The sequence below is a fragment of the Mercenaria mercenaria genome, chromosome 9, assembly GCF_021730395.1.
Source record: "Mercenaria mercenaria strain notata chromosome 9, MADL_Memer_1, whole genome shotgun sequence".
NCBI lineage: Eukaryota > Metazoa > Mollusca > Bivalvia > Venerida > Veneridae > Mercenaria > Mercenaria mercenaria.
Genome location: NC_069369.1, coordinates 32,803,404 through 32,947,582, shown reverse-complemented (window position 1 = coordinate 32,947,582; position 144,179 = coordinate 32,803,404). Strand labels below are relative to the sequence as shown.

The 144,179-nt window shown below is 32.8% G+C and overlaps 2 protein-coding genes across 2 annotated transcripts; one reads left to right on the top strand and one right to left on the bottom strand.

The window, feature by feature from the left end:
- Positions 1-32,321: 32,321 nt before the first annotated feature.
- On the bottom strand, positions 32,322-73,964 carry LOC123546869 (APGW-amide-related neuropeptide-like). Its single transcript, XM_045333490.2, has 2 exons — positions 73,347-73,964; positions 32,322-34,516 (listed from the first exon to the last, which is right to left on the bottom strand). Exons 1-2 carry the CDS (start codon positions 73,917-73,919, stop codon positions 34,445-34,447), a joined length of 645 nt encoding a protein of 214 aa, XP_045189425.1. The 5' UTR covers positions 73,920-73,964; the 3' UTR covers positions 32,322-34,444.
- A 48,693-nt stretch (positions 73,965-122,657) lies between these two features.
- On the top strand, positions 122,658-123,572 carry LOC128559247 (testis-specific gene 10 protein-like). Its single transcript, XM_053550493.1, has one exon. The coding sequence runs from the start codon at positions 122,658-122,660 to the stop codon at positions 123,570-123,572; it is 915 nt and encodes a 304-aa protein (XP_053406468.1).
- The last annotated feature ends 20,607 nt before the right edge of the window (positions 123,573-144,179 follow it).

Sequence of the window (144,179 nt, the reverse complement as noted above, 5' to 3'; positions counted from 1 at the left end):
CATCAAACTAATACTTATTATTAATATACTGGAGAGTATTTTTGCCAATACAGACTTATATCGAATCAGTGACAATAAAGTTTTTTTTTATTATTGTCTGAACTACACTTGATAGGTGTTTGTTTGTGAAACTATGCTAAATGTTGAATGCAGGATTGTATCTAACTTCCCTCTTCCCCTGACAGGCAACCGCATCAGCGAATCAAAATGTTTTCTTAAAGGCGTATGCTAGAATTCCCTGTTATGAGATGGGCGAAAATTTTCCCAATAACAGAATTTCTTTAAACTTTGCATATTGAAGGACAATCATCTAAGAAACAAAAAAATGCAATAAAAATCATAGGTCAACGGATTCGAAAAAGAGTTATCTGTCCTTAAAAACGTCATTTTTGGGGGAAATGCCGTTTTCAAGGGCAGATAACTCTTTTTCGAATCCGGTGACCTATGATTTTTATTGCATATTTTTGTTTCTTAGATGATTGTCCTTCAATATCCAAAGTTTGAAGAAATTCTGTTATTGGGAAAATTTTCGCACCAAATTCTAGCATACGTCCTTAAACTGTACCCTTGCTCACCATTTGACAGATAAATAGAGTATACAATATTGAATATTCATTGGCTGGAAAAGCTAAATATATCGAGTTCTTTTATCACGTTTTAAATAGTTGCCTGTTTTCTTTTGGTTTCTTTTCCAGCGATCCGCTACGCCGTTTGACGCCATGACGTAATGATTGTGACACCAGAAAAATTAATTGTTGTATAATAACACACAATTTTCAGCCTTCTTTGATTAATACGAAAATGAATCGGATCGTGTTAGAATATAATATATTGTTTTCGCGAATTTTTCATCAAACATCAAAGCATGAAAATCTTTGTTTAAGAAATAACATATCTCAGTCTGTAATTTGTCGTTGAATAAAATCATTGTTTGAAGTTCAGATGCGGAAGAATTATATCAAGAGGGCACAGTCCGAGTGATATAATGATAATAATACGCATCTGAACGACAAACAATGATTTTATTCAAGAGCAAATCACTAAATGGGATATATTATTTCGATTCTAACACGTTACCAATGATTTTCAGTACATCCTTTACTACTGCCATCAAATAATTGTCTGTTTTCTGTTGGTTTATTTTCCGGCGCGCAGCTATACCGTTTGACGATGTGGCGTCATTGAAATTAATTGAGCCGCACCGTGAGAAAACCAACATAGTGCATTTGCGACCAGCATGCATCCAGACCAGCCTGCGCATCCGCGCAGTCTGGTCAGGATCCATGCTGTTCGCTAACGGTTTCTCTATTTGCAATAGGCTTTGAAAGCGAACAGCATGGATCCTGATCAGACATGCTTAATTTTTGGGAAAAAAAAAACAACAACAACAAAAATAAAAAAACAAGTCGATAGAATGATCAAACGAAATAGAACATCAAATTACTTTTTATTTATATGTAACATAGATGATATTACATGTGTGTCTATTCATATTTACGTTATTAAACGAGTTGAATAAACTATTCAAATGCGAGGCTTTGCTTAACAATTTTAACGAGTTTAATAATTTTTGTGTAGAAAATAAAATCTGAAACGTATATCCCTCGGAAGCACCGAGAACAAGGCAAACAGTGAAAATTGCAGACTCGGTTTGATTCAGTCTGTTCGTGAGCAGTAATGGAAAATGCAACACTGCCCATGCCCACTAGCACCGGCTTAAGCAGTATTCAATCTTCAAATCTAAATGAGTTGAAATCAATGATTCCGAAAGACACAAATGTCATATTCTTTTAAAGACATGTAGGCTTTTCCTGTTGAAACATCTAAACTTCATCTTTCTTTACCTGTTACAGACCAAGTCAATCGACCAACGTCTCCTTTAACTTAAAACGACGTCAACGTCAAAGTTTTATTACACTAGTGTAATACCAAAGTTAAGTAATTACTTTATTTCACTCCCACGACGTCAAACATGTGATAAATAGTTCCAGTTAAGTGCGTGGATGCTTGGGAAAACATCATTTGTTTGCTATAATCGGCTTATGTCAAGAAATAATTACCTGGATAACAGAAAGTAAAATGTTGAAGATGGTTGGAGGCGTTTTTATTAGACGAAAACATTAATGTAAGAAAATTATTTCCGTGCTTACTTTAGAATAACCCTGTTATACCAGTAGGTGTCTGTTTATAATACATAAAGTATAATTGCGTCATAAAAACAATTTGAAAATAATTTCAACGTGACACATGAAGCATAAGATTACGTCATTACGCCTGGAGTATGTAAATGATATTTTTTCTAATGTTATGTCACTGAGACAAAAGTATTTGTTCAAGGACTTTCTTAAATAATTTATTGTCAACTTATAATGAAAGAAATACGATATGCATCTACATTAATTATTAAACAACGAAATTAGGAGCTTACAGTTAAGGTTACGTTTGGCTAATTTAAAAGGTGCTTTAACCCATTTAGCCTCTTAACGATCACGTAAAACCCGTGTATTAGTTACGTAGACTTTAAGATTTTAATTATGTAGACTTAAAGATTTTCGATAAGCATGGATAGAAAATGCTTCAGCGTGGTGTTAGTTCAGGGCAGTCCTTTATTTTATTTTTTTTAACGTTTCTTTAAATTCTGTACCAAAGTCTTTCATTTGTCAGTCATTATAAATTAACAAAATAGAAATTTTTAAAGTGATTTAATGCGATCTGGCAGTTTTCTGACTGTCTAAAATTTTGTTGAGTTAGTATAGAAAGAATACAATAATATCATAACACTGGGTTTTGTAGAACTTTTAAAATATTATTTACATTTTGTAGTTTTTGTAATACGAACTAATTGTTAAAATATACCGAAGGGGAGTTAGAAACTTCGTCAGCTGTACTTAACTGATTCCGATGAGTTTGTGCTAAAACCAAGCTGTAAGTATTTCCAAACAAAATGTAAACTTAAGCGTTAGCTCCCTAGAAACATTGAGCACAGAACGCATATCCACAACATGCCGCAAAAAGGAAACAAATAGTCACCGAAGTAGTTGAATATACTAGACTGTGTAAGTACCCATCAGCCTATATACATCTCATTGTAATGAAATAATGTAAATGAGGTGATTGCAGTTAGCCGTCAGTCATTACAATATAGTATTGAGATATTACGGTTCATGAATAAGCAAGAGGAAAGGGCCAAGTTATAGCAGCGAAGAATATACTGTCAAATAACAGACAATTATACGATTGCTTGAGGCAGAACTTTACAGACTAATTTTACGAACATCACGCGAAATTGTCTTCTTATTCTAGGACCGCTATTGAATAGTGCACAAGTACATGTATTTTGGGCTGAGTTTTATTTTGAAATAATTGTACTGTGGGCAGGAGAGTATATAATCAAATCAGAAATTATGGGGATTTTTTAATCTACTTCAATTAAAGGATTATAAATTACTGGAAAAATGTAACCTAATCAGTTTTTCAATACATTAATAACGTCTGATGTAATAAGCTTCATAAAGAAGGCAAAATACAATTTTCAAACGCACACTAATGGTGATGTTTTTTTTTAAGTCAATTAGTCAGCCAGTCAGTCAGTCAATCAGTCAGTCAGTCAATCAATTAATCAATCAAAATTTCTGAAGGTCTTTGATGTTATAATTAAGCTTGCTAGACTATATCATGAAACTTAATATCGTATAACATTATAAAAAAGTTTGTGTATCATGTAATATTTCAAGTTCATTTAGGTTTTAAGGCCTTTTTCGTAATAATTAAGCTTGCTATATCATTACTGGTAGTACGTCTGTTCAAAAGTTAATATTTATGATGAGATCTGTGACCTGATAAAGGAAAAGTTCACCTTTTTGAAAGGATAAAAGAACACAGTGGCTGCGCCACTCATGAAAACGTAAATTATGGTGTTCACAAGTGAAATATATATCGATCTTACATGTTAAACAAACAAATTTACTTTTTATTTAATTATTTTCAACGTGCATTTCGTCATGTAGCCCAATCAAGTCCACCCCAGATTACTTTTTATATTTTATTACGATGGAGCGTGTATCTTTATGTTCGAGCAGGTATTTCAATAAAAAAAATAAACATCTGTGTCTTTGTTGAAGTATATTTTGCAGAGATTTTCAGATTATTCATGTCATATTCCTTCGCATTTAAGGTGTAGTTTTGTACCAGTGAAAAGTATAAATGATATTTTCACTGTTTGAAACAGCGAAAACATCAATTTTATTTCACTAATTTTCCCAGTATTTCCAAGTATTTCACTGAAAAGCATAAAATAAACACTTTTACATTTCTCCTTCAATTATTATTCATGTGCGTTGTAGTTGTAAGAACCAGTAACATATATTCTTTAGCTGTCAGTGAATATGAAAATTTCCCAAGAGTCTCCCATTATGAAATAATTTTTTCATAAAGTTGTTTTGTATATACATTTTATAAAAGACTACTATTATGGAATATATACTGATTGTTGTCGATTATCAGAACACTCAGTATTTAGAAAAAAGAAGATCTAAAAGGAGTAGGCATTTATATCTATTTAGAATGTGCTTCAAGATGATACTAGGTCTGAATAGATATTAATCTTATTTGCTCCAGTACAAGGTAAAATCTTTTTGATCTATGGGTAAATATTCTAAATAAATAAAACGCGTAAATGGTGTTAAACCTATGCATGATAACTGCAAAGTAGAAATTCTGTAGAATACCCTTGGATTGATTATTGATTTAAAGAATGTTTGAGGATACGCAACATATTATGCATTGTATCGTATTGCCAAGACATTAAAAAATAATTTACGAAATTTTACGTAACCACTAAGCAATCACCGTGTTATATGAAAGTTAAAAGCATGACTCGTTGTTTGTTTATATATTATAAACAAATTCAAGTACATTTTACATTTTTAAACTTACATCTGTACACATCTGTTTCTTATTTCATCAAGAGGTTGCAAAAAGCAAAAACATTCATATATATATTTTGTAATGGTGATTTAGTTCGTATAAATTCTCTCTACTATATAATAATTTATAATGCGAACGTGTATCCTAGCGGATCTCACGTATGGGAAAGACAACTGTTCTGAATATAGTTATATCCCTTAATGCAAATTATCTATATATATATATTCAACGTATCCTCGAGATCCAGTTAACTTTCAGAGAGAGAAAATATAGCTTCCCTGGTCCCAATCAGTTAAAAAGACTAAAATGTCACTACTGATTTGTGAGGCATGAAAACAGAGATTTGTGTATATATATGCTAATGTTGAACCAGTACGAATGTGTAGTATAATTCGGGCTCGTATATAAAGCAGCATCGAAACTAATCTTATTGGGTTAGTGGACTTGCTGTGGCATGTGCGTGTTCGTTTGTACTGCTAGGCGCTTTGCCGTAACTGGTCTGGTATATTGTAATGGTGATTTAGTTCGTATAAATTCTTTCTACTATATATATAGATATATATATATATAGATAGATAGATATTGTAAAATAATCACAATTACTAAATATAATGATGATGTATAATCTGAAATGGGTATTAAGTGATCAATAAGAACTTTTTAAGTGTGTTATAATGTTATTTTGTGGTATTATGGTCTAAAGAATCCATCATACCAAATAGTTTTAGAACATTACTTTACATTTGATTTTCGGTCAGTGATAAGTCATATTATTAAAGAAATTCACATTCCTTTTACAATTAGTTAAGAATTGAGTCACATGTAAAACTGACAGGTTACATTTCCTCGCCTAGGTTACTCATCATTTGGCTACGTGATGATCGTTTCGTTGTCCAGTTACTAATTGTTTTGCCAAGCTGACTAAATAGAAATCATGGCATGTTTATTATAAAATTAATTTTATAAATTTTCCCATGGGAAATCTGTTAAATGATAAAATGACAAATAACTTTTTCCAAAGTCATGTTATGATGCACCTAGTGTAAAATAAGTTTAAAAGATAATGATTTATCATTTTAAGAAACAAATATATTTCCCATGGGAAATTCCCATGGGAAATCCACTTTCCCATGGGAAATTTATCATATGTTCTTCCCATTGGAAAGCTATTTTCCCATGGGAAAGTGTATTTCCCATGGGAAAAGACCGCATTCCTATGGGAAAATAGCATTTCCCATGGGAAAGTTAAGTTTTTAATGTTGACTGCTGCTTTGTTGGTGGTATAAAATCAAATTGAAAAGTATGGCGTGCATGAGAATTTGAAGTACTTTACTTCTGCGAAAGAATTTTTAAGATAGCATGTACAGAAGTACTTGCAGTTTTTGCCACATATTGGCGTGGCAAATTAAAATTGGCGGCCATTAAATACTGACTAATGTGGTCACACCGCGAGTTTCATGTTTACTCATCTAATGGACCGTTTAACAAAGAATGTGTCCATGGCATAGATGTAATTTTCTGGACGCTTATACACATCTGTTGCTTTAAAAAAGTACATGTCATTCTGTGATTTTTGTTGTTGAAATTTTGAACTTTTATAAGCGATAGATCTATATTGTTCTACGCTTACGCAAAATTTCAAGAAAGTCTTTCGGACATTTTTATAAGCAAAATAACAAATGACTGATTAGTTTTTTGTTCAGTATATTTACGTTATAAAATGGTATGCTGTATCAAAATAAAATGCAAAAATATTAGCAGTGGAACCATTGAATGTCATAGGGCCAGACAGGGTGTACAGGCATCCTTTCATTGCTAGCAACAGGATATCGTCGACGAAATGTAAATGGACCAATTAGAAAACAATCTAGTCATTCAGATTGTGTAGACACTTCAGCAACAGTTGCATTATGTATAGATTAGTGTATTTTTGTCTTTCACTAAAATAAAATAAATGCAATAATATCTAAATTCAAGCTTTTTGATTTTTTTCTCAGACTATATATTTCATTGAGACTCTTCCATTGCATACATGTACCTATCACAGATCACGGCCTTGTTGCAGACTCGTTAATCGCCCAGTTTGTATTGTATAACAAACATATCATATCTAAACATTGACTATTAAAGTCATCAAATGAAAAGTTGTTGTTTTTTCCATACTCCCGAGAATCAAATCTTACCGCAATTAGGCGACTGAAGGGTCTTTATACAATAACATTTTCATTAGTTGCGGAAATTGGATATTTTTATGTCTATTTCAGACAATCAGATTGTAATGCAGTCGAATAACACAAAGGTGATTGCTCGCGAAGTGTGGCTACTAACGCGTAAACTATGTCAGAAAAGGCATTTATTTGATTATTTCTTGCACCATATTGTCGGTGTTACTGAAGCAATCACATTTTGTATACGCTTCTTGCAGATTTCACAATATTTGTGGCTTCTAATGTGATAACAATGTGAAATATGGCCACTATGTAGACTTACCCTAAACCCTCTTTACACAATGAAAACAATCTGTTTTATAGTATGAAACTGTTGAATAATCAGCGTTTGCCAATCCTAATCATGTCCATGTTATATCATGTTATGTCAATACAATGGAAAAGCAGTCTACTTATGTTATCTGCTATACAAGTTAACACAGTCATACGTAACAGTTCACAATCATGGTCTTCTTTGATTTTCTCATTTTTCTAGCTAGTTTCCCCATACTTTGACACACACACACACACATATATAGGTAGCTTGGATTGTTCTGTTTCCAGCAGTAGTTTTCTAGTTTACCTTGAAAATGTATGTGGCATTTTACTTTTAACTTATGAAAAATCTCCCTTTGTTGACAAAGTTCATTACAAAAATTGTTACACTTTCCTCAGGGCATTTCTCGATTTAATCTTTACATATTTTTCTTTTCAAATTACTGATCACTGTAGAAATTGTGCATGTTTTCTTCATGTCTGGAGGTAAATGTGCATGGTTTACAGGAGATAATATTGTACCAAGTTACCTAAGCCTACAATGAAGATTAAGCAGAGTTATCTCCTACTTTCCAAATATTTTTCTGTTCAAATAACTCTATTCAGAAAATGATACTGTTTTTTTTTCAGACTGTGCAATCACACGCACACGCATATATAAACATGTATATATATATATATACCAGACCAATTACGGCAAAGCGCCTAGCAGTACGCCACAGCAAGTCCACTAACCCAATAAGATAAGTTTTGATGCAGCTTTGTACAGAGGCCCGATTGTACTACACATTCGTACTGGTTCCACATTTGCATATATATACACAAATCTCTTTTTTTTCATGTCTCACAGATCAGTAGACTGACATTTTAGTCTTTTTAACTGATTCGGACCAGAGAAGCTATATCTTCTCTCTCTGAAAGTTAACTGGATCTCGAGGATACACTGAATATATAGAGATAGTTTGCATTAAGGGATATAATTAAATTCAGAACAGTTGACTTTCCCATACGTGAGATCCGCTAGGATACAAATTCGCATTATAAATTATTATATATTCTAACACGATCCGCAGCAATTGCTATATAAACTTATAGCAAAATCGCCTATACATGAATCTCCGATAAAATATGATTGGCTGATATATCTAGCCCCCTACGATTGTAACATAAGACATTCTACTTCTGTTCCATTAACTACGAATTATTTCAGGACCAAACGGTTGAAAACAACATTTCAAAAACATAATTATGATAAAAAAGTAAAAAGTAAAAATACTGACTTATGTGTAGGGCCGTAAAACACGTTCTGATGAAGCCAAAAAAGACATAGCAACCTCGCACTTGTGAGATGGACCCCCTACCATCCTTTGCTTGGACGTTTCTTATTGTAAAACTCTTTCACTTTCTTCAGTACAGAGTTCTTGTAGAATCGTCCAGTGACCGTATAACCAGATGTACAAGGCACTTGAACTTGACTGGCCCACTAGAATTGAAGAAATGTTTTCGAACTTATGCTTCTCTTGGCAATACAGGGGCGTTTTTGATCTTTTCGCTTCCATTGCTGATTATCAGCCCATCTCTGTGGCTCAAACATGTTCACCCAGGTTTCGTCACCTGTTAGCTAGTTAGAAATAACCCGACTATCACAGCCTTTGTATGTTTTCAAAAGTTCCCGGGCATACTTAAGGCGTTGTTTCTTTTGCTCCTCAGTGAACAAATGAGGTATACACCTAGCGCAAAACTTTCTCAGGTCCAAAGCTTTTTCAGAATTGTTTACACACTGCATTCTGATATGCAAGTACAACTGGTTATATCTTTCACCGACAATCGCGCATCCTGTTCGACTACTAGCTTTTACAGCAGCGATGTTTGCCTTGGTAACAGATGTTTTAGGCCTACCAGAACGGGTATCATCTTCGACAGATAATTTCCCAGCTTTAAAAGCACACTGAAATGGCCTAAGGTCCATATATACCACACAATTCATCAAATATCTGCTTTGAATCTATATCAAGCCCAATGCGGCATTTAATATAGCTACGAATTTCAGTCTTTTCGTCCATTTTACAATGTGACAAGTAAAGTGGTCAGTGTATATGACATGTATTTCAGTTTGAAATAACTAAGTCATTTGAAAAGCAATTTGCACGAAATAAACGGATAGCGTCAGCTACTGGACACACCATTTAAGTGCAATTATACCTGGGATAAAACTATGGAATCCCATTAGTGACAGAACTTTTTGCAGGAAAGGTGATGTTAATCACCCTAAAGTGGTCGTTAAAAGAAAAAAAATGTTTTGGTCTGATTCAACGATTCAGCAAGATACTTTTTATGTATTAACTTAGTATGTACCGTTTTAAAGCCGTTTATTCACAGCAGTGTTTTAATTCAAGAAGCTAGTGTTTGTTTTAATTCTGCTTATTTGTGAAAATCATGTCGAGAGAATGATCAAACGAAATAAAACATCCAATTACTTTTTATTTATATTTAACATAGAGGATATTACATGTGTGAATATTCATATTTAATTTATTAAACGAGTTGAATAAATTATCAAAATGCGAGACTCTGCCGAGCATTGTTCCAATTTTAAAGAGTTAAATAAATTTAATGTAGAAAGATACAAATCTTATGTTCTCTTTATCACATGTAAGCTTTTCCTGTTAAAACATCAAAACTTTATCTTTCTTTACCTATTATAGGCCAAGTCAATTCGACCAACGTCTGACGTCAACGTTAAAGCTTTACTACACTAGTGTAATACCAAAGTTATGTAATTACTTTATTGCATTCCCACGACGTCAAACCTGTGATAAATATCAAAACCGTTCTTCATTTTACCTACTATTTCATTAAGAACGATTTATTTTTTAAGATGGAGATTCAAGCGGGTTTATTTTCGTAACTTGTCACCAAACTTGATTGGTCACCGAAAATTCCGTATGGTGTCTCTTTTTTTACACAATAGTTTCATTGCACTGGCACATGCTATATAGACGGAATATAGACGAATCACAACATTTACTCTCAAACGTTTCTCACAATAATGTCAACATACATAGCTCTCTTACTGTGTTTAGATAGACTATGTTTAGTTCTAGTAAAGTGTATGTTTACTTGGAACAACATCATCTGTTAGCTATAATCGGCTTAAGCGATGTCACGAAATAATTACCCGCTAACTGGATAACAGAAAGTGAAATGGTGTACATGGTTGGGGGCGTTTTAATCAAACGAAAACATGAATGGAAAACAAAATAATTTCCGTGTTTACTTTAGAATAATCCTATTATATCTGTAGGTCTCTGTTTATATCTATACATAATGTATTATTCCATCATAATCACTAAATGTTAAAAACAATTTGAAAATAATTTCAATGGGACATATGAAGCATATGTCATTACTCGTACGCCTTGAGCATGTAAATATTTTTTTCTAATGTTATGTCACTGAGACAAAAGTATTTTTCAAGGACTTTCTTAAATAATTTATTGTCAGCTTATACTATTAGATATATGATATGCATCTGCATTAATTATCAAATCATGAAATAAGGAGCTAGCGTTATCATTTACGATTGGCTTATTTGAAAAATTATTGAACCCATTTAGCCTCTGAAAGATCACGTGCATTAATTACGTAGACTTTTCGATAAGCATTGACAGAAAATGTTTCGACGTGATTTTAATTTAGGGCAGTCAATTAATTTTTTTTAAACTTTTCTTTTAATCATGTACCATTCATTTGTCAGTTATTGTAAATAAAAAAGATGAGAAAAGTGATTTAATGCGATCTGGCAGTTTTGTAGCTGTCTAAAATTTGGCTAAGGTAGTAAAAAGAATACACTGATATCATAGCAATGGATTTTGTAGAACTTTTAAACTATTATTTACAACATTTTGTAGCTTTTGTAATACGAACTATATTGTTAACTATATTGTTAAAATATACCGAAGGGGAGTTAGAAACTTTACTAATTCCGATGAGTTTGTGCTAAAATCAAATTGTAAGTATTTCCAAACAAAATGTAAACTTAAGCGTTAGCTCCCTAGAAACATTGAGCACAGAACGCACGACCGCAACAACATGCCGCAAAGAAGGAAACAAATAGTCACAGAAGTAGTTAGATATACTAGACTGTGTAAGTACCCATCAGCTAGATATATCTTATTGTAATGAAAGAATGTAAATGAGGTGATTGCAGGTAGCCGTCAGTCATTAAAATATATCATGGATATATTACAGTAAGCGCAAAGTTCCCACAAAATATATATAGCAGCGAAGAACATACTGATAACAGAAAATATATCCGATTGCTTGAGGCAGAACTTTACAGACTCATTTTACGAACATCACGCGAAATTGTCTTCTTATTCTAGAACCGCTATTGAATAGTGCGCAAGTACTTATATTTTGAATTGACTTCTAGTTTAAAATGTCTGTATTGTGGGCAAGGGAAGGTATGATCAAATCAGAAATTATGAGAATTTGTTTAATCTTCTTCTATTAAAGGGTTATAAATAAGTGAAAGAATATAAGTTACAACCAAATTAGTATTTAAATAAACATTTATAACGCATGATTGATTAAGTTTTATAAAGATGGTGAAATATACTTTTCAAATGCACACAGATGGTGATGTTTTAAAGAAATGACTGCTTTCTAAATTTTCTTTGAAATTAGGTGTTGACAAAGTCGCAGTTTTGATCAAGAAAACATATATGAATTATGAGGATAATATCATGTAGAACATATTATCTTAAAAGTATCTTCTTGAACATTATTTAAAAGTTCCCCCGAGTGTCATATAATATTCTAATAAGTTCATTTAGGTTTGAAGGCCTTTCAGGTTTTAAGCTTGCTATATCACCACACTTTGTATAACATTATAAAAAAGTTATCCCGAGTATCATGTAATATTTCAAGTTCATTTAGGTTTGAAGGCCTTTCTCGTAATAATTAAGCTTGCTGTTCAAGCGTAAATAATTATGATTAAAGAACGCAGTGGCTGCGCCACGCGTGAAAATGTAAACTATGGTGTTCACAAGTGAAATATATATCGATCTTACATGTTAAACAAACACATTTTCTTTTCATTTCATGATTTTCAACGGTTTTTACCAATTCATACCTTTTTTCAGAGCAACATCACGTGCATTTCCTTATGACGTCTTCATGTTGTGACGTCAAAATATCTATGTTGAAAGTTTGTTAAATGGTTCTAAGATGTGTCCAGGTTTCTACCAGTGAAAAGTAAAAATGATATTTTCTCTATTTGAAACAGTGAAAATATAAATTTTATTTCACTGATTTTTCCTTTTATTTCACTGAAAAGCATAAAATAAACACCTTTACTTTTCTCCTTCTTAAAATGTTATTCATGTGCATAGTAGTTAACAGGAAGATGTGACATGAGATGTTCGTTAGAATTTTAATGCAGTAAAAACAAATTCTACTTGATGAACAGCAATACCATTAGTATATATTCTTTAGCTGTCAATGAATATAAAAATTTCCCAAGAGTCTCCCATTATGAAACAAATTGGTCATAAAGTTGTTTTATATATACACTTTATAACAGGAATTATGGAATAGAAAAGCTATATACTTATTGTTGACGATGATCATAACTCATGCTATTTAGAAAAAAAGAATCTGATTCAAGTTCATATTAGGTGTGAAAATGTTAAATCTCTTTTGCTTCATTAAAAGGTAAAGATACCTTTGATCTTAAGGTAAATATTCTAAGAAAATGAGTAAATGTTATAAAACCTATGCAAGATAACTACAAAGTAGAAACTCTGTAGAACAACCTTCGATTAATTATTGATTTAAAGAATGTTTGATGATACGCAATATATTATGCAGGATATCGTATTGTCAAGACATTAAAAAACAATTTACGACTAAGCAATTACCGTGTAACTAGTAAATGAAAGTTAAAGCATGACTCGCTGTTTGTTTATATATATTAACAAATTCAAGTACATTTTAAACTTACATCTATACAGTGACACATCCACTTTGTATTTCATCAAGAGTTTGCAGAAAGGGAAAACACAATCACTAAATATAATGATGTATAATTAAGAAATGAAATATATTTTTTCGATGTTCATGCGAAATGAACGACAGAATAGGATCGGCAAGTCGTTCATTTCGCATGAACACCGAAAAATAAAGTTTCATTTCTTATATTTACATTATATTTCCTTTCCATTTGTAAACAAGGTTATATTATAAATTTCACACATTTTGTTGCATTTAACATTAAAAGTAGGTTCCCGGCCATTCCGTTCACCAGAAGGAACAGCTGCGACGTCATCTAAGGAACGTTCTCCCTGACTATACGCGGACGTTGTCAAAACAGCGGCCCGTTATCTCTATGCAGCGTTGACGTAACTTTCGCGCCTTTCCTTTCGCTGTTCATACGAAATGAACGTCATAATTTTCAATGGAAAATAATAGGGCGAATGTAAATATTCTGAAATGAGTATTAAGTGATCAATTAGAATTTGTATGTGTTATAATGTTATAAATTTGGTGTGATTTCAAATTGGAGTTAATAGTTAACCGATGACTGTCGGCCTTGGCCAATACAACAGTCTAAGGCCAAATAATAAAAGCAATATGAATTCATCAATGGTCGAAGTACGTTTAAAGCCTTTTCTAGTTCTTCATTTTGTCCTAAACCTTTGTCTCTACATTCTCTTCCAAATATAAAGCGCAACTTTATTTTGTAGCAGTAAGCTTCTGCTCTTGAATATCCGTTTTGTGTAAGCTAACGTCCACAATCCTTCAGAATTTGATTCCAACCTGACATCAGCAAGATTTGAGGCACAAGACATGGCATTCATAATTCCTACCTCACCGTCATTTACACATGCATTATGTTGTCTTGGCAATGTAATCATATCATTTCAAAAGTTAAAGAGTACTTCAATTTTTCCCGTCCGATTAGAGGAGAACTGTTTTTATTCTATGGCTCAAGGTTGGTTGGCAGACCGTTTTCGACGGATCAGCCAAGGAACAGTAGTATTACCAAACAAAACCGTAATAAAAAATAAAGAAAAAATAGACATGTTTGTGACATTATGATAATTTTGTCTTTCTATTACCACCACAGATATTACTTATTAAAATTCATCTTTTCTTCCGACTTTAAAACGTACTAGAAACTGAGACAAGGCAAAAAACGATAATATTGTAACTTGTATTTAATAGCAATATTTAGCTTGTTTTAAGACGGATTGGATTATTTTGTTGGTTGGAAATTGTTGTAATTGTTTTCTTTTTGGGAGAAATAAAACCTGGATAATTAAGTTTTTTGCTTAAGTTGGGTTTTAAGTCAAACAAACACAAATTTCGGTGATTTGGGTGATTAAAACTGTATATGGTGGTGGGAGTTCCAATGTGCCTCCACGGGTCAATATTCCAGGCACGGGTCGGGTCCTTGGTAAGTGATTTCATCGACTTCTCGTGAGCCAGTTTTGATAGTTTCGTCTTAAAGAAGTTTCGAACTGACAGCAGTGAGAGACAAATTATTACTCAGCGAATCTGAGACCTTACCCACCGAGGTAACGATTCATCGGAGAGTCAGTGATCAGAGGTGCTAAAATGAACAGTTTAGAATCAAATTACGAATTACAGTGTTGGTATAACAGGCGTGCATGTCTGTTACTTCGGTGTATTGGTACGTTCTTCCTCGTCTAGTATCACAGACGGACAGACGCCAGACATGTTGTTTATTACCTTAATATCATAAATGTGAAACAGCTCTGTTTGAAGCCATAAAAGAGATGTAATCAAATCTTTCAGACGTTTGTTGGTTCGACTGACTGTGATGAAATGTAGCTTTCGATAACACCTTTTTACTCTGGCTATATCATTGCAGTAAATACTAAACTAGGCAATTTGGAAACAAATTGAAAGGGCATGGAACACAAATTCTTTGAAAACAGAACGTTGATAGTAATAAAACTTCACAAATATAACGCAGTATGGTCCAGTCAACTAATACGAAGTATTAAACAAAATCGTCTCAGAAACATTTTATCCAGTATGGCAAATAAGTTTATTTCTTTTTAATCTTTTAAGATTATATTTCATTTGAAAGCACCCATTCTGGACCAATCAGCGATCACAGCCATGTTGCAAATTTGCTAATTCCAAGCTTTATTGCTCTCAATACTGAATAGAAAATAGCCCATAGAATTCTCAGTGTCTGAAGATGACAGTTTTTATTTATTGATAGCCTGTGACATTTAATGCTTAAAAAAAAGTTAAAATGATCAAATTCTTGTCGTCATTACATGGAAAATTATTCTTCTTAAAAATTCTCCCCGAGAAGCAGGTCAGGATAATGACAGGCGTCTGGAGGTTATTTAAGTAATACAAGTCTTGCTCTTTGTCATTTGCGGTAATGGTTACTAATTTTCTCGACACTCACCGTGGTGATACAGTAGTATAACACAAAGAAGATTTCTCATGGAAGTGAATCCTGTTAGAATGCTAAAGTTGCTGCATGATGCAAGAAAAGGAAACTCCGCGCCAAAAAAAGCAGTGTATGTAGTACTGATAGACTAGGAGGTGATATAACGATGCTGGTGTCTTTGTTGTAGACCCTAGGCAAACAGACAGTCAGACAGTTTCATGAATGTTGGACAAAGAGGCGTGAAACTCACAGTTTGAAAGGAAAAACCATTGTGGTTGTTTAGATTACCAATTGGCATAGTTTAACCTTGAACTATTATGCCATACAAAAGTAAAATTAAGGACGTAAATAACGTCTTTGGTGAAATTAACACAATTTTATGAAAAATACTTAGAATACATGTCAGGATGCGATATTTTATTGTGTTTTTGCGAAAGTTACAATTTAAGTTTTTAAATGTTGAACTATAAAAGCATTCAAAGTTAAGAATAATAAGTGTTTTTAAAATACACATGGGATGACGATAAGTAAATCTTGTCGGAAGATAAAATCAGTATGTCTTAAATCACAAATTTGTTATTTTCGCTGCGCGATTACAAAACGCGCAGATTGTTATTTGCGCAAAACATGTGCGCAGCTACTGCCAATATTATTACGCAAATTAAACAAACGGTAATTATTGCAACACACTAAACAAAATATTTGGATACGCTTACTTTTCAAACAATATTGGTAAGCTATCAAAATGTGCTTTAGAAATGCACATTCCCATGTTTTAGAGTTTATGGATCAAAACTATTTCTTTCTCATATGCCCGAGATTACAAAACGCGCAATTGTTTTTGGCGAACATTGCGCAGCTATGCAATATTATTACGAAATTAAACAAAGGTATTATTGCAACACATAAACAAAAAATTTGGATTCGCTTACTTTTCAAAAGATATTGGTAAGCTATTCAAAATGTTGCTTTATGAAATGCACATTCCTGTTTTAGAGTTTATGGATCAAAACTATTTCTTTCTCATATGCCCGAGATATTCTTACTTAAGAATACAATTGTTTAATGTCATATCCCAGTTTTGCACTCCTATATTAAATTTTATTTAACAAGGTATTCCTGCCCTATCAGATGAAATCAACGTAGAAATCTTTCATGCTGTTCAGTATTACATTGTTAAATCCAAAAGATTTTGATCAACAAGCAGTGCACATATCAGAAATAGCTTACTGTAAAATCATTTAATTTCGTGGGCACGAAATTTCGTGGTTTTGGTCAAAACAGCAATTTCGTAGGGATATGAATCTGTGGATTTCAACTTTTGAACTTAAAATGAATAAGAATTTTACTTGTTCGTTGGGATTAAATTTTGTGGATTGACTCAACCACGAAATCCACGAAAATTAGCCCCCCAACGAATATTAATGATTTCACAGTACATGAAAATAGCATACTGTATCAGTTGATAGTAACAGTAAGCATGTAATTGCCACTAGTTTTGTTGTCAGTTTCTTACTATTTCTGTTTTTTTTCCGTCTTATATTTCCAACTACGGAAATCTTTATGGATAGCCACTATATAACTTCCCCTTTGGAAATATATACATGTACATACACATTAGATAGTTTTTTTTGTGATTTTAAATAATGTGTTAGATGTTACACACAATATATTTTCAGCGTAATCAGTGGATGTGAATTTATTTGATTTCAGTTTAAGAATTTTCTGAAGTCATACAATATGCATATGTTTGAGAACTACTTCGCAGTCAGACCATAATCACGTGGGATGATAAATTATGAAATAGCTATTATAAGTAACTGTTTTTAGCATGACAGTAGAAATAGTGTTGAACGTCAATACTAGAAACAAAGGCGCGGCAATTTATATTAAAGAGTCATATTATTATTTTCAATGGCCTGATAGATAGGACTATTTGCAAGAAGGACAGTACAGAAATTGAGTACAAATTGTTGGATCAAAATATGATCAAATCATGATTTCAGGGTTATATAACCGTCATCATAATGTTTCTATATTATCTTTTTTTATAATTTAATATTTTAGATACAATATCTTCAGAATGATCAAAGAAGATAACAAACATGGTTTTGATTTATTTTTACATATTTTTACGGATCTAGGTTTGTGAAATTTTTCTATGGACAAACAAGAATATAAAGCCGCTTGAATCTCCAGTTCTTAAGACAAAATCATTCCAACTAAAGTAGGTTAAATTAATATCGATAATGTTTAGGTTTTGGCATGTCATTTGCACTGGCACCAGATCAGAAAGAAAATGCCTCCGTACGTGTTATACCCTACCCCTAGGTATTCTATAAGAACCATGGTCGTGAACGGGAAAGTGCACTAACCCGTTTCAATCGTACATTTCTCAATTTAAACGCGCAGGTCGGTGAATGGGTACCTAGTATATTGAACAAGCGATAATTTATATTCCATCGTGCACCAGTCACATTGTCTCAATATTCCATATTGCTGAGATTATCAACATATTTTATGTTTTATTCAACGTTACAGAAAAAACTTGCTTGACCTTCCCTAATGAACATCCGGTCTAGAGGTCACGGCAGTGTGCACATGTTTGGCGAAACGTAAACAAACAAAAACAGAATTTAAAAAAATCACAATTTTACACTAAAACTCGAAATGATGAATGAAATTCTTCTTGTATATGATCTTTAATTTGAAATCGTGCATTGGTCTCTATCTGTTCTGTTTCTTTTATTCATTTTGCACATTAATGCTGTATTTTCACATTTTAGCGAACACGTGTAGTAAAATGACGATTGACATACATTTTCACATCAGCCAATCAGAATGGTTTTGTAATCTAGAACGGAACTTCACCAGGGAAGTTCAAGCAAGTTTTTTGTGTAATGTTGAAATTACTATAAACTATGCGTTATTTTTCTAAGATAAGATATATTGAAAAAATGTAACTGGTACACAATGGAAGATAAATCACTACTTGTTTGATATTCATAGTACACATTTACCGCACTGCGTGTTTTAGGTATGAAATGTGCGATTGAAACGGGTTAGTATATTTTCCCGTTCACGACCATGGTTCTTATAGAATACCTAGGGGTAGGGTATAACACGTACGGAGGCATTTTCTTTCTGATCTGGCGCCAGTGGTCATTTGTAGCGACTTTATATACCAAGGATTCTGTATACGAAAAAAGCGCGATGTAATTAGACTATGGCACATTTTCTCGAAACAAACATTTATCTCTATAAGTACATGAGCCCTTAACAACGACATCTATTTGCTTTAATCGGGCTTACTGATGTTGAAGTAATCATTGTCTACTAATTGGATACAAGATATAGATGTTAAACATGGTAGTGCTGTTTTAATCAGAGGAAAATTGAATAGAAAGAATCCATTTCAAGTAATCCTATTATATCGGCAGTGAAAGTTATTAATATATCTACTACAGTGTCCACATATGTCATTACAATTTTTTCTCAAAAGAAAAGAAGTGAAGGAGAATGTCATTCATATAATTTTATTTCTGCTGCCAAAAAGAAGTACTGTTTTGAAACACTTGTGCAATAACAATTCAATACAAAATAAATAATTATAACGACATCTTCACTGTATTATTTTTTAAGGTTTGTAAAGACAATATGTTATCCGACACTGGTGGAATGCTAAGATTAAAGAGGAAACCGTTTCGTTAAATGAGCCGCGCCATGAGAAAACCAACATAGTGCCTTTGCGACCAGCATGGATCCAAACCAGCCTGCGCATCCGCGCAGTCTGGTCAGGATCCATGCTGTTCGCTTTAAAAGCCTATTGGAGTTAGAGAAACCGTTAGCGAACAGCATAGATTCTGACCAGACTGCGCGGATGCGCAGGCTGGTCTGGATCCATGCTGGTCGCAAACACACTATGTTGGTTTTCTCATTGCGCGGCTCAAATATTATTTGAAGATAGATTCATAGCAGAAAGAATATCCAAGTAATGTTGAAACTATTACAGTAAACATTCATAATTTGAGTTCGTAAGCACCAAGTCAAAATGCTCGCATTACCCATGATCTCTAGCTTAATTCTAATCATATAACAGATCAATATAATCATCAAGCATTAAATTAAATAATTAACAATTTCCAGAAAATATCAAAACGCCTATAGTGAGATTTTCATATAATATCATGTTAGATCTACTGAGATAAACGCAGTATTGTTCAAAGACTTTCTTAAGGATTTTTTGCTGTAATATTATACTGTTAGACATAGAATATTCTCTAACTGCAGTAATTAATAAACCATGGTTACAACTCTAGGAGATAGTGTTGTGGTTGACATTTAGCTAAATTAACATATGGTAGAACCACTGGGGGCAACAGAATGAGAGATGCAGTCTTTTGATTGCTTAAGTATGTATGTATGCATGTGCAAAACGTAACCTAAAGATCGATAAAAATCTTTTTACATTTACTCAATATTTCGAGCGTGATCTCATATATATTCCAGACAGAGTTTAATTTTAGTACTTTAAACGTATTCTTATAAGCTGGCAGAAAAACTTTGAATATTTTCCAAACAAGATAAAAAAGAAGTGTAGACTCCAAGGAAGTATGAGAGCCACATCCTTCAAAGAAGACCTCATTAAAATTGTCACTGAGCGGAAGGATCTAACAGACAATGTGTTTTAAATACCTATCAAGAGGATATCTTTTTGTTAAAATAAAAATAATGTTATAAATGCAGATGCACGTATTCGTTTTCCATAATAATCTAATAATCAATAAAATCTGTAAAAAGAAGCAGAATAATAGCAGACTCGGTTTGATTGAGTCAGTTCATGAGAGAAAATAAAATGTGCAACACCTCTCACGCCCCTAGCACCGCCTTAAGCTGAACTCTATTACACATCTATTGAATGGACTCCATGATTATAAAGGACCAGGAAATATAACAACACTGAATCCAAGTACGGGGAAGCTTTTAACAGCCCCAACACAGCAATTAAAAATTGCTGTTGTGATAGTTAATAGATCTGTAAAAAGATCCTTTGGAAGCAAAGAATGCAACCAAGCAGAATAATAGCAGACTCGGCAGTCTGTTCATGAGTAGGAGGTAAAGTGCAAAGTTCTCACAAAAAGAACATAGTAGCGAGGACTGAAATATTTCTATTGCTTGAGACAGTGTTTTTATAAAGAATACTTTATCGAACCTAATACACGAGTTTAATTCATGGTACATAAGTACATTAGCATGCATATTTTGCATAGTATAGTACGTTCTGGCTTTAACGCAGCCAGTAGAAGAAATTTCCAAAATCACAAATCACGGGAATCTAATTCTTTAAACGGTTATAAACCAAGCATGGAACTTAATCAAATTGTTTGTAACACCTTATATGATATCATATTTAGTCAGTTTTACCAAGCAAATGCGATGTACTCTTCATGCAAAACTATTTCAAATCCTGATGGCGATGTCTCAAGAAGAGATAAATACTGTTTTAATTGATCTTTGAAATTAATTATTGTCTAAATCGAAATTTTGCTCAAGAAAGTCTATGTATAGTGTAAGAGTAATATCTTGTAAAGCATGTTATTTTCGTTACTGAATTCACTTAAAAAAAGAATCACACATTAAGATTATAAGGTTACTCTCTAACGAAATGTAATTTATGAGGCAAGACCAAGAAAATATAAAAGTCGATTTTAAATTTTTCAATAGACAAGAGTAATAAATTTAAATTAATGAAGACAGTAAGCTTATGCTGTTTTTATTATTCATTGTTTAAAATCGTTTTTGAATTTAACTTACCTACTTAAAATGTTTGCCAACCAGGTCAATAGTTTAAGGTTATGACGTCGCTAAATACGCTGTATTTTGCCAATGAAAGAACAATTTTATGTAGTAATTTGAATTGAGATAACTCTTTAAAGTCCTTCACTTTATAAAACAAAAAAAGCTAAGACTAACCATAAGTTTTGTGCTTGACTTCTGTGCAATGTTAGTATAATTAAATTTGCTGTTTGAAGTTCAGTCGTAAGTAGGACACCCATAGTGTTATATTAATACAGGCCAAAACACCGCCTGATTCAGAACATACAACACCGTTTCCTCGACGACGATCTTAATTCAATAATGGTTCTTTGCAGACCGGAATCAAATAATAAATAAGCTGCTACGTATGTTTGGTTAGTGTATTTTCATATCCATTAGCAATAATTTAATTTGCCAGGTTATATGACGCAGATTAATTGTTTGGATGTGTTTTATGTAATTGAGTCCCATAATTTGAAAGCGAACAGCATGGATCCTGACCAGACTGCGCGGATGCGCAGGCTGGTCTGGATCCATGCTGGCCGCAAACGCAAACGCACTATGTTGGTTTTCTCATCAAATACAATATCCTTCGACACCTTACAATATTTGAACGAATCAATTTTTCCTTTTCTGAATGTCTAGTTTAATTTATTCATAACCGAAAATTTTAGCTGAAGTACGCTATTTACGAAAAGACGGGAAATCATTGATTCAAAATAAACTTGATAATAAAATTTTGGCAAAATAAGCATAGTTTGCAAAATATAGACCAAGTTGCATTACTTTTCGATACCCGTCGTAACTTACAAGGCACGTCGTAAGATGTATCAATTTTTTGCGTAGCTAATGTTTTATTTCTGCCCATTCCATTATTAACTAGAAAGAAAAAGATCTGATCGGATGAGAAAATTAAAAGTATTTACCTTGGAGTTCCGGTTTTGAACACGTTATTTTGACACTTTAGTTATTACAGATCATGTTACAATTGTTTTACTCGGCATCCAAGTAGCATGCGGCCAAAGGTCTTATATAGAGGTTTTGTCTTGGACAAGCAACCGCGTCAGGATTTAATTCGAAGTAACGCTTTACGTAAAACATCAAACATTTTTCATCTGTTTAGTAGTTATTGATATTTACTTTATATCGTTTTTCAGAGTTTTATTGCAGTAACAACAATATCCGCTTGATAAACAAAATATCATTAACATATTGTATAGCTATTAATAAATATCAAAATCTTCTTTTCTCTCCTATTAAACAAAGAAACAATTTCCTTACATTTTATTTTAGTTTACTATTCTGGTATTTATACTGATTGTCGATTATGTCGATTATGGTAGAGCGACGTCAACTTTCAGTTACATAGTCTCTGAGCTTATTTACATAGCAAAAACAACCTGTTATTGTCGTCTGCAGCAATCCATAAAAAAGTATTAATAATTTTGTGTTTAAATCACTGCTGAGGATTATCACACTAGTAAATTTTGATTTACAGTAGAAACCCGCGTATAAGACAACCTATGGTTCTTTTAAGGAGTGGTCTTAATAGCAGGGTTGTCTTATTATTGGGGTTTCCTTATTAAGTGGCAAGAAAATTTCAAAACTGCAAATGCTATCTAAAGCTTATGCCGTCATGTAGAAATAAACAAAATAAAATCCAATTGTTTTGCTGTAGAACATTTTGTAATTAAGGAGGTAGTATACCTTGTTACCATGGTAAATTCAAATTAGTTGAACCGTAGCAATTTATTGTATTTCGTGTAGTTTAAACTTTTAGCTGCTACAATCTCAAATTCGTTTATCCCTCTCCCTTCAAGTACATTTTTTATCCAGGTTTGAAGTACATGACCTCCAAAGGTATGTTATATTGAAAGAAGAAAAATATAGTTATTTAACACTTTTTATTGTATTTCGGTTTCACTGTTATCCGTAGAAGTCTGCGTAGTTGATAATTTTACTAGTATGCGTGTAAGTTTTCTAGTATAAGCTTAAAATATATAAGTCGCGGGGCTCGTGTTTCCGTGGTAACGTATTTTCTCATTTTTAAACAACTATGTATGATAACGGGTTTTTCGACAGCTTCAGTGCCATTCTGTTAATGGCCAACATGGAATATTAGGGTAATATTATTAGCAGAATACCAAACACTTTACATGGTACACTATTTATCTTAGCGTTTAAAGTAACCATGGCAACAGAGATGTTTGAAATATCTTATATCTTGCTTTTTATCGTAATTTCGAAGAAAAAGATATTAAATAAAATTATTCGTCTCGTTCTGTAGCTTCAAAACATTTTATTTCGAAAGTAAGTAAAATTTTCGTGTTATATGCATTTGTTTAAACAAATTTCAAAGCTTAAAATACATACAGCAGTACCCCTCGTCTGACATTTTTATGGAAAATTCATTGTGCTTGGAATTATTATTCTTATGGATAGTGTTGAAATACAGATAAAAAGCTGAAGCTGTGATCTTTAAATAGGCCAGTGTCAACGCCTTTGAATTTTGTATTTAGATATATAGGTTACGGGATTCGTTTCCATAGTAACGTTAATTTAATTCAAGAAATCACTTTTTTTCTACTGAAATTTGAACAATTCTAGAGCATAGTTTTAGTATATAAGTACCAAATTATGAATAGAAACGAAAAAATAGGTATTACAAATCCAACTGCCAATTTATATTTGAAAATGGCCGTAATAAGTAACCTTTCACCCAACTATATTCCCAATAACATCAGTTACCATCATCAATTTTCTTATATTCCGCATAACATTTCAATATAACTACATAAAAGCCGCAAACTATTGATCATTATTCAGAGCGAAAGACTCATAAAAATATTTCGGCAAATAATGTTTGTTTGAAAATAATTCAAATATAAAAAAATGCTCAGAATCACGTACTTTCGAGATAAAAGCTATTAATTTTGCGCGGTAACTGACACGTAACGTCATGACATCGATGACGTCATTTTAAAGCAACAATGTTTTGTAGCGTTTCTGCGGTAATTTATTCATTATTTCAGCATTATTAAAGCAGTAAGCAGGATCTGATAACTATTATATCTATTTCTTACATTCACAGTTGCAATGTGAATGATTTAGTAATATTGTAATTCTGTAATTCTGGTAATCTGTCTTTCATGATTTTTATTGCATATCCTGTTATGCTATTATTATAACGCATAACATACTTCCATCAATTGATGCGAACAAAAAAAAAGAGAGAAAAAAGAACTGTCAATAAGACAGCGCGCTCGACGTTTGTTTATCATGGCCATAACTTAACAGGACTCATGTAATTGAATTATTTTATTATAATTTAAAATTCTGTTATGGCAATGATAATAACTGTAATGCAAAATTTATCCAAACTGTCTAAGTCAAGGTCATAAATTGAAAAGATTACAGCCAGGAGTTCTAGAACTTGTGTAAGCAAATACGTTTGGTGGGAAGTATGTCTTGTTTGAAGTTTAGATTGTTGCTCAGATACAATTTGATATTCCATGCAAAACTTTGATCGAATTTTCTACGTCGAGAAAGATTAATAATTGTTATTAAACTGAACTAAAAGCTATTTACTTTGATTATTTCAGTAGGATTGTTGAGTGGAAAATTCTGTGTTAGGCCTCACCAAATTAAAAAGTTGTTCATCGGATTTGCCGCTCGTATATTTTCAGAAACACAAAAAAAATATTTTTTTTTGTTTTTGGCTTGCGCTCGCCCCATTGAAAAAAATCAATCCAAAATTTTTTGGTGCGCTACTTTTTACGGACGTAAATGGGTATAAATGCTTATAATTCCAGTCCTAGATTGTTCTCAAATGGATTTTAATCAAAATAAATACATACTACGCACACATCGTCTATAATAAATCATAACACTTATATTTAGTTGTGGTAAAGTTGTTTCCCCTTTATGCAGTAACGCCATTTTCTTCAAATGTTTACCAAATTACATTCTACAAAAATCGATTTATTTCATTGAAAACTGGATGAAGAAAAACATACTAATTTATTTGATAACATCAATCTACATTATTTTGGTAAGGGTAAATTCTTATTGATGCATGCCACTTATCTGTTTTCTGTTTTTCCTGTCCAAATGATCAGCATTTGCATACGAAAGTTGGTGGGGTAAGGAATTTACATTATGAGTTGTTTTCAGAACAGTTTCGATTTTCAAATTTTTCAATCACTTAGTAGACGAATGTTAATGCACGTTAATCTCCATTTCAGACTTTAATTGAGACTTTGTTTCAACAAATTTAATATGTTATGAAAGTTTAAAGTTAGAAAAAGAGCTGTACATAAGACATCATGCGACATCATGCTCGACTTTTCTGAATCAGAGCTTTGCCAGTAAAAGGGGCATAATAGTCAGAAGCTTTGAAAGTACAGAGCTATTGGTCATTATATAAAACTTAATTAAAAATATTCTATGATAAAAAGGGGCATAACTCTGACCAGATTCAGACTTAAGGGTATTGTTTCTCTAGGTGTAGACTTTGACAGTAAATAACTGTTCTAAGTTTCAGATCAGAAGCTTTAATAGATCTAGTAACACTCACATAGATATTTGATGTATCAAAAACTTTGTAAAGTCAGCTAAGAATGCTACATTTTCATAGCAGTAAATATTAAGTATGGTGTAAGGTTATGCATTGTTATTTATTACATATTTTCTAACAGCATTTTCAAAAGCATGCATTATTTGATTACAGTGTACTGTATGACAATGTTATTACCTTTTTATCACGAGTTCGCTTTGTTGTGCAATTTTCTCAATCCCTGGGGACTTACTTTTTAATGTAAAAGGGCTATACATTCTATTTTAAGGTTTTTATTAGTCAGTCGAGAGCCAAATGAAGACAAATATATTTCTTCGCTCTTCGCTCGCTCCTGATTTTCTCAAAAACCTAAAAAAATATTTAAATTATTTTTTCGCTCGCCGCCTCAATTTTTTCAGAAAAAAATCCGATGAACAACTTATCAATTTGGTGTGGCCTTATGTTTAAATCCAAAACATACAGTTGTTCCTAAGATGCAGCTTGATAGGTAGGTGCAATCAAATCTTTGACCGACTTTTCTAAGTCGCTAAAGGCTCATAATTTGCATTAACTTCAACCAAGAGTTATCAAACTTAGTTAAATCAATAGGGTTGATGATTAAGAAGCCTATGAGAAGTTTATGTACAACACATGCAGCGGATACTGAGATATGAAATTGCAAGCGAAACTTAAACCAAGATATGATGCCAACGGCGATACTGGCGCCGACGCGGAATAGTAGACTATAGTGTTCTCACTATTCTTCGAAAAGTCAAAATAATTACAGGAATTATTGACTTGAAAGATGGAACTTTTGAAACTTTCCAACAACATGTCCTAGTAAAATGACATACATATTCTCTAATTACTTTTCTTATCAAAAATTGAAATATTAATTCCTCAAATAGTAACTTGCAATGAAAATGATTTTTCCTAACATTTTTAGATTCAAATTCTATCCTTAACAGCCCCAAGAAAACAGTCACCAAACATGATTTGATAGCATCCATATATCACCACGATTTCTTTCGACGGAAATTCAACATATGTATGTATTTTTTGATGTTAATAATGCCACCATACTCTCACTGACTCGGATATTTCGTTTCTCTTTAAATTGACGTACATGACCATCAAAATGATTCAGTTTATATACGCACATTTAATAAAAAAAAACGAAATAGACTATATTTGCTATGCTACTGTCCAGAAAGAGATAGATAAGAGTTTCTCTTCCCATACATTTTATTTAGCTTTATGTTTCATAGTCAATGAGATAATCATAAAATACTTTGGAAGATTTTGTCGGTAAAACATTCGTATCTCTAGCACTTGATGAGGATCAGCAAAATGCTTATGTTATCCAACGTCTTTGTTTACCCAAACATCCTGAAATATACTAAATAATGCTACCAAATACATAAAGTAAACTTTAATACGCCTGAGGTACATAAGAGATATTCAATATTCAGATATAATGCAAGATTTCTTTAAGTGAAACATGATTTCCAGAGCCGCGTTTTGATTAAGTGCTCAATTAATCATATTGTTCATTTCCGTAGATACGTTTTTTGAAACCAAATACTTATATATCAATGTATGAATTTAAATCTTCCTTTCATAACCTTTCAGAGGTTACAAGACCGTTATAATAGTCTCTAAAACAGCACAAACCATGGCTGGTTACATTAGGTACAAAGCGGTCTAAAGACGTCAGAGACGCCAATTATTTGATATTACTTCTTCCATATCAAGTCACGGAGACACAAGTTTAAGCAGGGATTTTGTCTGGGTAATTATTGTAATATGGTAATATTAGATGTAGGATAAAGACTAACTGCTTACATTCATTAAATTTGAAATGCTATATAATAACAATGATTTTTAAATTAATCTCGACCCTAGTCGTTGGTTGAAGGTTTAACTTAAGTGAACAGAAACATATTGATCGATGCAGCTCATAAATAAACATGTAAAAGCCGTTGACTTAAATATCTTTATCTTAGTCAAAGGTTTAAAACATTTGACAGGTAACACTGCAATTCTCATAGGGTATAAAACATATAAATCAAAAGGTAAACTGCATTATTCAATGCATGTTAGCAATGCACTCGTTAAGTTTGTAAAGTATGTAGAAAAAGCTCCAAATATGTACAGCAAACAAAAACGATTAAGTTATACTTTATGTCAAACTCATCAACTACAATTACACTGATTTACGATACTTACTATCCTTAAGATATACACATATGCCTAGATTGTACCTTAAAATGAGCCGTGCCATGGGAAAACCAACATAGTGGGTTTGCGACCAGCATGGATCCAGACCAGCCTGCGCATCCGCGCAGTCTGGTCAGGCTCCATGCTGTTCGCTTTTATAATCTATTGGAATTGGAGAAACTGTTAGCGAACAGCATGGATCCTGACCAGACTGCGCGGATGCGCTGGCTGGTCTGGATCCGTGCTGGTCGCAAACCCACTATGTTGATTTTCTCATGGCACGGCTCAAATGTGTTTTCAGAAATTATAACGCATTATTATTTAACCAGCATTACGCATAGCGTATACATTGTTGGGCATTTATTGTAATACAGAGATGAAATATTCTCAAATATAAATTAATCTACTTCTAAAAAAGTATATGCGACTCAGGTCTATGCTCTGATCAAAACGCATTTTAAAAGCAAGAGCATCTGTATATCCATGTCTCCTGTCTTGTTAATACGACCCAGGCACGCTGGTTTATGCAAGAATAACCGCTTTTAAATGATTTAAGTGATAGGAATAATACATAAACCAAATGGATATTTTGTTACTTCGTGAATTTAGTCAACTGGATGACGAAAGACATGTTCAAGTTTGATGAAAAGAAAGATTGGAATAACATTTAATTTATGGAAATAAAATGACGCCTAAACCATTTTCCAATAAGACGAATCTCAGTACATCAAAGTGAGAATTTCAGCAAATTATATTCCATTTTCCATAATAATTAAGCGAAGGTTAAAAGTAATAGCAACTGTTAAGTGCAAAGGTCGTGCCAGAATAAAGCATCAATTAGTATTCAGGAAGCTGGAAATTATTTCCTAATTGCTCGAGGCGTTTCTTCTATAACAGAATACCAATCTAAATGTCATGCGCAAGTCAACTGTCTTCACTATAGTTTAGACTGACAACTTAAGGTATGACCCACCTAATGGTGAATACTTTAAATGTTCAAAACACTGTTATAGCAATGTACTGTATCCAGTGAGAGACTTGTATGCCAAAGTTAAAGAACTTTTACCGTGCCGTTTTTATTAATTTTGTATAATTCATGATATTTCCTCAATCTCAAATAGAGACACTTTTCAAAGTGATGGCCATTGTCCTAAACGTTTGCAGAGAATTCATTATACCATTAATTTTGATAAAAGAATCGTCAAACTATTGGTAAACAATTATAAAACACAAAATAAAACTGTGAATATTATTTTTTTTTCTAGGGTGCCTCAAGTAAAAGGATTTAATGAGACAGAATTCTAACTCCAACATTGAAAAAATAAGGTCGAATCCTGTGGGACTGTCTTAAATTTTGCTCACTTCATTCAAAAATAACCTTGGAGCAGAAGTAAAACCTACCTACATTTCTTTCACAATATGTAATCTAAAGAGTAAAGGCAAAAATAGAGAAGTTTTACCTCATGTAACTCAGTATTTTTTCAGATGTCTAACTCTACCCCTTTCTGTTTCAGAGCTAAATTCACTTTGAAAAGCAAGAAAACACATATCAAATGAAAATGTTTCACTTTTGTACAATAAATCAATAATAAGTCAACTTACTAGAAAAAATGAATATAAGGGGAACAGTTGGTCTCAGTGGGGCTTGAACCTATGCCCCTGAACATTTTTAAGTAAAAGTACGTTTATTGTAGGAATCGAATCTTCAAAATGAGGTACACTATTACATGGGTCATACCTGAAAGACAAACTTGCTGCATACCTAGTGTAACCTTCAAACATCATTATTATGTTCCAAGAAATATTTATCATTGTTGTGTTCCAATATATCTTTACCTGTTGTAACCTTCAAATATCATTAATGGGTTTCAATACTACAGACAAGCAACGTTTTTGCAGGAAAAAGAAGACTTGAAATGTTTGTTTGAATTTTATTGTAGTCAAAACGATTTCACCTTCATCACAGACAATACCATTAGCAAATACTTTAATATTGAAACTTTGAAACTTATTTTTCTATTTTTTCCCCAAGATAAAACAGGTTAATCATTTATGTAAATAAACAATTTGAAATAAATTAATATCAACACATGAGCTAAAAAGTGTGTTTTATTTTTACATTCATTTACAACAAAGGGTTAAAAACGCTATGTCCAAGTCTTTTCCTATCTTTTAATAGTTGAAAACGTGTAATAAGTTTGTAAGTCTTACAACGTTATTATTTTACACCCTTGTCAGAAGTCAGTGTTACATATGTTTCAGGAGAGTATGCAAAAATAATGACAACACTATTATTATATATATATAGTGTTTCCTAGAAACGTTTCCTTGACGACAGCACAGGATCGCGACTAACATTCGTACCGTATCACTGTATCTCAGTCCGTACCGGCTTTTTACAGATACTTTCTGAAGTTTATTTTGCTCCTGTGGGAATATAGTCTTCTTTTTTCTGCTTGCTTGATGTTAGTAGCGAAAACAAAACAAAACAAGATATATCAATGTCGACAATGTCTGGTTTCAGTGGCTTATTCTAGGCAAACTGTTATTTTTCAACAGAAGACGAAAATAATTTTACATTGTTTATTCAAATTGTTATTTGACGGGTACTGACGGTAATACTGATTCTCATGATTTGTGAAAATTACGGTACGTACCACAGTCACAACCGGTGTACGGGTGAATACCGGGCATTCTGTTCCAGATGTAAATACGTGTACTGCAATTTGTGACATATAGAGGAAAATTCACTTTACTTGACAGAAGTATTAAGGGGCCTCCGTGGCCGAGTGGTTAGAGTCGTTGACTTCAAACCATTTGCCCCTCATCGATGTAGGTTCGAAACCTCATTTGGGGCGTAGAATTCTTCACGTGAGGAAGCCATCCAGCTGGCTTACGGAAGGTCGGTGGTTCTACCCAGGTGCCCGCTCGTGATGAAATAGTGCACGGAGGGGCACCTGGGGTCTTCCTCCACCATTAAAGCTGGAAAGTCGCCATTTGACCTAAAATTGTGTCGGTGCGACGTTAAACCCAACAAAGACAAAAGAAGTATTAAATGCAGTGGCTTGCAGGTTTGACTATCATGCTAACGTTCCTGTTTTCAGAAGAATCCGAATGGACTTAAAACAATGGGGAGGGGGAGGTGTATATGGCACATGTCTTTAGATTGGTTGGAAATAAATTGTTCCGATCACTCCATGTAGAGACTTTCGTTTCGTCGACTACCTACGTTAAATGAGAAACATTTACCTTTTTACCTTCATATACACCAAATGCATCAAACATATTTAACAGTTTTGCAATCGCAAAAATGTAGTGTACAGAAAAAGGAAAAGTAGAGATATCTATTTGAATTTTATTGCAGCGAAAACAATTCCCATCTGATGAAAAACATTACTATAACCACATACTTTATTGCTGTAAATAAACACTAAAATGTTCTTTTCTCCGCAAAGAGTCTCCCAGTCTCCATAGATGCAATAATTGTATCATCTTTGTATATATATATATATATATATATATATATATATATATATATATATATATATATATATATATATATATTTTAATTTCAGTTTTCTATTCTAGAATTTATACTGATTGTCAATTATTTTGAGAACCCGGGATACCTGCTATTTGGAGATATAAGATTTAAAACGAAAAATATTAACGTCATGAACCCGTTATGAGACCCGGCAATTTCCATGCACCTTAATGATACGGCATCCTACGGCTAAAGCAGACAATTGCTTTTTCATAGCAACCAGAGAATACCGAAATCGCATGCATGCAGGAATATGTAAACGAACGGAAACTGTCGATGTCAATACGGGTCCACTACCTTAATTCAAATAAAGGATTTGCTTCAAGAAAATGCATATTCTCAATGTTTTTCTTTTATTTGTAACAACCGAAGGAAAAATATGTATCTAAAACATAAATTAATATTCTAAACTTTCGGTAAATGTCCTAAAACCTATCTGAAATAGAAAATCTGTATAGCACCAGACGTAGCTATCGGTCCAGACACAATATATTACGTATCTGGTCGTTTTAGACTTAATATTGAAAGAAAAGAAACAATCAAAGAAGTTTCGGTAAACAAATTCAAAAAGCACCACTATCGCTCGAAGAAGAAAGCATGATAAATATCTAATCTATTTATTTGTTTGAAGAATAGCAAATAAACAAAATGAACTATAATTTCAAGATTCTCATCTGTACAAAATGTTCATTCTTTATTTCAACCAGGGATTGCAGAATGAGATAAGAAGCGCAACAATAAATGAATATATTCTATTTATATGTAAAGAGCCATGTTTGACTTTGACTCGATGTTGTTATACTTTCTGTTTGATCCTTTGGGATCCTGGAGAACATTCAGTTTTACTGTTACAGTAATATAATTCCACTTAAGGCTATGCTGGGGGCGTGAGGAATGTTGCACATTTCATTAACTGTCATGAACAAACTCAGTCAAATAGAAAATGTGGAAACTCCACAGGTCGCTCAACACGACAAAAAACGAAAACCGAGTCTACTACTATGTTGTTTGGTTGCGCTCCATGCTGCGAAAGGATCTTTTCACAGATTTTATTGACATGTCAATATTTTCAATTCCTAATTACTTCCACTTCCTGTTGCAGAAAGTGTATATTTCACTTATGCGATCGAAGTAAATAAATGCGAAATAAGTGTACCAAAGTTTCAAGCAATACGCTCCATATAAATGTATCTAGAAACAGAAAAGTGTTTGTGACGTGTTTTAATTGTATGTTTTCTGTCTGTGAGAGATTTCTCAGATCCCGAGAGACCTAGCTCATTGTGTCAACGATAGTATGTTTTTTGATTACCAAAATAAAGAAAATGCATTCCAACACTTCCTTTTTCTACTTTAAAGGTGGTTAATCAGATTTTGATCAAGTAATGGATTTGGGCGATAGTTTAACAAAAGGTCATTTACACTTATTTGTGTCCATTGACTGCTTAATATATTGTAGGATTTTACTGGAGGTATTTTAAAATTTGATTTCCCTGTCCTGGTTGCCCAACCAATGTAGTTTTAATAAAGATCCTTTACCTAAGAATACATATAAATATAAGAATTATTGTAGTATATGTGTCAAATCGTTACATTGACAAATATATATTTAGCCGAAATTTATTAGAAATGCAAGTTTGTAAAAATATTATTAGCTCCCATTACCTGTCTTGGTTGCGTAACCACAATAAATTTGACATTGTTTTAAAACAAATTGTTGACATATTCAAATATTTATCGAATGCAAATTTAAAATAAGAAATAATATTAAATTCAAAAGCAGTAGTCCACTTTTTCAAAACTTTCGTAACAAATGGGAGTAATTATAAAATTCCATAAAAATAAAAAAAAATACATTTCTAAAAAGGATCTAACTCTTTTTGTTCCTTAAATAAATCTCTAACAGAATATACTAAAAATGAAAAATGTCATAAATGTTGCTCAAATGTGATTGTCCACCTTTAAATGTGAATTTTGTTAGAAAAGACATTGGTTTATTCTTACTGACATATGACTCTCTTGGTGTCGAAAGGCTCAAAAGTACCATAAGGTGTTTAGGTAACAACAAAAAAAAAAAAAAAAACAAACAAAAAAACAACATTCTAAATTCACTGGGTCAGATACAGCAACGTTTAGTACCAGTAATCAATTTTTTGACTTCCTTAGTTTTTTATATCACTTTTCACACCATTATGAATGAAAAGCCAAACACTTTAATCGTAAACACAATTTAGACAACATATGTAACTGATGTAAAACTATATATGATTATGATTATTTGAAAAAATGAGTTTTTGAAAAAAAGATCTGAATGTATTGTTGGTGTAGAATTGTCTTAAATTTCGTTTCCTTTATAGTCAAATAAGAACATTTTAGACTCTAGTTATGAGTTACAGTGAATATATAACAGAGTATCCTCCCCTGAGTCCGCACTTCCATTTCTATGTCGGGTCTTTGCAATCCTAACTGTTGTTGATACCTTCTTCTTCGTCCAGCAGCACAGCAGGACACGCGTCACGCAGGTCGTCCGTTAACTGAAATCATAAAGAAGAAAAACAACTTTTAATATATTTAATGTTTGTTGTTTAACGCCATTTTTCAAAGGCGACCAGTTGACATTAAGTGCATCTTAACAAAATGATTAACGGCAACCAGTTGATATTAAGAGCATCTTAACTAAATGATTAACGGCGACCAGTTGACATTAAGTGCATCTTAACTAAATGATTAACAACTACACTATCGAAAATTGTTCAGTTGTTACTCTTTTGACTATTTGTTATATATAAACGACGGAAGCGATAATGAAACAATCAGATTAGTTAACACTCTTTAGACCATTCCATTTATGAGTCTTTGGATGTAAATGGTACATTGAGAGCCACTGACTAAAAGTGGCTATTTCAAAAACTTTTTGACACAGAACAGAAATTTGTATACACATGTATCAGAATTTTCCATTATATGTAATCGTAATAAAAATGCTTATAATGCAATTCTCTTACAATTACAATTTAAGCACATACTAGTCGCGTATCACTTTTATATTACATGTTTTCAGCTGGTCTACTTAAAAAGCTGTGCGTGGCTTTATAGAATTAAGACACTATCTATGGATAGGATTGCTCATACAGATACGATCGAAGGCATGGATGTTCACGGATTTTTTTTAGAAAATATATTTTCAAATGTCAGATATTTGCAGTCACTTTCCTAAATCACTATTAAGAAGGTCATCATTGAGATGTCAAAGATACCAAACCAAACATAGATAGAATAAACTATCAGATCAGCATTACTGTCAATTTTGTCGTAGAATATTGTGTCATATGCAAGTCAATGAGTCTCGTGTGACATCTCGTTTTCCACGCTAATTGTCAATATAGTTTGATAAGTAAACGCGGTTGCCAAAACGACGAACTTAAACTGTTTAGACAAATCTTATTTACGGGATATTCCCATGAGCCGCGTTCGGCGCTCCTTGGGAATCAAAAGCAGATAGATATCTTTATAAGATTAAGATAAGGGAATGTTTCTATATTTTGCAGTCGTTGCGGGATGTTTTATATGGATATCTCTCAAGGCAACTGCTGAATAATTCATTTCAGATAGCTCTTGCTTGACTTTTTTCTGCCAGTTTTACAGCGATTACCAAAATTTCGGTAATTGCTTGCATAACGTTTAATATACTTTCATTGTGAGAGCAAGAATACAATATTAATTTACGAAAATACACAAAATAATCATAAAACTTTAATTACAGATTTTATAATGAATTATTACCATCTATTCAACAATGCAGTTAGTATAAAGCCAGATGAGCATGTGTCCAATTTGTTTTTGTCCAATAGTAAATATGTTGAATACCACATTTGTTTTGCTAGCACTATGGATCCAACATGCAATCGTAGTCTGGATCTCAGGATACCACTTTGCCTTCGCTTCAACACTATTGAATTATAGAGTTTAAGGAAAGCATTGTAAAACGCATGACATGCCGTATGCCCATCGTGGACAGTTGATCCAATGCTGGTCGCAACCAACATGAATATGGTTTTGAATCACGGCTACATATTTGATAATTAATTTATTGTGTTTTGTCGTATCGATTTTGAATCCAAATAATTGACGTATACGTCAGATCTTAACATGATAACTTAATTTTTACAAAATTGCTCTTCCAAACAAACATTGAAAGGTTAAGAAAGCTTGTAAAAACGCCTTTACACCTAAGCTCCCATTCCATGTAAAGGACAGTTCCAAAATGATGTTCCAACTCAAAATGAAATATGAGGAAATTTGAAATACAAGAAAAAACTATTTGGAAGAATTAATTTAATTCAGTGTATTGTCGTATCGATCTTTCGAATCCAAATATTTGACGTCAATAACTTGCAGATGCTTAAAATGATAAAAACCATTAAAGTGAATGTTTGACATTAAAATGATATTCTCTGTCCAGGAAACTAAAACAAAACTACAGAAGTACGTGATATGTCCTAATGGAAACCTACTTTATAAGCTAGACTATTATCATACTAAATCAATTCATGAAACAGGGCAGAACATTTATTGCAGACAGCATGAACAATGCTTTACATAACTGTAGAATAAAATATATAGCAGCAACAAAATATAAAGTCATTCCATCATAATACAATCTAAACAGGAAATGTTTCTATCAATACTGTCTTAGAATCCTCCTTCCTGATACCGGCTCTACGATTGAGCAGGTTTCAAAAAACTAAATTTGAACGGCTTTTGCAATCATGATAACTTCTAAATATTTTCCCATATGATTATTAATTAATTGTTTCCTAATACCTTTTGTTTTATAACAATGACTTTTTGATAATAAACCTTAGAGGTAAAAGAAATCTTTTTTTTTCAAAGACAGTCTATTCTAGTAGCATGACCTCACTCTATCTGGAATTGCTCAAAGCTACCATATTAATTTTTAAAATATATTTTCATGTTAACATTTTGTTAAATTATATTTTCCAAAATTCTTGCTCTCGAGTGAACTATTATTAACATTTAGCAGTGCAGTCGAAGAATTTACTGCGTCCCATTTACATGTAATATGGACATTCTCAAGAAATTCACGTATTCATTTTCCACTAGGAATTAAATTGTAATACGCTAGTTAATCTTATTTGCATTTATGATTTGTACTTTAGGATCAAGAGTCAACAACTTTTGCCAACTTCTTTAAACAAGAAAAAATCATGTAACAAGGATAAGTAAATTAATCGAAAGTTTTAGGACTGAAAAAAAAAAACATACAAAATTACGCAGACACATATTTCCAGAACATTTAAGAAATTAATTATTGTTTTCGGAGTTCATGCGAAATGAACGACAGAATAAGATCGGCAAATCCATGAATTAGCCGATCATTACCATTTATTGTAAAACGTGCCTCAAACAACTGTTATCTAAACAAAAAAACCCACATCTACCGCAGCGGATATATCCGCAGTTTATCCTACTTCAGCTTAAAGCTAACGTGTTTCTTTTGTCCCGGAAATGAAATCATTGATACATTATTCCCATTATCAAGTAATACGTCAAATTGTGCAAAACAAACATATGCCTACACATTACTAGTTAAAAATGGACTTACGTGGATCAGATGTAATGCCGAACGAAAAAGTAATTAAAGAAAAGTGAAGGAATGTCAGATATCCTTTCCCTGATGGGATTCGTAAAGTTAACGATAGCTAAATGACATTTTACTTATTTTACTAGCGAAACATATATATTATTTACATAAAATTTGTTTACATATAGTAGATAGTGTATAGTATTAAAATAGTTAAATCGCAATTTAGTAGACATCAGTCATAGTTTTGCATGCACGTCGTGGGACAATATTGTTTTTTTTTTGGTTATATTGAGAGTCACACCAACACATTTTAAGTCATATGGTGACATTGTTTTGTTTGTGATGGTGGAGGAAGACACTTGGTGCCCCATTCGAGTGTTGTTTCAGGCACAGATTGATACCTGGGTAGAACCACTTGGATGGCATACTCGCAAGGACTTCTACAACGCATGCGAAGTTTCGTATCCGCATTCGGTAAAGGGCAAGTAATTCGAAGTCGGTGATCTTAACAACTCGGTCACGGGCCCCCACTGTAAAAAGTAAAAGCTATGTTTTGTAATATTAAAGATCATAAGATCTAGCTATAAGTAAAGACTTTATAAATGGTCATACATTTAATTTTGGTGTTTCTCATAGGTGTTTTTGTAGAATACTTCATGAAACGTAGCAGTATTTTATCATAAGAATAATATTGTTTATAAACATTAACACCACTGATTCGGCAAACGATTAAAAATGATTTAACTACTGGAAGGTTTCCAACTGACTTTCAGAAGACCAGTTATTCTATCCATATTGCTCACTTGCACGAACTTGTCCGGGGGAGGGGAAGCACATGGGGGTCTTCCTGTTAAATAAGATTTAGAACGAATTGTCATTTAACTTTAAATTCGTGGATGTGACTAAACACCTAATAAAACGAACAATAAAAAAGAAACTGGATTATTTATTTCTTTAGGAAAATCCTCATGTAATTAATTATTTCTTTATCCTATTATTGGTACTTCCGAAATAAACATTGCACGACGGAAATTCTTAAACGGCATTAAAATCATAACATGGCGAGATTTGGAATGATATTTTCTGTAATCTGTCCAGTTTTTGTCATTATCACCAACGTTTATCTCCATTTTATTTTGTTTTAATATCCTCATTCGACACTTTATGTTTTATGGCCGCAATAAAACTTGTTTGTAGTAACATACATGTACATGCAAAGTTAATTAACACTGGGTTTTAGCAGAAACGGAACATAAAATAGAACAAACATGACATTCGTGGGATTATCCAATTTAAAGTGAGACACATGAGATTTTATTTACGATCAACATGTTGTTATCACAGTGCATTTTTTTGTGTTGTTCAGTAACCTTGTATCAAGCAATTTTTTTTCGGAATCACAGAATTGATAAGAATAGAGGAGCTATGGCAAACTTACTTCACCAGATCATTTCCTGTGTCATTCAACCTTTGAAATACGAATTTCTTATAATCTCAAAAGATAGAGCTGATCTTTCGTGAGATATTTAACTCGAAAATTAAAATTTGGTAGTTATGTTATAGCAAATTGATTGGCTGAAAATAAATTCAGATCTGGTTCAGAAATATGTTTTGATCACCTATTAAAAATCACAAAGTATAGTTCGATTTTGAGGTCAGAGATTATTTTGTATTTTTAGAAGTGTGTAAACAAGAAGGTTTGAACATTTAAACAAGGTAGGTGTTAGGGTTACCATGAACTCTAAGCTGGAGGAACAGGAATCTGAAATAAAATTCCTGCTTTTAGAGGGTGTAAACTTTTGCCACAGTTTTCAAAGGTTACAGAAATGTTTTTCTAAAGCCGTTTCACAGTTTAAAGGGGGTAGGACAAGCGTAAGGGACAAGCCTAGGCCAGTGATGACGGCTGAGGCAGGTGGAGAATGTTGAGGTTTTTGTCAACAAAGATCGCAGAGTAACATTGCAGGAGGTAGCTAATCAGTTTAGGACCGGTAAAGGGTCGGCACATCAGAGTTTACACACGGAATTAGGTTAGAGCAAGGTAAGTGCTAGGTGGGTGCCGAAACAGCTGACAGAAGACCAAAAGACATCTAGGGTGACCATAGCAAAAGAACATTTTAGACGTTTTAACAGTGATATAAATAAGTTTTGAACTGTATTATCACTGGGGATGAAATATGGGTTCATTATGCTGAACCTGAAACAAAAGCTCAGCAAAAGCAATGGGAACGAGCTGGTTCGCGACCTCCAAAGAAGTTTAAGCTGTCTCCTTCTTCTGGCTAGGTCATGCTGGTTACTTTTTGGGATTCACGTGGAATAAAACTCGGAAAGAAAAACTTAAAAAGTTGCGTACTAGCCTAGTGCAGAAAGATGTCATTCTTTTGCATGACAATGCTCCTTCTCGTACTGCCTCATTTACAGGAGAACCAATCAACTCCTTCAAGGGGCAGTTGTTGTCCTACCCTCCATACAGCCCCACCTGCCACTTTTTTTTGTTTCCAGAACTGATAATAGGTTCGCTGGTAACAAATATGAGAACAGGGCGGCTTTGATTTCAGCTGTAAATCAGTACCTCAGCAGTAGGTCTACTTCATCGTTTGCAGAGGGAATACAAAAGCTCCCACGAAGATGACGAAAGTGTATAGACGTAGGTAGAGAAAAAGAATAAAAATAATTTTTGAAAAATATTGAACGGTTCTTGAGAAAGAACAAAAAGTCCGCCCCTCGTATATCCATCAGAGTTGCATTCTTTGTTATTATTTTGTACTACAGATTCTAATCGTTGACACAGTGGTATGTGAATCCATATCTTTTCGTCAAATATAGATGAAGTTAAAAATGTGGTAGTCATTTGCGTATTGTAATATCTCTTTTTTTTCAAAATATAAGTAAAAAGTATTTTATAGAAAAGACCAGCAATGTGTATACATGTGCAAATAAAATTAGTTATAATTGTATTTTATTCCTTGACTAGAAGACACTGAGTCCAGAAATCTACTGACGCAACTGTCGAAACTTACTGCTAATGAAGTATTTTAATAGTAATTTGCATTCAAATGAAATTTACTTAAACACGACACTAATAATGAAAAATATAATTACAAAATAACTATTAGCTAGATTCTTGTATTTCCCAACTGGTTCATGAAATACAAGTATAATTACCATCATGGACACAGAAGAATTCAGTTATTCTGTGATGGGTTTTTAAGTACATGTCAATTTTATATTTTGCCTGATATAAATATTTACAAAAATATCAGTGTAGGCATATTTCTTGTACACTCTAGTTTATACTAATTTATTCTAGCTCGATTGTGATGAAAGCTAAAATCTTATTTGAACCACTCTCGAGTCCGCTTCCTGGAAAAACCAGTACTGGTGTAATAAGAGGTCATGGTCGTGACTCCAGTGGGGCTAGAACCCACGACCACCGACACCTTAACCATTAAACCACCTCTACCCTTGTACACTCTGAACCCAGTTTTACTGTTGCAAGAATTTCACGACTATAACTAATAAAGATCTGTTGGTGTCAATTTCAACTTTATTTGTTCGTTTTAAGCATCTGCGTCCCATACAAATAACAACTACTGCTTCACAATATACAAGTATGCACACGTTTCGGCGCACACTGCATGTAACTATCAAATTTCGACTCGTTTTTATAATATGTTACAGGAAGAGAGTTTGAAGAATTCAAAAACTGACATTGTGTCACTTCAGTGTTGCTCTCTAAAACAAAATGTAGAAAAGGTAAAACACATGTTATACATTAATGAGCTCACATGATCAAATACTGACAAAAGCGACGTATATAGTACCATTTCGTAAATTTATACTAGCATTCGTAATGCATTTGTCATACTCCTCCCATTTTTAAAGACTAAATATAGCTATAAATAGCATAGTATAGATTTAAAATTACCCTTCAACATTCGTGAAGAAATTACTAATATAATGTTACTAATGGAAGAAACGTTGCTTCATTCGCCCGTATCGTGCCACTTCTCATAGCTTTAGATTTGAAAAGCCCGAAAAAGGAAATATAAAATTCCAAAAAAATTAGAAGTTAAGCTGAGAAACATGGCATTATTGAAGTAGAATATCTAGTCGATATATGAAAGACCATGTAACTGATAGAGAAAATAATCCAATTTATCATTGTTTATAAGAAGAATTAAACACATTTTGTTTTTCCCTGTAAACGTATCTTAATGTTATGCATTTAGTAGAGTCCCTTCAAAGCCCACCCTGAACGTAGATCAGTCTCTCAGTTGTAATTACAACCTAAAAGAACGATGAAATTTGAAAAACAGTGAAATATTGTGTAATGGAGTACTAATACAAAAGAAAATATTGGTATTCTATGCAAGATGACCTTTTAAACGAATGTAATGTTGATCAGTCTAAGTTTTGGCGGTCGATAGATATAGGTGTAGGCCAATCTAAAAGTAAATCGATTCCTATGGAAATCGTCAGCGAGGATGGTTCAGTTTCTACCAATATTGATGATGTCTTAATTAAGTGTGGAAGAATGAATTTAGTTCATTATTTAACCGAACAGATGTAAATTCCTCTTCTGCTGTCGCTGCTTCCACTGACTCTGTTGATCATGTAACATTCAATGAACATATCACAATAATAGAAGTTAGGAAAGCTATTGATATGGCAAAAAGAGGTAAAGCTAGTGGTGTTGATGAAGTTCCATCAAATGTTTTAAAAAATGATACGTCAGTTATGTTTCTTCACGTATTGTTTAACATCTGTTTTCATAACGGCATTGTACCTTCTTTATTGAAAAATATATCATTAACCCAATTCCTAAGTCATCTACTTCTGATCGACGAGATCCAATGTCTTTTAGAGAATTGCATTAGCATGTATCATGTACAAGATATATTGTAATATATTGAATAGTAGGCCGTCTGCATGGGTAGAAGATAATAATATTCTGGCAGACGAGCAGAATGGTTTCAGAAAGAAACGAAGTACCACCGATCATATTGGTTCTTTAGTAAATCTCATTGAAACCAGGAAAAAAACTGAAACAATCCACTTTTAATGCTTTTATTGATTTTCGTAAAGAATACAATTTTATCAATCGTTCTAAATTATGGAAAAGGTTACACGATACTGGTATTTCTGCGAAAATGTTAAAGGCGGTACAATCACTTTACTCGTCTGTTGTTTCATGTGTTAGAGTTAATTCCTTTAAAACTGATGTCCACTGTGGCTTGCGACAGGGTTGTGTGTTATCTCCTCTGCTTTTTAATCTTTACATTAATGATCTAGTACTGTTTCTTAAGTCAATGAACATAGGTGTCAATATTGATGATGAAATTGTTTGTATATTACTTTATGCAGACGACATTGTTCTGTTGGCAGAAAATGCTCACGATTTACACTTTTTATTAAATGCTTTACATGACTGGTGTGGTCTAAATGATATGTCTTTGAATGTAAACAAGAGTAACATTGTGCACTTTCGACCTGAATCCATTGCTAGAACTGACTGTGTATTTAAGTGTGGAGATGACAGCCTAACAATAGTTGATAAATATACTTACTTTGGTATTGTTTTGCAAGAACACTTAGATATGAACATAACTGCGAAGCAGGTGGCGCAGAGTGCAAGTCGTGCCTTGGGACTTTTAATTGCCAAGTGTAAACTTATAGGAGGTGTCCCTTATAACGTATTTACCAAATTATACGACTCAATTGTTTGGCCTGTTATTGCATATGGTGCGGCAATTTGGGGATATAAATCATTTTCCTGTATAAACGCTGTGCGTAACCGAGCTATGAGGTTCTTCCTTGGTGTTGGTAAATATACACCAAATGCAGCTATAACAGGTGAAATGGGGTGGCAACCTCCTTGGTCCGTCAATGGAAGTCCATATCGAATTTTTGGTCTCGTTTAAGTAACACGAATGCTACCGAGTAAACAAACGGACGGATTACACTGTGGGCTAACTCTAAATCGATCATGTGTAAAAATTGGTTTTTTTCTATCTAAAGAAGCAGTTTCACGAATATAATTTAGATGCATTTTGTAATTTGTCAGTAGGTATACCCAAAGTAACTATTGTTAATAAGGTTGAGAAGGTCGCGATGTAGAAATTTGTTAATGATTGGTTAGCGTCAGTGAATAGCATAAATGGTCCATCTGGGAGAGGTCGTAATAAACTTAGGACGTATCGTATTTTTAAAAACAATTTTGAACCAGAGCTTTATTGTAAAATGATATTGCCACTTAGACATAGAGCCGCATTCAGTAAATTTAGATGCGGAGTAGCCCCAATACGTATCGAAACAGGCAGATTTGAAAATGTAGCATTAAATGAACGTACATGTCCATTCTGTAAGGTATTGGAAGACGAAAGTCATGTACTATTAGATTGTGTTATGTACTCAGATATTAGAAGTGAGCTGTTTGAGAAAGCTGTAATTCATGAATATAATTTTCTTAATATGTGCAAAAGTGATCAACTTAAGGTTCTCTTCACAAATGCTTATTTGATAAGGATATGTGCCAAAACCTGTTTTAATATATTACAAAGACGTAGTTTTAGCTTGTGTAAATAATGCTCACATTTTCTTATAAAATGTTTTATTTCCACTGAGAAGCAGCTGCTAATTAGTTCACTCTCGATCTGATCGAGGCTGATAACTGATTTTCTAAAATCTTTCTTAATGTGCCATTAGTGCTTGTATTATTTCTTCAGTTTCTGATTTTTGTTGGTTTTAGTAGTTTTTTATTCTTCAATTAGGCAGTTTTATGGTTTCTTTTCTGTGATATATTAAGTCATCTTTACTTGAATTAATCTTATAATTACTATTGAATGGCTATGTACTATGTATTAATGTAGTGTATATTATGCTTTTGACGTTGTATGTACATAGATGAGACTATAATAAAGATTTAAACTAAACTACAAAATAACATGAACTTCAAACATTTATAAAATATTAATATCATAGGATATTGTAGCATGCCATTTTTTAATTATACATAATTATCTTACACTAACCAAAGGGTTCCTGGTCAATAGTCAGTTTTATCAGCTAAGGTCTGAAGGACAAACTAGTCATGCAAGAGGCTTTTTATTATTTGACGTCAGAAATAAATATAAAGTTATTTCAGTTCTCAGTTTACTTTAGCCCAGCAAGCCTATTTTGAACATCTGACCGGCGCATCGCACAAACTATGAACCGGCAATTTATAAAAGAAAATATGTAATGTAACATCACCGCATTTTCAATTACTGCATGCGTCAAATAATTATAATGAATAAGGTAGCGCCCTTTCAGCTTTATAGGCCTCATTAGATTTATTTTTTGAAATTTGATCTATAAAGTCAATTATCTTTGGAAATAAGTTGTTTTATAATAGAAATAAATTGCCATTGTTAATATTAAATCGTAAATATGATACTGAAAAAAGGGTTCAGTAAATGGTTGTTTACCAAACCAAAACCGATCCTTGTCATTAAATATTCTAAATATAACCTGACGAACCCAACACACGCTCACTTGGCATTATTCAACAAATGGTAAGTGTAAAGTTGACTATAAATGCGTTTTCATAACAAAATCGAATTTTCTAGGTTATGAGGTAGGTGTAAAATTTAGACCTGCATATATTATTAGGATGCTACTACAAAAATATAGTTCCATGCTGTCGATAAGATATTGAAAAAATGCGTGATACACATTTGTTGCAGCAATAACTTTGTGATTTGATGTACATGTAAATGTCGATATCACGACCACCGTTACTGTAAATCTCCATGTTTTACTTTTACTAATTGGTTAAATATTTGAGTAAGCTATAGTGTTCATGCGTGTAGTTTCAGACAGTTTTACAAAGCATTATTTTATCATATGTAATGATGATATCGAAAGATTCAGTTGTTTATATAAAATATAGAAATTAATTCGTACTAAGCAACCTCTGCAGCTGGTCAATTTTCGCTTGAGGAAAATAACTGAAGACACGATGGAAACTATATAATTGGAACAAAATTAGAGCTCTGAATTGCCGTTTTGGAGAAGATAAAATATGCTATATACAAGCCACATCGCGGAAATAAAAAGGGAATATGACACATGAATAAAAGATTTAAAAATCAGCAACACAAAGCAACAGTCACTTTTATCTAACAATGCAGCCAATACTTGATCCAGTTTACTAGGATTTAGGCTTTTACATTGATCAAATTGCTCATGCGTTTTAATATGAAAATAGCATAACTAAGTGTGTAGAGTGTCGTTTAAACAAGTGACTCTTACTTAAATATTTATAAGCTATGTAGAGGACAAAATGTTTCATTGAATGTTAAAATATGCTGACGTACAATATAAAAATTGTTCTGTGTGAAAATTATGTCTAAAACATTTCTTTTTTTTCTGAGAAAATGGTGTAATTAGTGTGTTCATGGGAAGAAAGTGACAATAATTGTCACCAGATAAACCTAAGTTGATCAAATGTTTGAAGGTTACTGAAATTGCTCGTATATTGTACATGACGACAATAAAACATACGAATCAGTTCTGACAGCTTACAAAGCTATAAAGTAACAAAAGTGCTTAAAGGGACTGGACTACATATTTAGGCTAAAATGGTCTCTCTTTTAAATTTAAGTTTGTGCATACCAGATACTTTAGAACATGAGTTTTTGTTTCTTAACTATTGAAAAAAGCTCAATCTAGAAAAAAATGTATGAGTTGCGAATCGAACAAGGGTTGCATTAGGCCATAAAAACTTTCCTACAGTATTGACCAAAACACCACGGACGAATTCGCACTTAACGACCGTTTTACAAGGCTTTATAACAGAGGCAGTTTCCTTTTGAAACCCCGTGACAATTTCTTTCAAATTTTGAATGGAAAACTGGTAAACAACTAATTTACGTGTATTTCCATGATATATAATATTTCAGTTATTAAGTTTCAAAGATCTCTTAAGAAATATAGCAATATTTTCCTGATATCTTAAAATTTGCTTGTACGAAATTGAGACCAGCCCCTTTAAATCAATACTTAATTGAGTTTTATCAAGTAGAAATGGTGCGAAGTGTCAGTTTTGAGATATTTAAAGAGTTAAATATTTGCGTTTTTAACAAGTAAAAATGGCATAAAACTTCAGGTTTCAAATATTGAACATAATTTTTATTGAAAATATGTATAATATGTACGGTGTTGTGTTTTTCATTGCTATTCAACTGTTTTTACTCTGTCAAGGTACGGTTTAAATGTTATTGACCTTGCCATTCAAACATACTTTCCAGAGCCATTCTATTCAATACTTTTAATTCTTATTTTAAAAAAAATATACCAAAAAGTTATCTACCCCGGAGTGACGGTCTATCTAGTTGAAAATATAACAATACTTACAGATAGCAAAATATAACAAATGCAAACGCATTTAGATCATAGTCGAAGGCTTTTGTAAGTCACATTATTTGGTTCAACTTTTTTTCTTCAGGTTCTGCGTTTGAAATTAAATCCAAACCTAAATAGCTAGACCGTACTACGGTGCCCCTTAAGTGACATGTTACGCACTTTTTTTCCACTTAGGTAATGTGAGACTTTTTTTATTTCGTTTAAACGAAATCATTTCGTTTTAACGAAATAACTATTTCGTTTAAACGAAATCATTTCGTTAAAACGAAATAACTATTTCGTTTTAACGAATTAGTTATTTCGTTTAAACGAAATGTTATTTCGTTTTAACGAAATAACTATTGCGTTTAAACGAAATAACTAATTCGTTTAAAAGGAAATAACTAATTCGTTTAAACGAAATAACTAATTCGTTTAAACGAAATGATTTCGTTTTTACGAAATGTTATTTTGTTTAAAACGAAATCATTTCGTTTAAACGAATTAATTATTTCTATTTTTATTAAATAGTTATTTCGTTTAAACGAATTAGTTATTTCGTTTAAACGAAATAGTTATTTCGTTAAAACGAAATAAAAAACGTCTCACATTACCTAAGTGGAAAAAAGTGCGTAACATGTCACTTTAGGGGCACCGTACTAGACAGACCTTTACCCACGAACAAGATAGAAACCATGTAATTAGAACACACAATCAGAGATAAAAATGTCGCTTTAGATGTATATTGTCACTGTACAAAATTAGCCATAGGCATTGGAAGAGATAATCATTTCCAGTGCATGTGCACTGATGACCTTCCAGGGAAATGTCAGTTTACCCTAGTAACCTTGAAATTTTTTTGTGTCCTACCTTCATGCGAAATAAAAGGCAAAATGTAGGGATAGAATAAAGTTTGCTTTATTAGGTAAATAAACTTTTGCCGGACTTCCTTTTTAATTTTTTTCAATACGACGCCATCTTGTTTTTTGTTTTTGTTTTGGTTTGTTTTAGAGACTAAAGACATGTTTATGCAAGGATAAAGCTTCAACAATTTTTATAAACGAGCTATTATTAGGTATGTGATACAGGCAATGTATTACCATAAAAAAGTTTTATAACGCTATCGCTCAAGGAAACGGAAGCTGAGTCATGTACTAAGTCATGCAGAGCGTTTGTGAACGATTTTAGATTTCTACACTTAAAACGAGGAATATTGCAATTGGAAAGGAATGTTATTGAATCAGATCGTCGAGGAAACGGGTACCTATTTTGTCTTTCAAGTGGCGTTAGTGACCTGTTGATTAATTTAACCTAGGTCTAACGTTTGCTTGTTGAGAATGGGTATCCGACTAGCAACTGAACTTCGGGTAAAACTTCACTAGGCAGCAAATTCACGTTATTCCATCATGTTTAGCAGTACACAGAAGTCGGGTACAAAACGCAAGGTTAGCCTTAGTTTTTCCTCTTATATATTATAATGTTAGGGCTTTTAAAGATCTATTTCAAATCAAATTATCAAAGAACTGTGTAAATTGGCCACACATATCAGTAACGTACTAATTTTTAAACTGTTGTTGGTTCAGATACCTACCTAGTTGTGGGTAATTTTGAGTAAAAATGATTTTAAAGCAGACGGAAGGATAAAGAGATATTAGATTACCGTCTTACGAATTTAAATTTATTAGGTTCGTCTACGTAAAAGTAAAAGTCTCGGCTAAAGCCTCGACCTTTATATTTTTCACCTAATAAATTTAAATTAATAAGACAGTAACCTAATATTCTCTATCGATGTCTGCGTATGAAATAAGAGATGATATTGACATAAGCCCGTTCTATTCATGTCAATTTAGCATGGTTCTTGAATTTTCTAGCATCTAAAGAAGACACCAACAATTTCCAAACCCATATATTAGACTGCAAATCAATCACTACGTCCTGTAGGAGTCACAAACAGTCAGTTCAAAAAGACACTGAAGTTTGTTTGGATAAACAATTTTCCTGATCTTATCCAGTTCTTGTTATGCAAGTCATAAACATTTGACCAGAGCGAAGTTTATGAGCCTGAGAAATTTTGTACTTACCGAAGCTCTTTCTAATAACAACGAAACAAAACAAAAATTCAAACAACGAAAAACAAAGGAAAGCCAATAGGTTGTCATGGTACATTTGCGTGTTTTATTTTTTTTTCAGATCATATTGTAAAACATTTAATGTCCCAAGAGCCAAACAGTTTTGATAATTGCAAAACCATAACCCGATATCAATGTGTAACTTCAGAATGAAACACTCTGCTTTTTAATTGCACTTGTCACACAATGAACTATTCAGATACAAGTATTACGAGATTCGGGTAGAATGTTTGATGAAAAATGTAAAGGATATTTGTTTGTTTCAGTGTAGCATCGAATTACCTTTCATCGAGTTAACTTCTGTAACAAGCAAGCTGCGAGTGAAAATTTAAATTCTGGTGTTCACGAGTGAAATATTTCCGTCATACATCAAAACAAATATAATTAAGAAATAATATATCCGAAACAGTGATTTGTCGTTGTATAAAATCATTGTTTGGAGTTTAGATGCGAAGGAATTATATCACGAGGGCTGCGCATTTAAACGACAATATTTTTTTTTCATGCGCAAATCACTGTTTGAGATATATTATTTCGATTCTAATACGTTATCAGGATTATTATGTACGTCCTTGTCGATATCCATCAAATATTTGCCCGATTTCTGTTGATTTCTTTTCCAGCGCGCCGCTATACCATGACATAATAATTGTGACGTCAGAAAAATGAATTGTTGAATAATAACACACAGTTTTCAGCCTTCTTTGTTTAATAGGAAAACAAATCGGGCCGTGTTAGACTGGTTTTTATTAAATTATATCAGCTTTATGCGTGCATTGGGCACCATCACCAGCAAGACCGTGAAGTCACAATATTGATACTGGAAAAAGTAAAATAATCCTTTTAGAATATTAGATTTTTTTCACATTTATTACGGCGGCGTGTGTATATCTTTAAGTCTATGCAGGTATTTTTTATGTATATCTTGGAAAGATTTTCAGATTTTTATGATTCATATTCTACCACGTTTAAGTGTAGTTCCGTAATTTATCATTTAAGTGAAAGTGCTATTGTTCGAAACAGAGAAAGTTTAAAATATAGTCCACCGTTATATATAATACTGTAAATCACTTTATATTTGCATGATCCTTATTTCGCGAATTCCCGCACCCTGACTTATTTCGCGGATTTATGAATTAGCGACGGGAGGGTCAGATATTTAAATTCGCGAAGGTTCTTATCTTATTTTAGCAATAATTCAAATTCTTGAAGTCGTGATAACATTAATGCCCATTCTTCCGTACCGTACCGACTTTATGCACGCCAAAGACTCGTTAAATACATTGTATGTTGTAACGGTTATTTCGTTTTAGTAATCGGTTACATTATTTACACAAATTGCATTTGTTAGAATGAAATTGATTGAAAAGTGACTTTTAATCCTTTTATTCAATTTACGTAACAGTCATTCCATAATTAATTGTAACGTACAAGTATATAATACAATGGTGTGATACATTGTCCCCTATCCCTATTGTTATCTAAATAAAATGTGTAAAAAATCAGGTTGGTTACGAAGATAAAGGATGATATGGATTATCCCCTCAGGCAACATGCGCTCTGCTTGTTTGACACATACAAAGTGCATTAAGGAGATGCTGTCCGTAACAAACAAGGTTTTCATGCATAAAGTAAAATTAATAGGCGTGATTAAAATAAATACATTAATTCTATCTTCAGTGTGTTTTTTTAACCCGATCTACTCACGTTTGCAACCTTGAGACATTACCTTAGAATTGCTGAAATAAAATCTACCAGCTGTCATAAAACATTTTAAAGGGTAAAACATTTTATAGCAATTTTCCGATGTTATTCTAACCTAACATACGTATGTCAGGTTAGCAAAAGCATGTCAGTTGCGTACCTACAACGTCAAAATAAAAATACAATGTATATATATATTTCTATGTTAAATGTCAGTAAAATATGAACAATATCGTTTCTAAAACGTTTTAAAGAATTTTAATTCCTCGTTCATAATTTAACCTGTGTATTTCTTGAAAGCATTATTTAGAAAAGTTAAATTTCGATGATCAGACATATTGCAAATATTTTCGTGATTTTATGTTTCATTAAAACAAACACGACGAAAGTATGTCTGACTCTTACATTTAGTTATAGAGTAAATGAGTAGAAATGTCTTGGATCTATATCATGATCCTCTATTAAACCACATAGAAACTCTTAAACAGAATATATATCCTACTATAATGGCTAACAATCTATTTCATTATTATTTATTAAACCACATAGAAACTCTGAAACATTCTACTATAATGGTTTCCAAATTAAAGCAAATATTATTTCATTTTCCATTAAAATTTGTATGAAAGGAGTAATAAAATTTTACTTTCTGTACATTTAATAGTCATAAGAGCATGTCAGCATGCAAATTAAAACCAAATATTATTCCATTTTCCAATTAAAATTTTATAAGAGGAGTAATGATATTTTTTCTTTCTGTACATTATATAGCCTCACGGGCATGTCAGCATTTTCATAACTGTTTCAATATTTTATGACAACAAGTTAGATGATATGCATAACAGTTTTTCAAACTCCCCAATCGGATTTTTGTTGTTATCTCATATAGTGACGTATTTCAATGAAGACTGAACACTGTATCAAATGACCATCATATAAAACAGTGATAATAATCGGACGTTAATTCACTGACCCGTGACAGTTACAATAAGGTAAACCTTACATTAAAAGTCACGTGATTAGTGCAACTAGGTGCACAGAAAGGCTGTCCACAGGATTGAAAAGCTAGACACCCATAGTCAGAAGATATTAACTGACCTACAGGCATATGTTTTACTGTTTACAGTGATTTACTCCTTACTTGAATTTTGATTTTAGGGTTACCTTACTGTAAATATAAGAGTCAAATGCATTTATGTTCGATTGTTATCATTTCCACGAGTTGTCAAAATGAAATGCTCATTTAACATTTGTGTCAAATGTTGACACCAATCTGGGGAGAGTAACTTAAAATTGAGTATTTCAAATCGACCATCTGTTTAAATGCATAATTGTGCAACGCAGTCAAAACTTCACAGAAGTGTTATTATCACAATGTAATTATCAAAAAGCTCCATTTTAATAATAGCTTTTACATGTTTTTTTCATAATTTCTTGCGAACACTGATGGAACTACATCACGAGTGCATGCATCCATTAACGGTCGTGATTAGATTGTTAAATATGAACTCCCGTAGTAATTTGTTAATATCTCCGAATGCTTCATGACAGAACCTGTCAGACCATGAGGGTTAAGGTTTAACCCATCAAGAAGAAAGCGCAATAATCCTGTAACCTAATTAGTACTGCCTTGACTAGTTTTCTCAAGGGCATTTGACAGTGTTGTGTTATCATAACTCAATATTGTACAGATGTTCGAAAGAAAGATTTGTTGTTTGTCAAAATATCTTTAAATATATTTAAACGACTTTTTAGAAAAAAAAATATTGTAAATTTAGTCAAACCTGTGCTAAAAACCACCATTGAATAAGAAAAAAATGCGATAAAACCTGCTTATAATAACTTTCTGTTCAAGTTTAACAATATTAATATATAGTGTGAAATTGCTTGAATTAAGAGATCATCTACCAACAAAGGTAAGATTTTCATTTCCGAGGGTTGGTATTTACAGACAGGTTGTTTGACGGTGACATGTTTATAATGTTAAAAAAATGTTAAGAAATTGAAATAATGCCATCGTATTGATTTGGGGGCCTCCGTGGCCATTTGTTTAAGAAAGCTGACTTCGAATCACTTGCCCCTCACAGAAGTCGAGCCTCATACAGGGCGATAAATTCTTCATGCGAGGAATCAATCAACCTGGCTTAGGGAAGTGTGGTTCTCCTACCAAGGTGCCCGCCCATTATGAAATAATGCACGGATGGGCACCTGAACAAAAAATGAATATTATTTTAACACTGCGAATTTGGTTATATTGATACAGACAAATTTTTTCAGCTAAGTGAATAGTTGTTTAAAATTTGAAGTAATATAATTACACAGTTGTGTTTCGTACATATTTACAAATCCATTTGTGTATTGTATACATTTAAATTTTGTTATATAATTGTGTAACTACTTCGATTTGACTAAATGTATATTTTCCAGTCCTGTTTCCTCAGAAATGGTTTAGCACTGGCTGTGAACGAATCTAGTATTTGAAAGATAACAATTCTTTTATTGGAGATACGGAATGAAGTATATCGAGAGAAAGTTTTACACCACGCGTGGACTATTGACAATACTGTTAGCTTTTTCAGATATACTTTTTTCGTACTGACGTATACTGTATGCTTTTAGCATAAAGTAACCCTATTACTTTAACATATATATTTCGTATGATGTGAGATGTATGTGCTATTTGCTAAGTAAATTCAGTTAACCTCATTTTCGTATCGAAGTATGTTTTATTCTCTGTACTAAGTAACTTAATCAGTTGACACGTTTTCGCATCAGCATGTACTAACATTGTATTTTTTTGGCAACGTAACCTTTTCAGATAACGCTCTTTTCGTATCAAGATATTTCAAGTTCTTTTTTTATTTCCTTTTCCTAGGTCACCAATTATCTTTAGTACAGGCAGAAAAGAGCGAGTAAGGAATATAATGACATATTGATCGTGAATGGACTTCACATCACTAGGAAACAATAAGGTCAAACGTGTTCTGCGTTCTGATTTCTTCAAATACCAATTTTTGATTTAAATGTACATGTGCACATGTATGTAACTCTTTTACAAACTGACTCTACTACAATAAACATGCGGATATCAAAGAAAAATGACGGTGACATCAGAGCGAAGATGAGAGCAAATATCATTTAATCTGATTCTATATTTTCACCATCCTGTGCAATGGACAGGATATGAACATTAGTTAGAAAACAAACGTTAGTTGTCGTTAAGAATCTTAATACTAGGTTACGGTAGCGAGCACAGTGCGTATTCTCCGCATTCAATTTCGGCATTGCCCGGTATTTACGGACAGCCATGTGACTGTGATTGGCTAACAAGAGTACGTTATCACACGGAAATTGCCGAGTATCATTATGAGACCGCTATCTTAAATGCGGTGTTTATTTTTGGAAGGAAGTAAAGACTAAACAGGATAAATCTCTGTGGTGTTTAACTAAATTGTTTTCACGAAATGATAATAAAGAACCCACCATATCTTTGGTTATAAGACTTTTATCGAGACATATGCACGAGTTCTGAAGCGACTATAGGTGCGAGATATTGCTCCGCGAAAGACAGTGTGCTTATAACTCGAGGCAAAGCTAATAACATTTTTCTCGCTTGTTATATCCATGATTATATATTGTTCTAAAACTTAAGTAAAAATGTTGACATTACTGAACTTTTCAACGCAACGACACACACTAATATTACGTCATAAAGAATGTCACAAACCCAATATGAAATTTACATTCGGTTAATATTAGGTTTTCCCTTTTGCAGGCACAATTGATATAAACCATGACAGTGACTTAAGACTGAGTTGAAATTTTCATTAACGTATTTTATAAAGATCACACACTAAAGGCAATATATAAATTACATTTTGTTCTCTTGCATAACAATTGATACAACAGAATGAAAACTTTAGATTGAAAAATTCTTTTACAATGTTAAACGTATAATTATAATAATTTTTTCTTAGAAGGAACAGATGTATTTGACAAAATGTAAAGGGGAATAGTTTGTATGTAGTATTATATTAGGTACATTTTGTAAATTTGGACTTGAAATTGCTTGTTTTCATAAAGAGAATGACATAACATTTATCGCAACAGCATCACTTTCCATGCTGTGAAATAAACTGGTTACGGTTGGAATAAACATCTATACATATACCTGCATTTTAAAAAATGTATGTAACTTACTTGTTCTTGCAGGAAAACGTCAGCTCGTAATTACAGAAAACTGAATGGTAGTTTTTTTTTAAATGTAATGTTCGACAAAGTTTTTTTAGCATTTACAGAATAAGCTGATTTGTCTGTATGATGTGTACTACTGAGGTTGTTTTCTTTGATAGTCAACCAAATGTCAACAAAGTCGTAATTTAGTCCAAATACAACTGAGTGTGTTACTTTTAAAACAATTATAGGATTAAACTTGTTTTTGTGTTCATGCATTTGTAAACCCTGCCGAAAGATAAACACTGAATGAAGCCGAACAGTGGAAAAATACCGGGTTGATTTATTACACTATTAATAGATTGAAAACTTGAAAGACAAATTGAGTATGGCGTAGAAAAAGCGATTTCAAAGTTGGGAATCCAAGAGAAGGTTGGATGTTCCCAGGAAATGTTTGGACAACGAAATAAAACAATATTTAATTCTCATTCAAATAGGCTTTTTCCGTTTGATATTTCTGTGTAAAAAGTCAGCGCTTTTGCCAAAAGTTTGAGGTCAAAGCATATGCTGGCCCCCATTGTCAGTCTGGTTGTGTTAGGGGGTGGAAGGCTCCTAATGCCTCTACTTAATGACCATAATACATGTTTATTTCATTTGCCATTATCGTAATAAATTTAGTGTAAAAGTGCGAAGTTTTTTTAGAGAAACTGTCTGCCACAGTAATGCTTACAAGTTGCAAAGACAAAATATTATATCATACGGGTTTTCTTTGTTATTTCATTTTAAATATATTACAGGCACTAGTTTCCAGATTAAATATCTGAGTTTATTGATAAAAGTAACACATTGTGTAATTATTTACGGTTCTTCATATATATAACATTTATTTGCGGAATGAAAGCTGTACTTAATTAATATATAATTTTGTGGTTTGCTGAGGTCTGACAGGACACCACACTTCAAACATCGGATCTATATATATATATATATATATATATATATATATATATATATATATATATATATATATATATATATATATATATATATATATATATTTCAACTGAAAGCCCACTAAGAAATAGTGGTATCTAATAAATAACACTCTTTGCATGCTAAATCATTTTAAAAGCGTGTTAAAATCTACTTCATTTGACCAGGCCAATTTCTTTAGACCAAAATAGAAAAGACTTTCCCATAAATTCAAGTATTATGGTTAAATTTCACTAATTAAAATGGTATTAAAGTTAAGTTCAATTCTTTGAGAGCCATTTATACTAAACATATTAGACAAGCAATACGAAACATACAAAACACAAATTAATATTAAGAGAAATTACATGTCAAAGGCGTTGTGGTGTCGCCAGAAACCTGATAGAATCCAGACGAACATGAATGTATTTGAATGAACAGAAAAAACATTTTTCATGAAATAGATCCAATAATACGCTAATGTTTAATTGTTTGGGCGGTAAAGAGCTTTATTCTAAGGAAAACGAATTTGAAATATTTGCCGTTGGTAGTACCTCTGATTGATCTGTTTCTGGAATTGAAGTAACAGTATGGTTGCCAGTGTGAGCCAATCCGATAGATCCGATCTAATTCGTGATTCAGATACATTGTTTTGACTATTGATCGGCAAGTTATTCAATAAATGTATACTATATACCCAAATCTTCAATCATTATAATGAAAACAACCAAAACAACCAAATTTGATTCATCATGTTGGCAAACTTCCGATGCCTAATTAAGAGATATTAATATTTTTTCCTTATTTTGAGACTAAATTTCGAGAGAAATATTTTAGCAATTATTCATGAAGGAAACAAGAAAGGTTGTTTCCATATTCATTTAGATAATTTATTCAACTTCATTTCATAGACATACAATCCCGCTACATTTCGCAAGCTTTTTACTATCGGTTGAAGTGAGTGAATTGTTTGATAAAATATGTTAAAAGAAACCTATACATTATACACTATATAGCAAGTCAAAATTTAATACAGATGGACAAAGCTTATCTAAAACGGTAGAAATCATTGCAGTTCAATAAAACATATTGAATTGTAGAGTAATAGAGGAAAAAGGTTATCTTTAAACGAAACATATATGTAATTTGTCGTACTAGCTAGCTAGTTCTACAGAAAAAAGCTTTTGTCTTAATTTTCTTTTGAAATCACCTTGATAACAACTCACTCGTCCTAACATGCTATAATAATAATTCTCTGTTGCGCATGTGACAAAGGAAGTCATGAAAGAGCGAAATGCGAAACACCATGCAAGGATATCAGATGCGACATAATATTGTATTTTTGCATAGTGTTATCGTTAAATAGTTTCGGGGTTTTATCTCTTCGTTAGTAATATAACCTATAGTTTAAAACGGAGATGCCACAAGAACATGGAGCAAAAATGTATCATACATGTAAATATAGCGTCCACCCAACGTATTATCGCGCCTTCGCATCGCGATTTGGTGCCATTACATCGTGTTCCCACGTCAAACTATCGTATGTAGAGCTTCTGAAACAACGATAGTTCAATCGGAACACCGTAATTATCCTCAGTAATCCGATGTCCACGTGGAAATGATGGGGATATTCAGCACATTAACAGGAGGACCATAAGAGGACAATTTCTGAACAGCGCAACTGGGGGAATCGGCGGTAAAAAACAATGATACAATGCACTTAAGAGATCATTCTTATCTCTTCGTGTGTAAGTCTGTCTTTCTATAAAGGTTAGCATGCATACGGGTCGTACAAAGGTCTTTAGAATGCCAATTCATGTTACGCATATTCCGCCGTTCGAACAGTTCGCCTCAAAACTAATGGCGAATATTTTACGACATCATAGAAATAATCGTTCTACTAGATTTATATTGTGTAACTAATTTGACAGTTATATAATGTAAATCATAGACATCATGGAAGAAGTCAGAACATATAATGATAGTCAGTGAGCTTGACCGAATAGATAATAATAAACTAGAGCATTATGAGAACCTAATCCAGGTCCTACTTACGACCAAATGCTGGGCAATTATAATCACCGTAAGTTTCAATGTATTGATCCATACTTGTTGTCTATTCATGTCGTTTGGTACATTCTCTTTTATGTACATAATGTGACGTACGAATCTGAAGTATGAGCATCATACTCGAAAAGTATTTTAACTTCACAATGCATTAGTGTGTATAATTTCCTTAGTGAGACCTGGTTTCAACCGTAAATACTCTCACCTCACTAAACATCATATTTATAAGTTTTATACGATTTTCTCTCTCTCTCTCTCTCTCTCTCTCTCTCTCTCTCTCTCTCTCTCTCTCTATATATATATATATATATATATATATATATATATATATATATATATATTATATGATCCAGTAAGATCTTATTTGATTAAAGTGTTACTAATATAAGACTCGTTCCTTTTTTTTAATGCTATAAAACCAGCAACACTATCCCTAGACACTACTCAAGAAATAGCGCAGTACGTAAATCAGATCACTAGACATAATCAAAGCTGTCAAAGCGCTGATGGTGACTGCTAATCAATGTTTAAAATATTACAAAGAAAGCGACAACTGAGGAATTGTTAATATAAACCATAAGAACTTTTTTTTGTATTTGTTTTTAATATTCGGCTTTGGTTTCAAAATTAATCCTTTTTCACTGCCAGTCATTGTTAACATACACACTGATTCAGTCTTTAACGAATAGTTTTGATCCTTTTTGATTATTTGTGACGAAAACTACAACATAAATTACATCGAAGATGTTTTACTATGAATAAATAGTATAAGCTTTTTCTCCAAATCATTCAGCTTTTAAGATTTCTTTTTAAAGCTTTTGGGCAGTGTCTGTCATGAATTATTATACACACTGATTTAGTCCGTATCAGATAGCTGTGGTTTTCATGAGACTTTTGTGAAAGAAAACAACACAAACAAGCACCATAAATGCATCTCAGAATGTCAGCTCTGCAGCCAGTGTATTTTAGAGGTGCATTAATTATCACTCCATCTGTTATACTCAAAAGTTCGCTAGACATGACAGCTGGACATTAAATCAGACAAACTTACAACTTTAGTCAGACCGAGAAAAAAGTCGAAAAATATGTAACTGGCGAAACGAAACCGTTTTAATTTTTATACATATATTTGTATCAATCAAGATATAGTGAGACACACCATGAGAAAACCAACATAGTGCATTTGCGACCAGCATGGATCCAAACCAGCCTGTGCATCCGCGCAGTCTGGTCAGAATCCATGCTGTTAGCTTTCAAAGCCTATTACAACTAGAGAAACCGTTAGCGAACAGCAAGGATCCTGACCAGAGTGTGTGGATCCGCAGTTTGATCTGGGTTCATGCTGGTCACAAATGCACTATGTTGTTTTTCTCATGGTGCGACTCGAATGAATATAGCTGAAGTGAGCAGAATCTGTCTTGAAACAACTCAATTTTTAAGTTGGTCAAATCTGTTATCCGACGACTTGCAGTCTGACAGTTGCCGTTTCAAAAAGGCGAGTATAAGTATCATCGCTGCGCCCACTTTCACGGGCTTACAAGTTGATGAAATCGTGATACAGTAGCACAACTTAGTCAAAGCGAGCTTGCAACGTTTGTCACCTTAGGCGACCTGTGGGTTTCCACGTTGATAATTCGTGTTTTATCAGACGAAATTGTACCGGAATACATATGCATACATTTAGTATCTTATATTGTACATTTGCTGAAGGAAGATTATCCGTGAGGGAATATTATTTAGAAAACATACATGTCTTTGATTCTCACGGCAGGTCACACTGCAAACAATATCGAATGAATTTTAACTGAATGCTCTTTTATTTTTGTTCACTCTCGTATTGCTAAGCATGTCTTAGTATATTTTGTTCTTGATATAACGATGAACTGTACATGTTCAAGTTATATCAATAATTACTGTCCTGTTCATAAAGCATCTCACTAAATTTACGCTAATTAGTGTTAATTGGCAGTACCAACGCCCGAGGAAATCCATATCACTGCGGATTATCGATTTTCTATAAATAGCCCAATTAACCTGTGGTCATATTTTTGCGTGTTTGAAACGAAAACGAGACAATGCAGTCGAAAATTCAGTAACATTCTTAGATCACTAGGGTTGCATTTATATAATATCTTACAATTTAATAGCTATGACGAACATTTAAGTTTGTTCTGACATATTTGAAAAATGTTACAACTTGCTGGAAAAGCTATCAGAGGTACAAACTAGTATTGTATATGGACCGGAAATGTTTGGAAACTTTTCTGTTGAAATTCCGTTTCTATTTTTAGCTGCGGATTATTGCTAGCAGAAGTAATTGTTCTTTATCAAATAAAGCCTTAAATTTCGGGAGTTATACATGTGACACTGCGGTTAGGAAACATTTTTGAATTGTCAGTCTGGATTCCCAGGCTAGGTTTCTATATATATATAAGCTACCTTTTCTTCGTTATACGCTACGTGACCTCTGTGGCAGTACTATGCAATAGCTAATCAATATCATCGCTCCAGTTCAGGTGACATGAGGTCATCGTTTATTCACGTGACCATAAATTTGCATATTTGTATTCATACACGTGGTTGTTTTAATTAAAACGTTGACTTCAGTATGTATTGATTTTAGTCGCCGAATTTACATTAAAAACGGTATTAAGGCATATATTGTAGCTTTGCATATTCTGCACGTTGTGTAGATAATTGTTTACCTGGAAAGCTTGGAACTATTTTTGGTTGTGTTGTTAGGATGGTCTTAAGAACTGACAAGATTTCTCAATCTGAGTATTCTTTTTGACACTGGTCAGCAGCCACCAAAAAAACGGCTTTGTGACTATAACTATAGATGGTTACTATGTCGTAATCTTCGCAAGTATTATGTAAGATATCTCCAATGCGAATCATTCACTAGAATAGTTTATTTTTAGACTTTAAATGTAGTTTATCCCCATCAAATGAATTCAACTGGAGGAATGTGTTAACTGCGTTTGTAGAGCTTAATTCACAATTAAATGTCAAAATGTCATATATAACAGTCGTATCTTAAAAATCGTGTTAAGTGTTGTAAGTGGTAGTACACATTTATACTGTGCTCAGCTAAACATGTACTTGTGTACTATTTTAAACTTAACACACAGTAATGTTTATATGCACAAACATGTTGAAAGTATATTAGACCAAAACTTATATTTGAAAATAAGAAAACTTACTATACAGTATCTACGTAAAAAGTAACATTAATGTAATTAATATATTATTAGCATATTTAAAAACAGTACTGAGTAGGTAAGTACAGTATAAATGTACACTCCTCTAATAAAATCCTGGAGTATTTTATTCATTTCAAGTTAATATCTTAAAATAAATTATTTTAGTGAATGATTTTATGTTGCCATACATACTATGAAGTAATTTCAGTCATAAACAATTGTATTTGATAATACACAATAAGTTACATACGTTATTCATAATTAGTTATCTTAAACTGTACTTGTCAATTATAAAATTGTTATATTAATTACTGTAACAACTGTCTTACTTTAACTCTTAAAAATGTTCTTATCATGTAGTTTACATCCGTCCTTAGCGTCGCCCGAAAACGTTGTTATTAGATTATTTGCCCTTTTATGCTTTTGATGTCAATTCATACAATCATCCCCAGCTTTTATTATATTTCAACTGGCATATCATATTAGGCTGTTCCCCTTGAAAGTAACCCGATGATCAATATTGGTTTCCCAATTGAATAAACTTTGAGCAATAGATTATATAGGAAAACTATTTTCAATGGTTAATTTCAAATATTTCTTTACATCTGTGAATGTTTTAGCACATATGACATTATACATCAATTTCTCCTCTTTAATTTGATGTAAAAATATTTATTCTAACTGAATATCTTCTTGCTTCCAATTTTGTTTTAAAAGTAACACCATCACTTACATTGAGCATATAGTGAAAATCACTAAAATTTATAATTTCTTTCACTTTAGAGGCAAATAAATCATGTTTTTCCAAATATGATAACTTATTAGCACATATGCAAGTGTTCTTGACTTTATGAACATTATGATGACTATTTACAACTTTAAAAAGATAAAAGCTTCTTGCTTCCATTTAACGTCAAAGTTAACCAAGAAACTAAAAACTGGCGGTTTTCTTATAGTACGCGGTGTTAATTTACAGACCTACAAATACCAACAACTGACAATTCTATCCAGGGATATGAAATGATAACGTTCATGATAATGAGGAAAGGGGCCAGAATATAACATATCAGAACAGAAAAGAACAGATCAGGACAGAGCTTTCATTTATTCCAGCTGTTTCAGGAAAATACGACCATGGGATTTAAGAACAATACGAAAAATCAAGAATTAGTTCGGACTAAACAGATATTTTAGAGTATTTGACGATAGGAGAAAAAAAAAAAGATCAATAAGAGTCAGATTATGGAAAAGAGTGTTATCTTATTTGTTATTTCGGCGAACAGTAAAAGTAATAAGTGGGGAGCGGAATTGGTACATATAAATAAAAGATGCAACGTGAATTTCACAGATGTACAAATCAATGGAAAATAACAAACACAATACCATAACCATTTTAGCTAGGAAAAAAAAACAAGATTAAAAAAAAGCATGCTGTCCACGAGTGTGTACAGTGGGATTATCTAGACCTTAGTGCTACTTTCATTTTTCTCACGGTTTTGTTCGTGAAAAAAAAGCAAAACAGTCACCATTATAGCTCAGGTAAATTTTATTTCATGATTGAACTGTAAAATCAGCGCAAACAGGAATGGCACTTTAAATTTGCTTTTTGTCAAACTTTCACATTACTACCGTTATATAGACAAGAGCATGCAAACAAAATAGGAAAACATTGTGTCTTTATATTAGTCTCGGTGTGATCAAGGACGAAACTTACTTTACTTTGGCCATCTCCTTATGGCGGACTTTAAAGATTCAAAACAAATGGATATTATCTATATATATTTATTTTCAGTAACATAAAAACACGAAATCCGTAACAATGTAAGCCAACATCATGTTTTTATATTTATTTATTTATTGTGTTGGGCTTAACGTCGCACCGACACAATTTTAGGTCATATGGCGACTTTCCAGCTTTGATGGTGGAGGAAGACACCAGGTGCCCGTGCATTATTTCGTCTCGAGCGAGCACCTGGGTAGAACCACCGACCTTCCGTAAGCCAGCTGGATGGCTTCCTCACATGAAGAATTCAATGCCCCGAGTGAGGCTCGAACCAACATCGATGAGGGGCAAGTGATTTGAAGTCAGCGACTTAACCACTCGGCCACGGACGCCCCTCATGTTTTTATATGTGATTTTACTGATATGTTTTATGTTTTTACAGAGAAAATCTTTCTATATGAATCTAATAGTAACAGAAGTTATAGCTTTATTTCAATGTATTGCCCAGTGCAGTATCACGATCAATGCAAAATATATGAAAGTGAATTGTTAATATACGACTTTAGCTAATGTAAAGGAGACAATCCCATCAGGGGGGAAATGCTTTAAAAACAATCGATAATCAAGGGAGAGAAAACTCGATATTTCTCATCATAAGCTGGCCATGTAATAATTCTCCATCATACAATGACACTGCTAAAGTCAAATATTTGGTAAGGTCAAATGATGTCACTGCGGGAAGTATGCAAATTAATGGTCTGCTCGGCAGTGGTCTGGCACTGTTCTACCTTTTGTCTTTTCCTTCTAACGATAACGTCTTGCAGAGACAGTGCAAAACTCTAGATGATAAATACAACAGTTTATACAACACACGGATGCTGCCTTCACCGCTCTAATGATTTACTTTTATCGTACGACATGTGTAACTTTTACATTATTTGTCTTGATTCATACAGACAACAACATACAAAGTTTACGAGCGAGTGCAATAAAACAAAACCCAATACTACCAAATACGAATCTGGTACTGCCGCGCTATCAAAGTATATTCACATCACTGAAGATAGTTATTCTTACGACATCTTTTATATTAATTTCAAGAGCAACATTTTAATACATTATGAATTCACTTTTGTCGTCAGTAAGTATACTTACAAAATGCACATTCTGTGTGAATATTTTAAAAAAAAAACTAAAAACAATTTTTAATATTCTAAGCAGCACAATTATAAATAACTAAGACAACATTTTCGTTCGTAATAATGCTTTGGAACATATGGATATCAAACAGACTCTTATAATGTATAGAAAAACGCTGAAACACGTATTGTTCCGGCAGTAACAATAATCTTCGATGACGTCCAGTTGTCATGTAGGCGTCCGCAGGTTGTTTTCTGATCAGCCGTCATGGTTTGATCAAGTTCAAAAACAATGTTTTACACTTTTCAAAAATTGAATTAGATGCATCGCATTTGTTTTATTGTAGCCTTACTTCTGACACTTTAACAGGAAATGTTTCATCTACGTCTTGCAGAAGAGATATAGAAAGGTTATTACTATACGTTGCATCCTGTCTTCGCGAAATAAGTGACTTTTCCCGTGCAATTGTTATCGTGCAATCTGATACACCATACAAGTCGACTGTTTGCATTTAAAGTCTAAGGTCTAAGGCGTGGTTAAGTATAATTGCGTTGCAGACAGCAGGTGTTACATGTCTCTATGGAACTATTGAAACACATTTTTTCTTCAGTTTAACATGTAAGAGACTTTGAAACGTGACTGCCTATAGGAATGAAAGACCGTATTGCCTTTGTACTTGTGATAAATGTAAGGAAATATTTTGTTACAAATTATACCTTTAAGTGCTTGTTACGCTCTAGGGATATCAAGTTTAACAACGCTATATAATCCATTGTCTGTTACGATACTACTGGGTATTGAGTCAGAATTGAATTCTTCACAATTCCTTTGATCTTTGTATGTATACCATACGTCTCCTTCTGGACCTGATCGAAAATGTCCCGTCCACTAGACAAATTTGTACTTTTTCCTTGAGTTTTAAGTTCCTGTAGGTACGTTCTGATTTGATTTCGACGTTTTATTTTATACTCTTTAGTGAAATACCGAAATTTATCAGTAAAATAAAGTTGATATTTTCACTGTTTCAAACAGTGAAAATATCATTTTTATTTTTCACTTCTACGGCACTACATTTGAATGCGAAATTATATGAATTATAAATGATAGAAAATTCCTTGCAAAATATTCTTCAGTAAAGGTAAAGATGTATAAAAATAATAAAAGGATCATAAATATTTACAGTCTATCATAATAAAATCAGGAAACGTAATAGAACTATTTATAGTTTTTCTACAAAGACACCCTGACGCCACGACATTATGACGTCATGATGCGATGCTCGTGACGTTGCGCGGACAAAATGGATATCATTTGGTTAAAACCATTAAAAATGCATAAAATAAATAGAAAATTTGTTTGTTTCAGTGTAAGATCGAAATATATTTCACTCGTGAACACAATAATTCACATTTTCACTCGTGGCTGCGCCACTCGTGAAAATATTGCATTATAGTTTTCACTCGGTGAAATATATTTCGATCTTACACTAAAACAAACAAATATCCTCTATGTAATGGCGCTAACGTTCCTTCTATAGATCCATAGTCTTTATCTTCACATCTTGCATGCACGTCGTGCCAAGTAAAGAATTCCTCGAAAATACTTGTCTCATGCTGAAAAGTTCCCGAGAACGCTGATACATTCAACTCATTCAAACTATTTTGTATATCTTGTTTAAAGATGTTTAAGCCAAACGCAAAGCTCAACGCAATCGTAGGCGTAAATGTTTCGCATCATCCGTTACAAGGAGCACGTACCTGATATTCAAGGTATGATCATGTTAATACGCCAGTTGTTCAATAGGTCCCAAAGAGATTACAGTTTTGTTTTGTCCAGAAACTTATTCTCAGTATTTGCGTAAACGACAAAACTTTATTACCATCTACTTACATTTGAATATGTTAAAGTTTACTAAATTTAATATCTTAATATTATTTTACCAACGACGATAAAGGCAGTCATTCGTTCAATCTTTGCACATATACAGTCCGTCTCAAAAATGTAACTACGATTCTTGTATATCCTTATGTCGGATAAATCAAGATCACGCAAATATGGCACGCCAATTGTCCAATTATTACGTGAACCCAGGTTCACGGCCGAAAAACTAGGTTTAACGATCGATAAACCAGGCTTTTCGAACGTAAAACCAGCTTTTTCGCATACTAACCTATATTTTCGAGCGGAAACATAATATGCATATTATGATAACGCCGTAAACCATAGTTCACGCTCGTAAATGTAGGTTCACGCTTGTAAACCCAAGTTCACGGTCGTAAATATAGGTTCACGTTCGTAAACTATGGTTTACGAGCGTGAACCGGGGTTCACGAGCGAAAACATAGGATAACGACCGTAAACATAGGATAACGACCGAAATTCGTAGTTCAATCGAGAAACCTAGTTTATCAAAAGTAAACCATGGTTTACGGTCGATATATTAGGATTATAAAATCAACTATGAATTTCGGGCGTGAACATGGGTTTACGGCCGTGAACCTATGTTTACGGACGTGAACATATGTTTACGACCGTGAACCATAGTTTACGGCCGTGAACCTATGTTTATGGACGTGAACCTATGTTTACGACCGTGAACTTGGGTATACGAGAGTGAACCTAGGTTTACGTTCGATAAACTAGGTTTCGGTCGTAAACATAAGTTCACGTTCGTAAACTATGGTTCACGCTCGTGAACCCAGGTTCACGCCCGTAAACATAGGTTCACGCTCAATCGAGAAACCTAGTTTATCGAACGTAAACATGGGTTCAAGAGCGTAAACTATGGTTTACGCCCGTTATCCTATGTTTTCGCTCGAAAATATAGGTTAGTATTCGATAATCCTAGTTTTTCGACCAAGAACGTAATAACTGAATAATTGGCTTGCCGTGAACCATAGCTTACGGACTTGAACCTATGTTTACGAGCGTGAACCTATGTTTACGACCGTGAACTTGGGTTTACGAGGGTGAACCTTGGTTTACAAACGTAAACCTAGGTTTACGTTCGATAAACTAGGTTTCTCGAACAGAACTATGATTTTTGGTCATTATCCTATGTTCACGGTCGTAAACCCAAGTTCACGGCCGTTAACATAGGTTCACGTTCGTAAACTATGGTTAACGCTCGTGAACCTAGGTTTACGCCCGTAAACATAGGTTCACGCTCGTGAACTTAGGATAACGACTGAAATTCATAGTTCAATCGAGAAACCTTATCGAACGAAAACCTACGTTTACGAGCGTGAACTATGGTTTACGGCGTTATCCTATGTTTTCGCTTGAAAATATAGGTTAGTGTTCGAAAAACCTGGTTTTACGTTCGAAAAACCTAGTTTATGGATCGTTAATCCTAGTTTTTCGACCGTGAACCTGGGTTCACGTAATAATTGGACAATTGGCGTGCCATACGCATATACTGTTTTCGCTAAAGGAAAGTAGTTAAAGTGGTATATCATAATAAAATGGCGAATGGTTTACATGACTTATCGATCGTTAATTCCTGTATCAGAAACATCAAAAAATAAATAGCAAGAAGCATAATACAAACCCTTTTGCATGTAACTGATGCAGCTTTGATATAAGCTAAGTACATCGACCTGAGAAATATATCGTATTTTAAGTATATAGAACATGTTTTATTGTCGTGAAATATCTAAGTAAGTTTTTGTGTTGATTCAAAATATACCTGTTATGAGAGTAAAACCGAATAGCTTCTCACACGAAATAAACCTTGAAATATTTTAATTCGAAATTTTGGCATAAATACTTTGTTTGATTGAAAATAAATGATACTAAACATGCGTCAAAATTAAAAGAATTCAGTTTCATCAAACATTCCAAACCTGGTTTACCGTTCTATACGCAGATTCAATTTAAATTTTTTTATGGAAAACGCAGATATCAAACTAGGTTTACCTACTTAATATGATCTCTTTTACAGATCAATGCACTTTATTTACATTGTATATTAGGACTGCATCTGTCGCAAGCAAAACATGTTATATTATGTTTCTTGCCGTTTAACGTTTCTATGTTTCTCACTTAGAACCGAGTACCAATAAATTATGTTAAATATTGGTCATTTTTGAATGAGTTATCAGTTTAATTCATCTAGTACAATCTCTGAAACATAAACATGTTTCTTTTGCAAAATTAATATATGCGTTTCATCCTGATTTAGCAAATATATTGGTAAGCGAAAAATTATGAGAGTATAAAAATTCTTTACTGGTTGGAGATGCGGATGGAAATATCTGACTCAAGGGTAACTGGTTAGGTTTGTAACGAGGCTCTGCCAAGTAACAGCAAATCAAGTACCCAAAGGCCATATATTTCCATCCGCACCTTCAACTAGTGATAGATTCATTTTCTTGCATGCCGTATTATTTAATTAATAGAAGAAATGAAGTATTAGAAATGCTTTTCTTTTGAACACTTTGAACACAGTAGCGTATGAATTTACGCATAAATTCATAACTGCAGCTCGTGAGTCAACTTACGACCCGGAGTGTAAGACGAGTTTTTCTAGCACCGGTAAAAACACGGGAAAATCCTGTCTGACATGCAAGAAAAATCGTTGTGTACTACCTTTTAACCTTAAATTGTCACTGAAAAAGCATGAAAGTCCTGACTATGAACAGTGACGCCTGTCAAAATAGAGTCTATTTTATATAAAATTCTATATAAAATACATGTGGTTTTGCGTGCTAAAGTGTGGCGCGTGGCCGTTAAGTGTTACCTATTGTAATCATTGGTTGCATACACACGATAGAATTTGAATAGCCGCGGAGCAGGGCTTTAACGATTTTGTTTCTTTCAAAACACTATTTTGCACTTCACATCTTGCTAGATTGTACATGTATGTGTCAATACGTTTCTACTAAACTCCACGTTTAACGGATTGTGATAAGACTTTCATATGTATGAGTCACGTTTCAGCACCGACCCTCTGCCTTATTGTATATATTTGTTGCTTGAACTTTCTAATGAGATTCTTCCCATCAGTAGGAAATTTCTGTCACGGCCAAATGACATCAAGATTAATAGCTTACTTTGCTCATGAAATACATAATCTTTTTAATAGATTTGTTTACTAGTATCTGTTTCTCTGTGCAGCTTTGACAGTCACAATATGAGCTAAACATTGATACAGACCACGTACAATCGTTTTGTTGTAGACTGACCACAGATAAAGATTACAGTGTAAATAAAATAAGAATCTTTCACTGATTGAAGGTACATGTGGAAATATCTGGATCGAGGTAACGGTGTAACAAGGCTCTGTCGAGTAACCACAAAAGCTACACAAGAACCAGATATTTCTATCCGCACTTTCAACAAGTGATAGATTCTTTTCATTACATGTCTTATTTTTCAGTCAATAGAAGAAATAATGTTAAATAAATACTTTTCTTGTAAGCACTATTTAACTAAAGTAGCGTATGAATTTACGCATTCATTAATAAATTAATTACAGCACGTGAATCATCTTTCATCCCAGGGTGTAAAAGAAGTTTTTCTAACACCGACAAAAAACACGGGAAAATTCTATCTAACACGCAAGAATATTATTCAGCATGTAATTGCTTTAAGAAATGTTTAAACACGGAAAGCGCTAGCACCTTGACAACTATAGGCAGTAGTGTACTGCTGATATTGCCTGACGATTGAACTTGTTTACACAGAATATCCGCAGGATAGCGGCTTATACTGACAAGCGAATAAAGACAAAACATAAAACTTTATCTTTATATCAAATATCTAATTTTATTGTTATGAACTCAAGTAGACATTTACTGTGAAGGTTATGAAGAAATGGAATAATACCTGCATTTCGTACTTGAAAAAATATTTGACAGAAATCAATTTCTTAAGTCATGTAATAAAACAGTTATTAAATGGCTTACCGGTCAACACCGGTAAAATCTATTGATCGCCAAGCCATACAGTAAGTATGTGTTATGAACATATACTTATTGTTCGGTTTCGGCATTGGCGCAAAGCAGAGATACCAGCATGGGTACAAATTGATGAAAGGGGTTCATCGATGCCTTAACGTCTTGGGCTAAACTTACATCACTTACAAGGAATCAAGATAGTTCTATATTCTTTTTCATAAGATCTTAAGACATAGAAATATATATATTAAAAGGAGGTGAGCAGTACTGTTTTATTTAAATATCATTGTCGGAGCCCTTCTTACGGCGCAGAAATACTTACTTCTCTGATTATAATGTCTTATACTGTATATAGTTTCAGTCTCACTGTCCGTAAGGTTTCTTTATCTGCAGCATGTGCCGATATAAATCATTAAAATAATCGTCTTATTTTATGTGTCTATTAGTGATTATATTTGAGAGCAAGTGATGAAACTGCTGAAATACCAGCTGATGAAATGTTCTTATTGCCAGTTAACGTATAATGAGGTTTTTTATCATTGTAAGGAATTCAAACTCACAAGATGTTTTCAAAAGAAAGTAAGTGAACGTTTGAATAATTGGAGCATTATACAGAAAAGTGTGTCGATTAGACGAAGCACAATTGACTTGCACAAGCGGTTATCAATAACAGTCATTGTGAAGAACTGTTATGAGAAAATGTTATAAAACAGTTTATTGGCAGAAAAATTACGACAAATCATTATACAAAGTAACCAAGATCAAGTCACGCTTCTCAGATCATTGTCTCAGAGCAGACTTTTTCTCGTGATTTGATCGTTAAATCTTTAGCAAATAAATAAATAATAATATATAAAGGTATATAAACTTTAATTGATTGACAATAATTTCCAAAATTTACTCATTGGAAATTCTAGCTAAAATTAATTAAATCGTAAAGCATTTTTACTTTACTTCCTTAAATACTACAGAACCTATGTAGAAAAAAAAATGTGTTCGTTTTAGAAAATATTAAGAAAAAAACAAAACCCTAAAACATTAAGCACACTGCTATCATTTTTATTGGCTCAATTTCCTTCAGGTTCAGTGATGCTTTGAATATATTTGGTTTCATGAAATTCTTATATTGTAGAACAATATCCGTTTCGAGCGTGCAGAACTATCTTAAATACTGAAAACGAAAAATACGATGATTTTAATCAACCAAAACTAAAATAAGATAACATGGATTTAAATAATCCGACTTCTTGTTTTTAGGATTTAACCTTCGTATATATTATTTTTTCGGCAGAATTATTTTTTCAGTACTGACAACAAAACTACTTAGGTGTATTAATATTGTTTTCCGCTGCAAGAATGAAGTATAAAATGGATAGATAATGATACAAATAAAAAGAAACAACATTATTAAAGTGGCATTATGCCCATCTTGTGTTTTTGGTTAATGTTTTATAAAAGCAAATTTCGGTTGCTGTGTCTTTAAATGTGTTAAATTAACGATAATGCTCCATAAGTATTTGAAGTTGATGCTTTAGAAATAAAGAAATCGGACTAATAAAATAATAGTTTTTTTCTTCAATTTTCTACGCAGTGATCTCCCTTACCTATAGGTAGATATTTCTGAAGTTGAAGTGAAGCAACTCCTGCATGCACTTTGACCTTTCTTAAAAAGACCCCAGTAAAAATAAGAAAAGTCATATTTGGAAAGTTATTATTTTGTACTGGTAACAGAAAGAGTTTGGTATATTGGGTTAAAAGCTAAAGTTTCCTCCACCCTTTTTACACACACATCTATTTCAGCTAGATTTTTGCATTGAAAAATGCACATAACTCCACTTTAAGTACTTTTTTATATTTCATATATAAATTTTGGCTTACTGAATATACCTGGAAAATATGGTGCGTTTTTGTAATACCAATAATATGTTTCATGAGTCGCTTTAAAACATGTATATTAACATCACCTTTTGATAATGGTGCTAATCATTTCACAAAACTTCAGATACAAGTTTCTTTCATTTTATTTGTTTAAAAAATGGCTTTAACTGTTTCCTCAACATAAATGTACAAAAATAGCTTTGAACAGCCATTGAGTATAAAGAGACCAAGTTTAAGTTAAGTACATATATAAACGCCATACATTTGTGTTAGCAATACGCTGGTGCTCGTACTTCTGTTATTTACATATAATAAAATATGTAAGGCATAGAATGCAGTTCAGCAAAATACTAGCAGACCAGCAGACCCTGTTGACTGAGCCGGTTCATTGGAGGTGCAGCGCCCCTCATACTCTACAATACTAGCTTAAACGGGATAATACATATATATTGAATGCACTCTATGATTCGGTAGGACCAGAAAATATATCAACACTATAAGTTCATCTAATTCTATGTAAGTGATATAAATATAAAAAAGAAAATATCAGAATATTGATGTTATCAATACTTTTAAATGCGTATGTTTGATGTTTCCAGATTCAAATACTAGTAATCGCACTTTAAGAAATTACATCGAATTAGAAAAAATGTATTAATTATTAAAATACAACAGAAGCCACAAATGCGTCAAGTTTGGAGCATCAAGAAATTGACATTACAAGTTGAAATGGGAGGTTATTCATGGCTTATAATATATTATGCCTGTCATCCGACAAAATGTAAACAACATTAATGATTTCAAGGCTTTTTCTAGTAATTTAAGTATGTCTCCAGGTAAACTTCACAATATAAAATTGACTAAAAAATGAAATACTTGTAAGATGTAAACAAAAATCAGATATCAAATATCAATTTAAGTTAGTCAATATATTTGTGTTCACTGTACAATACAAATACTTTCTACAATTCCACAACATTTCATTCGTACTTCAGCAATAACGCAGTATTGAGCTTTTCAAAATATCTCATAGTCTACTCGAGTGATTTTGAACAGAAGTACTTAACATAACTTACTGAATGTTTTTGTATTTATGATTGATTATAACTAGCAACACATGAAACTTTCTTGACATAACTTTTGAGTTGAGACATGAGGCTTTAAAACTTTTAATTTTGTTGTTTTTCTTTGGAAAAATTAAAAGACCCACATTATTATGAATATAAGTTTAAATTTAAAATCCAAGTGAAGCTGCTGATTGTACATAATTAAGTATAATACCTTCCTTTCTATAAGCTTAAAACTGAAATAAAATATACATGCATTAGCCTAATACTGACTTCTTCTTCACATCAAAATTATGTTTATTAACTGCAGCAAGAAAATAAAGATTATGATCTGAAAACTGGACTGAAATAGACAATCATGCAAAACAAAAAGAAATGTTTCTTTGTAATGTTTCTTTTTAATATCATGTACTTACCATTGATAATTTCATTCGTAAAAGTCGAATTTCATTGATTATAGATTGGCAATCGTTGGACCTTTTTCCCCAACCAGGTGCTCGTTTACCCCAGCCAGGCCGTCTTTTCGTTGCTTCAAATTCGTCGAATTCACTTCTCTTGCCCCAGCCTGGTCTGCGCTTCATCCTGTCAACACCAGTTATCTCACTCGGCATATCGGATTCATAGCTTCTTTTGCCCCACCCTGGGGCCCTTTTTTCTTCAAGTGCTCCAAGATCGTTAGAGTATGCTCTTTTGCCCCAGCCTGGTCTTCTTTTATATAGTTCTAAATCGTCAGAAAAGCTCCTTTTTCCCCAACCTGGACGACGCTTATAAATGTCTTGATAGGAGTTCTCGTTAGCTCTGTTTAATTCATACCGCGATAAGTCTGACAAAACTGACTCTAAATATCCTAGCCTGTTTGGCCTTTCGTCTTCCTTTGCCCAGTTTGGGCCAATCTTCTCAAGCGTTTCACCATCTATGTTATCAGAAAGTGTTTGTGTTTGTATTGAGCAAAGTGTTAAAACCAGTAAGACAAAGTCCTGAATACTCATCTTCTCTTTCCCCTTCCTAGCAATTCTGACAAACTAATATAGATAACCAATAATACATTCAGCGCCGTGCTTAAATACCAAGAATTCAGCGTGGAGCATTGCATTGGAAACAGCCTCCTGACGTCATGACCACGTGACAACTTTGTAAAATATTCTCTGTACAAGGATTGTCAAATCCCACGACATATTTTGATAAGTCTATAAAAACAAGGTCCTTAAATGCGAGTTAATGTTATTAATTCTATTCCTGCAAAACAATTTATTTCTTTACGACATTATGTCAGGCAGAATTGAAAGTACTCATAGAATGTCTAATGTACATTCTAGCGTTAACCCCCACTGATATAATTGCCTTGAAATTACACCCCTGGCGCTTCATTTTATCTTCTTTAACAAGAAATTGCTAAAGTTAATTGTAGGTAAGTGAATCAGAGGCTTTTAAAGTATTCAATTTCCTTCCATTTGAAGCACTAAAGAGAGAATGTCTTTCCGATCAAAATTGACATCATACACACCCATGTGGAGCATATATAGAAACCAAGTAAACTATCAAATGAAATACGTATGAAAATAACAACAAACAGATGGCGGTACACTGAAATTGCATAAACTAATTATCACAGCGGCATGGCAGATGTTGATGGAAAAATATCTTGAAAATCAATTTAAATATACAGGAAGATATGAAAAATATATAACACAATTCATACATGTAAACCTGTATAATTTAAGCGTCACATGAAATACAAGTATTTTTCTTTTATTTTACAATCTTCATTTACTGTGTGACTAACGCAGTACATAGTTACTTATTTGAATGGCACGCCGGCCAATGATCAAAACTTTCCCAGAGTTCCAAAAGCCACTGACCGGCAAAACTTTCAGTTAGTTTTGTTTGTTTGTTTTTGGTTTAACGCTGTTTTTCAACAGTATTTCAGTTATGCAACGGCGGGCAGTTAACCTAACCAGTGTTCATGGATTCTGTACCTGTACAAACCTGTTCTCCGCAAGTAACTACCACACTTAAAACAGAGGTGGAAAACACATGATTTCAGACACAGTGCCTTTTATCAAATCGTCACGGAGAACATACGCCTCGCCCGTGGATCGAACTCATGACCCCGCGATCTGTATATCTCCGCTCGCCCTATTGAGCTAAGCGGGTGGGCTCTTTCATTTAGTTGACCGGTAAGTGATTCCATGTGTTTTATTATAGAGATAAATTTTCGAAAATTGTTTGACTTTAGCCCCTCAAAATTGAGTGTTGAAAGAGCACATACTACGAGCCGAGTCATGTATTCAATACAATTATTCAACATGGGATTGCTGGGCTAACACATGTAAGCATTAAAAATTTACAATTACAGTTTTTGAAAATCTGACTCTGGTGACATGTAATAAAACACGTATTGAGTCGTATTTAGGCCGATAGTAAAAACGTTTTACAGGTAAGCCATTCAAAAAAATGTATATTACAAAGACAAATAATATTTTATTAATAAGGTCTTGCTAGCACTCTTATTCACAACGAATTTCAAGTTGATTTAAGTTCTTCATCGTATGAGCATCTTTTTTTAGAAAAATAGTAACCATGATAACATGAATGATGTCAAAACTTTGGCACCCTATTCTCATTTTGATTTACTTTTTAAATACATAGGTGTTAGTTCCCGCTACATGGTCTAAAAATGTTTCTTTGACTTTGTAAAAGATATACATTGTTTAATCATGAGATATGATATAATAGTTTCGGAATAAAATAATATTGACATCAGCTATCATAAGCCGAGGTCAATTTTACAAGCTTCTGGTGATTATTACATCGTATCAGCCAAAGTCAATATTACCTTCTTCTGATGGATAAAACATCATATCCAATGACTAAAGAGTAAAACATCATATCCAATGACTAAAGAGTCAAAAGTTGTATAATATCTTCGCCTATTATGACATTTGTCAAACGTTGCAAATTTCTATATCCGAAATATTAATTTAAAGTTTTAACATATTTGAACCGTAATGGAATACATTCGATAAATATTTGGTTTAAGAAATACAAATCGATGTTTATGAAATACTTAAAAGTTTTTTATTCAATTTTATTAGATGAAGCCTGTGTGATTTGTTTTTCTACAGATAACAGTATTGTGCATTAATAGCATCTTAATTTTCGCATAGCGAATGCTGTTGATCTTTATAAAAACAATGTCTGTCTTCTGGCCAAGCCTAAAACACGTTAGCAGAGTCTACAACATATTATTCGCATGCGACGCGGTCACGCGGATTTATGGTGTTCATAAGCACAGTAAAACCATCCTTGCTGGTCATTGGATACAATCAGCTTCGTCAGGACCTTCTTCAAACTTTTTGTTTTGCAACGCATAACTTCACTCGATAGCTGCCTTAGTGAGGGATTGTGGAAACCAAAATCAAATATTTTTTTTTGCTTACCTGACCATCTATGCTTGGATTTTGCTACAGTGACATTAAACGCTAGCCGAGTATATCGTCTGTCATTTCTATTATGATACACAAGTATCAGACACATGGGGACTCGAACAAGGGTCACAACATTAACATAGTGTCTTTAGTTGCCGCAATACATCTCCACATGTAACCAGCACTGTACTCTATAGCAACTCAAAGTATTTGATCTTAGTCTCAAAATAAAGCCAGCTCAAATACCTATGATCATGTATTTTAAGGTAAAGTATGATGTATATGTCCCGAGCTAGATCGGAACTGTTCCAATATTGATTAAAGTACTATATAGTTGTTAAATAAACTACTTTAAAAGAGCTCCGGTCACTATTTGTTATCAACCTGCAATGCCTCTCAAAAATTCTTAAAGACATGGATTAAAGGCAAATATGTCCAGTAATCTGCTTTTACCCATTTTATAGACAATGCTGCCTAGACTACAGTCTCGGCAAGAGAACCTCCATATTGATTGAAGTTCTCTGTAAGAAACCTAAGTCATATCCAGTGATAATAATTATACGTATTATATTTTAGGACAAGTTTTTAATATAAACTCTTTTTTTTTCATTAAAATGTTAAATCCTTAAAAAATATCTTATTTGATAAATTTTGTACTTATATCGAAATTATAATAGTTATGACATATCTTAAACATAATATTATTTGATTTTATGGAACAAATTTATTTTCATATACTGAATTAGAATTTTGTAATGTTTGACAAGACATGTACCATCATTTCACTTTATCAACTTGAAAATTATCATATTATTTCTTTCCAGTATTTTTGCATTATCATTTACCTCTTTCTGCACTGGAATGGAGTTAGATGTTCCTTAATTTCAATAGCAATTTTACTGAAAACAAACTTCAATATATGACATTTTGGCAAATTTCTTTCTTTACAGACTTTATATTGTAGAAAAGAGTTCTTACGCTGATCGTAGTTTCTACAAACAACTTTGAGCGCAAATTTTATGTTTTTCAAAGATGTGGAATAACTGAATGGAAACACACGTAGACCCCGTTCACAATTACTATTTATAGAACAATTGAATATGATTTAACCGATCACGCGGACTTCGAGTAGCGTAACATCAAAAGTGAAAATGGGCCAACATTCATGCTGAATAAAAAGCATATGATTATATTAATAAGTTCTACTTCTTACTTTGCTTCTACATCTTCTGATTTAAGTAAATCAGTTTATTCATTTAAGGTATCTGTGAATGACTCAAATAACTAACGTATGTTTTATAGTTTTATTTTCTATCTTTAAAAGACATCAAGCATGATTTTAAGTAATGAAAGTTGTCATAAAGAATGAAAATTTCCGGCTTCACTTAATCCATATACATAAATGTTATTTGCACAATACGTGCAGATAAGTATATAGATAATTTGACACAAGATAATGTGAAAAATCGTTCCCGCATTAGATTTTGCCGTTTTATAGTGACCAAATCCAAATTTTTAATGAGAACAATATTGTTAACTATGTGCTCGTTGTGTCCACTAAATTATTCATGACTGACCGATACCTATCTGAGATTTTGACAGAGTTTCTTAGAAGACTGATTTATTGCAATAAAAAGCGCATTTGCGCATTTATTTCTTGGATATCTGTTATGAAAAAGCATATTCATTTACTCAACAGTTTAGAAAACGTAAGTATTCTATAGGTTTATAATGCCTTATTTTCTTACAGGAAAATATGATCGGTTACTAACAGTTTATGTGTTATTCTAACACAACCAGCAAATAACCTATATACATGTAGAGCAAAATCAATATCGGGTTATTCTGCAATAAACCACTCGCGTGCAATGACGTCATCCGATCCAGGTGTGTAGTACGGTCGCAAAAAGTAGTTACAATTTTTTCTAACACTGTTGATACTATTATGTCGTGTTAGAATCGAAATACGACCTTCGTGATATATTCTTACGCATAAGAACTCAAAACTCGGGTTATTCTACGATAAACCACGTTTGGGAACTTATTATTTCTTAAATATTACTACATGTTAGGTTAAAAATACCATACATATAAAAGTAAGCACTGTAAAAATAAGTTTTTTTAATAATGATAATAAAATAAAAATAAAAACAAATATAAACGGTTATTTTAATAATGTAGATGTGTTTCATTGCTGTTAGTGAAGAGACATCCATATCGTACGACGACATAAAAAAAAAGAAGACAGTTAATTTTTATTATATTTCTAAAGATAACTTTGAACATTAGTTACTGGCAAATAATATGTTATGGAACTATATGAAAATTAATTGTTTTTACTAAATTTTCCATTTAAAATTGAAAAGCGTTTGTCAAGGGGGTACCAATTAAAAAAGGTTAAAGCTTTATACAAACGGTCGTTAAGTACGAAATTTTCCGTTGTGCATCGGTCAAGATGACACGGAAGATTTTATTGCCGAGACAACCTGGGTTCGATTCAAGTCTCAGATTGGTTAAGCATTTCTATTGTAAAGCTTATGTTCTAATGTTTATTATGACCAAATTGTCAATTTAAAGACAGATCATTTCAGCCGAAATCTGGAGCTTAGGGCCTTTTAAATAAATATCAAATGTTAAAACATCTTAGCTGAAAATCGACAAAGTATACATATTTAAAGTGAAATGACAAGCCACGAGACTGTTCAACTAAAACAAAGGAGCAATAAAGAAAAGTCAAACTTTGTTTGATTACGTACCCTCCGATTTGTTTGATTTAAACACAAGCAAACAGATACATTACATAAGTTCGTTATCAGTTTGTTTGAATGGAGATTTAGTCATATTATTCATAAAAATATTTAGAAGCAGACTAAAATAATTTTAAGCTTTAAATCCACTTTGTTAATCATAATTCTTATAAATATTCGCACCATCATGTTTTATGACCAATTAAGACTAAACTTTATATCTAACAATTATCATTTTAATTTAGTTTAAACATATTTTTATTTCATTCGATCAAGTAACATAGTTGCAATATACATTTGTGCAATATACATTTATGAAATGTTGTATCAGAAAACAAGCAAGTAAATGCTTATATTAATTCCTATCCATAACAATATCATTTTAATATTAAGTTACTAGTATATCATACTAAGACTAATGAGCCAGATGTTGCTTTAAGTTATTTTTGTTCAGCAAAAAAGTTCAGTTGACACAGAGCTATTGATACTATATAAAGGTAACTATACAAATATTAGTTTCAGGGCTTCTTAATATCAATTAAATTTTATCTTTTTGAAAATTTTAAATATTCAACAGTTTAATTTACCTTGGAACAAAGCATTCCAACTTACCAAGAGAGATTTGTTAATTCACAAGCCATAGGGTTTAGCGTCTGTTTTCAACATTTAAAGTCATATAAACGAAGGTATCTATTTGTGGCACTCACGCACTAAACGCAATGCTATACCTTACAGTGCAGCATCGCTGGAATATCACGTCGACATGTAAAATGATACCTCATCTAGTCACATTTTACTGACACTAGTCTGACCTATTCAAGTACAGTCTGAGCGCCAAGCGGGTGCTCTACAACTTGGCTATCGAAGCGGCTGTTGGGTAAGAGTCACACCAACACAATATAGGTCAAATGGCCACTTTTAGATTCATGGTAGAGAAATAAATAGAAAAAGTGGAAACTCCACAGGTCGCTCAACACGACAAATACGAAAATGTTGAAGGCTCGGTTTGATTGAGCCTGTTCAGTGACGGAAGTAGAAATGCATAGTACTGTCGACACCGTCTAGCCCCGGTTGAGCAGAACTCAACATTTACACATACTACAAGTACAAAAACTATTTTAGAGACATCCGCAGATGTATTCATACACCAAGTGCCAATCAGGACATTGTTTCACCACGAGCGGGCACCATCCCGTAAGGCAGGTGGCTGGCTTCACGTGAAGAATTCTACATCTTAAGCGAGGTTTCGAACCAATATCATCGAAGGGCGAGTGATTCGAAGTAAGCGACTTTAACCACTTGAACATTGAGGCCCCTGTTTAAAGTTTATGATAAATAAACAAGACATATTGTTTGAATACGGTCATTAAAACATATATAAATCATCATTCATCCGTTTTATGTTCAGACAAAAATTATTAAATAATCGATATCATTAACTATCGGAATTGTTGTATTTTATATAAAATAGAATATTGTTTTTGGAGTTTTTCAAGCTGTATGATTTTGTCACAAACTGACATACGGGCCTCAATGTATCTGTAGTTTAAATGTAGGTAATGCATCATCTTTTTGTAAATTTTTGAGTTATTGAGGTAAATGTCTGATTTTAATCATAAAATACCTCTCATGTTTTTCTGTATTTCATAACTTAAATTTCCATGTAAATTTTATTAAATTCGGTTCAGAAATAAGAAAGTTGATATTTTATAAACTTCAGTAATTTATGTTTTTATCCCTTAAACCACTATAACGGGCCTTAAATTGTCCTATTCATATCCGCGCCAAAGTAGTCGGATTTCCCGGCTATATCGAGATTCCCGTGGATGCAAATATGCAAAATGCAAATAGTCAGAGAACTCGCTTATGTCGTGAGTCCCATGAAATTTAGTATTTGGCGGGACATAACCCTACAAATAGACTGGACTAGATATGCCTAGTGCACACCATTTTCGACATTAGACGAATTTACGTCAAATTGATTTTTCTTGGTAGCAATTTATGCTCGATCGAGGTAAGAAGTTTATTTGTTAGATTTTTGTATAATCTTTGAATTACGATTTCTATTTAGTAAATTTTTGTTCATTCTACAGGATTTTGCAACATTTTCTTTTTCGGCATGTGATTTTGGCTAGCTTCGGTATGTCAGGATTTTTTTTTCAGGCTCTTGTAAATTATTTCGAAAGAGGAATCTAAAATGTTTCGTTTATAAAAGCTGTCAGATTTGTACTGAATTTTGTGTAAAATGATAATTGTAAAGTACCCTTTGTCATAAACATATGTCAAACATTTCGTTGTTAATTATGGAACGCCGATACTGTACTGCATTGTAATGTATAAATCTATGTGGCAAGTCTAGTACCGTGCACGTAATATGTTATTGTAATTTGAAATTATTGCCAGTCTATAGCATATACATACAATGTCCGTTTTGTTGATTTGAAATTGATATTTAATTCATACCAGCTATTGTAAAAAGTTTAATTTGCATTGCATTGTGTTAATTTGTGGTTGTAAATAATAGCTGCAGTTTATTATTTCCTTATCTATACTTTTTCATCATAAACTTTTCATATCTTTTTCATACTTTAACTTTAGACTTGTAAGTAATTAATTTTAGAAATAATGGAAATAATAAGTGACGTATTTTAATCACGTGACGTATGAACTTAATAGCACATGTATTTTGTATAAGTAACACGTATTTTTTAAGGGAGTCTACGGAGGTATGGTGTACCCAAAGGAGCAGTTTTATGCCCTGACTTGTTTTTGCTATGGTGCCTACCATATGTTATTTATTATAGCTTCTTCCACCAGACGACTTTTACCTGGTGATGTCACGACCCGGAAGTACAATACCCGAGGTTATTTTATCTTCACTCGCCTGGATTTTCCCAGCGCAGAGCTTTCGTCCCATGGTTGTGCCGTAACCCGCAAAGACGAGGACTTTTGTCATCAACTGAAACAACTCAGGGATGCAAACACCTACCATCCTAAGGAGCCAAAACGGAGTCAACGTTTTCACGTTTTAGAGGGACTTTACTTAAAGATATGTTGTTTATTTTTGTGCTACTTAAAGTTCGAAGTTAACGGAAACACCTGTGTCACGGAACTGTTAGTGTTAGGACTTTATACCTGTTAAAAAGAGATACTGACTTCAGATTTTTTTTCTTTTGGCTCACTCTTTCTTACAATAAGATTATTTCCCATTTTCGTTTATTCATTGTACATTATCATTTTCTGTAAATAAATTTGTAAATATTGTAATGGGTGCTGAGTTGTTCTGGTAGTAATTGTCCCCGGTACGTCCATCCTGTCACAGATTTTACCAGTGTAGTGCAATGCTTATTGATCTGTTATGGACAAAACGATGTTTGCTTTCCGTGCAGAAAGGAACTGCATATACGTTTTGCATTAAAATACTGCTGAAACTCGATATCTCGAGCTCTCATATCTCAAAATTCCGGCTAGCTCGAAGACATTTTAAGTCCCTTCCCTAAAACACGTGCACAATATATGAGCCGTGCCATGTGAAAACCAACATAGTGGCTTTGCGACCAGCATGGATCCAGACCAGCCTGCGCATCCGCGCAGTCTGGTCAGGATCCATGTTGTTCGCTAACAGTTTCTCTAACTCCAATAGGCTTTGAAAGCGAACAGCATGGATCCTGACCAGACTGCGCGGATGCGCAGGCTGGTCTGGATCCATGCTGGTCGCAAATCCACTATGTTGATTTTCTCATGGCGCGGCTCATATCGTTGTTGTTGATTGGATATCTCAAAGTTATACAATCGATCTTTTGGATCTCGAGGCACAGAGTTTCAACTATATATATAATTGAATTATAATACTATAATTAAAGCCGGCATGAGTTTGATCCATGTTCTTATTTGCGATTTGGTCTGAAATAATTATTAATCCACCTTTAATAAATGTTGGAAATTGCCAGAGAACTATTCGGCTCAGGTATAGAATTCACGATAGTAGGATGGTTTAACTGGCGGCAATCAAGTCCTGTATGCAAATTACAGTTGATTTCTTGTGGTACATTATACAGAATATGCAAATCATTAATAGGAATAATGATGTAACATTGTTATTAAACGTTACGACTCTCGGCTTGTTGAACGTAAGCAATTTGTCATATGATGAGGAAAAAAATAAACATTGTCACAACAGAAAAATATACAATAAACCAGCAGCTAAATTAGCACCATATACTACTAAATGTAGATTTTTATTATACGATAAAATTTAATGCCAATAGGAGCGGGATTTGTCATCTAATATTACGCACTTGACGTCATAATTCCTCACAATCCTGTTTCTAAAGCTCGTAAATTTGGGTTTTCGTGAGATATCAACGTTACTTTGATTACAATAGGATATATTTTTGTGTTCATGTATATCACCGGAGTAAACTTACAAATAATTTGCAGTATATTAATAGATTCTGAGTAAAGGGAATGAGGTAAAAAATCAGTTTTATAGCATGTATTTGTACACGTAAAGTAATAAGTGGTTCCACAGGGTAATAAAATTGTGCAACCAGATTTGAACAAATGGCCTCGGAAAACCACTTTGATGCTCTACCGCCTGAGTTAAATTAAGTCACACTGTATGAGAAAAATGCAAATACATACGCACAGAGATTCAATATTCGGGTTCGGAATATATATTTGATGCTCTACCGAGTTTCCTGGCAGACTAAACACTTTTTTTTGTATAATGAAATTACAAAATATTAAAGAGTGAATATCCATTATAAAAATCGACTGTCGTTACATATCAGTTTAGGTTATAGGAATATGTGACCTGTGCAAAAATAATTACAAAAATAATTTTTAGTTAATTTGCACAATGATTTATCACTTTTAGGTACAAAATATAAACATGTGTTCACACTTCCCAGTGGTTAAATGAAATATAACAGTGGGTTACATTTAAAACAACTTTTACTGTTTCAAACAGTTGAATAAATGATCGCAAATTGTTGCTAGAATATATCAATGCCAATGTTATGGCGATTTATTCAAAATCATTAATTATAAGCTACATGTATATACAAATTTGAAAGAGATCTACAATTCTTGAAACATTTTAACAGTTTTGACGTTGTGACCTCATGATTTTGCATGTCATGTTGCCGAATGCGTTTGTCACTGCCTGGCTAAAACTGGTATAATTTGGTAAATACAATAGAAGTAACGTCACAAATAAGAGTTTGTTAAACATGTACGGTTAAATTATGTCAAGATCAACATAACATAAAAATTAAGAAGTAATGTAACATGTTTCCAATTCTTTGAAGACAGGCAGTTTGGAACATGCTGTCCATTCAATGTTTAAGAGGTCTTGAATTTCACCACCAGCTGAGAGCGGATTGTGTCCAATTTGTCAGTGATGATCATATGACTAATGGGACAAAAGAAAAGACAAGACAAAGGTCTTGATCAGCAAGGACAAAATGGTGTATACATCAGGCCGACTGACTTAATCTAGGTCATGTGGTGACTTTTTCGGCTTTTGTTTGTGAAGGAAGACCACAGGTACCTCTAAGGGCATTGCTTCTGGCATGGGTAGGGAAATGGATAGAACTACCGACAGAAAGGTTTTTAACCCACACTGGTGAAGGAAAAGAGGTCAGAAGTAATCTTAACCTATCTGACACGGAAACCCCTTCGGTATTCTTACAAGGTAGAAACTAATTCAAAATGTTATTAAACATACTTGCCTATTAAGTCATTGTTCTGCAGACTGACTATTCAAGCGTCATCTACTTTTGCAATTTAATAATGTCTATACCGTGTTCTTGAGGAAACACTCGTCACACTACCCAAAACGTTTGCAATATGAGTCATTCGCGAAAAAAGTAAATCTGCAGTATTCGTATAAAATATGCTACTAACTAATGAAAATAAATGACTGCTTCTGTTGCTATACAGAAAAAAGATAAGGTAAGTTTATCAATTCTTTATATATTTCTGTCATTTTATCTTTTTCGATGTTCTGGGAACGGGACAAAAATCAAGCTTTATATATACATGTATATAATGCTGCAGAATGCTTTTTTTCAACGTCAATAATCATAAAATGAAAGAAACTGTGCTTCCTTTCAGTGAAGATAACAATTGTCTCACTTCTCGGTGAAATATATTTCATGTTCACACAAAACAAATAAATGCCCTCTATTTACTGAGCAGTAAATATACAGCACGCATTTCATTTTCAGTCAAATAACATTAAAAAATCAGTAAGTAATGATCTGTCTGAAAGTTTTCTTCAATTTCCTTAACAGGAGAAATTGCTCCATTCTAATAAAGGCAGACAGAACAAGGTATAGGGTAATATAAATCGGTATAAATTTTTGGGAATCATTTTATGTATTAAAACAATATTTAAAATAATATGCAAACTAAAATGTATGAGAGCAAAATAATACAATGAGGTAGACTTGGCATGATGCCGTCTATTATTAAGAAATAATGTAATATGCAAAGTCTCTCCCAAACATCGCCTAATGTGAAATTCTATCAAAAGACCACAAGCACTGAGCCTATCGATCAGAAAAAGACAGGAGATGCGACAGTCATACTTTACTTTAAGACTGATATCATGATAGTTATTCAAAGTAAGAAGATCGACCCAGTTTATTCAGAATGTACTCCATGATATAAGGGGCCCGTAAAAAGGATGTATTTCAGATAAAGTAGTTTCCTTTTTATAGTGGCCTATAAGCAGTAGGTTTTCATTTATTCTTATCACGACTTTGATACACCAACCTTATTCCAACCCGACGTAAATGTTTCATGATGTGATCGCCGAGGCAAAGCTGATTTCGTTGACAAAATCGGACGAACTTTAAAATCTCTACCAAATAATTTAGATATATAGAGCAAAGATGCAATTCTTAATTACAAGTAAAAGATTTCCATTTGGCATAAACTGTTGACCAGCCATCTTGTAGTAATACGTTTCAGTATGTACGTTACAAATGCTGAACGGTTTGGCTGGTTACAGGTAAGTTTTGTCCCAACGTTGATTGACCCTTATTAAATATTACTTATCCTATACTGAGTTTAAACTGCATTAAACAAAGTATTATCCGTGCTGTTAAGCCGGTGCTAGTGAGAGGTGTTGCATATTTCATTACCTCTCATGAACATACTCAATCAAACCGAGTCTGCTATTATTCTGCTTGGTTGCATTCTTTGATTCCAGATTTACAGATTTTTTTCAGCATCAGTGGCATTTTAAACTTCAATGATATTGCTCATTCTAGTATTCTGGACTGTTCACCAAACCATCAAATTAACCTTCCATCTTGTCAATTAATGTACATCGTTACTCCCCGATAACCGTACAATAGTCGCCCAACTTTGTAATTAAATTTATAAGAGACTCTCCAGCTTTATTATGAATTTGAGCCGTGCCATGGGAAAACCAACATAGTGGGTTTGCGACCAGCATGGATCCAGACCAGCCTGCGCATCTGCGCAGTCTGGTCATGATCCATGCTGTTCGCTTTTAAAGCCTATTGGAATTGGAGAAACTGTTAGCGAATAGCATGGATCCTGACCAGACTGCGCGGATGCGCAGGCTGGTCTGGATCCATGCTGGTCGCAAACCCACTATGTTGGTTTTCTCATGGCATGGCTCATTTTATTGATCTATTAAATAAATATCACTGTTTAAATAATTCATACGTTGTCTACTTATAAGCCTTAATCGGTTTTAGATGGCATATATAATTATAACAGTTTCATGGCTTTGCTTCAATCTGTGTCAGTTTTAATCGCAATTAATAGATGATCGGTCTTTTTGTGAAGGTTAATTGACTTGTCAAGTGTTGCCAATTCTTGACACTAATGAACACATTATGCTTAAGTAAATAACCCCCTTTGCCAGAAAAAGAAACTAAGAATTATCATGTCAAATATTGTAAATATCTTTTTTCATCCATTGATTCTGATCTAACCATGACAAAACCAGTACTCGTTCATTTGAAAAAAATCTTTCAGGTGAGCGAATGAAAAAACAATTAATATGAAATTTATCATAAGTTTATTAATTTTACGCACTAAACTAGATAATATCAGACTGAAAACTAATACTTATACTTATCAAGGCATGGATTTTTATTGGTATCCATACAGTTAACATTTATAATTGATTGAGGATAAGGTTGTTTTAATTACAAATTTAAAGATGTTGAATGTTTGTTACAATTTAATATCAAATAATCTGTCGCCCGACTGAGCATTTGAACTATTGGCTATTCCCTGTTTGAAACTATTTTTATCTGATTTTTAGTCCTAAAATGATTGTCAGATCTTCCAGTCTTCTCTATCTTCAATCGTTGCATGTCAAAGCAAACAGATTAAAATATCCAACAGGAAATTTCACACTCAACAAATGCAGCCGCCTATACAGCATTCAATATTGAAACAGGGGCACATGTAAATTTTACTCGAATACAGCGGCCTAGCACATATGTGCACAATTCTACAATAATAACAAGAAAACTGAAACACTTAGTATCACAGGGCGACAGAGGACTTGTAACGAGTGCAAGTAAATATCTCTTATCGAAAGTAATACAAATAGGGAGAAGTGGAATAAAGAACAAGAAATATTGGTTTTAAAGTTTTTTTCTTAGAACTGGCAAGTAACATTATATTAAAATTACTTATTAAAATAGCATATGCAATAAAAAGTAGAATATTAGCAGGTAATACACATTACTAGACTAGAATATAAAAAGAAAACAACGGACGTGGAAATTCTACCAAAAATGCAGTTTTTTTCTAACTTTTTTTTAACCGCAAACCATTTCTTTGATTTTCTATTTATACTAAACGGGCCATTATTTCTACAAATTACATAAGAAGTTCATGATTCTTAACCATTTTATTATGATGATATATAGGTGAAAAAAAACTTTCAAAGCTGACGTCTTCATAGCAAGAAAGTATATTTGACCTTTACAATAAAATTGGGTGCATAATTCTGACAAAATTGTCCTGGTATTTTCACTAACCTAATGATCAAAGTTTCTAGGCTATGTATCTCTGTTACATGTAGTGTCAAAAACGTGTGGGCGTAAACAACATTTTTACCAAGAAAGACCAATTTCCAACATTAAAATAACAAAAATGTTCATTTTACCTCAACATTTAGTAACGGTTACCTTGACTTTGAACAAATGGTTCTCTTTTCTTATTACAGTAATAAAAAAGGCGCAACCACTGAAATTTCAACCACTGCGCTTCATACAAACTAAGGCATACTTCCTAGTCGCGAATTATTTACACCACACGTCATTCAGTTCTCGGTGCAACATCAAGACAAGTAAGGATAAATAGATAGACACAATCATACACGAAGAAGTACAACAGCAGGACATTGCCTTTGAACAGTCAGGGGCAAAACACCACTGGGGAGTGTTGTACATACAAACGTTCAGATGTGCTATACACATCCCACTCAGAAAGAACAATTGATTACAAATCTACATTCTGCTATATGGACTTAAAGACAGAAAAACAAACCAGACAGACTTATCTATACATAAAATATTAAAAGACTTAAAGGATGAATATTTGATTACTTTATAACACGATAAATTCCCTATTTGTTTTGGAAAATAATCTCTAAAATGTCTAGGAATTGGAAAAAAAACTTATTGATTCTAAAGTTGCAAACAAACGAGACACATGAGCGCCAGGTTTATGGAGAACTGCCTACACAACTATATATTCGGCATGTTTTGACCAACTGGATCCTTATAATACGGGACAAATTGATACAAAATTACGTTTTAATAATATCTGCTTACATTAAATTTGTCAGAACCCTTTTCATAGTACAGATGTTTAGGGTATAGCAGATAGGGTGATTTATTTGTCCATTAAAGCCTTTTTTGATTGTATAAATTAATATTAAATTCTTTTACAGTCTAGTAGAGTAACAGCCTGGCGTACTTTTGAGTTTGTTTGTTTTTATTCTGGTTTGGTTCACACAGTGTATAATTTATGAGAACTGGAATGATGCCAACGGAAGTCATCTCTATTTCTTGGCAAAACGAAACCAACGCGAAACATAGGCCTGAAATTACAATAAATTCAACAAGTGATTTAACAAGTGTTTGGTATCAAATGATATACATGTATACACATATCCTCTGTAAATGCAAATAAGTGTCCGTCCTGATGGGTACTGATACCTGTGAATCAGTGTCCGTTCTGATGGGTACTGATACCTGTCAATCAGTGTCCGTCCTGATGGGTACTGATATCTGTCTCTGGTCATAGTTATGAATATGCAGTGTATGCTTTAGTGAGTAACGGATAGATCATGACCCACATGTAAACTTTTTTTGGTGGTCGTCTCATTATTATTCTTAGTATTTGGTTGAAAAAGAAATGAGTCTTGAGCTGGGTTGGAATTCATATTTGTCGCCAGGTGATATTCCTATGATGGAATCTATTGAGCAAGAAAATGTTTATAATGACCCTGGTATACAAAATAACATCTTAGCAAAATAAAATCTAATAAAAATAATTAGTCTGTTTCTGACTTACATCTCTAGAAACGTAAACTTGCTAAATCTACCCTTACCCATTGTCTTTTGCTTATTCTGAATTCTTCTATGCATATATTTTTGCTCTGAAAGACTGATATTTAAGTGAATCCTTTAATGTCTTTTTTTAGCCTGTCGGATTTTGGTTTTACTTTTTACAGGCATTGACCTCTAAGCCCGGTCCTTCAGTTATATCTGTTTCCTCAAAAGGAAACAAGCATACAATTATTGTGAGAAAATCCTGTCATCAAAGGTTATCATGCTTTCAAAATAAAGCCTCCAGATACTGACCCAAAGAAACGATGTATCGAAATGTATTGAATATACTATCACGATATATTGAAAACAAAGATGCTTATCAGGTATGGCTTCCAGATTAATCTAAATTTTCCAAAAACTTGCACCACATGGTAGCTGATTAGCAAAGAAATCTATTGATGTCAGATATCGCTGGACAGCAAATTGGGTCATGTGCCACGAGTTTTTGCCAGTTGTTTTTATAAGATACTTGACAATGGTGGAGATGGGTTTGCTACTGTGACAGTAGATCCAGTTCCATGTTTCCATCCTTGGCCTGTTCAAGCAAACGATGGCGGTGTAGTCATTCCTTGCAGTTATACATTGAAAACCCTGGATGCAAATGACACTATAAATATGATCTCTGACACACTGGAAATAATGCCAGAAGGTGATGGATGACATGACGATAAAGATAAAACTTAAGTAAAGGAATGAGTGAGCTTGCCTGTATATATAGTGTTGTTTAAAGCGGTTAATGCATCTATTAAGGGTTGCTGCTGGATTTATAGGAAATGATATTGAAGTCATACATTTCTTGACAGAATAGAGTCAAGGTGTTTATCACAAAAAGTGATAGTTCATTGTATGTATTTTTATAACCATAACTCATTTATAAATCATGTAGTCCGTTTTTAAAGCCGTTATCATTTTTGTACTTAAACTTTGTTGTTTTACTGATAATTTTAGTCCGTGATTATACTCATTTATTTTGTTAAATTGTTTACTGACGATTCCAGTCCATGATTACCATGTGACGTTGTTGTTTTTCTGATGATTCTAGTTCATGATTACCCTGTGACGTTGTTGTTTTTCTGATGATTCTAGTCCATGATTACCCTGTGACGTTGTTGTTTTTCTGATGATTATAGTCCATGATTACCCTGTGACGTTGTTGTTTTTCTGATGATTCTAGTCCATGATTACCCTGTGACGTTGTTGTTTTTCTGATGATTCTAGTCCATGACTACCCTGTGACGTTGTTGTTTTTCTGATGATTCTAGTCCATGACTACCCTGTGACGTTGTTGTTTTTCTGATGATTCTAGTTCATGATTTCCTTGTGACGTTGTTGTTTTTCTGATGATTCTAGCTAGTTAATCCTGTAATAAGATGTTTCTAAAAGAAGGGAGCATTTGCTTAACTTTTGTGTATTTTGTGTAAAGACTCTAAATTAATGCTAAATATACTAAGGAACAACAAAATGAACAGGGTCACCCAAACGTTACAGTCTTTCGTTTTTTTTCTACCATAAAAAGTGCTTCTCTCCAAAATATTTTTGCCACAAATAAGAATTTCTAATGTGCTAAATTATCTAAATCTTAATACGATTTAAGGAAAGCACTAAATGGAATTATAGGATAGGAATCGAGGTTTGAATATTTTGTGTGTGCATGAATTACATAATGAGTCATTTGATTATATGGTTACATTTATTGTTATGTTCATATATCAATTTTAAATACAATTTGTAATTTGTATTCTCTATTCTTTGTCACAAATGGCCAACAGGTCATTATCCTTTACAATAACAAAACATAGTCTGTTTAAGTAAAGTATTTCCACTAAATATGTAGCATTTACCAACTAGATATTACTGATGAATTCTGGAAACCTGAGCGATATCTATGAAACCTTGACTTTCGGGACATTTTATTGCCTAAAACAGTTTAATTTACATTTTCTCAAATGTCATGGTTTAGACTATAAACAGGAATTTCTGACATTGTAATTTCAAAAGAAATTAGAGCTTATATTACGCTTTTTAGTTTTCAATACAATTACTGGCACAGAAACTTGATCTCTTTTAATGTCAATAACGTAACAATAAATTGACCTCATTCAGTTCTTTTTAAAAACAAGAATGGTTTCAAAATGCGGAATCAAATAAAGTCGAAACAACAATCGTGATTTCGTTTCTTGTAAGAACTGAATACATGTTATGACTTTTGGTTGTCACATTTCTTGTCAGAGCTAAAGGTAATTTTCATTGATGTGATTACTATACCGTGCAATATATTTGGAAGATAACATTCCTTCGAGAATAATATGCCAAGTATGTGGCTGTTCATTGCACTACTAAACACATCTTCTGACATGTTAATTCTTCAATGAAAAAGTCAACTCTTAATTCAATAATACTGAACTGATACATCATGTTGCATGTTACTTCTATTGGCAGACGCGGAGCAAGTATGGACAAATTACATCAATAAATATTTCAACAAGACTTTTGACGTTTCAAGCTATCTTTTCACTTCTAGCCAGAAATTAGAAAATGGGCAAAAATGCCTAAATATACTGCAACAGCAACAGTTGCAAATATCTTGTGTATTAACATATTTGTCTGAGAGCTCTGTGTTACGTTTGACGAAGTCAGACATGTTATTATCCGAAACTGGCGAAATTTCGTTTCAGTTGCAGAGCTATAGTGGCTCACTTTATTTGTTGGTAAATTATTCATTTTGTTTACATAAGAATAATACTTAAATGTCCAGGTGGCTGTTTTGCATTTTCATGATCTTATCGTACACTTTCTTATAATCTGATATTGTTTAAATATATTTTTTACAATAGAATATCTCTTATATTGAATCGTTTGATATAAATAAAAATTGGTTTGTTCATAGATTATCTAATGGCATTGGTCATGCAATAGTCATACCATTTCCATTATTAATTAATATCAACAGGAAAATATTTTTCTTTTTAAACAAAACACTTGCTACAACAGACACTCTCGGGTATACGTGAAATCTTGAAATATTTATGTCCATAAGAAATTCCAAATAGTATTTCTCTGAAAAAAAAATCTAATTTTAATCTCGCTGCGATTAGATATAAAGAAAAGAGTGTGTCAAATTAACCGGTAGCATGAAATTTATGAGAGCAAGATGAGGGAACAAGTAAAATATCACTTAAAGGAGATTAGGGTAGGCTAACATGAATGTTACATTTGAGTAATAATCGCACCATCAAAGAGAAAAGAAAAGTGATTAATTGTACATGTTAGAAATAGCACCCTGAAATCGAAAAGAAAAGTGATTTATTGTATATAGTAGAAATAGCAGCATGAAATAGAAAAGAAAAGTGATTAATTGTATAAAGTCGAAATAGTACCATGAAATAGGAAGAGAAAAATACCAATTATATATAGCAGAAATAGCACCATGAAATAGAAAAGAAAAGTGATTTATTGTATATAGTAGGAATAGCACCATGAAATACAAAAGAAAAATGATTAATTGTATATAGAAGAAATTGTATTCAGTAGTAATCGCACAATGAATTAGGAAAGGAAAGTGATTAATTGTATTTAATGGTATTCGTACCATCAAAGTTAAAGTGATTAATTGTATTTAACAGAAATTGCACCATGAATATTAAAAGCAAAGTAATTAATGGTAGAGAAGTCAATTCCCAAACGAATACATACTGACTAACTTTCTAAGAACTGTATAAAACAGAGTTTCATTAAGTATATTGCACGTCAGTTTATTATTTGTGTGAAGCTTTGCATCTTTTCAGCTCGTTCTTTTCCCATCTAGACGGCAGTATGCATTATATATGAAAATAGCTGTTAGCGACATATTATTTCATCGTGATAATAAAGCGATTGACTTATATATAAATGACAAAATCGATGAGTTAAAATTTATTCACACATGGTAAAATGTCCTTGCTAATCAAGTAAATAAACTGCAGACTAAATACTTATCGCGTCATTAAAGTCTGTCATTTGATCGCAGCCTTTTTCGATACATACTGGCTGAAATAACTGTTTTTAAATGATATTTAACCATCGCGGATGATTTCCAGTTTACATTATTTGTATAAAAGTATAATATTGTTTCATGGAAATAATGTATTGCAACTTTGTCAGCTTTCTCTGCACAACGTATTTCTTCTGTGGAGAAAAAGCAATATATGTTAACTATGACTGCATTAACATGCATTTTATTGTCAGTTCAGTTAGTTAGAGAAATGAAGACATTGCATAATCATTTACGTGAAGTCTCAAGAAAGTAATTGTTAGACTGTTCGTAAAGTGACGTTAAAATAGAAAACGGAAGAAATGTTGAATGCCAGAATTACAGATGAAATTATCTTTATAAAAGAGGACATAAAACGTTATAGTAATTTCACATGTAAAGATTGCACACTTGCTATACATGCGTAACACATGGTTTCGTCTATTACATAACTTAATCAGCAATTGAGTAATAATGCGCAATAACTATGCAACAGTCTGTCATATTATATACCTGTAATAATCTCTTTACTTATTTAGTATCATTTTACTACAAATAATATGTAATATATATCAAAGAGAATAACAGCGGTATATCCTTATATTAAACCTGGACTCGCGAAAATGATATAAAAACTGTGACCAAGCCCTTCCGATCTAAAAACCTGCTCTTTTGACCGGAATTAAGAGGACTATATAATCAAGTCATACATCTTACTTTTCAACTTTAAAAGTCGACGAGAGCACCACAAGAGCCATTGAAGTACACTGAATTTGATTGATATGATACCCAGAAACTTTGATAAATATAGCATGGTGATACCGTTTTCAGCTAGTTTTTATTGCCTGTGGATTTTTGAACCTCTGTCAATGACCACTTTAATTAAAAAGAAATATAGTTTCTTACTATGACTCTTTGCAAAGAAATACTAGTATATAGTACATATACATAGATACTGGACCAGTTACGACCCTGCAATGGTTTAAAATTTTGGTCAAATGCTACAAAGGCCATCAAATTACATAACAAATGTCCATTCTAAAACTAAGCTGTAGGGGGCAAATGCCCTGTCTGCCATTTCAACTCGGGGGTGGGGGGGGGGGTGGGTTCAAATGTCCAGCAGTCCATTTTTTTCATGAGGGGATGTTCTGGAGGCAAATGTCCTACAATCCGGTCAATATGATTTATCGGCTTGGGAAATACACCCTCGGTCGATATTACTTTTCCAAGCCGATAGAATTCGATTATTCGATTATTGTATATTATTCTTATTATCGTTACGCATTCATATATATATTCGGTCAAATGTGTTTTACAGACTCTATTAAAAAGAACAAATAATTACAAAATAAAAAATCTTTTATATAAATTAACTAAACAGGAATATACGTAAATACAGATATAAAACCAAACCAGACACTCTGATTTGAATAGAAAACATTAACAGACTTGTACGGTTAATACTTGATTACTTTATAATGGAATTAATTCGCTTAAAACGTATTGGTTTGGAACTTAATCTCTAACATATCGAGGACATAGAAAAAAAAAACAGCTAACTGATTCTTCAGTTACAGTCAGAATGAAGGATGGGAGACAAGACTACTAAATGGATGCCAAAGCTGTTGTTACGTCTACAAAATTAGATAATCAATACAAAGTCTCGGATACTTATCATTAGAATGAGACAAATTTACAAAACATTCTGTTTTGATAAGGTTTGATTGTCTGTTTTTAATATTTCTGGATATAACATTTCTACAAGTATTCCTGCAAAACTTTTATTATTATACGTATAATGCAGTATGTAGACAAATATTTTATATTTCATTGCTAACTATATAGGAACTTCAAAGAAGAATTAGATAATAATTGGGCAAAAACGATTACGGGTACATTTTTATCAATCAGACCTTATTACTGTGTTACAATGCATAAAGAAAAATATAGCAATAGCAAAAAGAAAAGTATAAGATATTAGGTTTTTCACATTTTATATTACAAAAACTGTTAATACATGGAATATTTCAAACTTTCAAACTTTACTTTCCAACTTAGGTTTATATCAAGTAAACAACATAAGCATCATTTTCATAGTTATACAGTGGATAATGGCGGCATATAATATTAACAAATTGCAGTTCAATGGAGAACCACAAACTTATTATATATGGCAGTCTGATTAATGTATGTAATACTACAAAGCATATCAAATTGTTATAATGTATGTGTTCTACCAATGTTCCAATAAATATATTAGCGTAAAAAGTTCTTAATAATTGCATCGACAAATATACTTAGTTTGTTCCGTACAGTTATATTTGAATGTGCTAGAAAACAATTCTTCCAATTTGAAAAAGTTCGAATTAACATAGTAATAGCGTTTCAAATACTTTTTTCTTTCATTATATGTGGGTTTTTTTTTAGATTTTTTTTACTCTCGTAACACCAGAGCTAATATATCACCTCTTTTTTCTGAGAAATCTTAAGAGCTTCATATTACCCTTGGCAATTGAAGTTTGTCATTCATAACATTATATGAGCCTTTACCAAAGGTTAATCTAATTTTTTTTTTGAAATATTATACTATGTATTCTCATTATGGAATAATTACCTAATTCTTCAACACATGGGTATCATCATTTTACATATATAAAATACTATTTCAGAATAAGTAAAGATGATTCGTGTACTTACTTGTTAAAAGGAGTAGTAACATTGAATGTATAGAATGTTTGTTCTAAAACATGACACTGTCATGTGCAAGTCAGTGTAAGACAGGTAAAACTATAACATCATTTTAAACAGAATGTCGTATTTTTATTATGTGTTAATACAAAATATTTTTTATAAAGTTCTGTCGCTGGTTCATAATCTTTAGATATGCATGCACTTAGGAGAAAGATCCTCAAGATATCTCCGCGAAACTCGTGCCGTTCTAGGGCAATTTTCCTGGTTCTTATTCTACAAAATGCTTTATTTCAAACGAAATTTAGTGTCTGTTTTTATTCACATACATTCATCATATTATCAAGTATTTTAATTTTTTTAGAAAGTTGTGCCGAATTGCGAGCAAAAGTCGATATTGCCAAATATTCTATACATTTGAGATAACGTTGTGAACACATTGTTGTTTACGATTTGTTTTGACAAACACAAGTTTTGTGTTTAATCCCATTACACTTGGATGATCCTCATTTCCAACTTAGTCCATGTTTCACATGACAAGTGGCAAAAGCCGTGATATGCACGTAATAAACTTGATCTAAAATGCGAATAGTGAAGTGTCACTAAGTCATATGAGTAATGTATATATATATTGAATATCCTGAGTGTGCAGCTTGGCTGTCTGCTTGCACAGGAACCAATGCTTTGTCGTGTCCTGGGTAGAGTTACCATAATCTGATATTCCCTAAGTGTTCCATTACAGCCATAGGTTGTGTAATATGTTTTAAATGGAATATTATAATCTTAGTACTGAAGTCGGTACGGATCATGCTATACACCAGTTCGCTGAGGAGATATATTTGACGTGTTTAGTAAAAACGTTCCACTTTCAACAAAGGGTTTATACGCAAAAGCGCTCTTTAAGTAAGCATTGTAAACATGATATTCTTAACATGCAGTTACTGTGGGATTCCGATTAGGGGATAAAATGATTTTATTATAAAAGATAAATTTAATACTGCCATTGATGACTCAGATTATGAACCAGATATTACCCCTGTCAGGGCCTATATTGACTGTAAACATATCAGCCACGATATTAAATTGTTAGACCTTTGTAAGTCATCATGTTTACGTATTATTAACGGCTGTTAATAGGGGATACTAATTCACGTAACGGCACGTTTGTCATTGTCTATTTATTATGCATGGAACGCAATTTTTCATTGATCAATGATTTTAGTATCAGAGCATTTAATGAAGGAGTGATCATTCCCCTTTACACCTGTTGTTATTGTGCAATAATAAACAAGATAAAAATATTAGCTATTATGACATTAAGTACAAGTGGAATGATGTTTTTAAGCAATAATTTCGTTCAGGGATTATTGCTAATCTGCCTTTATTGAATAACATTGTTAATACATTAGACTGTAGAAGAAGACAGTCTGTCAATAATGCACTTAATAGTTTTACAGATGTATTACGCAGTGTCGCTGATCCATTATTTAAAAAAAAATTAAATTTAGGAATGTTCATTATTTTGAAGCAGAAACTTCGATAAATCATGCCGATTGGTTTGATAAGGATTGTGTTAATGCATGAAATGTATATTTAGAGTCACTGAGATTGTTTAATTGCAATAAAACAAATGAAAATAGAATACAATCGTGTGATAAATCTTATTATAAAAACGTCTTACGTAAAAAGAAAGATATTCATTATAGAAAGAAAATGATTGAAATAGAAAAATTAAAGAAAAGCAAACCAAGAGATTTTTGGAAGTTGTTCTAAAAGGATTCGGTCAAGCTCGGAAATAAAATACCATAAGAGCAATTCAGAGAATATTTCTCTAACATAATTAATGAACTGACTGATTGCTACAATGATGAGGCTGAAGATTTTTGTGAGAATAATGATTTTAGTAATCCAAATGTATCATTCTTTGGATTAGACCAGCCAATTACGGTTGGCGAGATTTTATCAGCTGTGAAATCATTGAAGCGTAGTAAAGCTTATGGCAGTTATTGTCTTTTAAATGAATATTTCATTGAAAGTGTAGATATTTTATCCTGTCATTTAATTGATTTATTTAATTGTATTTTGAATTCGGAATATTTTCCCGGTAAGTGGACTTAAGGTATTATAATTCCTGTGCATAAGAAAGGAAGTCAATCTGGTGTTAATAATTATAGAGGTATAACACTTGTTAGCTGTTTGTCAAAATTGTTTACTACTATTATCAATACACGGATTGAGAAATTCTGTAATGAACATAACACAATTTCGAATGCCCAGTTCGGATTTCGTAAAGGAAGGTCTACTGTAGACGCTATATTTATACTTACATCACTAGTTCAAAAATATTTAGATGAAAATAAAAGACTGTATGATATTTTTGTTGATATGATGAAATGTTTTGATACTATCTATAGAAATGGATTATGGTTGAAAATGTAGAACTGTTGTTTTATTTTGGTTGGATTTAACGTCGCACCGACACAATTTTAGATCATATGGCGACTTTCCAGCTCTAATGGTGGAGGAAGACCCCAGGTTCCCCTCCGTGTATTATTTCATCACGAGCGGGCACCTGGGTAGAACCACCGACCTACCGTGAGCCAGCTGGATAGCTTCCTCACAGGAAGAATTCAACGCCCCGAGTGAGGCTCGAATCCACATCGATGAGGGGCAAGTGATTTGTATAAATGTGGAATACAAGGTAGATTACTTAGAATAATACGTGATATGTACGAAAAAGTTAAGTCTTGTGTTAAATCATGTTCTAACTATTCTGATTATTTCCAATATGCTGTCGGTTTACGACAAGGGGAGGTAATGTCTCCTCTATTATATTCTCTTTCTGTAGAGGATCTTGAGTTATGTCTACAAAATAATGCTGAGTCCGGTCTGCTTTTAGACGATATAATCTTAATACTTCATTTGTTTGCAGGGGATATGACCATTATTGGTAAAACACCAGAAGAAACACAAGAACTTTTAGACCTTCTTTATTTATATTGTAATAACTGGGGACTGAAAGTAAACACGACGAAAACGAAAATTATGGTATTTCGTGAAAGAAGTGGACTATTAGCCACTGAGCATTGGACCTATAATGGCCAAGTAATCGAAATAGTTAATGATTTTAATTATCTTGGTACTATATTTAATTATACGGGTAAATTTATATTAAATCAAGAGCATTTGATCGGTAAAACTTTAAATGCCATGAATGTGCTTTTGTGTAAATGTAAGGAATTTGATCTTAGTCCCAAAACGTTATGTCAGCTATTTGATGCTTTTGTACCATCTATATTGAATTATTCATGTGAAATTTGGCGCTAATTTAAGTACAAAGAAATTGAAAGAATACATCTAAAATTTTGTAGAAAGTTATTGAGTGAGACCAAATACATGTAATGCCAGTGTCTATGGTGAACTTGGAAGATATCCTTTATATGTACATAGATATGTAAGAATAATGAAGTATTCTTGCATAAAACCTTTGTTTTTTGCCGATTTCGGGCATCACAAACAGGAAAAACGTGTAAAACAAGGAGATTCTCGTGGCACGCGAGCTTTGTGAACGTTTTGAATATGCTTTGCGGGTCCAACGTAAGCAATTATGGATCCCGAAACAATTTGGCCGAAGTCGAAAGGTCCGAGATTTATGAAATCTTTTCATCTGCATTTTTATTAAAATATCATTTTTCAACTAACTTTACTTTAACTTGTAATAAGCGCTACCCTCTGATACGCAACAGAATTGACGTTCCTGTATAATGTATTTTTTAACGCGTATTAGACTCAAAGTAGTTTTACACGCCGCGATTTAATCCCTAAAATGATAGGCAAACACTATTTACAAAATACAATTTCGTTTTCCAAATTAATTTGAGTCAGAAAGTTGACATGCTAACTTTAAATCTTACACTAAAACTTTTAAAAAATGTTTGTGTCTACTTTACACATCTATGCAGTCTACTGATGTATGATGGTGTGTAATGTAAAGCATAAACATGTACAAGCGTAAAGTTTGAAGATTTTGCCATATGTTAATGAACATTTGATGACAGAGGTATTATTAATATATTTTTTCAATTTTTATGTAGACTACACCAAGCCATGTTTGAGTTTATAAATCCAATCTAAGTTATTATATCGATGTAGGAAAATTCAAATTTTTTGTTTATCAAACTTTAATCCGATGGGTGGTGCAAAGCAATAATTTCTAGTTTATAGGCCTAGAGATTTCATTTTAAACGACATGAAGATAATAGGTATCGATACCAGTTCTATTAAACGATAATATTTACATTTTAAAAAGCGTAAGGACAGACTATTAATTTAAACCAAGCAGAATTGTATTCTGTCGGCACCTCACCCGCAAATTGTCTAAAGACAGGATTGCCGTGAACAAATGCCTTTTTCATAATTCCAGCCTCTAAAGCTAAAGTTTCTACCGATAATATCGAAAAAGGAAGTCATGCTATTTTACAATATATTAATATTAAAGAAATTACCACACAAGAATGTCCGTTCGACATGGTATAAAAATATGCACTGTTTCTGTATGCCCGTGAAATGCATAAATAAAACATTGTCCATAACAACCTGAAACGGCCGACTCGATCGGCTAATGTCAGCTGAATAGTCTTGCTTTTCGATATTTCCAGCACTTTAGTTGTGTTTTATGCAAGAATAGCGATAACACACGTTTGTTTCGTGAAACAACATCTGCAGAATCCCTCGGGCTATGTTGGTGCACTCGCCCTACGGGCTCGTGCACCAACCAATCCCTTGGGATTCTGCAGATGTTGTTACACAAAAAAACGTGCGTTAACCCTACATTGGTTGAAAATTGTTGAACTGATAATATGATATTAAAACAGTGTATAATTTAGCATCGGATGATAGCAATAATGGTCTTAAAAAAAACTTGGTTTCAAACGTCAGAAAGCTTTTGAACGATTATGTTTTTTGATATATGTATTCTAGCGGTATAAATAAGAATATGTTTTTGCACGAATTTAAATGTCACATTATTGACTCTGTTAAACAAGAATGGTATACTAAAAAGAAAACAGCTCTGTTTCGTATATTTATAAAAATGTGAAATGTTCTTTTGAATATGAGCGTTATTTAGATATTCTGCCAAGATATTTTAGATTTTATTTCTGTAGGCTTAGGATGAATGGTCTGCCCCTCAGAATACAAACTGGCTAATATAACAAAAATTGAATTCTCGGTGAGGAAAGACTCTGCTTATGTTGTAATGCTTTGGATATTGAAGATAAATATCATTTTATTAGTATCTATAGATATTACGCCGATATTAGAAAGAAATATTTAAAAGCTTTTTATTATAGACATCCCATCACTATATAAATTTATACAACTTTTACATACAACTAACAAAGCAGAACTTATTCACCTATCCAGATACGTTAAAGAAGCTCTTACTATTAGAAATGCACTTTTAAATGTTGAACTCTAAATTTTCATGTTCATTCTCCACCAGATTATCATTATATTTATTTAATCATATATCTATTGTTTGTAACTTGTCCTTTATTTCATGTTCATTTTCACGTTGACAGTATATATGCAAATTATGTTAATTAGACGATGTTCTACGTACAAGTCTGAATAAAATTTCTGTTCTGTTCTGTTCTGTTATTCTCAATGACTACACCAAGGTGGTATTTTGTTTACCGAATCTTAAAAATTAAGATAATTCTAAGTAATTTTACACGATAAAACAATAGAAATATACACTGTAAGTTTATCTACCTACTTTCAAACAAGATGTTTGTTAATAACAGTGTTATGAATACTTTATGAGGTTGCATTCGTACAAATGTCTATAGGTAAAAAAGAAGAGTCTATTTGAAATGTCAGGCGGATCGTAAATCGGCGCAGCTATGAACCGCAAACACGGATTTTACGAGATTTTAAAAAATACATATTTATAGGTTATTATCTTTGTATCGGGAAATATGCACGAGTTCTTCAGCGGAAATACTGCGCCACTTTAGGAGCGCAATGTTTTTTCCGCTGAAGAACGAGTGCATATTTCCCGATGCAAAGAAAATAACCTTTTTATTGCATACGCCTCTGCACGTATACATATTATGTAAACATCATAAATATGTTCAATAGCCTGAATAGGATTGACAATACTGAACTAAATAGAAAAATAGTGCAACAACACACACTGAATTACGTCACGCACCCGATATGAAATTCAGGCGTCAGTGTATGGAAAAATATTGACGTGTCCGGTACCAGTGTAACTTAACGGGGAATAGAAACGAGTATGTAATAAGTATCAATTCGGGTAGAAGCTCACTGTTTTAAACTATTACACCATGGCTGCTAACGAAAAGAAAATACATCTGATTCAATATTCATAGTCAGTAGTGATGCTTATAGTAAGCAGGAAGTAGAAAATAAGCATATAGTTCACAATGGCGGCCTTAAGTCCTCAAACTTTTAGATGCAGTACACAAATATGAGCGAGGAAACATTTTAGGACTTTTTTCTTTGTTTAATTGTTCCTTCTCTTGAGAAGGAACACTAAGGGCCGGTAAGTCACACTTGACTGAGCAATTGACCTCCAAAGCTGTTGTCATTACAAGCTGGTTAATCAGAGTCCGTGACTTTAGAAATAACCTCTGACGTTAAACTTATTATTTCCTAATTGAGGCGACTCTCTGACTGAACGTGCCCCGCGGATAACATAGGATGATTGGTTGATTCTTTTATTTCCTCCATTCTTGAAGATCAAAATATATGTACAAACAGATAGACATACATCAGCAAATTTACATGTAAACAACAAAATAAATCTTGTCATTACCTTCGAATGCTTGATCAATATGTGAAAACAAATCCCACTTCGACCCTCTAATTATGCGTAACAAATTCTCGAAACATGTGGAAATGGATTGACCGGGTCAAATGTGTATAGCCAGTGTATACTTATTGCTGTATTTACTCCACTGAAAGTGGTAACGTATTTACTTTGTTGGTGGATTTTAAGGAAATTCTGTACGTTTGATAAAACGGAAATGATGGCGTAACGTCATTTATCCGGATAACGTAGAATAAAGCCTGGATTCGGCGTACGGAAATGAAATCATATATGAATTAATGGCAACCCGTGAGTAAATTTACAGTGGCAACGTAACTATCTTTCTGAAGTTAAAATATGATAATAAAACATCTGACACATTAAATAATTCAAAATAATGGCTTAAAACCAGCTTGAAATGTGCGAATCATTTTCATCATGGGCAAGTATTGTCAGAATAATTTACATATCGGATATATTGATAATATAACGCATATGCACAGATAGTGCTTGACTCCCTTTTCATGGTGCCAATGCTATAATTATTGTTGAATTGCTGTTTATAATAGGATTTGGGTCAATTGTTGCTGTTTATAATAGGATGTATAAATTAGGACCAATAAGAACGCGTTCTATAAATAGCACCAATCAAAGCTCACGTCTGCTAAAGTATAAATAGGTAGATGGATGGCAGAGAGATCATTCGGTATCTTGCGATAGAAGACGATACATCGAGGATTCAACAAATAATTTATCCAAGTACCTTGATAAGGAGGTTATTGCAACTACACTGTCAGGGCGGATAAATTATTAAAAAGAGGAAGTTCATAAGCTAAAGAAGAGTTGCAGAGTTTCAACAAGGTTTCGAGCTATAGGGCCAGCGTATAGCATATATAGGCTGAGCATCGGAATGCTGAGACAGAGACCAAGAGTTTGGTAATCTACTGAGATAGTGGGAGGGTTCCAGCTTATAGACGGTTCAGCATTATTGGCGAAGTACAGCCAATGCATCGGGGATATACCCATATGGTAGTTGAATGCTACTTGTGATGGCATATAGGAGCTGAGCATCCAGGAGTCAGGGCATGCATATAGAGTTGTAACTTCTATTAAGAGGACAGAGGCCGAGCATCTGTGCGATAGGACTCGTATGTTATTGATTCAAAGACATTGTCTGCCGGGAACTTCAACATAAAGACAGTCAAGTATAGAGTCTCTAGCCTATAGGAGTTTGAGCTAATTATTGTTAATTTGAAGATTGTTTGAAACATTTACTGATTGCCTGATCCATGAAATTATCAGCGCATAATTGAAATCATTTATGAATCATTGGTACACGAATCATTTAGGCAAGGTAGCCAGTTTATGTATGAGATATTTGGTCTCACAAGCAATACGTTTTAACAAAGGACGTTCTATATCGTTTGTCAGCTAGTCTAAGACATAGTCACCTTAGCGATTGGACCCATTTCATTGTTCAAGATACTAAAGGCGTAGGCACTTCCCTGCGTCATATAATTCGTTTCCTGACAAATATCTCAAAATCAATCACACGAACCGATACATATTATTTCACCATATTCTAGGTCATATGTTTATTTACGACTGTGAGAAGCTTCAATAAAATCTACATTGTAGAAAAAAAATCTATTCGTGAAAACATGAAAATTGTGATTTTCCCATAGACCCCTATTATGGAAACTTGCGTGATGTCCTAATTTTTCAAATCAGTTTAGCAAAAAATCAAGCACACGACCCTATCTTTTTTGTTTGCTGAATGATCTATATATATTCTGAAGTTTTGAACAATCAGAGTTTAATCAAATTCTACATTGTACAAGAAAAATTGAAATCCAAACGTGCAGAACTGCCATAACAATTTATGTTAGCGTAAATACTTACTTGACACTTTTAGGCAGTATAATACAACATAGTTCTTTTCAAAAATGTTAGTGTTTTGGTACAGAAATAAACGCAGTCTTGGTGCAAAATGTAACGCCCCTAGTGGCGCTTAAAAGTAAGTAAATTTTCTTGTCGACAAAAGTCCCCACCTGGAATTGAGGGAACCACTTATGTCCAGCCGAGCTTACGACATGCGTCATTTACCTCCGCAGCATCCAGTCTAGACCGATACTGTTGGAAACAGTACCAAATTAAAGTAAATCACCCAGCACTGAACACTAGTCGGGATATCAGTCGCAACCGGGAATCGATCCAGGTCGTATAATCGAACGCGGATCGCTGGCGTTGTAGTCCAAACTGCTACCCACTGCGCCACTGACCCCCTGATTAAACGGGAGGATACGGAATGTCAATAAGGTAGAAATTTCTTGTCCTTGTGTCCGGTCATGGGGTTCCGCACATCGGTGACCAATATTTTGAACAGACATTGCAACCAAAACTTTACAAGATGATCATTATATATTTATAAAGATGTGCCCTAGAAGGAACTTTTGCTAGGCTTTAACTTGTCCCGTTATTTTACTCGGACAATCATTAACCAACATTGAAGGTTTCTTTCGATAACAAAAGAACAAACAAAATGTTGAAGTTATATAATAAAAGGATCATTACAATAGAAGCTAGATCTGAGATTTTGTATTCGGCTCTCATGGATTTTGCAAGGGCGGATCACACGGCGCTTGCGCGCCTTGTGAGATCCGATCTGGCAAAATGCCCTCGAGCCTCCACTCGAGCCGAATACAGCATCCCAGACCAAGCTACTATTATAATAACCCTATCATATATATAAAGACAGGTCAAGAACGTTGATGCGTATCATACTCTCACGCCCTTTCTTGTAAACTAGCGTCAGCTGTACTTAGATTCCGCGCACTTTAACGTAAAAAAACTATTAACATACAAATTATAGTCTAAACAAATCATTGTTTATGTTAAATTTATCTATAGGACACTCTGTTCTTCGCATAAACTAATTATTTTACAAGAACTTGTGTATACATGTACATAACTTACACCATGTGGACAAGTACGTGAGACGTATGGTGCATATAGATAAAACTATACTGCAAATGAAGTTAATAAAATATGTATAAAGTTCCTTTGGAAGCAAGGACAGCACTCAACAAAGAAATGAAATTTTGTCCTTATTATCTATTACCTGTTATATGAATGAAATGTGTCGTGCTTGAAAACAGCAAAAGTCCCTGTTCATGAAATATGTTTTGTTCCCTACCGTTATGTAAACTTTTGTAATGAAGTTTATGATTCATAGATTGACCTACAATGTATGCAAGAAAATGAGATCTGATTATTATTTCAGATTCTAAAATATCACACTTTTAATGCATAGATATTACGATTACATTTCATTACATAATCAAAGTCTTTATTTTATGTGAAGCTAGCCGTTCTAGTCATTTATATATTTTTTTAAACTGCACTGAATTATTTTATACTCATTTAGTCTGAGTTCAGTTAAAAATAACATGTGACTTCGGCTAAAAAGAATATAACCGTATATCCAGATTTTTGTTTCAAACGCAGTCCTGTCTTGGACGTTTGTTGGATCAGTTACATACATGTACCTATATAAACGTCTTAAAAGACACATTCCGATCTTGTCCAAGCAGTTATTGCCGATGAAACTTGCCTAAAACCTAAACAAGCAATGTAGATTTCAAATCACACTATTAAATCTAATTATGCAGCTTGATTTCTTTTGAAAAATTTCGATTATTTTTATTTTGTCACTCTCGTCTGCAATCGGGTCCCCTCGGACTTTATGCCAGACAGAAGACTCATGCATTGAAGTGAAGATGCGGGTCCGGATATCAACTTGTATAGCGTTCCGACAGTAGGTCAGTGTATTAAATTGTACTATAGAGATAGGAAATGCGTTAGTTCAAATGTCATATCAATGAGAAAAATGCAATGTTGCTTTGGGGGGGGGGGGGGGGGGGGGTCTCGGTTTATTGATACGTGTATTACGCCGGATATTACTGAAAAAGAATGTAAACTTGTTTTAAATAATGGGCACCTGCTATTGAAAGGTAAATGTAGTATGAGCAAACGCCAACCATTGCACTGTTTTCAACAATGAAAGTAATGATTTCATTTAAATGACATATCGAGGGTGTTTTCATAAGTAGCGCTTGTTTGCGAGCGTGCGTAGCGAGCAGAAACTTTCTTTGAAAATGCTTCGAGGTCTTTATTGTAAGCTTCCCATAATAAATGCTTGCCGTATTTTATGTTAGTGATTTGGGTCTTCCGTTGAATCAGTATTATATATTACATACAAGGGTGTGCGAGGGTGCATGGTGGAGGGACTGCAGGAGTGGGAACCCAATCCTACCAAATTTTGGTCTTATAAACACTAAATCCTGTTTTAAGATAAAGAATTTCTATCATCTATTATTAACCAAAAAAAAAAAACTTTATATTTTAATTGACTTAATTATATTATTAAAAGCTAAAAATTACCTTACAGAGGAGATGTATATTGATTGACCGATTGTGTTATTCAAAAAAGATAATATAGTTTTGTAAATTTGATCATTTTCATGTTTGATGTAATTGAACTTTTGTTTTTAAACTTTCAACGTCAAATATTCGTAAGAATGCATATTGTTATAAATTATTTCAAGATTTTTTTCTCTCCAGAAACACTTGGTCTTAATCGGGACCCTTTTTGGCATTTTAAAACATACAAATCTGTTTATTTTTTTCTATACACTCATAAATTGGCGATAACATTTTAAATATCAATGTTTTACTTTAATTTATACAGACTCTAGCTCTAAAGTTTGCTTATTTTATCAAGCGAAAGATACGATTAAACTAACCTGACCCTCAAACCGGTATTCAAAACAAATTACTAACACAAAAATACTGGTCTTGTGTGTGAATAACCCGAAGAGAAAACAGTAATATGTCTTTCATAGATAAGTTCTACTAAAAGTAGGCGGATGACGCAATATGGGACAAAAATGACATTTATTACGAATGTATGAAAAACACTGTAAATAAGGTATCACCTGCAAAATGATATTTTCTTTGTTTATTAAAGCCATCTGTCAAAGAAAAAACAAGTCATGTTAAGTAGGATTTCTTAGGGAGGTCGAGATTTCAAATGTGTACCTGCAGAGGCGTAGAATGAAAGCGTGGGAACATACATTTTACTTAACTGAAAACTTTGGTTTTCATGTGTTCCGTGCTGGATTCATGTAAGTTACTTTCAAGCAACGAGTTTGCATCTTAACTAATGTGCTAATTTGAAGGCACATGCCTAAAAGGTATTTTAGCAGTTACGTTGCTGACCTGTGCGTAAGAAAACAATATTTTCTGCAATACAGGCAGTTTTTCATTGCAAGAGGGGTCAATATCTCAAGTATGAGTGCGTACAGGATTCATTCATCAATGTTTCGCATGCTAAATTATGAAAATCTTGCCAAATTTGATTAAACTAAGTTACCATGATGCTCATAATTTAACATTCCGTTTAATTTCACACGACAAGCAATGAGTAAAAAAATCCAAAGGAGATATAAGTATCAATCAAAACGACAATGTACGAACCTTTCAGTGTCGAATGGGCCTTTTGGCATCTCTTGTACACGGTAGTACATTTATACTTGTCAAGAAAGCAAACTATTTTGATGGAAAGTGTTCATATTCTTAAAACAAAAGTTGAACAATACATATCAAATATTTTTACTGGCCAGAATGATACACATTGTAAAATATTATGTACATGTCATGTAATATACGACGAATCTGTCTGTCTTTTGTTGTGGTCCGCTAAAACATCGTTTAAAGTTTACGTCCCCAGGTACTTTACAGAAAATTTCAATAAAAAACACATAATTTTCTTGCAATTGTTGCTAGCACAACTCCAATGACCAGGCATTTACTTTACAATATAACAGAACAGGCTCTCAGTTATCTCCCGTGTTTCTTTATTTCTACTTGTGCACGAGAATCTTCTTGGCCTTGTCAATGACAAAAAGCAAACAAAAGATGTTATCTTTGTGAACCTCGTTATATGCAGTTTCAAGCGATACAAAGCTTTTTTATAAGGTAAAATTGGACTGGTGAGCAGCATTACACTGGATATTGTATCAAACACCGTTTCTACAAAATAGTGTTTTTGACCAAATTTTTGGGTCCTGCTTTTTTGTTTGCAGCTGACATCAGGAGGGTTTCCGATGATCAGGCACTAACACATATTGCTATATTCCAGCACACCGCCTACAAAAATCTCAAAATCTCTATAGAGCGTGTATGTAAGTAAACAAGAAATACATTTAAAAACGATGGTCGGCGAATTGTAATAAGACAAGAAGTTTAATTTGTTTTCGTATCATTTGTGTTATTCTATCATCTATCTAACTTTTTTCAAATAGCAAAACTAAACACCACACTGTAACAATTTAAATGGTTGTCTTTTAATTTTTCACAAAGATATCGTAGGGGTGCAATTTTGTTTCGTTTATCTTACAACGAATGTTTACTTCTCAACTTAGAAGACCTTAATCGATCGGCTAGTAATACCTTATTAATGTGATACGCAGATCGTATTCAGCTTTTTCTGTAAATTGATATATGTTGGTATTTGAACAGGTTTATACATGTATTATATTTATTAAACTTACTTATCATTTTTAGGCATATCAATATTCTTCTAAATATACTGAGCGAAACGTAAACAGCGTCGCTTTGTCTGTCATTCCACTCAGCGTTGCAGAATCAGCAGAGTGGAAAGAAAAGACACCTAGTCCAATTAGGCAGAGCGTTGTCTGTCATTCCACTCAGCGTTGCAGAATCAGCAGAGTGAAAAGAAAAGACACCTAGTCCAATTAGGCAGAGCGGTGTCTGTCATTCCACTCAGCGTTGCAGAATCAGCAGAGTGGAAAGAAAAGACACCTAGTCCAATTAGGCAGAGCGTTGTCTGTCATTCCACTCAACGTTGCAGAATCAGGAGAGTGAAAAGAAAAGACACCTCGTCCAATTAGGCAGAGCGTTGTATGTCATTCCACTCAGCGTTGCAGAATCAGGAGAGTGAAAAGAAAAGACACCTCGTCCAATTAGGCAGAGCGTTGTATGTCATTCCACTCAGCGTTGCAGAATCAGCAGAGTGAAAAGAAAGGCTGTGACTAAATACAGAGTTGGTGCGCCCGTGATATATTACAGACTCCGGTATATACCGGATTAACTAAATTTGAACAAAAATACCTTAAATGTATATATTTTGTAACCATGGGGATTCTAACCCTAACCTTTAGTCAATATATTATGCACATTATACACTAAATGCATGCGGACATGCAAAAAAATGAGTATTTTTGCCGTGCGTTCCATTTGATAATAATTCCGCGCATGCGCCGAACGGCTGCACCAACTCTGCAATGAGAAACATTCGAAAAGAAAAGACACCTCGTCCAATTAGGCAGAGCGTTGTATAAATTTTTCATGTTGAAGAATTATAAATAATGCGTAATCAAGTAGTCTGATTTGCAAACTTAGTCACGCGACATGGGTCAGTCTAGGTCACGAATACATTAGTCATGTACATAATATTTTACAATATGTATCATTCTGGCCAGTAAAAGTATTTGATATGTTTCGATTTTAGAATCAAGAATTTTTGTACGCAGATGACCCCTGATTGTCCCGATGACCAAACACTAAATGATATTATATTATGAACTAAGTTTACATGTATATAAAAGTACTGATTTAAAATCAAACCAGACAAACTAATTTGGATATCAAACATTAAAAGATTTAAAGGATAAGGATACTTTAAATTGCTTTGTAACGTGCTTTGTTTTGGAACCTACTCTCTAAAGCATCATATCGAGAAATTCGGAAACACAATGGATTCTAAAGTTACTGTCAAAATGAGACATATTGGTATTGACAGTAAGGTTAAAAAGATAATTAAGAGCTAGGCCAGTCTAAGACTGTTACTTTGTTATATGTCATATAACGACGCCAGTGTAAGTCTAGTACCTTGATATTTATCAAACAACAAGGGCCAGTCAGAGAATTATACCTTGCTATTGGCCATTTTTAGAAATAGCACATCAGATGTTTTAACTTGGAATGGCCTTTATGGCATTTAATCTGGAATGTAAAACAAACCGAAAGATATTTTAAGAGTTGATGGCGGTATGAGACAAAGAAATACTGGCGAAACAGTCTGTATGCAAACGTTCGATCTTTTTAATTTCCTTGAAATAGGTTATTTGTTGAACATCCTATTTATAAAGCCAAAAAATTAAGATTTTATCCATCTGCGTTCTTTTGTAGATTTTTTCCATAGTATCAGAGCTCAAATACCGTACTGCTTAAAGAAAACCTTTTGTGATCTCTTTGAGTCCCAGTTATTTATTGGACTTTATGATTGTATTCGCTCAGAAACATGAGGCTATCGCTCCTGATGCTCTTTGATATTAATGCCAAAGTTTCATCTACTTGCCTGTGAAATATAACACTTTGTATTGTCATAACCAGAAAGATTGACATATCAGTATCACCGTAACACAAATTTCCTACTTTTTTCACGAAGGAAATGCTGATTTAAGTGCTTATTATCATCATCATCATCATCATTATTATTATTATTATAATTATTATTATCATCCTCATTATTATCATTGTTATTATTAATGATATTGAAACAGTAGCTGTTCTGTTCTAAGGCAGTGTTGATGCTACGTGGAAGTTACTGAAGTCACTGTATGACAATTTAGGTTCAATAACAATATAAATGTTCACTGAAATTTTATTTATGTGTAACATATTTTGCAACGTATACACAATACATGTTTTTGTATTTATTTAGTAGAAATACTTAAAGCTGTATTATGTAGTGGGCGTGTCCAAACTGACGATTTTGAAATTACGATAAAGGCATATTGTAAACGTTTTATGTAAATACACGACATGTTAATGCATATACTGTACAAATGTGGAGTGCACCTAATGATGAGCGTATAGAAACTGCCTGTTCCCATGTTACAACATGCACTTTGTAAAAACCACGTACACATCTGCGACAACAACATTTTTTTCTATATTTTTTTTCAATCTCGATGCATTTTTACAGAGGAAGAATGCCAATATTTTGCTTATTTTTTCCACAGGTGGCACTAACGTACCTAGGATACAGTATGGGTCCATGAGCCATATGCACTTAAGTTTACTACAATTATAATGTTTTCTTAGGAAAACAATGACAAAAAGCCGTTTTGAAAAAGAATACACCTGTGACAATGAGCCATGAGAAAGGTAGGTAAGAACAGTTTGACATGTGCATTGCTTCCAGGTCCGTATTTTTTTTTCAAAACAATATTTCCTTATCAATGATAGACCGTCTTTTGGGCAAAAGAATAATCTTTTAGAAAAACCTTATTTCAAAGCCCAGTTCCAACCCGTTTACGCATCACGAGCCGGCAATGGCGTACAAAACGGTAGTGTTTTCTCTATCCGAATAAATCCCACACATTTTTTGCACCGAAGTCTCCCCACTAAAACAAATCAAGTACACCATGCAAGTTAGAAATAGCGCTACAAGCAGTCAGAATATGCTAAATGTAAACTAACAAGACTAAAAATAAGGTTCAATTCTACTCTATTACTTACCAGTTGTCATTTAATTTGAATTTGGTAAATAATCTTCGTGAGCCATCGCTGCTTGTTTATATTCGGGAACTCTTCGGATTTTATAGCTACGTTTGAAATACGTAAACTGTCTCCGCCAATGAAAACGTTCTTTACAACCACCGTCCTGTCATCGGTAATCATGGCAGGCGAAGGTGATTTGCGAAAGCGTAAAAGTTAAATAGTGAATTTATAAGTAACAAAGTAGGATTGAACCTGATTTTCGGTCTTATTAGTTTGCGTTTAGACTGTTCTCAACGGTAATAACGTTATTTTAAACTGGCACGGTGTGCTTAATGTGTTTTAGGGGAGAGACTTCGGAATACTGTATCTGAGGTACGTTACTGCCACCTGTGATTTTTTCAGTAATGGGTTACATTTGTTGTATACACTTTTATTGCGGTTCCTCTAATGTATGGTATAAGTTTTTGAATAAACTAAACCCCTCTTTAATTGTAACTACAGTAGTTTCCCACGCCTCAGAAGTGGAAAGGTCATTTGCTGATTTTCTTCTATTCCAGGGCGTGAAATAATTAAGGATCAAGTCTCCGCCCGCCAATGCATAATTGCGCTAAAATATCTTTAACGCTCAGACAAATTGGGCCAGCGCAAAAAGTTTGCACCGAGAATATTCAAATACATATGTAGTATAAATAATGGTCCTATGGTCTGGTAATTTTAAACACTCATCTATCAATGTATGACATTATTCATTTAATTTTCAAATTAAGCTTCCTACGAGAAATATATACTGGCATTATATTTACCGAATTCAATTTTCAGTCATCATTAAATGTTATTTAGCTTCAGCTTTGTTTAATCTGGAAAATCACGATTATAAACTACAATATAGAAATCTTGAGAAACGTAAATAAATCACATGCACCTGTATTCCAGTGTATTTAGTTTACTTCAAGGCGGAGCAATGTCGATGTGAAATCCCTTATTCTTGCATACCAGACTGGGATTGCTGGTGATTTCACCGGTGCTGTAAGATGACTCTTCGTGCTGTAAATGACGTATAACGAACTACATATGTACAGAAGATGAGTGAAGTAATAATAATGTTTTTCGTAAAACGGAATAAAAATTAAATACCTTGATAGTTCCTCTTTGTTCCTTATAACATATTTCTCGATTAAAAAAAAAACGTTATTTTAAGGAAATAATATAACGTTTCATTGCAGCTGATAAAACAAAACCGGAACTCTTACGTTGTTTTCGTCTCTGTAACGTCATGACGTACTTCCTGTTTACGGACGTAAAGTTCCCGAGCTTTGTTAATACGCTACTATAAGAAAAAAGTGCTAAAAGAAAATCATTTGTTTGAATTTATTTTTTACTCTCCTTTGTTTAATATGGTATGCAAGAAAAAGATTCTATCACTGGATGTAGGTGCAGATGGGAATATCCGGCTCTCGGGTAACTGTTTACACGGTTACTCGGCTGGAGCCTGGTAACCGCCTAAACAGTTACCCTCGAGACCGGAAATTTTTATAATGTTCCATCCCTATGTCCATTTGCAAAACTGTGATTGAAGAAAAGAACGCGAACAAGTAATGATAGCAGATTAGGTTTGATTGAGTCTGTTCATGAAAAGTAATCTAATCCGCTATACATATCATGCTCCCTCTAGCGCTGGCTTAGGCGAAATTGTATAGTTATAATTATACGGTAGTATTGACAAGACTCCATGATCCAAATGTAATGGAAATAACTAAGTCAAAGTATACAGTACAACTTTTTATGGATTCCAAACCATACTTAAAGACTGCTGTTTGGAAAATTAATGAAATCTACAGGAACGTCTTTTGGAAGCACAGATAGCAACAAAGCAAGATATCAGACTCGGTGTGACAGAGTCAATTCAATACAGCTTATAAAACGTGAAACACCATAATTCCTAGCACCATACGGAAGCACTGAATAAAGTCAATAATAAACCCTAAAGACCTAAAAATAATAATAATTCTTCACCAAATAATGTGTGATAGTTTACGACTGCCCCACGTCATTTCAAGACTGCTGCCGTAAAGCTGATGTAAGTACGTGTACGGGGTTATTACGTAAGAACTGTTCAAACAACCACCGTTACTACACCATTCAATACTTTTGAGTGTTTGATACCAAAACGTGACGATTATACGAGTTTGATGGTGTTTGTGTGTGTAGGTCTTACATTCGGCAGAGATTCTAAGTGACAATATGGTCTGATCGCAGTATACTTCATTAAGATAAGGTAATAGTCTGCCTCAGTATAAAGAGTCCATTAAAAAGGAAAATATTTATAAATCTGACAGTACTGGTGAATTGTCGAAATCTTGACGAGATGTAATGTCAATAACATAGCAACAATGACTAACATTATTTTATCAATTAAAAAAAAGCTGACAATTAATTAACAGAATTATTTAACATAATTATGCCCATTCGGCTTAGAAAGTTTCATTTCTTCTCCGTAGAATGGAAATATTACATTAAAGTGTAATTCTACATTTCAGGTGTATATTACGTTTCTTTTATATTTTCTATCCAATTAATGGAAAACAACAAGACATCTTGCAATGTAACTACTTGCATAAAACCCAATAGTAAGTCGTTCGTTTCCTCTGAAAGTACTAATTTAAAAGTGATTTGAAAAAAAGTCGTTCCATATTTCTGGGAACAGTTAGACATTGAGCTTGAGCAGTCGTGACTGGAACTGCGTTAAACACTTTGTCTCACCGAGGAAAACATTTGGACCAAGATTATTTGAAAACCTTTCACATGTGTAAGACTCAGACACGAACATACTTAACATTTGATCTTGCCGTATTGACTTTAATGTCACCGTAGGACCTTGAACAGACACGATATGTGTCTGCACGTCGCCTCAATATCTATATGGGAAATCTCTTAGAGAAATCCTTCAAAAGGAGGATACAAAGCTTATTCGAGTGTTGTTCGTGAACTGTATTGCATTACCTTTTAACGACATTTTTATCCCTTTTTTTCATATTCAGCTTCAATGCTAAATATAATATTCCCCTAGCCAACCACACACAAAATAATTACATCAATCATTTTTATATAACGGAAAACCCCAAGATACAAATGAAAAAACAAAGTAATTAGATAAAGGTGGTCAGTTTAGTTTCTGGACAAAAAAGTGCAATCACGACAACCTTCAAGCACAATAGAATGCCCTGGAGAGTAATGAAAGACTGTATTTTATGTGACAACACATTCTGACATGGATAACGCTTAATTTCTGAATCAAATGACAGCTATGGCTGTAAAAGTTAATCTAGACATTTTTCCTTCTTGATTTGCCCACGAATGCTCGGTTGTCATCAAAGATTTACATTATTCAGGGGTATAATGTGTAATGAAGTTCTCGGCATCTCTTTGAGAATCGTCATTTGAAAGAAGGTATCATTATTGCAAACCAAGGGTATAATCATTTTAAAAAGAAGTCTACGTTAAAGAAGGGATTTTTTTCGTTTGCCGCCACTGTGACAGTAGTTTTCTGCTTGAATGATCTATAATCAGAAAGTGACAATAAAATTTGTAAAAGTTTTGCATATCAGTAACGCATTGGCAGTTAAAGTGTATCTAAATGATATGTGTTGTTTTCCCTCTCCTTCTTTTCACAGTTATAAGTTCGATCAAAGTGTTTGTATTGGTACAAAATGTGTTTTATTTAACCCTTAGCCTGCTAAATTTCTAAAATGGACTGGTCTTTCATTCAATTTGGGCAGTACCATTTATCATTTGAAGGGGTGTTCACTGAAAATTTACTGACTGAATAGCGAACAGTGCAGACCATGATCAGACTGCACGGATGTGCAGGCTGATCTTGGTCTGCACTGGTCGCAAAGGCAGAATCAATTGCCACCAGCAGGCTAAGGGTTAAAGAAATGTCCGAATAATTTATGACTGTTTTTGTTGTTGTGGAAATAACATCACGATATTTCCCACATTGATATTGGCGTAGTGTAATGTAGGGATAATACACTATTTCTTTATTGGTGAACATATTACAATATCTCATAAGAAATTATAAATTGTCTATGCACAATCCCTGCCAAGAATGTTTCTCTCGTGGCTAAGAACGGACTTTATAAGGCAATTTTTAAACAATTATGCTAAATACCATGAGAAATTGTAATACATATTATGTTTGTCATAGCAGTTGTTTTCTGATTTCGTAATGGTTTTGTGTTCTTGCTATGAAATGCGCGATGATAAATGAATATTTGCTTTTGTGACTTTTCAAAACTGATCATATAATGACTAAAATAATTTTATATATAATGAAAATATTATACATTATTATAGCCGTTGACCGATAAAACTAGCTGCATTAAATTGCAAGACAAGAAAAGCTTGACGGACATTTTTCTGTACACGTTTTATCAATCATTAGTTTAGATGGAATGGAATGTAGTTGGAAATGTAACTGTCAGTTGTGTTGTTGTTTTGTTTTTCACAGACATAAATTATCACAAGATTATTTACCAATTTTCTATTTAAAAGGGGATATTTTTGGACTTTCTCAGTTCGACTAATATACTATTCAAATGAGTACTCATCCAAATGTATCGCAGTATTGTACAAAACGGTGTTAAATAACTTAATATTATACCGGGGCCTCCGTGGCCGAGAGATTCAGGTCGTTGACTTCAAATCATTAGCCCCTCACCGATGTGGGTTCGAGCCTCAATCGGGGCGGTGAATTCTTCACGTGTGGAAGCTATCCAGCTGGCTTACGAAAGGTCGGTGGTTCTACACAGGTGTCCTCCCGTGATGAAATAATGCACAGAGGGTCTTCCTCCACCATCAAAGCTAGAAAGTCGCAATATGACCTGAATTGTGTCGGTTCTATGTTAAATCCAACAAAACAAACAAATGATATTATACCATGTGTGAATTGTTTAGATTGTTCAAGATAAAGAGCAGTCGGAAAATAACCTTTTAATCTTGTAAAAGATATGGTTTAAAGAAGAACATATTAAGGCAATACGACATGGACTTCGTGTTGCAACTTAAGCAAATTGTACATAATTATATAATGTATCACAGAGTTGATGTCTACAAGTACATTTATCCTGCAACATCAGAATCTATATACATGTACATGTAATTTTTTGAGTGTGTTTTTTGTACCTTTGCCACATTTTTGCGACAACAAAAGGTCTGAAAAAAATCACCTCGTAGTTGATGCCAGTTTAATGGTACGGTAAAAAGGCAACAGAGTTAAGTTTAAACCGGTGCAGGATTACGCGTCACATTACCTCTCATGCACAGATCCAATTAAACACTATCTACTATCGTATTACCTCTCATGACGAAAATCAATGAAACCATGTCTGCTATTATTCCTTTATCTCTCATAAATAGACACAATGAAATCGTTACTGTTACTATGCTATTACCTCTCAAGAACAGACACAATGAAACCGAGTCTGCTACTATCTCATTACCTCTGAAGAACAGACACAATGAAACCGATTCTGGTACTATATCATTACCTCTCAAGAACAGACCTAATGAAACCGGGTCTGCTACTATCTCATTACCTCTGAAGAACAGACACAATGAAACCGATTCTGGTACTATATCATTACCTCTCAAGAACAGACACAATGAAACCGAGTCTGCTACTATCTCATTACCTCTCAAGAACAGACACAATGAAACCGAATCTGCTACTATCTCATTACCTCTCAAGAACAGACACAATGAAACCGACTCTGGTACTATTCTTCTGCTTCTCGTAAACAGACCTAATGAAATTGAGTTTGTTACTATTTCAATACCTCTTACAAAGATATCTCATGGAAGCGAGTCTGCTACTGCATAGCTAGACTTGCAAAGTCTGTGGGGATTAAGTAATCTGTGATAAAGTTTATTTCTTTCTTCATAATGACACTGATAATATAAAAGAAAACCCTTTTGTCTCTATGCTCGTTAGAGTCAGAGGTAAGAGATATTGTTGTTTTTATATCAGAAAATGCTATTTGAGAGGATTCTTTAGCAGAGATATTTATTGTAAAGGACTCTAACCACTGATGCCAATCTAGGTATTGCCTGTTGTTTGTTGTGCTGCGTCCTAGGACATTCTTCCAACTGTAACTGAAAACATTTGTTTGAATTTTCAATATGGTTCCTAAAAGTAAATGTTGAAAACCTGCATTTGTATTTTCGAGATAAGGAAACAAATCATAATAGAAAAGCTAGATATTGTACACGTTACGTTATTTTATAAAACCGTTATTAGCCCAGACACTTGAAGCATGTATTGTCTACTTTTATAATTAAATAAGATTTAACAACAACATGATGTAATGATTGTTTCACTTGAATTTATTGTATAGTGTAGATGTCATGTCTGTGTGTATATTTAAAGAGTGTGTGTTCGGGTTTAATGTCTTTTTCAACATTTTTTTCGGTCGTATAAACGACGGTTTATATTTAAAGAAGAAATAAACATAAAATGTTGCAAAATCATATTAAAATTCAACATAAACCATATATATCTCTCAAATCTGCAAAGAATAGGCTTTTAGCAGAGATATTTATTGTAAAGGACTCTAACCACTGATGCCAATCTAGGTATTGCCTGTTGTTTGTTGTGCTGCGTCCTAGGACATTCTTCCAACTGTAACTGAAAACATTTGTTTGAATTTTCAATATGGTTCCTAAAAGTAAATGTTGAAAACCTGCATTTGTATTTTCGAGATAAGGAAACAAATCATAATAGAAAAGCTAGATATTGTACACGTTACGTTATTTTATAAAACCGTTATTAGCCCAGACACTTGAAGCATGTATTGTCTACTTTTATAATTAAATAAGATTTAACAACAACATGATGTAATGATTGTTTCACTTGAATTTATTGTATAGTGTAGATGTCATGTCTGTGTGTATATTTAAAGAGTGTGTGTTCGGGTTTAATGTCTTTTTCAACATTTTTTTCGGTCGTATAAACGACGGTTTATATTTAAAAAGGAAATAAACATAAAATGTTGCAAAATCATATTAAAATTCAACATAAACCATATATATCTCTCAAATCTGCAAAGAATAGGCTGCATAATAGTGGTTTAAAATTATGTAACAAGTCACTAATGATTGAAACAATATAGTTATTCAAATATCTGTGACACGGTTCGCTCGGGCTTGAAATAGTGTATAGATTATAGAAAAAATTAGGATAAAGATATTTATCTCTAGCTGTAATAATACTTATTATATTATGACTCTTTTTTTATAAATTGCTGTTCCATTGTGCTATTTAATCGATCTAAAGTTCAACAACATATTGTTTGGATAAAGTCACAACTTGGATAAAATAACTAATTGGAATTTATTTCTGACATCGTGTAATACAACATTTATTAGTTTATATTAATTTGTTTTAGGTCAATTGTGACGAAAGCTTCAAAATTATTTAACCCAATCTCCAATCCACTTCCTAGAAAAACCAGTACTTGTGTCTTAGAAGGTGTGGTCGTGATCCCAGTTCGGCTTGAACCCACGATCCCGGGTTAAGCGACAGATCCATTAACCACTAGAGCACCCCACCCCTTATTCAACGGCTTGCCAGTCAACAGACAAAACAATTGACAGCAAAGCTATTCAATTAGTTTATAATATTAAACACAATCTTTGAAAGCTATAATGCAATCAAAATAATTGTAGTGAATAATGTTTTTGTTGGGTTTAACGTCAACCCGACACAATCACATGTCAAATGGCGATTTTCCAGCTTCTGCTGGTGAAGGAACACCTCAGGTGCCCCCACGCCCTCTTGGTATATTTCATCACGGGCGTCACCTGGGTAGAACCATCGACCTTCCGCCGAACCCACATCTTTGAAGGGCAAACGTGATTCCAATTCAGCGACCTTAACCACTCGACCACAGTGTCTCCTAGTGAACAATGTAAATGCAATGTGCCGTATTAAAAAGGATAAGGTATACAACATTTATTACATTTAGAGACCTTTAACCTCGTCATCTCCATGTGAATTTTGTTTTATATGTTCAACGATTCAAATGTGTAAAAATGTATATTCTTTCTAAATATATCACAAAATAAAATGGAAAACCGAATGAAACTTCATGCTATATCCGTATTAAATGGGTAAAAACAAACAGCATGTTGATTGTGCTATTTAAATCATATACCTAATTGTTCTTTTATTTTAACACATTATCTTGATCTTTTGTAAGAGACGCAGGTGTTTTTATTATTTCAATTTGTCATGGCGTTATTACATAGATAATTACTTTTCCCATGTCTTTTCTATATAAAATGATAACTTAGCACTTTAAAGCATAAAATCTTGTAATATAAATATTATATCTCGTTGAAACACTATACACAAAGGAAATTCAAAAGGCCATTGTACTGTTGAACTTTAACAAATATCACAACTGAAATGAATTTTCTCTAAAAACGGGTAAAATAGTTTAAATACAATTCTTTTTTTAGAAAGTGTGAATATAAAATTGTAAGATTTTAAATGCCACATTAATTTGTTTCATGACATGGCATCTGTTTCTATAAACATTTCTATTGGTTTCTTCAGACATTAAAAAGTATTTACATGCAGAATTGACCTCAACACTCAGATGTTTTTACTCAATTCATACTTAGTCCCGAAATAACACAGCTATATGTGCACACACAATTATTACCCCTGTTTTTACAAAGTGTTGAGCTTAACATGAAATTTTCGAAATAGCATTCAGAAGGGCATCAGGGGTCAAGAGTTGTCATAACTGTAACAAGGCTACATTTCATTTTCTTTCTTCCATCCATTTTTTTCTTGAACAGGCAGCTGAAGGTGTACCTCTCTACATTCAGTATGATACTCTGACACTGTGTAATTTTCACTGTGCTACCACGTTCCGGGAGCGCAGCTTCTTCGAACCGTAACCCTTACCCTGCTAAATTTCTAAAATGGACTGGTCCATCATTCCATTTTGGAAGCATCACTTATTATTTAAAGGGGTGTTCACTGAAAATTTATTGATTGAATAGCGAACGTCCGTGCAGGCTGATCTTGGTCTGCACTTGGTCGCAAAGGCAAAATCACTCGCCGCCAGCAGTGCATTATTTTGAATATCATAAATACGTTTGTACATGGACAACGTAAAGCTAATAGAAAACAAGCTCAAAGCATATAAATAAAATACTGTTGCAGCAACGCATTGGAAATGTCAGTTACAGAAACACCGCTGGAGTCTTTAAATACACAAATCCTTACACCCTATATTACCACAATGTTCCCAAAGTATAGAACAGTATAAATAAAAGTAACCCCCGATAAGTAAATCCCCTATTCACGCAGTGGTAACTAAAGGCATGATATATAAAGAATTATATTAAAATCATCTGATCTCTGGAGGTGAATCGAGCGCAGCCAATGTCAACATAAAGAAATAAAAGCGGGACACAAAAAAAGTCAATTTTAAAAGCAGTAACAGCTCTTCTGAGCTAATTCTGTAGCTTGGGGGAGCTGTTACATTTTCTTTTTACAGACTCCCTGTGGATCAAGTACGAAAAAGTGTTATTTGGATGGTAAAATGACAAAACCCAAACAAAAACATTAATACACCCCACCCCACCCACCATGAAGAAAAATTTGAAAACGGGCGTACTGTGAAACGGACCATTGAGCAAGAAATATACAAGAAGCAAACCGATTACAATCAAATACTTAATATTAAATACTTATTTGAAAACAAATAATACAATATAAACTCAATCAAAATGGCACAGAGAGGGTCATCAAGGAGAGACTCAGTTGTTTGTTCATTAGAAGAAAAAAATAAACAAAAAGAGAGAGCTGAAAGTGATAGATCAAAACAAAAGTCAGAAAAGGGTAAAGAAAAAACATCAGATCAGTATCACTATGAAACAGATTTTGATCAGTTTATAACTGAAATTAAGCAACTTTTCCACCAATTTGATGAGAAAATAGATAAAAGATTTGACAGGTTAGATTCAAAATTTACTAAAGTATTTGAAGACCTAAAGAAAGAAATGAACCAGATAAAAGTAGAAGTTAGTGACACAAAAAATGAGATGAAAGACATCAAACATAAAGTCACAGAGCTTGAGCAAAGTGTAGGTTTCCAGGCTGGAAAATATGAGGAACTTGAGGACAAACAAGATGACAAGATTAGAAAACTACATGAGCATTTAGATGAGATGAAAAGAAAACTTCTATTATTAGAGAAACATGACAGGAAAAATAACCTACTTTTCTATGGCTTTCCAGAAGAACAAAATGAAGATTTGAAGGCAACATTGAAAACTTTTTTTAAAGATAAACTTGAAATAAATGATGAAAAGGTCCAGAAGATTGATTTCACAAATTGTCACAGACTTCCTTATGATGGTGCTGGACCAAAACCAATAATTGCAAGATTTGTTTATTTTGAAGATAGAGAACTGATTTATTCAAAAGCTTTGATGCCAATTTTTAAAAATGAAAGAAAAAGGGTATTAACAGACTTACCTACTGAACTAAAGAAAACTAGAGCAAAACTTGCAAAAGAGGCATACACAATTAGAAGGTCTGAAAGGCTCAAAACAAGAATTTTAGAGAAAGGGCTGTCAGTTTATTTGGAAGTGAGAAGAACCAAGGAGGATAGCTGGGAGAGAAGAGAACTATATGATTAACAGACTCTAGAGATATGGAAGTGTAAAGATGGTTTTAATGAACATTCAGCTCTTTTGAAATAAAGTACCATATATTTCTAAAATTGAATAACATATCCTTCTATTCTAGTGATATATATCTGACAAAAAATTATTTAATTGTTACAAAGTTAATATATCTACAGTTTTATATTAAGTCTGAGTATAATATGAATCTGGTAGTCTAAAGGTAAAATACAATAGAGAATAAAGTACATTATTTATGTAAGAAAGTCTTAAATTTTGCAGTATATAATATTTATGTAAAATATATCGAAGGTGAAAATTTATCAGTACAAATTATAAAGTAAACAGTACCTGATTGTACAATTTTTTTTTATTCATCAGCAGAAACAAACTATAGAGAACACATTACTTGTTCATAAGCTATACTGTTATTTTCACTTGCAACAAGTCTGCTCTATTAATCAAAAACATAAGAAAGTCCTAAATTTTACAGTATGTTATATTTATGTAAAATATATCTGAAGGTGAAAATTTATCAGTACAAATTATAAAGTAAACAGTACCTGATTGCACATTTTTTTATTCATCAGCAGAAACAAACTATAGAGAACACATTACTTGTTCATAAGTTATACTGTTATTTTCATTTCCAACAAGTCTGCTCTATTTATCAAAAACATATTTGTTTGTAAAATATCTTGGATGTTTTATGTATGTTTTTTCTTTTTTGCCAACCATTAATACATTTTGATAACAAATCAACTATGATGAGAAGACATAGAATACTCTACCGCCCCAATAGCTCAATGGTAGAGTGTAGGATTACAGTGTGAAAGGTCGGAGGTTCGATTCTCGGCCAAGGCACATTTTTGTTTTTGTTTTTGTTTTTTCTATATCAAATATGTGTGTTAGTAGAGTATACCTTATCTACCTATTTACAACCTTTTTAACATAAATAAAATGTTTAATTTACATCAAAATGTGTTTATCAATATAAACTGTAGAAGAACCTTTACGCACTTATATGTAAACATTTATAAGCAAACATGCTTACTTGCGTACCATTATTTTATACTTAATTTGTATTAAAACATGTTTGTTTGTAAAACATTTGTCAATATAATCTGTACAGAACGCTTTACTTACATATATGTAAAACATTTATAAGTAGAACATATAGAATACAGCCTGCTAACTTGTTTACCAGTTCTCCATACTTAATTTATATTATAATATGTTTGTTCGTAAAACATTTATCAATATGATCTGTAGAGGGCATTTTACTTACTTATATGTAAACAATTTGTAAGTAGAACATGTAGAGTGCACTCTGCTTGCTTGTGTAACACCTTTCACATACTTAATTTGTAATACAACATGTTCGTCTGTATAATATCTATCAATATAGTCTGTAGAGGACGCTTTGCTTTGCTTAAATATATGTATAACATTTATAAGTAAACGTGTAGAATGCACCTTACTTAGGTGCGCGTTTCTTTTCCCATACTTAACTCGTATTGAATCACGTTTGTTTGTACATACGTTTATCAATATAAACGGTGTAGAATAATTTGTTTACATACATGTAAAACATTTATAAGTAGAACAGGTAGAATGCACTCGCTTACCGGTGTGCCACTTTTCGCAAACATGTTTGTTTGTAAATACAATTTGTATACACTTTACCATGTTACTTATAGGTAAAACGTTTATAAGTAGAACTTATAGAAGGTATCTGCTTACTTGTGTAATACGTTTTCGATACTTAATTTGCATTACAACATGTTTGCTTGTATAACATTTATTAGTACAATCTGTCGAGGATATTTCATTTACACATATGTTAAACATTTATAAGTAGAACAAGAAGAATGTACCCTGCTTACTTGTGTATTACTTTTCCCATACATGTTTGTTTGTAAAACATTTATCAATAAAATTTGTAGAGAACGCTTTACCTATATACATGTAAAACATGTACAAGTAAAACAAATGTAGAATGTACCCTACATACTTATATGCCGCATTTCAATTTTCTTACGTTACTTACTTACAAGTAAAACATTAATCAAGACAGGAGGTTATATGCCACATTATATTTATATGTGTATTTTATTCAAGAGAATGCTAATTCTGTATTTAAACATACTTGTTTTTAAAATCATACGATAGTATAAATAGTAGAGTACATCGTTCCTTCTGAAATGACAGATTTTTGTTTGTAAAACGTTTATAAGTGCAAAATTCAGTGTACATGTTATTTGCTAAATTATTTGTCATGTACTTTCAAGACATATTTGTAGAAACTATTTTATTACAAAGGCAAAATCATACTGCTCAAATACAATTTTTTTTTCTGAAATACAAACAATAACTTTCATGTATCAGATTCAACATTCGATATACTAATTATAATGATATACCAACCAAATTTGTCAGACATTTTTGGCGGTATTCTTAGACAAAATAATGATCTGACTTGTTGCTTTAATTTCGGTTTTTTAAATATTCCATCAGAAAAGTGGATTCACCATATTTCGACATTCATTTCTGACATATGCAAAATCGGAAATTTTGTTAGTTTGTTCCCCCGTAGATTTACTCAAATTTTAATAAGAAAAATAACTCACATTTCATTGTTCCAGTTGTTTAAGTAAATCCAGTTTTATAAATTATATTGCATAAGTAAGTTTACCCTTTTCAAGAATGTATTCAGTCAGTATATACTGTAACACTGACACACTTTCCTACTTTTAGTTTAGATTCAATTATCCAGTAATTCTGTCATTCACAAATATAATTGTAACAACAATTGATCTAATGAAATAACAACTGACCAATGAAAACCTTGATACTATTCTCTAATTTGTTTATGAATGCTTTACCTAGCTAATCCGCTATGCATCTTTCCGTTTCAATTGTAATGGATAATAATAGATAGGCGTGACATGTTATGCCTCTGTCCACCTATGCGGATGTACATGTATATTTTCTTTTGTTACAGTTACTCAATTTATTTGTTTGTATATATTATTCATATTTATGTCTTTATTCGCACTTTACTGACAATGTATAGTAATGGTATAGAAGTTCACAGTATTACTTAAACTATTAAACTATATCTTTAACATTTGTTCAAGGGAGACAAAGTATATAAAAAAACACCTGTGTCCCGACTTTTAGTTTTGTAACTATACGATGTGCTATATAATGCACTGTCAAAACAAACTCATTTCTCATTCTACGTTCTTCTTTGTTTATTTTCATATAACTTTCACGAAAGTCCCTATTTTTTTCTTACCGTTATTTTTTTATATTACTTAGATTATGGTAGCTTTATGTTACATGTCTTGAAATATCCAGATAGGTGATAATGTAGTAATCTTTTCACAAAACTGTCAGGGTTTAGGAAATTGTCAAAAGAGAAGAGACTTATTTCATTATGTTAGAAGTAAAAAATATAATATAATATGTTTGCAAGATATTCACATAACAAAACAACTTTGTGCGTTTGTAAAGTCTGAATGGGGAAACGAAATATATATTTGCCCATTTACAAGCAATAGTCGAGGAGTTATGACCCTTCTACCAAATAATTTTGAACAAAAAGTTGAAAATGTTATAAAAGATGAAAACGGAAACTTTCTTATTCTAGATTTATATATATTTCAAATAAGATTTACATTAGTTAACCTATATGGCCCGAATGAAGATAATCCATCATTTTATAAAAATATTTACGAGAAAGTTTATAACATTGGAAATGATAATGTTATTTTTTTGTGGTGACTGGAATTTAGTCATTGATCCCAGTTTAGACTATGAAAACTATGTATCTATCAATAACCCAAAAGCAAGAAAAATTGTAACGAACTTAATTGATAATGAACATTTTATTGACATATGGCGTATTTTACATGATAATAAGAAAAAATTCACATGGCGGAGAAAAAACCCAACCCGTAAGCAATCTAGACTTGATTTTTTTCTAATAACTGAAAACACCATGAACTTTGTAACTGATTCTAATATCATCCCTGGTTACAGAACCGATCATTCAGCTATGACACTCAAATTAAAATTGAATAATAATGAAAAAGGAAAAGGCTACTGGAAATTTAATAACTCATTACTGAAAGATGAAGACTATATAAGTTTAGTTAAAAATACCTTAAAAATTTAATTGAGTTACATACGGTAGTCAACCAGAATGAAAATATACCAGTAGAAGATGACAACTTTAATCATCAGCATATTAATTTAGATATAGACGATCATTTATTTTTGGAAACATTTTTAGTCATTGTCCGTGGTGAAACTATCAAATACTCATCATATAAGAAGAAAGGAAGTATGAAAAGGGAAATTGATTTAGAAAAAGAAATTGTTTCAATAGAAAATGATAAACAAAACAATTATAACACTATAGATAACATGATATTAGTCCAACTTCAAGAAAAGAAGACAGATCTCGAAAACTTACGGAAACATAAGTTAGAAGGTGTTATGTTAAGATCAAAATGTAGATATGAAGATCTTGGTGAAAAACCAACTAGCTATTTTTTAGGTCTAGAAAGTAGAAACTTTATAAATAAAACAATTAACAAACTCATAGATGAGAATGGAAAAGAACTTTTTAACACTAAAGATATTTTATCTTACCAGAAAGAGTACTATGGCAAATTATATTTAAAAACAATTTTATACCATCAGATGTATCGTTGACTGAAAGTTTTGGCGAAAACATATTTAAACTTTCTGATATGGAATCACAGAAGCTAGAAGGAGAAATTACACTTGACGAACTCACTGCTGCAATAAATGGTATGAAAAAAATAAAAGCCCCGGTCTAGATGGATATACTGTAGAGTTTTTTAGCTTTTTTTGGAAAGACATTGCACATTTTATCTTGCGGTCAATTAATTTTGGGTATAATAATGATAGATTGTCAGTGACACAAAAACAGGGTGTTATTACTTGTTTACCAAAACCGAATAAAAATAGACAATACCTTAAAAATTGGAGACCAATATCCCTTTTAAATGTCATTTATAAACTAGCTTCGACAGTCATTTCGAACCGCCTTAAAATGTCTTTAGACAAAATAGTTCACACCGATCAGAAGGGATTCATTGCAGGCAGATTCATTGGAGAAAATATAAGATTGATTTATGACATTTTGTTTGAAACTGAAAAACAAAATATTCCAGGACTATTGTTATCAATAGATTTTCAACAAGCTTTTGATTCTATTTCATGGGATTTTATTCATAAAACATTAGAATATTTCAATTTTGGACCTTCCTTTAGAAAATGGATAAAATTATTTCAGCAAGGAAGTGAGACTTGTATTTTACAAAATGGGCATTTGTCAGATTTTTTTTCGTTTAGAAAGAGGTTGCAGACAAGGAGATCCAATATCTCCTTATCTTTTTATTTTGTGTGCAGAAATACTTGGATTAATGATAAGAATAAACAATAATATTTCAGGTGTAACTATTAGTAACAAAGAATATAAAATGAGTCAATACGCAGACGATACGCAGTTGTTTCTAGATGGAACTGAACAATCTTTACGTCACTGTTTGAGTACACTAGACAAGTTTTATAAAATTTCGGGATTGAAAATAAACATTGAAAAGACAAGAGCACTTTGGATAGGATCATTGAGTCAGTCATTTATAAAATTATGTCCAGATTTACATTTAGACTGGTCGCAAACACCTCTAAAAATATTAGGTGTAACTTTTTCTTCACATGTCAAAGATATTTGGGATTTAAATGGTCCACTTGTTTTAGAAAAATGCAAAGATTTGATACGCTCGTGGTCAAAGAGAAACTTAACTTTATTTGGCAAAGTAACAGTTATCAAATCGCTTGTAATTTCGAAATTTGTGCATTTGTTTATAGCATTACCAAATCCCCCGTCAATCTTAATTAATCAATTAAATAATATAGCATTTAAATTTTTATGGAATAATGGACCGGATAGAGTAAAGAGATCAATTATAACAAATGATGTCGATTCCGGTGGTTTAAAGATGATAAATATTAACACATTTATACATAGTTTGAAGTTGAGCTGGTTAAGAAGACTTTCATTGAATAATTGTGATACTTGGAAAGATTTAATAAATTTTCCTTTCAAGAACATTTTCACTTTAGGTGCAAGTTATGCCAAGTTAATGGCTGGGAGAATACAAAATCCATTTTGGAAAGACGTTCTTAAAAGTTGGTACTGTCTTTGTGAATCTATTGATATTACAGACCTCCAACAAATTTTATATCTCCTCTTTGGAATAATCACAACTTCAGATTCAAAACATATATGAATAACAATTGGTACAAGAATAAGATTATCAATGTTATAGATCTTCTAAATGAAAATGGAAATTTTTATACGATAGATGAGTTAAAACGTATATATTCAGTAAATGGTACATTTTTAGACCTACATAGAATTATGAATAATATACCAAACGAGTGGCAAGAAAAGATAAGAAATAATAAAACAGCTGTCCACAAATACAACGTAGATATTAACCCATACTTAAGATTACTTGTTAAAGACAAAAAGGGCAGTAGCTCTTTTTATAATACCATTACAAGAATTAAGGAAATATACATACCAAATAAATGGAACCAAACATTAGGACATATCTCAGAATTAGAATTTAAATTATTTTGCAAAAATATAGAAACAATCAAGGAAATCAAACTAAAAAATTTTCAATTTAAGATAAATCAAAACATTCTAGTAACTAAATCATTTTTGTATAAAATAAATAAAGTCGACAGCAATTTATGTTCATATTGTCGTCAACAACAAGAGACAACAGAACATTTAACATTTGAATGTGCACATGTTCATAAGTTTTTATTTGACTTAAGTAATTGGGCAAAAGAAAGATTTAATATTGACATTAATTTACAGAAAAAAAATTTCATTTTTTCGTATGATACCTGTACCAATCGAGCTGGAAATTATCTTGCTTTACTTCAAAAGTATTATGTTTATAAAACAAAGTTTAAAGAAAACTGTTGTAGGTACCTCTCTATACCAATGTTCAAAGTTTATTTTAAAGATAAACATATAAGTTTGAAATACATTTCAGCCATAAATAATAAAATATCTGAATTCGAAAAGAATTGGTCTCAAGTTATCGAAACGATAGATAACTAAGCAAAAATTAACAACAGAATTTAAGAAATAAAGCAAAGTAAAATATTTCCAAAACCTGCCAAAAGATCAACTTTAATAATACCAAAATATTGAAAAATAAAAACTTGTTAATTCCGATCTTTTATTAATAGAGCTAACCATAACTGTCTACTAAGAGTTTTTAAAGGGATTTTTCATTTTATTAAATCAGTTTCCCCCATTTTTCACTTTTTTCTTCCTCTTTTCTTTTTTTTTCCTTAAACAACTTGCGCATATTTCTGTTAATATGTGCTCTTTTTTTCCTGTCTATATTTTTTTTTCTCATACACACTTCATCATATTTTCGTAAAATATTACCCCAATTTGTAAATTGCCTGATAACAACTGTCAATGATAATATATGACTTAAGATAGTATATGAAGTAGTTATAAAAATATGTATACATAATAGATCACTAAGATTACATGTTGAACAATATGTCTTGATATTTACATTATTAATTCATGTAATTGTACGTTTGCATCATGTGTTTATATGTATCTATATATGTACGTTTGCATCATGTGTTTATATGTATCTATATATGTATACAATTTGAAATAAACGGGGTTACCAAAAAAAAAAAAAATAAATAAAAAAAAATAAAAAAAAAAATCATCTGGTCTTTTTATAGAAATTTCGAAGCAGCTCAGTTCAAATCGACTTTACGAAATACATACCATGGCGTCTTCCACCTATTCTTTATACACGATCAAAGAGACTGAACATGAAATATGCTTTGTATTTCCAAGTAAACCCGGTCATAACCTTTTGTAATGAAAAGTAAACTTTTTACCAAGTACAAATGGAAAATTGCCATGACCCAAATTCTTACAAATACGCCATAACGGCCTAGTTTTAACATACTTTGTGACAGCATTGCTATTTAATCTGAACTGTATGTTGGCATATTTCTGCTTTGAGATAGCTAGGCAGCTAAAGCGATACTTAAAAAAGTTATCTTGATAAAGCGAAGTTTTCTGAAAAGATTGAATGTCTCAATAGTCGAAAGTTTTCTGGAATATTATTGCGATAATTTACATTTAATCTCGATATTTTTTTTGCGTTAGTGTCCACAGTTGCCATTTTTCAGCAAGATAGCTATCTCGATACTTTCAGCAATTATCTTGATATTTCGAGCTTTTCTGAAAACTTTATCTCAATAGCCTAAAGTTTCCTTGAAATAAAAAAGCATATCTTGAAAACAATAATTTATTGCGATAATGTTTTCAGAAAAATGTACAATTTTTCTGGAAAGTTTAGACTATTATCGTGCATGGCGGGCTTATAACGCCTTTGGGCGCGGAGAATAAAGCTCGCATATTATCCCATAGAAAGCAATATAACCTTCTAAATTTCAGTTTAGTTTGCTCTGATCATTTTCGTTGTAAAGCCTGTCACTTAATAGATTCCTATAGAAATATTATTTCTGTAAAAACATACAACAGTTCAGAAAAATAACATGTAAAAACCACTTTGTTAGCGTATGATGTTACGGAATTCGTGTTTTTATGTAACAGAATTCAATATTTAAATAAATTTCTTCCCTTTTGTTTTGAAATTTTAAATTCCGCCATATAAAGACGGCAAAATATTTCGGAAAAAAAAGCAAAACAAAACAACATGTAAAGTAATTTTCCTCCTCGATAAAAACAAGACTGGTATAAAGATATAATGTATTCCTATTTTGTGCATGCTTTTTCTATATAACAGTTATAGTTTTATATCACTTTACATGCCTAGAGGTTTTCTTTATAAAAACAGGATAAAAGCAAAACGATACCTGACATTGACATTTGCAATACCAACTTTATGAAAAAAAACACGAATAAACACGAGCAGTTTATCAAATTTTAAAATTAAACAGGCATGATAGTAAAACTCGCACATACATTTGACTGATTACCAATTTTAACTAACTTAATCCTTCCTATTGTCGGACTGTTAACTGCAAGGTTTTCCATGAAAATAGAGGAAAGTAGGAAACTTTTTAATTAATGAATATGTATCATAAACCTTTGGAAAATGCCATCGAGTTATAACAAGCGCACCGCCTACGGGTGCCATCGCTGGTCCACAAGTGCCAGTCAGTATGTAAGAAAAGAGTTATACATGTAGTTCAGAATTTGTAAGTACAAAAAGCACCATAATTCTAACACAATGCAGGTTAAAGGTTTGATTCTTGGCCTACATAGTCACCTTATAATGGTAAACACGTGTGCAAAGTTTCAAAGCTGTAACTTTTATTGTTTGTAAGAAATGGTGGACCTAAACAGAAATTTAACTCAAATTTTCTAAGTACAAAAATGTCCAAACTTTTGACAATGAGTTAAGGTTATGGTTCTTTGCCTACTAAGTCACCTAATGGTGACAAAGAAGTGTGCAAAGTTTCAAAGCTGTAGCTCGTATGCTTTTTTTGAGAAAAGGTGAACCTAAACAAAAATTTTAACCAACGCCGACGATCAAGTGACGACAATACCTCGTAGATTGTTTTTTCAAAAACCAGACGTGTTAAAAATAGTTCTGATTCATTCTGTCTACTAATTTAATAGTTTGAAAGCTTGACTAAAAAGCAAATCTAAAGTGACATCATTTTGAAATAAAGTTTACCTGAGCTGTAACGGTGAGTATTTTGCATGCTTTTCACGAAATAAACCGTGAGAAAAACGAAGGTCACAGTAAGGTCTAGATAATCCAACTGTACACAATCATGGAAAGCATACTATTTCAAAGTGTTTCTTTTTCTTTTTCAAGCTTGGCTTTTCCTCGTTAAAATAGGAATTCTATTGCTTGTCTGTTATTTTTCCCTGATTTGTACATCTGTGGAAGTCATGTTGTATATTTATTGATATAAATGTACCTATTCCGCTCTCAACTCACAAATGTCACTATTCGCCGAAATTGTAAATAAGATAACACTCTTTTGCCAGAATCTGATTCTTGTTAAATTTCTTTTTCTCCTATCGTCAATAATTTTAAATGCTCCAAACATATTTGACTTTCTGACGGAACTAATTCATATTTATTCGTATTTTTGTCAAACCCCATGGTTGTATTTTCCTTAAACGACTGGATGAAATACATTTGTAAAAGCTATGTTCTGTTCCGGTCTGTCATGTTATAACTTTTTGCTTTTTTCTTATTATTATGAACGTTATTTTTTCATATCCCTGGATTGAATTGTCAATTTCTTGTATATGTAGCTCCGTAAATTAACACCGCGTAAGTTACAATAGGTCTTTAAGAATTCCGCCAGTTTTTAGTGTCTTAATTAACTTTGACGTTAAATGGAAGCAAGAGGCTTTTACCTTATATATTCATAAAGGCCAAAACACCTACATAGGAGCTTGTTGTCATATTTGGGAAAACATGACTTATTTAGAAATAGCAAAATGTAGTGATTTTCACCATATGTTCAATGCAAGTGATGGTGATACTTTTAAAACAACATTAGAAGCAAGAAGATATTCTGTTAGAATGAATATTTTTACATCAAATTGAAGAGGAGAATTGATGTATAATGTCGTATCTGCTTAAACATTTACAAATATAAAGAAATATTTGAAATTAATCATTGAAAATACCGTATATCAAGTTTTTTAATTTTCGCTATATTCGCGTACCCCTAAATATCGCGAAAAATAGATCAGCGAAAATTTAATAAAAGAAATTCATGAGTTGAACGTCAGTAATTCAAATCTTTTTTTGTTTCAAATAAAGATTGAGCACTTCAGGTCGTCTTTACGTATCTTTAAAGAACATCACTTTTCCTACACCTGTTTTCATGAAAGTTCTATCATAAATTAAATCTATTTTTAGAAAGGTACTTGTTATCTCTGAATAGGTAAGGCAAAATCTAATGATAATATAATGATAATAAAAGATGTAGGTCTATATGGGGAATAATATATCTTGTCTATACTAATTTTTTCCAAGGTTTATGCGTTTTATCGGGTATTAAAGGATTTATTTCCCGACTAGAACTGTGTGTTATTATGCCACACAAGCACTGTTTGTACGCCTCAGTGATTACGTCATAGCGTTAAACTTCAAAGCGGAACGCTTGTAAAGAAAACCACATAAAATAGGCAAATATTTGGTGAATAACTTCAAAGATGTAGATAATAATCCTTAGTAATTTGATAGAATCCAAATAATACATCTCAAACAGTGATTTGCTCTTGAATATAATCATTGTCGTTCAGGTGAGTCGGGCGCCCCCCCCCCCCCCCACCCCCCTCGTGATGTAATTTTTGTCGGATCTGAACTACAAACATTGATATGACACTTATTTCAGACACTATAAATATTGACATGTATGCTGACGATTCCACTGTGCATAAATCCGACACTGACATTTCAGTTATAGAGCAAGAGCTCCAAAGTAATCTTAGCCTCATTAACACATGGTGCAAAATTAATAATATGTCATTACATCCGGAAAAAACAAAATGTATGCTTATAAGTACAAATTATAAAACGAAACAAGCAAGGAATCTTGAACTGTTTATCAATGGAACGATAATTGAAAATGTAACAAGTCAAAATATTCTTGGAATCTGTACAGATAATAATATAACCTGGCATGCACAAGTTTGCAATATTGTGAATAAACTTAACTCAAAGGTTGCACTTTTAAAAAGAATTTCGTACTTTTTGACCGATGAAACGAAGATGTTATATTGTAATGCATATATTATATCAACCACGGACTATTGCAGTACTATATGGGGGCTTGCCCGTAAATCAGATACTGATAAAATATATAATATACAAAAGAGGGCAATTCGTGTAATAACAAAAAATCGTATCGCAGGTAGCGTGTTTAAAAATCTGAATCTGCTCACTTTTGAAAACAGATGCAATTACCACATGGCTGTACTGGTTTTTATTTTAAATGTGACCATAACCTTGTACCAAAATATATGTCTGAATTATTATCTTTTGCTCATAACGATAGATATAATCTTCGTTCCTCGACTCGTAAAGTTCTTTCTTTGTTAAAGCCCCGAACAAACTACTTGAAACAAACATTCTCATACAAAGCCACACATTTATGGAATTCCATTCCATCAAACATCAAACTTCAAGATAATCTGTTAACGTTTAAACGAAAAATTAAGGATTATTTATTACAAGAACAACGTTACTAATACTGAGTATATTTATTTATTTATTTATTTATTTATCCATTTTTTTACCCCTCAAATCTTCATCAATTATCATGCATTTTATGTCGTATAGGGTAGCTTTTAAACTTTATGATATTGATGGATGAATGTACATGTATGCAAAATGAATTACATTGATTTATTCTCCTGGTAAAATCATTTCAAATCGAGTTTGTTTTTAAATGTGTTTGTCGTTAAAATTGTGCTACTGATACTATTATTATTGTAGATACTGTGTTTTAACATTTATGTAGAAGGCCATATTGGAAATAAGTTGTATGTATACTATGTACTCTTAATATGTCACCTTCTTAAAAAAAAGTTATTATTATTTTTATTATTATTATTTATTATTTACTGAATGAGATATATTATTTCTTAAATCTTCTTGAAAGAAAGTTCTCACTGAATTTTGATGCCAGTCTCCAAATCAATTTGTAAGCCCATACATGTGCCCTGGCAGAGTTAAACCCACTTAACAATACAAAAATAGTCATACATTTGAAACAAGTCAGGCTTTCAAAAATCTGTGACACGGCTGTTAAAAGCAGTGAATAGTGCATACAAAGCGTATGAGAGGGTAAACCGTAACTGTAAACTTTTTTTCAAATATTTAATAACAGGATAAGGAATTCCATTCCCTGTAATGTTCTGTATCTGTGTGTTCTAAGTTAAAAGCTCTGTGGTCAGTTTTGTTTGATATATTTAAGAAATAAGTAGAAAATCCTGTTTTAACATTGTTTATACACGAAAATACGTTTATACGTCCGCGGAATAATTCAATTATTCAGGCGATGTATAACAGCTTTTGAGTGTATTAATTTATAGCAACACAAACATTGACAGATACAAACATTTGAAGATCCTAGCGAAAGAATCTCATGAAGCATAATACGCCACCTGAAACGCTTTTTAAATCAAACGCACCCATTTTGAATTTTGTCACCTTAAATGTCGAACGTCTCAGTCTTAACAGTTTAATATTGTTCACTACCATTTTCGTATATAATTACAAACATTTATCACAATTCAAAAATATATTCATAAAAGCAATAATTTCAGCCTCATAATACACACAATATTTCCTTTAAAATGTTTCTGTTATATTTTCGAATTCAATTAAACACTCACATTACATTTCAATAAATACTTTGAAAAAAGGAACAATTTGTATAATTTTATTAAGCGTTGCGTTTAGAATCTAAATAAATATTCAATTACATTTCATTTAACCGAGTAGTATAAAATTATTATATTTAATTTCGACGATTTTTTATTGTTATTTTCATTATTGCTTTCAGCGATTCTGCGCCTTTTCAGCTTCTTAGATATAAAACGTTTACGTGAAGAAAATTCCGACTGTTGAGACGAACAAATTGAACATATAAAATGTCATTTAACCAGACTGAGTTTTCAAATCATCGATATTTTCTTAGCAAAATTGACTAATAAAAGTATAGGGGCGTGTTTTCCGTTTTTTGCTAGACTTATTTGAAAAGTCATTATGGGCTTATACGAAGTTTTCATTATGGAAGTCGATAGAAAGTAACATTGTTACTTACAACATTAGAGTTTAACGAAACTTCTCACAAGTGTACATTAACATATTATTTTGATTGATAAAATATAAAGGTACCTGTGCTTATTTTTATATATTTGCCAATGAGTAGAGAGAGCCGCTAATTTTATTACAAATTCTTTACTTTAACTTGTCAAAAATGTAGAAAGGTTGAAAACGTTGTTAGTTTAATCAATTAACGAAAGTGTTGCCATTTATCGTGATTTGATTTATGATTCCGCATTGCCCGATCCATGCTTAATTCTATGTTTTAGATCACTTTCCGCCATCTCTTAATATTTTTTTATCCTGGAGGATTTATAAGTTCCAGGCGTCATTTCAGGAACGGTTTTCTGCATCTTGCAAGTTCTTTTGCAGCCATAAATTGTTTCCGAACATCCGGTACCTTATATTTGTAAAACTATTCATTACTTGTACAAGCAAGATTATAAAAGTAAATCTCCCCGTACTTGGATCTAGTGTTGTTATATTTTCTGGTCCTTTGGGATAATGGAGTCCATTCAACATAGGTGTAATTGAGTTCCGCTTAAGCCGGTGCTAAGGGACGTGACAGGTGTTGCACATTTCATTACCTGTCATGAACAGACTCAATCAAACCGAGTCTGCTATTATTCTTCTTGGTTGCATTCTTTGCTTTCAAGGGATCTTTTTACAGATTTTATTAATAAAATTGCATACAAAGAAATAGAGCAACTTTATTTGATATACTGTTGCACATGAGATACATAATAAAATCTCTAAGTAGTAAATAACAAAGCACGTGTTGTTATTCATTTAAACAGAAGAAATGTTTATGAAAATACGTCTCCCGGAATAACTAATTTGACGAGGTATAAATGAATTATTGAAGAGCAGAAGTTTATCTTAACCCTTTCACTGCTAAATTTCTATAATAGGCTTGTCCAACTTTCAATTTGGACAAATTTTTGTCCAACTGTCAATTTGGACAAGTTTTAACACGGATTTATCGTGAACAAGATAAAAAAACAGTTATATTCAATTAGGTTGAAAGTGGAACTGTTGTTTATTTCCGACTTCTCTTATTACTGTACAGATTTATGATCAACAGTCACGATAATTTTGCGATATTTTGTATGATTTTGGAAGAGAAGTATATATGAGCCGTACCATGAGAAAACCAACATAGTGGCTTTGCGACCAGCATGGATCCAGACCAGCCTGCGCATCTGCGCAGTCTGGTCAGGCTCGATGCTGTTCGCTAATGGTTTCTCTAATAATGATAGTCTTTGAAAGCGAACAGCATGGATCCTGACCAGACTGCGCGGATGCGCAGGCTGGTCTGGATCCATGCTGGTCGCAAAGCCATTATATTGGTTTTCACATGGCGCGGCTCATATTACTTGCAATGTTTCACGAATGTTCCATAGTATGGTCAACCCGCGGATGTTGTTTTAACAGCGTTTTAACCAATTTAGATTGAACTGAAACAATGTTTGTCAAAAGAAATAATTCTGCCTATAGGCACAAAACATCTAGTCTTATTTCGAGTAAATCAAAATTAAACTCTGATCGTGTCTGAATGTATCAGATATTACCAGATGCAATAAATTCACTTATGTAAATGACCAATTTTACACGACCAGACCAGAACATCAGTAGCTCCTTATGACAGTATCGTCACAGCTGATGTCTCAAAAACGCCATAGTTGATGATAAATCGGCCATAAACTATTTAGATACGACAGTAGTTTCTCTGTTGTTATTGAAGACTTTCCGAATAACATCATACAAAGTCCAATTTATGATGACTGTAATCTGAATATGTTATTTTTTTTCACTTGATGTACAACACGCAATGCTACAAATGAATTCAAATGCCTTTTGACTCAGTTCGTTTTTAAGAATACATCGGTCTCTTTTATTTAGTGTTATTTATTGCTGTTGTTATTTCTGGTCGCCTGGGATCATGGAGTTCGTCAAATAATTTGATTTAAATCCGGCGCTATGGGGCGTGAGTAGTTTTGCTCTTTTTCAACCTCTCCTTATCAACTTCAATAAAAAAGAGTATGTTTTTGCTTATTTGCATTCTATGTTTCCATATCAAGTCTCAATAATAGGATTATTATAGCAATACCTTGATCTAGAATGATGTGTTCGGCTAGGCTAGATCACACAAGAGAGGCGCTTGCGCTGAGTGTGATCTAGTCTGGCAGAATCCACGAGAGCCGAATGCATCAAGGTTATGCCGAAGTGAATATTTCGTTATATAAATATATCTTTTTCTATTGTTGTATCAGCCAAACTTGGGCCAAGGACACGTTTGAAACGGTGAATATTTTGACACACGGAACGTTGCAACTAAAACAAGTAGTCACGCTATTGATGTATTTTCTGTATCCAATGGGAGTTTTGTATTCATAAGTGAAATACATGCTGTATTTCAGACAGGAAATTCGAACGTATATAATAAATACAATTATTTACCTACCACTCCGGATAGCAATCGATTTATGAATTGGTCATTATTTAATAGAGATATACATTGCCAATCTTATGCTAATACTTTTGTATAGTTTTTTATCATAGGAGAATTTTTAAATCAAAGATGTCTTAACCCTGGCAAAATATGTAATTTATCAGTGTATATAGTTCTGCAAATCACATTCATTTTAATCAAGTAATAGTGTTTTGTTAGAAAACCTTTCATAATTGTAGTGACAATACACATTCAGGTGTAAACAAATTCATAATATATGTAGTATTGTATTAAACCAAAAAACAATATACCGTTTATTATATAGAGATGCTTATTCTATATTTACTAAGATACAAGGGTCATTTTAAAACAATGACAATCATGCTAGAATATGGTACACAGTCTGTTTACAGACTTCAAATTTAGTTTATCCATTCAAGGTATTCGCCCTTGACTTCCATGCCATTCTGCAACTGAGACATCCAAGAAGTGAACGCTGCAGAGTAATTTCCTCTTGGTATGGTCTTAAGTAACTGAAAAGTACCACTCTCAAGTGCTCTATGCGATCTGGAACAACTGATACGGGGACTGGAATGCGGCATTTATCTTATCTTTTGCTGTCGTCCAATCGAAGCGTATGCCGTAGGTTATTCTGCTGTTACTCACACACTTACGCTTTTCAGTTTGACTCGTCCTTTCAGTGAAAATCTGGGAAAGCATTTGTTGAATTTTTTTTGTTGAAAACAAAAGTTCTGCCATGAAATTATTGCCTGTATCGGTTTTTAAATGGAAAATATCTACATTAATGTTACTTTTCGCCCTGTTAAAATGGCTTAATCTAGGCTTGTCTTACCCAGAGAGAAAGATGTCGTTTTTTACATGATATTTGCCTTGTTGATTCAGAGTATTTAGAACAATAAAATTAGGACATATTTTAATGAAAATAGCAAGTTGCAACTGTAAACTGTTGCCTGAAAATAATTGTTTATGATATTGCTTTGTTCTTCACCATTTAAATGCGTGTTAAACCTAGATGATTTTCTGCAGTTTTATCTAAAAGTTCGGAACACTAAATGTAACTCCGTTGTCGGCCTTTTTTTAAAATTTCATTTGTTATTTTAATTTAAATACATTGTATTTTTCACACATCAGTTTTAAGATTAAATTAATTAAATTAATTCTTGGAGTTTAAACAACAATTTCGTTTGAAACATTCTCTGCGTTCAAGAAGAATGTTTGTTTCTGTATGTAGAAATCTGTCATTGTAAACAATAATTATAATTATGGCTCTACAAGATTAAGAAAAGTGTCAGCTTTCTGTTTGTTTGTTTTTTGCATTTTATTTATTCAAATCCAATAAAATCGTTCCTTTGATAAAGGTTTGAAGTTACGTGGTAAAATATTTCTTCAGGGAAGTGAGCTCGAGTTAATTCATAATAATTAAGCATATCACCACATGCAGTCGCATGCTGTTTTTCCTTCAGATTCCCTTTAAATCAATCTCTGATCATCTAATTATCGCCAATTAACATGTGACTGGTAAACCCCTTGAACAAAAAGTGTTATAGCTCCATGATTAACATGAGATAATATGCTAATTACACGCCAATCGATTGTGGCGAAAACCAAATATCGATCGCTAATCGACCTTCCTGATGCGATGGATATTTGTGCCCAGTCGTTTTGAGCCTTGGAAAGAGGAAATTTTTCACCAAAACTTAGATATGGTAAATAAGCAGAATGATTAGTTTGTACCACTTTTTTATCTCTCAGAAACATTTGAATGAGGGCACTTTTGTGAGCCGCAGTGTTGTCATGGATCAACTGCGTTAGAATAATTTGTATATTTGATATCTTGCTAACGTAACAAATAAGCACAGATAGTGCTTGACTTATTTTCGTTTTAACATTGCTATAATTATAGTTAAATTGCTGTAAATAATATGATTTGGGTTATTTATGGACGATTTGGGTTAAATACAGTGACTGATGTGTCCCAGCATCACACATTATGTTATATATAGTAGTAAAGTGGGACCAACTGTACTTTTTGTAAAATATGTTCTAATTTGGACCTATCAGCAACGAGTTCTATAAATAGCACCAATCAAAGCGCACTTCTGCTAGCGTATAGATAGGTAGACAGATGACAGTGATTAGCGATTGATGTATACACATCGAGGATTCAAGTTACAATTTATCCCAGTACATTGATAAGTGAGCTGTTGCAGCTATACTGTCAGGGCGGATACATTATTTAGAAGAAGAGGTTTTAGACTAAAGAGGAGTTGCAGTATTGTAACTAGATTTCGAGCTTTATGGCCAGCGCATAGAAGTAAAACCTTTACGGGATAGACGATAGCAATGCATGGATCCGATCTGTCAATCAAACCAATAATATTGGCCAATAAGATAAAGCGTTATCCGTCGATCCGTAGACTTTGTTGCTAAGGCGCCATTGTGTCTCACAAGCTTACCTAACTAAGTACCTACAGACTGTAAAGTCCTAAATAACAACAGTTTTCTTTTACGTTCTCGACACGGCCATGTGTGAAAAAAGAGATGCTTTACATATAAAATGCCAATATGACATCTAGAAATAAGAAAAGAAGTGACCACATGTAATAAATAATTGCGAAAACCCATGTAGCATGTTCGTTTATCAAGTGTATCATTTCAAGAAATTACAGCTATTTTTGAACTGGTACTCAAACAGGTGTCACAGGATTTTCATTCGATGTTGCACTCGAGAAAACGATTTTTTAAGGCAAATAAAACATATACATGTGAACGGCGATCTCCAAATTTCGGCCACACTCTACACATTTTGTATAACAATTTTAATGCTAAATATTCGTGAACTGACTTTTTGCTTTTCTCCTAAGAATGTCAGAAGTAATGTCGAATGCATTATCATCACTCAACAGATTTTGTGTAAGAGTTTAAATGCTAGATATTCCGTGAATGGATTTTTTGTTTTTCTCCTTAAGAATATCAGAAGAAATTTTGAATGCGTTATTCATGTTTCTTGCCTTATTTAATGTTGCAGATGGTGCGTGAACCAACTGAAACGAAGAAAGATTGTTATGAAAATGATGTTGGTTGCGTTACCACAATTAGAAAAAAAATGTAGCCAGTAACAAGAGGAGCCATAGAACAATAACGCGTAACAAACATATAAGTTGATGTTCTGGTTCTGATACATGAATTATCTATTTTTATAGATATAAATGTGTATTTTTTCACGGGAATCAGCATACATTCGGAAGAAGGTGTTTCTGCATCTTTTTTTCAACTTGTTATGTATATATTTCGGAATGCGTGTGTGAGTGCATGAATGTTTTAATATCGCAGAAACTTCCGTAACGATGTATAGACATAATTATATTTCTTAACTTTCTTGTTTTCAAAATACAAATCTCAATGAATATAGAATTAACATGCGTTAAATGATCGTATGGCTTCTTTATTTAATAACCACTTAGATGTCCATAAATATCACTGTGTACAGCTTGTAAGATTTTACGTCAATTTGTAGCATTGACTGATCAAATAATAATATAATATAATTTAATTAATGACATGAATAAATGTGTTGCATATTGAAAAACGTTAACATCTGCTGATTTGTTACTCCTTCTTTTCAATAAAAACATGTATTATCACTTACAACTTATAACAGGCATCCTCTACTTGTGATTAACACCGATGTGACAATCGATCTGCTTCCTTTTGTCGTTCGCAGCGAGCGATAACTGTGATACCTACTGCCAAAGTTTAACTTTTTCAAACCGCGGGACATTCCTCCAGAATGTATACAGAAATATTGCAAAATTTCCACATATAAAGATGTTGTAGCTAACAGTATCAGTCGAGTCTCCAGAAGAATACAACATATTAAAATAGAATACAATGATTTTAATTCACATTTAGGCTATAAATAATATACTGGTACTTATTCGCAAATATAGAAATGAAAGAAATTTGAATCATCATATATCGGTTGCGTAAAAGCAAACATATCATGCACGAACATATAGAATTTACAACGCGCAGGTGTTATTCAGCGAAATCAACAGATTCAACTTTAATTTATTTATAGACATATACTCAGCGTCACTGAAAAGTTACCACCTATTATATACCTCTTTACTATTTTATACAATATCGACGTCACTTTTTCATGGCCTGTGCGCGCTCTATTACTCATAGACCCTGTCTGATCATGTCTCC

What these genes read in the sequence shown, in the direction of transcription:
- LOC123546869 (XM_045333490.2), bottom strand. Translation starts at nt 73,919, where the DNA reads ATGAGTATTCAGGACTTTGTCTTACTGGTTTTAACACTTTGCTCAATA. An exon ending in TACGAATGAAATTATCAATG is followed by an intron (nt 34,517 to 73,346) that starts GTAAGTACATGA and finishes TTATGATTTCAG; the next exon opens with TTAACGGACGACCTGCGTGA.
- LOC128559247 (XM_053550493.1), top strand. Translation starts at nt 122,658, where the DNA reads ATGGCACAGAGAGGGTCATCAAGGAGAGACTCAGTTGTTTGTTCATTA.